At 39.0% G+C, this 144179-nt stretch overlaps 6 protein-coding genes, 1 long non-coding RNA gene and 5 other non-coding genes across 14 annotated transcripts in view; 2 read left to right on the top strand and 10 right to left on the bottom strand.

The window, feature by feature from the left end:
• LOC120473696 (actin-binding protein WASF3) overlaps positions 1–14806 on the bottom strand; it is a 23375-nt gene extending 8569 nt beyond the window's left edge. The window contains exons 1-4 of the mRNA XM_039663677.2: positions 14631–14806; positions 4521–4679; positions 3030–3164; positions 566–719 (exon numbers count right to left, since the gene is read on the bottom strand). Coding sequence (XP_039519611.2) covers positions 566–719; positions 3030–3164; positions 4521–4653 — 422 coding nt within the window. The 5' untranslated portion in view covers positions 4654–4679; positions 14631–14806. The remainder of the gene's footprint in view (positions 1–565; positions 720–3029; positions 3165–4520; positions 4680–14630) is intronic.
• A 1580-nt stretch (positions 14807–16386) lies between these two features.
• Positions 16387–32782, bottom strand: dkc1 (dyskerin pseudouridine synthase 1). 2 transcript variants are annotated; one of them, XM_039663657.2, is made up of 15 exons: positions 32693–32782; positions 31784–31845; positions 30123–30209; positions 29717–29808; positions 28360–28544; positions 28203–28267; positions 26377–26503; positions 24920–25050; positions 23688–23831; positions 23488–23608; positions 23172–23290; positions 22992–23095; positions 18855–18903; positions 18262–18414; positions 16387–16714 (listed from the first exon to the last, which is right to left on the bottom strand). In XM_039663657.2, exons 1-15 carry the CDS (start codon positions 32757–32759, stop codon positions 16646–16648), a joined length of 1575 nt encoding a protein of 524 aa, XP_039519591.2. In that variant the 5' UTR covers positions 32760–32782; the 3' UTR covers positions 16387–16645. The 2 variants fall into 2 exon arrangements, with proteins under 2 accessions (XP_039519591.2, XP_039519592.2); XM_039663658.2 differs by having other exon boundaries at positions 31784–31842; positions 32693–32769.
• Positions 23371–23449, bottom strand: LOC120473705 (small nucleolar RNA SNORD83). Its single transcript, XR_005621648.1, has one exon. It is a non-coding gene; the product is annotated as a small nucleolar RNA SNORD83 (small nucleolar RNA).
• Positions 24758–24889, bottom strand: LOC120473698 (small nucleolar RNA SNORA36 family). The gene has a single exon (XR_005621641.2). It is a non-coding gene; the product is annotated as a small nucleolar RNA SNORA36 family (small nucleolar RNA).
• LOC120473703 (small nucleolar RNA SNORD83) lies at positions 26250–26329 on the bottom strand. The gene has a single exon (XR_005621646.1). It is a non-coding gene; the product is annotated as a small nucleolar RNA SNORD83 (small nucleolar RNA).
• Positions 28622–28701, bottom strand: LOC120473697 (small nucleolar RNA SNORD83). The gene has a single exon (XR_005621640.1). It is a non-coding gene; the product is annotated as a small nucleolar RNA SNORD83 (small nucleolar RNA).
• On the bottom strand, positions 29874–30079 carry LOC120473701 (small nucleolar RNA SNORD17). The gene has a single exon (XR_005621644.2). It is a non-coding gene; the product is annotated as a small nucleolar RNA SNORD17 (small nucleolar RNA).
• A 1625-nt stretch (positions 32783–34407) lies between the features above and the next one.
• Positions 34408–54346, bottom strand: tmlhe (trimethyllysine hydroxylase, epsilon). The gene is made up of 8 exons (XM_039663663.2): positions 54190–54346; positions 53947–54091; positions 52557–52733; positions 47264–47543; positions 43310–43429; positions 41549–41785; positions 39391–39529; positions 34408–36600 (listed from the first exon to the last, which is right to left on the bottom strand). The coding sequence occupies exons 2-8, from the start codon at positions 54083–54085 to the stop codon at positions 36469–36471; spliced, it is 1224 nt and encodes a 407-aa protein (XP_039519597.2). The 5' UTR covers positions 54086–54091; positions 54190–54346; the 3' UTR covers positions 34408–36468.
• An 8453-nt stretch (positions 54347–62799) lies between these two features.
• htr2cl2 (5-hydroxytryptamine (serotonin) receptor 2C, G protein-coupled-like 2) lies at positions 62800–68116 on the top strand. Its single transcript, XM_089123781.1, has 3 exons — positions 62800–63193; positions 65457–65657; positions 67434–68116. Exons 1-3 carry the CDS (start codon positions 62905–62907, stop codon positions 68030–68032), a joined length of 1089 nt encoding a protein of 362 aa, XP_088979907.1. The 5' UTR covers positions 62800–62904; the 3' UTR covers positions 68033–68116.
• Positions 68117–75613: 7497 nt separating this feature from the next.
• On the top strand, positions 75614–80443 carry LOC148970700 (uncharacterized). Of its 2 annotated transcripts, none has more exons than XR_016147717.1 (7): positions 75614–76257; positions 76750–76798; positions 76982–77051; positions 77179–77241; positions 77612–77706; positions 77821–77930; positions 80389–80443. It is a non-coding gene; the product is annotated as an uncharacterized LOC148970700 (long non-coding RNA). The 2 variants fall into 2 exon arrangements; XR_016147716.1 differs by having other exon boundaries at positions 76946–77051.
• Positions 80444–87792: 7349 nt separating this feature from the next.
• Positions 87793–134941, bottom strand: pdlim4 (PDZ and LIM domain 4). The gene is made up of 7 exons (XM_089123994.1): positions 134775–134941; positions 126073–126224; positions 115058–115139; positions 103024–103223; positions 97438–97601; positions 92374–92527; positions 87793–89825 (listed from the first exon to the last, which is right to left on the bottom strand). Exons 1-7 carry the CDS (start codon positions 134865–134867, stop codon positions 89621–89623), a joined length of 1050 nt encoding a protein of 349 aa, XP_088980120.1. The 5' UTR covers positions 134868–134941; the 3' UTR covers positions 87793–89620.
• Positions 107438–110729, bottom strand: LOC148970699 (protein regulator of cytokinesis 1-like). The gene is made up of 5 exons (XM_089123713.1): positions 110656–110729; positions 110249–110435; positions 108978–109891; positions 108497–108889; positions 107438–107489 (listed from the first exon to the last, which is right to left on the bottom strand). The coding sequence occupies exons 1-5, from the start codon at positions 110727–110729 to the stop codon at positions 107438–107440; spliced, it is 1620 nt and encodes a 539-aa protein (XP_088979839.1).
• Positions 134942–144179: the final 9238 nt, after the last annotated feature.

Genomic DNA, 144179 nt, shown 5'->3' with positions numbered 1-144179 from the left:
AGACACATGACATATATTCTGTTCACCAAAATGACAATTTTATGTTCAAACATAAAAGTTTTAATAAATTCTGTGCAATGTGTTTAGTAGGGGCTATCGTAACCGTAATGCATGTGTTTAACCATTAATTAAAATTTCATCTAGTTAAGCTTAAATGAAATGTACTATACAGATGCTATCATGTTGTACAATCAAAATTGTACTTTATGATATACAAGATTGATACTGTAGGCTATTAGGTCCTACAAATATAGAAATACAGGTGAATATATTATATAGACTCGTTGCATGCAAAGTGAGATATTTCAAGCCTTTATTTGTTATAATTTTGATGATTATGGATTACAGCTTATAAAAACCATTGCATGTAATGAGTCTATATAATATATTAGTTTCAGATTTTAAGTTGAATGACTGAAATAAATGAACTTTTGCACGGCATTCAAATTTTTCGAGTTTCACCTGTAAAAAAAGTTTAACTCTGAGGTGAATATGATCTGAAAATGACTTGTTTTTGATGCGGTGTGCAGTTTGTGTGCATGTCCCGACTGAAGCGTGCACTGACCTGTATGGCGTGAGGATGTTGAGAGGCGGGGGTTTGTCGGAGCGCTGGTACACCTCCATCACAGGGTTCGGGATGGAGTTTCGGGACACCACCTGCTGGTCCTGGATAGTGGAACTCTTGAAGGCTTTTCGCATGTTGATGTCCTGTAAGGATACTGGAGAGCAAGCAGACAGACCCATCAAACACCATCAAACACCAGCACCAATCTATTACTGGGATATAAGAGACATAACTCCGTTGATGGCCTTTCCCTGTTGAAGTGGGCAGTTTTTGGCTTCAGTTTTTTTCAGATTTTATCGGGTAGTTGTCTATTCACAAACTAATGCATTTTGTCGGAATGAATGCATTTATAAGTTAGGCACACATGAACGTTCATTGTACACTATAAAAAATGACAAAACCTACATTTTTATATTGGTCTAGCTGAAAATCATGGATTAAACCTTCAGAACAGAATTCCCCATTTAAATACGACAATTCACCATGACGTCACAACAATAATAGACGTTCTTCCGGGTGGCAAAAGCCGAAGCGTCCCTATGGCAACACTAGTAAATTGCATGGAGGGAGACACACCGCCGGCAGAAGCCTAATCTACATTTCAACAGTTGATTCAAAAACAGACGTGGTGGAAATTCAGACATAGTTAACATGATCATTAGAGCTTAGATTCTTTGATCTAGAGACGTGCACTCCCGGCGGCGCGGGACTAGATCTGGTGGCCGAGTGCGAGCAGTAGTGCATTCACTCTCTGTGTGCGGATTGCGGGAGAAACTAGAAATATCTATGAATAAAACAAATAAAAACGAATACATTTGTATTCATCAGCTGTTTTCAGAAAAACAACAAGAACAACTAAAACAAAATAGAAATGACTTACATGGCTTACACGAGTTTCTTTTTATAACGTGACTGCAGCGATGAGCGATGTAGCCAATCACAGACATATGTGTTGATTTATTGAACGCATTGGCCAATCAGAAGCATTTACGATGAAGAAGCATTTACTCACCGCTCAAAAGAACGTAACAAGAAAGTAATAGAAATAACTAAGTTAGTTGAGAACGTCAGTTATATAACGACCCACGTATTAAAATGGTTGGGTTTAAATGGGGCTCAGGCTCATAATTAGAAGACGACATGCACTTTTGACGACGTCCACTCGCTTTAACCTCCTCACCCACAGGTTCTGCTGGATAGATTTACTTTTTTTCTGAAGGAAATCGATAAAAAAAATCTACACCTTTTGCTGTATATCTGGTGGCGCAACCCCAAACACAACATATTTTCGCCATAGATTCAACTTTGATCAACAACAATGATTTTAACTGTGTAACTGTTCAGTTGCCGGCTGGATCTCTTCAGTTAGTCAATGGAAGCCACTCGCGTTCTGCCACCCGGAAGTATCGCGGTGCCTATTGTTTACAAACATTCTGAAATGCCCTATAAAAATTGAAATAAAACAATTTCGTTTGAATAGACATTTGAAGGGAATATTCCTGTTTTTATTTATAGCAAGTAAACTAAATTGAACACTGACTAACACCAGAGGAGGAAAGTAACGAATTACATTTACTCGCGTTAAGTAGCGCCCGTGTGTCTCGTCATATCAATAAACCAAATAAATAGAGTAAAGTTTCTCCGGCTGCTTTGTCGCATGTCTAGTGTGTGTGTGTGTGTGTGTGTGTGTCTGGTGTGGGAGTGACAGGAATATTTTCTTTATTTTCTATTGTCTATTCAAATGAAATTGTTTCTTTTCATTTTTTTTAAATTTGAAATTCTGTTCTGAAGGTTTAATCCATGATTTTCAGCTAGACCAATATAAAAATGCACTTTAAATGAACGATACGGTTTTGCCGCTTTTTACAGTGAATGAACATTCATGTGTGTTTAAAGCAACACCAAGTAGCTTTTCCTCTGCGGTCGCCCTACAGGTTGGAAGTGGAAGTGTCCATTACCGCTGTCGTAAATAATTTATCGTTGCGCATCCTACTGTCACACACACACACACGCTGTTTATCCGGCACCGGCTTTAGGATGAACAATGTCCACAGACGAGCTAGAGTATGTCGCATGATTTCATGATAAAAATGACGTATTGCAACATCACAAACGAAGAAAAACAAAATAATGACTATTGTATTGACGTAAAGCAAGTCAAATTTGTAGTTTTCTTATGTCTCGTTAGAACTACAGAAACGCGACCCGATCTGGCACAGCGTGGTTATAGCAGATATAGGATCCAGAATAACCTTTCACCCTGTTACGACTTAATGAACCACTGAAATGATAATGATAAGGTAAAAAAAATCTTACATAGTGTTGCTTTAACTTATAAAAGCATTCATTTTGACAAAATGCATTAGTTGGTACTGCGCCAACATACAGCCTGACACCAGCGTGCTGTTCTCCAGGATGGGGTCATCAGTGGGTCAGTTTCTGTGAATGCTCGACTCGTACGCACCCTCCTCCACGGTGGAGTCCAGTTGCGTGACCTTCACCGCCAGCAGGTCCACACGCTCCTGCAAACCGTTCATGCGCACGCAGAAGCTGTTGGCCTCATTAAACAGCTCGCCGAAGATGTCCTCTGCGTGTCGACCTGAATGCATACACACATATTGTAGAATAAGGCAAACACAGGAATTTATGTACAACATCATTTATTAATAAGAGACACAATGCGGAGAAATCGACATTTTTTCTCGTTCTAATGTCGTTTCTTGAATGTGACTATAAAAATGATCAATATGTTGGAGTGGGAAATGTTAAAGGCACATCCTTTAAATAAATAATTAAGAACAAGCAAAAAAATAAATAAATAGGGCGGCACGATTTAGCGAGAAAATCGAATTGTAATTTTTCTAATAATGATTGCGATTTAAAATGTGATTTTGAAAGGAATTCCAGGTTTTCTGTGTTTGCATGTCGGACTGCACTATTTAGCTGTAAAGTTGTGATTATACATCAATATGGCGATATAACTATAATAATATATTATAAAAATTACTATTAAAATTACTATATATATTACTATAATCACATATTATTATAATTGTTAACAATAAAACTGTATTATTATTACAATTATTATAGAATAATACTATAAAACAAAATAAGATTATTAGCCTATATTTGTAGAACTATTTTAACATTTATCTCAAAATAAAATAAATAAATATTGAGAATTTATTTCAAAATATATAATATATATATATATATATATTTGTAAAATGTATAATATAAATAATATATTTATTATTTATTTATTTATTATGTCCAGCCTAGTAAAATTGACATACTCTTTATTCCAATATTATTAAAAATATTAAAGATTACAGATTTTGTAGTCAAATTATGTAGTTGATTGGTTTATCTGTGATAGTAATGCATTGAAAGAAACAAATGAAATATTATTAACTGATATGTATTCTTTGTCCCGTCAGCTTATTGTTTTTCTATGCATTTTTTTTCCCAAAGTAAAATAAAGCCTGTAGCTGTAGTTTCCCTTTTTTTAACCAAATAATTTTGTCAGATCAGATGAATACCTTAACCAAGTTTAGTGTTTTGTTCTTCATATTTAAAATAAATATATAAAAAAGTACCTCATATTTTGTGCGGCCATTAAAAACAAATATCACTTTTGCCCACTATATACATTCTAACAGTAAAATTACAGTACTAATATTATGGCTGTTTCAAATGTTGAACAATGAAATGGCTATTTTGACAGAAAACCACAGGGAGAGATTCTCATCACAAGTACATAAAGCTTGTTTGTTCACAAATACACATTAAAACGACTCCACCTCAGATGAAGTTTGTGTGGAGCAGCATTTACTGTGGATTGAGCAGCTCCTCAGTGCATATTTATTTAATTCAACATCAGACCTTTACGATGTGATAATTGAAGGGTTAAAAATGTCTGTGGGTCAACAGTAGAAGTGAGCAAACGTACTGAGTCCTCCCAGCTGTTTGATGATGGCCGCCAGTGTGCTGTTGGTGACACACTCCAGCTCGTTGGTCACCCCGTCAGGCAGCGCGCCCCGACACAGGTGCTTGGGCTCGATGGTCCTCTTCACAAGAGGCATGGCTGTCCTCGACTGCTAACACTGACCTGTGAGAGGACACACAAGGGATTTTACACAACATGGTCACAGCAAACTCTAGATAATGTTTAGACCTCCAATCCTACAGTCTTTCAAAGTACTTAAAGTCCCGCTGTAGTCAATCATTCATTATAAAACTCATCTTTGATCACCAAAATTACATATTTAAACTTTTTTGCGGTTCTATGTATATGCAAATGAGCCCCGCCTCCACTGGTTGACGATCACACGTTGATCTGATTGGTTACAAGGTCATTTGTGACACCAGCGATTTCATTTTCAGCGAGAAAATACTGTCGACTTATGAATTTACACATGGTTTGTCTTAAAGCATATTAAAAACACCACATAGACACATAAACAACATTAAAAACTTTATTTTCACAACAGGGGTCTAAAATAAAATCGGATTACATATTAAATATATCAGTCCTGGGAACACACATAATATAACACAGGGTCTCATTCACTAACAGCCAATACATGCATATTTTCATGTAAAATATATGTACAGATTGTCCGTCGCAGCATTCTCTCCATATTAACGACTCTTGAAACGACACCGGAAACCGAAAGTAACACACTCCCGCTAAACGTTTACTCAAACAATACAAGTCGATGTCATTACGCCTGAAAGTTTGCAAAGAGTATTTCCTACTAAAGCAAGGTGGTGTTTGACTCTTGTTAGCGTATCAATAGCAGACTGGAGGGCGTGGCCTTGGACAGCACAAGCCCAGTGCATTATGGGTGTTGAAGTTTTCCTACCTATTTGGCGAAAGGGAAGAAAACAGCCTTTTCCCTCTGTTTTCTCAGGTAGCACTGATTTCAAATTAGTTTGAGCCTTTCTACACTAGCCAAGCTTTATTAAAAGCACATTTTGCCAGCGGGGAATAACCCTTTAAACTGCTGAATCAACCTTACTGACAGTATAATGATGCTCCCCTTCACACACCAGCCCAGAGCTGAGAACAACTGGATCAGTTTCTCAACAGTCATTTTGTATTCTGTCCTGAGAGAAAATGTCCTGAATTATTCAGTAAAACATCCAGTCTCACACTATACAGACTCCTTCATTTGTTTAAATTATGAAATGCTGAGGACTGCATCTCTTCCGGTTCTGGTCTTTGTTAAATATAGGGCTGTTTAACTCAAGATGCTTTCTAAGTAGCAATCAAAGATTGCAGATGTTTTTGAAAATGATACCGTTATTATCTACAAAAAAGCGAATTTGTGAAAACGGTGAGATCTTGTGCATGAGTATTATATGTTCAGTCTATACACGCGTACTGTTTCTTTACAAAGTGACATTGCCAACTACTGGCCTGGCATAAACAATCAAAAACAATTGTTTTTGATTGTTTTGACAATGTTTTCGTCTCTAAGCGAAAAAAAACAAAGAAAAAACGTTTCTGTTTTTAGTGTTATCAACTTGTCGTGTAAACGTTCCCTTAACAGACAGGAGAAAACGAACTGAACAAGAAACAGGTGCACAAAGCAATCAGTAACCATGACAACAAATACTGAATGAGAACTGGGAAAACCAAACTAAAACACAATGAAACTAAACAAAAACCCTTACAATATTAATCTAGATTGTCATTTATTGCACTGCCTACAGTTTTCATCCCACAGATGCCAGTTCCCCCAGGATTGATTACGTTGCTCTTGCTTTTTGTAAAATGTTTTTCTAAATGTTTTTGATTGTCAAAGAATGAGTTGCCATCAATAATTGTATATGGTGTCTCTTGTGCAAAAGAAAAGCTTAACTGTATTGAATGTGCATTTCAAATCTTAAAAAGCATATATAAAATTTAGCAGCATTAACAAAATCAAAGGCCACTTAAGTGTCCTTAAAGACACCACTTTCATGACACCTTTTTAAAAGTGCACTTTGTAATAATGTCAAATTAAAGTTTTACTTTAAATAAAAAATTTTAATAATTATGTTTTACTTATATTTTGTTGTGCTTAAAAGTAGTATACTGATATACATTAATATAGAGTATATATTTATATGATTACCATATCTCATTTATCCCTGACATTTGTCAGCCAATATTTACAGCCAATATATAAATTCAGCTAATTATTTTTGCCATGATTCATTATTCATTTTGCAAAATATATTTAGTCATAATTGTAAATGAAGAGACAACTTGCACTATAGGTGAGTATTAGCAAACATACACCAGGCTTTACATTTACTGGCTCAATAATTTAAATTTGGATTGGGATTGTAAGAATACACAACACTAGATTAAATACAGCATAACTATACAAATAAATAGAAAAACAACACTACATTAATTATTGAGCCAATAAGAATCACAAGGAGATATTGTCTGACTTGATGCAAACAAACAAACAGACGGTAAGTGGGTTGTTGATTACAGACTGGCATATCATCGAAAAGTTACATTTACTGAACCAATAAGGGTCATGTGCACCGGCAGATAAGTCCCATTTATAAATCAAGCCGGATCACAAAATTAACAGCATAATGTAAGCCTGTGAAATGTTATAAATAATTAAATAAGCATAAGTGTGCTATAGTAGGGCTTTTAGCATAATGCATAATAAAGCCAATTCTAATACATGTCCAAATCAATGAAGAAGAAAAAACATTTATCTTATTGTGCTGACATGGATGCACACAATTATAAAAGTCGATCTCTGTAAACACATTCCACGCCCGTTGAGAGATCATATGTAGGTAATCTAAAGCATTGAAGTATTGTTAGCCATTTTGACTGATGATGTCCTAAAAAATGTCCTAATCAATGTCTCAAAAGCCAGTGTTTTGAATAAGCCCATTAATGCCTACTGTTGCACATGGATTCAGTGTTTCGCATATTTTGTAGCTGCAGAGAAAGGTTTTACAGATAGTACCTTATCTTTACATTAGAAAATCCATTTGTGAATCAGATCCTGTTATGTCTTTCAGAAAGACACTTGATGCACTACTGTACTGGGGCACATGATCGGCCGAGCAAACGGCATTTTCACTTTCGGCTGAGATTTCAAAGGAAAATATTTCTCAAACACATGCAGCCAAATACTTTTTTTTGTTGTTGTCAAAATACACTCCAAAGTAAACAAATAACATGGGCCAAGCCAAAATAGTTAGTGCTATTTCAATCACAAATCACTGTTCAGAAAATTAGCAGGAATTGCACAAATATTGTAGATAAAGTAACTTAGCATGGAATAGTCTGACAACTTTCAGACAGTGTTGTTCCACTCAAAGTTACTAGCTTCAAACAGTTCACGAGTAGCAATGAAATGTCTCCCAGTTCATTTGAGTTTAATGTGAGACCAAATATTCACTATAGGTTTTAAATCTGGACTCTGACCACCAGGCCAAAACATGAGCCCGATGGACTGGTTCTCAAGCCACTCCTTTGCAGTGTGTGTAGTAACATTGTCTCGTTGAAAAATAACATCTGATCATTCCACTTTAGATAACGACTTTTCATTTGGAAGCAACCCATTCTGCAATATTCCTACACCAAAGGATTCAATTACTTTTCACAGTGAAGCAGCTCTCCAATACCAGCAGCTAAAAAGGTCTCCATACTTTTCTGTGGTAGAGTTACAAAGTTCTGTCATGAAAATAGATGGGGCAGACTGAAAGGTCCTTAACTCAATCTTCTTGCAATCACATCATTCTCTATAAGGCACAGCTGATGCTGTTCCTGCTGCATAAGTAGCCAATGAGCTCACTGCCCAACCTTTAAATACTGGTCAGCATTTGCTGTAGCAATTGCAGCAATAACAGCAGCAGCCACAATAACAGCAGCAGCATCAATAACAGCAGCAGCATCAATAACAGCAGCAGCATCAATAACTGCAGCAGCATCAATAACAGCAGCTGCATCAATAACTTCAGCAGCATCAATAACAGCAAAAGCCACAATAACAGCAGCAGCAACAATAACAGCAGCAGCATCAATAACAGCAGAAGCCACAATAACAGCAGCAGCATCATTAACAGCAGCAGCATCAGCAACATCAGCAGCCTCAATAACTGCAGCAGCCACAATAACTGCAGCAGCATCAATAACAGCAGCAGCATCAATAACAGCAGCAGCCACAATAACAGCAGCAGCATCAATAACAGCAGCAGCATCAATAACTGCAGCAGCATCAATAACAGCAACAGCCACAATAACAGCAGCAGAATCAATAACAGCAGCAGCATCAATAACTGCAGCAGCATTAATAACTGCAGCAGCATCAATAACTGCAGCAACATCAGCAGCAACAATAACAGCAGCAGCATAAATAACAACAGCAGCAACAATAACAGCAGCAGCATCAATAACAGCAGCAGCATCAATAACAGCAGAAGCCACAATAACAGCAGCATCAGCAACATCAGCAGCCTCAATAACTGCAGCAGCATCAATAACAGCAGCAGCATCAATAACAGCAGCAGCATCAATAACAGCAGCAGCCACAATAACAGCAGCAGAATCAATAACAGCAGCAGCATCAATAACTGCAGCAGCCACAATAACAGCAGCAGCATCAATAACAGCAGCTGCATCAATAACTGCAGCAGCAACAATAACAGCAGCAGCCACAATAACAGCAGCAGCATCAATAACAGCAGCAGCATCAATAACAGCAGCAGCATCAATAACAGCAGCTGCATCAATAACTGCAGCAGCAACAATAACAGCAGCAGCCACAATAACAGCAGCAGCATCAACAACAGCAGCAGCATCAATAACAGCAGCAGCATCAATAACTGCAGCAGCATCAATAACAGCAGCTGCATCAATAACAGCAGCAGCATCAATAACAGCAGCAGCATCAATAACAGCAGCTGCATCAATAACAGCAGCAGCATCAATAACAGCAGCAGCATCAATAACAGCAGCAGCATCAATAACTGCAGCAGCATCAATAACAGCAGCAGCATCAATAACAGCAGCAGCCACAATAACAGCAGCTGCATCAATAACTGCAGCAGCATCAATAACTGCAGCAGCATCAATAACAGCAGCAGCATCAATAACAGCAGCAGCATCAATAACAGCAGCAGCATCAATAACTGCAGCAGCATCAATAACAGCAGCTGCATCAATAACAGCAGCAGCCACAATAACAGCAGCTGCATCAATAACAGCAGCAGCATCAATAACTGCAGCAGCATCAATAACAGCAGCAGCATCAATAACTGCAGCAGCATCAATAACAGCAGCTGCATCAATAACAGCAGCAGCATCAATAACAGCAGCAGCATCAATAACAGCAGCTGCATCAATAACTGCAGCAGCAACAATAACAGCAGCAGCCACAATAACAGCAGCAGCATCAATAACAGCAGCAGCATCAATAACAGCAGCAGCATCAATAACAGCAGCTGCATCAATAACAGCAGCTGCATCAATAACTGCAGCAGCATCAATAACAGCAGCAGCATCAATAACAGCAGCAGCATCAATAACAGCAGCTGCATCAATAACTGCAGCAGCAACAATAACAGCAGCAGCATCAATAACAGCAGCAGCATCAATAACAGCAGCTGCATCAATAACTGCAGCAGCAACAATAACAGCAGCAGCATCAATAACAGCAGCTGCATCAATAACAGCAGCAGCCACAATAACAGCAGCAGCATCAATAACAGCAGCAGCATCAATAACAGCAGCTGCATCAATAACTGCAGCAGCAACAATAACAGCAGCAGCAACAATAACAGCAGCAGCATCAACAACAGCAGCAGCATCAATAACAGCAGCAGCATCAATAACTGCAGCAGCATCAATAACAGCAGCAGCATCAATAACAGCAGCAGCATCAATAACAGCAGCAGCATCAATAACAGCAGCTGCATCAATAACTGCAGCAGCAACAATAACAGCAGCAGCATCAATAACAGCAGCAGCATCAATAACAGCAGCTGCATCAATAACTGCAGCAGCAACAATAACAGCAGCAGCATCAATAACAGCAGCTGCATCAATAACAGCAGCAGCCACAATAACAGCAGCAGCATCAATAACAGCAGCAGCATCAATAACAGCAGCTGCATCAATAACTGCAGCAGCAACAATAACAGCAGCAGCAACAATAACAGCAGCAGCATCAACAACAGCAGCAGCATCAATAACAGCAGCAGCATCAATAACTGCAGCAGCATCAATAACAGCAGCTGCATCAATAACAGCAGCAGCATCAATAACAGCAGCAGCATCAATAACAGCAGCTGCATCAATAACAGCAGCAGCATCAATAACAGCAGCATCATCAATAACAGCAGCAGCATCAATAACTGCAGCAGCATCAATAACAGCAGCAGCATCAATAACAGCAGCAGCCACAATAACAGCAGCTGCATCAATAACTGCAGCAGCATCAATAACTGCAGCAGCATCAATAACAGCAGCAGCATCAATAACAGCAGCAGCATCAATAACAGCAGCAGCATCAATAACAGCAGCAGCATCAATAACAGCAGCAGCATCAATAACAGCAGCTGCATCAATAACTGCAGCAGCATCAATAACAGCAGCTGCATCAATAACAGCAGCAGCATCAATAACAGCAGCAGCATCAATAACAGCAGCTGCATCAATAACAGCAGCAGCCACAATAACAGCAGCTGCATCAATAACAGCAGCAGCATCAATAACAGCAGCAGCATCAATAACTGCAGCAGCATCAATAACAGCAGCTGCATCAATAACAGCAGCAGCCACAATAACAGCAGCTGCATCAATAACAGCAGCAGCATCAATAACAGCAGCAGCATCAATAACTGCAGCAGCATCAATAACAGCAGCAGCATCAATAACAGCAGCAGCATCAATAACAGCAGCAGCAACAATAACTGCAGCAGCATCAATAACAGCAGCAGCATCAATAACAGCAGCAGCATCAATAACAGCAGCAGCAACAATAACAGCAGCAGCAACAATAACAGCAGCTGCATCAATAACAGCAGCAGCATCAATAACAGCAGCAGCATCAATAACAGCAGCAGCATCAATAACTGCAGCAGCATCAATAACAGCAGCAGCATCAATAACAGCAGCAGCATCAATAACAGCAGCAGCATCAATAACAGCAGCAGCATCAATAACAGCAGCTGCATCAATAACAGCAGCAGCATCAATAACAGCAGCAGCATCAATAACTGCAGCAGCATCAATAACAGCAGCAGCATCAATAACAGCAGCAGCATCAATAACAGCAGCAGCAACAATAACAGCAGCAGCATCAATAACTGCAGCAGCATCAATAACTGCAGCAGCATCAATAACAGCAGCAGCATCAATAACAGCAGCAGCATCAATAACAGCAGCAGCATCAATAACAGCAGCAGCAACAATAACAGCAGCAGCATCAATAACAGCATCAGCAAAAATAACAGCAGCAGCATCAATAACAGCAGCAGCAACAATAACAGCAGCAGCATCAATAACAGCAGCAGCATCAATAACAGCAGCAGCAACAATAACAGCAGCAGCATCAATAACAGCAGCAGCATCAATATTGTTATCATTATTATTATTATTATTATTATTATTTTTTTTTTTACCAGAAGTGTACATTTGAAACACTGTAAAATTAATGGTTCAAAATAAAAAATAGATTACAAAAAGTAGGAAAGCACACTTCCAATATCAAATACATTTTAGATAAAACATTATGCTTTATACATAGATTAAAATAAATGTATATGCATTAATTGCATTTATTTTGTGCAAATGTGTGCATAATATAATTCCATATGAAAAAAAACATTTCTCAAAATGTATAAGCAATACATATAGCCACTTCATGTCAGGTGGGTTCACCCCGACAGACAGTTTGGCTTGAAGCCTATGGCCATTTCCATGACAACCATCGAGGCCCTCTCATGCTCCGCTGAGTGCGAGAGCTGTGTCTGTTAGTCAGAGACAGTCTCTTTGTAATGCAACTCTAAACGTATACTCTATTTTCAGGCTCAGCTTTCTTCTGTTTTGCCCCCCCCAAAAAAATAAAAAAAATAAAAATTAAATTAAATGAAAAAAATAAATAAATAAAATAATTGTATGTTTTAAATAGGGCACAGTGCTCCCTGAGGCTGTGAACCCTGTTGTAATTGTGATAGTCATCCAACAAGATGTGCACATAGACACCCTGAAGGGGAACCTCGATCTGTGGCGCTCGTCACACTGTGATCTCATTCCAACCAAACACACATCTGTTAGTTTGAGGAGCCTAGCAACCACAACTCAAAGAAGAATTTGCTATTGGCATTCCAACAATATTCAGTCTAGAATTATGTCATAAAAAGTGTTTGCATCATCCACATACAAAACTCACAAGTTTCAGGCGAGATCTCAACAACGTTGCAATAGCCGTCCAAACGCACCCCAGACGTCTAAAACAAGGCAAAATTTGGTCTGTCAGCGAAAATTTTACAGACGTTTAAACCATATCCCAAGAATTAGATAATAAACAAATAAATTAAACAAGTAGTCTATTCTTGGATTAGACGTCTATAAAAATTGCCTTGTTTTAGGGGTCTAAGCTGTGTTTGGATGGCTATAAGACGTATTTTAGATGCAAAATTGCTTTATTTAAGTAAGTACTTCACGACCGCTAAATAAGTATGTTCTATTTAGTATGAACATCTACATCCGACATGTTCTCAATATCATGTCCACATCCTGGTACTTTTTGCCTCTTTTATGAGTGCTGAGGATTTTATGAGGATTTTAGCTAAAATCCTATTAGGAAAATTATTTGGTGTGTTTCTAGAGTCTGATGTGATGTCATCCCACGAACAGACCCGACAAAGAGTTACAGATGCATAACTGAATACACAATGGAATCAATACAAAAAAAAATGTTAAGAAATGTGTGAATCAAATTGAAAAGCGAATATAGAATAAAGTGTGGCATTACGGATTGCATCCTATATTACATCTGCCTTCTAGAATGTGGAATAAAACAGGATTTGTTACTGGAGACTTAAAAACCCAAAGTGATGATGTGTGTGCGCAGCTGAATCATCTCTCACGCCCGAGTGTAAATCTCAGCCCGTCTCTATAGTCCTGTGAGAGGAAACCATGGCAACGCCTCAGCTATACTGGTGGAAACACAAGTTTACGTAATCAAGCTCAGCGCTCCCATCTCAGATCTGTGGGAACAGGGCAGGGATAAAGGGATCTTCTAGAAAAGGGGGAAATGCCATTTAGGCCACAAAACCACAGTATACCTCATTTCCAAATCCCAGGCAAAACAACTTTATTTATCAATAAAATAAAAGACGATGAAGACTCTGTGCACTCTTCACTGATGTCTTTCAGACACTGACATTTATAATGATAATACAGTGCTGTATTGAGCGCTCTCAGATGCTCATCAGCTCAGGAGTGAATCAATCCAGCGGGGTTTAGTTATGTTTCATACTGGATCACATTCCAACAAACAAATATGAGTCTATAAATGAGTCATTAATAAGTGTACGCATCAGTCTGACATCACGTGACTGCTTCACAAAGCTTTGATGTTGTGTGTTTTCAGCTTGAAATGAGACAAACAGAGTCCTCTGATTGAGCAAATCCCCTCAACAATGTCTAAAATATACCCAAGACAACAATGTGAACTCAATCAAACAACCTGAGCTCTATGAGTTTCATTTTAGCAGAGAGAATTCATTTCCAAGTTTAGAATTCCACGAGAATTCCATGATCTGTTGATTGCCATGACGTCACTCATCCTCCATAACACGGTGTCGCGCATGACGTCATCCCCCAGAGCACTGTGCTGGCATGTGATGCGATAATAGGTGAATTTATGAGGGAAATGAATGAAATTGCAGCAGTCATTATTATTTTCGATCTGTCCGCATATTCTAAAGCCCATACTAGAGCACCGTAACATCTACGAGTCTTGCCTTCAAGTCATTAGGACACATGTATGTGAAAACACGCGCGTAATTGGCATTTACTTACGAATAATTGTAGTTGATTAGGTCTTCTGTTACGCGGTCGTGGTTTCCGAAGAGCTGTTCACCGTTACATGGCGTTAACGCGCATCATCCTCATCATCATCACGCCGTGTGTAGAGCGACGGACGCGGAGGAGATGCACGCGCGCGTTGCCTTGGAAGCGTCGTTAGATGCTCTGCTCTGCAGAGGCGAGTCCACTGCGCATGCGCGCGCGTGATCAGCCTACCACCGTGTGTGTGTGTGCAACGTTTTATTTTGTTTATTTTTAAGGGAACAACATAGTATAATATATAAAACGGTGGAGTATCCCTTTAAAGTTGAGAAAACCAGAATAAAACACTTAAACATTGTAAAGTACCATGATGCCACAAGCAGTATTTACCCATTGAAGATCTAAAATGAAGATCTTTCAACCATATACACAAATTTTTTGTTGTTAGTAGCCTATTGTTTCCATACCTCCTGCTGTTATTTAATGTGAACTGCAGACAAGGAACGGTGCAATCGCCACACTTGAAGGATGTTCACAGCCTTTCACTTTATAGCAAATTAAGGAGATTAATTCAATTCAATAGCTTGACATTCTGGCTTTATGCAACACTCTTCACTTCTTTTATTACTATTAACAAATTTCTGTTTTTGTAGCTTACATGGACACAACGGTGTCGTTTTCAAACATTGTCATGTAAATGAATGGAAAACTCTTAATTACTAACGTTTTTATAGTTGAAATTGTGTAAACAGCCTCTTACGGAACTTGGAAAACTTAAGTTAAAATGCATTAAATATGATCCATCCGGTTTCGAGGTAGGTTGATTTATTCATCAGTCAATCATTGTATTGCACTCATTTGTTTTAAAGTTACAGTGCTTTGATCAATTTATTTTATTTTAAATATCTCACCAAGTCATCATTGGCAGTGTGGCACGTTCACTAACATTTTTCAATAAAGATTTACTTAATTTTAAGGCAATGGGTTTACTAATTTCATGCCAACTTGACAATTGCACATTGCTAAATTTTAAAGCAACGGGTTTCCTCAAAAAAAAAAAAAAAAAAAATTAAAAAGTAAATAAACATGTGAAAACAAAAAAATGGTCAAGTGTTCACTTTTCAGTGTATTAAACAGTTACAGTAGATTGACATTATTAGAATCTTAATCTTGGTCATATCAATTATAAATGTATGAAACTGCATTTTGTTGCTCAGTTTAGGTCTCCTCAAAGTATGGGCTTCATATTCTTTTTATATCATACGTGATCATATACAAGATAAACCTTAAAAGCCTGATGCATCAAATCATCAAAAACTTAAATTGATTTTAGACAAAAGTGCATGTAATATCTAAGGGAGAGTAATTACTGACAGGAGTTTCAGGAGATTGTCTTGACCAAAACCACAACCCTAAATGCACTGAAGAAACTGCCATGTGATTGGTTCATTAGATAGTTGCATCCAGCTCTCAGATTTAATCAAAAATATCTTATTTTGTGTTCCGAAGATGAACAAGTGTCTTACAAGGTTGAACAACATGAGGGAGAGTAATTACTGATTTTTCATTTTGGGGTGAACTATCCCTTTAATTTAAGACATTAAAATATTTTAAGTACCCGTGGCCACCCTGCAGAAGAGAACGAACACAATCCTGTAAACCTGCTGCAAACGAAGCCTGTGCTGGCCCTGGAAATCACTGAGCGGATGAATCGCTCTTAAACGGGTCAAATGCAGAAGGAAACAAAGGAGCCTTTTTTTGTAAAAAGTCAGTCATGTTTCATTTGATTACAGGATTACAATCTGTATTTACAATAATAATAATAAAAAAAAAAACGTTCAAATACTTGAATGAACCCTGGCAATAAGGATTTCATTTGGACGACCAAAAAAACAAACTCAAGTATTTCGAACTGCAAACATTTACAAGAACGATCTTTAGACCGGCCGTTGTCCATCGTTGCACTGGTAACCAGTTTCCACTCGACACTATTACTGGTGCGCTCTCTCAATATTACACAAGTCTGTTCATTCTGAAGCAGCTTCTGCATCTTTCTCCTTTTTCTTTTTCTTCTTCTTCTTGGCGCTCTCCGTGACCTGCATGTGAAAGGAGCTGGTTTAGTACATCATCCTCACACTAAATTGAACAATCGTGTATGGCTGTAATCTCCCAGTTCACTTATTGGTCGATACGTTCTGGCTCGACTCATTTTTTCTGTGGTAATTTAATGAGGTGGAAAGCACTAATTGCAAATGTTTTCAGAGAACCCGTTTCACAGGTAACAGTCTGTCTTCAGAACACTACTCTTGTTTTTACTTGTTTTGGATTAGCCCAACCCCAGCACTCAAACCCAACCGCCAGCGCCCAAACCCAACGGCCAACCCCAGCGCCCAAACCCGACGCCAGCGCCCAAACCCAACGCCAGCGCCCAAACCCAACGGCCAACCCCAGCGCCCAAACCCGACGCCAGCGCCCAACCCCAGCGCCCAAACCCAACGCCAGCGCCCAAACTCAACGCCAGCGCCCAAACCCAACGGCCAACCCCAGCGCCCAAACCCAACGCCCAACCCCAGCACCCAAACCCAACGCCAGCGCCCAAACCCAACGGCCAACCCCAGCACCCAAACCCGACAGCCAACCCCAGTGCCCAATCCCAACGGCCAACCCCAGTGCCCAAAACCAACGGCCAACCCCAGCGCCCAAAACCAACGGCCAACCCCAGCGCCCAAAACCAACGGCCAACCCCAGCGCCCAAAACCAACGGCCAACCCCAGCGGCCAACCCCAATGCCCAAAACCAACGGCCAACCTCAATGCCCAAACCCAACGGTCAACCCCAGTGCCCAAACCCAACGGTCAACCCCAGCGCCCAAAACCAACGGCCAACCTCAATGCCCAAACCCAACGGTCAACCCCAGTGCCCAAACCCAACGGTCAACCCCAGCGCCCAAAACCAACGGCCAACCTCAATGCCCAAACCCAACGGTCAACCCCAGTGCCCAAACCCAACGGTCAACCCCAGCGCCCAAAACCAACGGCCAACCTCAATGCCCAAACCCAACGGTCAACCCCAGTGCCCAAACCCAACGGCCAACCCCAGCGGCCAAACCCACCGCAAAACCCAACTCCAGCGCCCAAACCAAGTGCCAGCAGGCAAACCCCAGCGCCTGAACACCAGCACCCAAACACAACCACAACGCCCAACCCCAACAGCCAAACCCCAGCACCCAAACCAAGCGTCCAACCCCAGCGCTTAAAGCCAAAGGCCAAACCCACCACCCAAACCCAACCGCCCAAACCAAGGGTCCAACCCCAGCGCCCGCAGCCAAAACCCAGCGCCCGCAGCCAACTACAGCGCTCAACCCCAACAGCCAAACCAAGTGTCCAACCCCAGCGCCCAAATAGTGAAACTGACGGTACTACTGATATCACTAGTTGCGGATCAGAGCCGACAGACTGGAGTGCGTTATTTCAGTGCAACATAGGGTCAAAAACAGTTTTATATACTGTAAATAGACTACTTTAAGTTAATAATTATTTTAGGCAGACAAGGCTACCAAGTACTGCACAGCTCATTAATCTAACGCCCCCTCCCCCGATTACAGCCCTACAAACGTGCGTCATGTGAGCGACCGAACCCTGACCTCGGGTTCATCCTCGGCCGGAGCCTCTTCTGCCAACTTCAACTTCTTTTCTTTCTTCTTTTTCTTCTTCTCCTTTTTGACTTCTTCCTCTGTCTTGGATGTGTCCTGAGCGACAGCATCACCACTTTCACTTCCGCTCTCGTCACGTTTCCTCTAGAACAACAAAGAGTGTTAATCCAATACCAACAGAAGCAAAACAATGCATTTAGTCTCGCTCTTCAGACGATGATTCCTTTGGCCGTGTTAAACTATACACCATTTAAAAACACAGGGAAGATCACAATGAGAGATAGTGTTTTATTTAATGCCATGGCAGCATTTTCATAGCAAAAAAAAGGGAAAAAATTAACATGATAAATCCAAAACCTTTTCGGGCATAATCTTACAAAACAAGTCCTTCAGTAAAATAACTTAAGAGCATTATACTAGTATTTTAGCCTACCCATGACTAATAATGTGTTTAACAGAGGCTAAACTTACAAAACATGCATAAAGTCGAGTCTTCACCTTTATCATGACCAGAGAAACAACCCAAGTTTATTCAACAAGCTGATTGAGCATCACAAAAAGAAAATTCATAAAATCACATGTACCTTCGCTGTGGTCTCAGCCGTCGCTTGACCCTTCTTCACCTTTGCAGTGCTACAAAAGAGAAAGAGAGAGAGTTTGTGAATGTAAATCCCACACGACTCGACCCCACACACTGGAGATCCGCTTGTCCCGAGAGCTCAGGGGACGCCGGCCCGATGCAGACGCCAGATCCTGAGCTCAGGGCTTACTGTAGCAGACAGACTCCCGGCAGGGTCACCACAGACCGGACAGGGATAACAGTCTGCAGAAACACCTCATACACACACACACACACACCTATATTTTAGCATTTTATCTTTATTGCCTTGCAAGAGTTGTAACATCAGGATGCACTGATAAATGGTGCCATCCTGTGGACACTGGCTGAACTACATGTGTAATCAGGCCTGACATTCACCTGGGGATAAGATGCGTTTCGGTCGATCGGATCACGAGTGTACGACACTAAACACGGGTGTGTAAACGGGTCTAAAGCGCTTTGAGCTCGTCCACTTCCAGTTGAAAACACACTCGAGCGGATTGCTGTCGTAGTGTAAACGCTCATGTGTTCAAACAGACGCTAAAAGAGCGTCTTCTCTCCGTCTCCTGAATAATGAGTGAACATTATAGAGATCTAGCCAGACGGGGTTTAAACTTTATCAGCTGAAGACACGAGGAAATCAAACACAATGTTCTCTCAGCGTTCCTGATTTCTAACACACACTCGCAGCGTTCGGCTGGTCTCGACGCTGGAAGAGCAGAAACTAAAGTCTCCGGTCGTGTTCATATGTAAATAGCATGATCTTATTTTGTCCATTAAGATCTGAAACACACATTTACTCGCTCATACTCTCCTCTGAAGAACTCAGGACAGAAGTGGTTAAAGTGGACAAAAGAGACCGAATAAAACACTGGCGTAAACGGGAACGCGTCCCCCTCGTCTATTTATGATCCGATCCACCAAAACGCATCTCAATACCAGCTGTAAACGGGCTGGTTTCACAAAGATAAACGGACTATGGTTTAGATATAGTAGATGGTCAGACTTCAGATAGACGTCTAAATTAGACCGTTGCACAAAGCACTGAAGACTCTGGCCGTTTCTCAAAACCAAGAATGCAAAGTACGGACTTGTGTTCTTGGAAGAACGAACTCACGAGGTGACGAGCACACAGAACGCTGCGGACCGTTTGAGACGATGCGTTCTTGCTGGTATTGCGCAATAGTAACGTTACCCCCGCACAGACGCCGTCTGCGTTGCCCAAACATAACGAGAACTATTATCCAGCCAGGCTTTATCGCCCAAACCTAAGGGACTACGCTACATACACTACAATGTAATGTATATTCATAACAATAAATATACATAGCTTCTGTTGTTTGTTTGTGTACATCACTAGCCAACGGCAGGAAAAAAACGCCGGTAATATTCAGGTAACTTTTGACCTGCCTCTCTCTGCTTCCCGCTCCTTCCACGAATGCCGAAATGAATTATGGGATATTTCTGCCGTCAAGTTCACACAAGTTACCATCCGATGCATCCTCGGTAAAATGCGAGTGTCAAGAACACATCCGGGATTTTTAACCGTTCTTGCCAAAATGCAAACTTGTGTATTGGGACAGTAATTGGGCCGCGACTGATGACGATTCACAAGTCCACAAGAACAGACAAGAAGGCATATTGAGAAACGGCCTCTGACTATCTTAAGGACTACACTGCAATGCATTCTGAGTTAAATAAGCCACTTTTCAAAAAACAAAAACATGGCGGATCGAGTAAGCGCATTCTAATTGTTTTGGTCTAAATTAAGTCAGGCTTTATTTTTTATGACAGTCTAGTCTATGAGCACATTTGAGGTTTGTCTAACACTATCCACAAGGGGCGCTCCTGTAAAAAATAAAGTGGGTGAAACTTCCGGTGAGGCGGCGGGAGTAGCATTCCAATGGTATTTTGTGTGTTAGTTAGCGAAGAGGCTAGCTGTTTTTCGGAGAATTATTTTACTATTTAAAGACGCAAATCTTTATGAGAGATGTCGTTACGGAGCTCAGGGGCAACATGTGCTGTTCGCGGTTGTTTGTATAACCGGACTAAACTAATTCAGCGGCTTAAACGTGATTGTTTTGAACATAAGCTGAAAACGAAATCAGAGTGATCCTGCCAACGACTGTAGTTTCCATCACCTCCCAAAAGACGACGAATCTTCCTGTGTACATTTGTTTAAAAACTCTTAATATTCTCTAAACTCGATCAGCATGTGATTGGCTGTTCGCTACTGATGTTACACCTAAACTCAGGAGTTGACAGAATACCAAATGTGCCAGTTAATGTATTCAAGCAGCACATTCATTTATGATTTTGAATAAACTCCAAAGCACAATGACTAAGTGTGTATTTTTTATTTTAATTGTTTGTCAGCTCGCACAACTGTCTGTCACCATGCCTTGATGAGTATTGATTATTAATAATGTTATTATAACAGGGCTCCAGACTGCGACCAAATAGTCGCATTTTGCGACCAAAATTTGAGAGTGTGCGACTGAATTTTACATCCAGTCGCACATGTGCGACCGGTAAATTTGCCACACGTTAAACGCATGGTAAAGCGTGGAAGGGACGCGTCAATGAATCCGTGACAAGAATAGCGCGAATAAACGTCTGTGGGAAGGAGACGGAGACAAATATCACAACCTGCAATGTGCGTCTGAGCAATAAGCGATCTATCGACACGTTACCTAGCAGCGAATACAAACAAAATGAAAGTGGAACTAAAATGCGCAACTCACGGACGGACCGTTAGCGTTTTTATTAGGTTGGACATAATAGACAGAGCAGCGCATAGTGGAGCCCCCCGAACCACTGACGAACTTGCCAGTCGCGGGCCGATCTCGATCACGCGACACTGTTACTAGCAGATCCAGTGAATAAATCCATTGAATTCACCTCAGAATTAATAACATCATCGCTACGAGATCCAGTGAGAAACACTCCGATTCGGCGCAGGTTTCTGTTATAAACCATATCAGATCAAACAGCGCTGACGTGGAAACCAGGAGAAACACTTATAGAAGGCTTTTAGTCCACAAATCAGCAACATTCACCATGGATTTAGGCTAGTAAGTTAACTCCAACCATAAATATGATGTCAAACGCTTACAACGTAGCCTACACATCTTTTCTCCTGCTCTTCAAAACGATAATATCATATATAAATGTTTTATTTATTTATTTTTTTGTGATGATCAACACATTTTTTGTTCATTCTTCAAAGATTGTCCTAAAACGAAAAATTTTAAGATGTTGGAAAACTCTTATTTAAACATTAAAATTATTATTATTATTATTTAAAAAAAACAAAAAAAAACAAAAACATTGTAAACAGTAAGATGTTTATTGGCTATTCACTCCAAGTCCTTATACATACATGTTTTCTCTCCTTTTGTTTTTAATTAATATTAAGACATTATAAGAGGATAACTAAATTAATCTAAGTGATTTATTGTCAGCCCCAGTGCTACCAGTTTTTTTTGTATAACTCGAGTTCTGATTTGAGGTGGTGCTGCCCTCAAATTTGAGTCTGGAGCCCTGTGAACTTAAAATAAAACAGCACATCATAATGTTAAGTCTATTTATTATTAAATAATTTGTCAGTATTACAGTTATTTTGTGGGAAATTTGAATAATTGCATTGCGAGCTGATTTAAGGTGTGCCCCTAAATTTTCTGCTTGCGCTCCTAAAATTTTCAGTCAGGGGCAACAGCGCTCCTAGTAAAAAAAGTTAGTCTGGAGCCCTGTATAATACTACTGCGGAGGGTAAAGGTGCTGTTATTTCACCCTTTTTAATTTCGCTGAGGTTGTGTTCCCACATCGTTAGCTAGTTTGCATCGCTATAACTTGAATGACTGTCGACTGTTGAATGAACGAGTGTCAAGCATGTCAAATCGCGCTTTGTTTACTTCCAACCGGAAGTCGCGCCCACTTTTGACGCAAGGCCTCATGGGGCGTACGAAACTTGTGGATAGAGCTTTGTGAAACTTGAGCTTAATCTAGAAAGTAGACTCCGCCACTCAAGCTGTCCATTTGAAACAGATTATAAACTTTAACCCATTGCTGCTCTGTGAACAGTAACAGTTCCTCCATCTCCACGTATCCAGTCACGTACCTGTAGTCCACGTATCCCTCTTTCCAGTCCGCAGGAGTGCTCCCGTTCGGCTTGCCGTGTTTGTCCAGAAGTCCTTTCTGAATCATCATTTTCTTCTGACTAGCCTGAAACATAAAAACGTTACGAAACGCGTACACGACGTCCCCACTGAGAAGCGCGCGGTCTCTCGGCGTTCCTCACCTTCGGGCCGAGGCCCCATTTGCGTGGATACGTGTCCCGCTCCATAATGACCCTCTTGATTTTAGCAACAACGCCGTGATCACACGTGGAGATGACGGCGGTCGTCATCAGGGCCACCGCTGCAAACACACACACACACACACACACCAGAGTAATGAGGATCTGCTGCAGGACCGCTAACACACCAATCCTCACACACAGCCATCAGTCTTGGGTGATAGATAAACAGTCATCTTTGCAGTAATGCTAATGTAATCTACATCACATCATCATGTGGCTTAGAACAGTGCATGCTGGGAGTGCACACGTCGTTCACCTGTACAAATGGCTTCTCCTTTAGTGGTTATAATGACGATGTCTTGATTGATCTCAATGCCATCTTCATATCGCAGGACGCCTGGTAACATGATCTTAGCGCCGTAGCATATAGCGTTCACCTGTAACAGAACACACGTCATTATCACAAACGTGTACGATCAAAACTCGTTCTGAAGAGTGTGACGTGAGTTCGCCTACAGCGCTGTCCTTCATGACGATCCTCTTGTGTGAGATGAGGAGTTTCTCCAGAGGGAAGATCACTCGCCGCAAGTACGTCTCGTCCTTGTTGTGGTCGAACTGCCACTGCGCGTCCAGCACGTCATGCATCGTCACCAGGTTATCCTAACAAACACACACACACACAGTCACCAGGTTATCCTAACAAACACACACACACCGTCACCAGGCTATCCTAACAAACATACACACACCGTCACCAGGCTATCCTAACAGAAACACAGACTGGGATCAAACACCTGAACGCTTTAAACAGGGTCTCAATCTTTTAGCCCTCAAACGTATTCACTTTATAGCCCTTAATCTTGTAATTGTGGGCAAATGTGGGCAGAGGACTTCGATGTGACAATTTTTATTTATTATAAATGTAATATCACTGTATTCGATAAAGTTTTGTCTATCCATTTCTGGTGTTTTTTTTTTATTTTGGGGGTATTTTGAATTTATTTACTTCAAAAAGTAGCATATTTTCTATGTAAATTATGCTTATTTTTCTGTTTTATTTTTTTAACTACATTAAAATATCATTCCAATAAGTTCTTAGAGCTGAAACCTAAAGATGAAGTGACTTTGCGGTCATCATTTTGGCTTATTTTAGAATGCTCGAAATTACAGTTTTTCCCATTCATTTCTATGGGTGCCCATTTTTGACCCGTAGTATTATTTTTAACCCATTTAACATTGTAGAATTGGGTCAAAAAAATGTGTGTGTTCAGGAGGCAAACTTAGGAAAAGTAGCCAAGTCTTGTACCGCTCAGATCAAGGGAAGTATTTTTTAAAAATAAATCAAAACTATTTCGCATAGATATATCTATATGCAGATCTAAAAACAACCCAACACCCTACATTTACAGCATTTTAATCAATTTTACAAATGCAGAAATCTCCAAACATAGGTTTTGGGAGACGGTCATTTTCAGCTCATATCTGGGTAACTCTTTATCCTCAAATATAGTGAAGTGGATGGACTGGAGCGAGCTGAACTGACGGATCATTACTAGCTCTCATGAAGAACATGTTCCTACAGGAGTTGGTGTCGGCTGGAGTTTGATGAAGGAAGTCAAACACCACTTCATGATGATTAACTCTCAGCCGTTTTCTGTCCCAGAGGTTAATTAGCAGAACTGGGGATCAAGCCCAGAACTGAACTCAACACTCTGGTTCCTCAGACCGAGACCCGGTTCTCACCGTACCATTTCTCCCAGAACCCCCGAGCGGACCCGGCGGAGCTCCTGCATCTGCCCTCCGACCCCCAGCAGCAGCCCCAGGTGCACACACAGCGTCCGGATGTACGTGCCCGCCTCACAGCTCACCCAGAAGATGCCTGCAAACACACACACACACTCACAATCTGGCACTTCGGGAACGGAGTCATTTTAGTGGATTTAACCCTTGAAAGACACCGTATCGACAGAATCGCCATTAGCTAATATATTAGCGCCTGTGCGTTTAAGATTGTGCCATTTTACAAAGATAAAGTAATTTGCTGCAGATAAGCTCTATTAAACAAAATAAAATGCTTGATTGACTTAAGTCTGCATCTCAAACACTGGAGTAGGGCTGTGAAACAAATCACCATCAAAATAAAAGTGTGCGTTTCCATATTGTGTACAGCATATAATTATATCGTGCATGCAATATATATATATATATATATATATACACACGCACATATATGCATCGGATCAGTCAGGATTGTTTACATGTGCACTGCATAATTGTGTGTACATACATATACACACACATACTCGTATACATACACGCATATATATATATATTTATATACACAAAAATATATATTTGTGTGTGTATATATATATATATATATATATAAATGTGAGTGTGTGTGTATATATATATATAAATAATGGCTGTCAAACGATTAATCGCATCCAAAATAAGTTTGTGTTTACATAATATATGTGGGTGAAAGGTGTAAAATTATTTTATATATGTAAATACACACACATGCTTGTATACATCTAAGAAATATATTTTCATGTATATACAGTATATAGATTTATATATCATTTATATTATATATAAATATTTTTTTTCTTAAATATACATGCATGTGTATTTATATATATACAAAATTTATTATACACATTTTACTCACGTATATTATGTAAACACAAACTTTTATTTTGGATGCGATTAATTGGTTGACAGCCCTAAAATAAATATATATATATATATATATACACACACAAACACATATATACACACATTTTTCTTAAATGTATACATATATGTACATGCATACACTCTCATATACAAATTTAAAAATTGTTTATACAAGATAATTATATGTAATATATACACACTTGTATGCGTGTTTATATATACAAACAAATTATATGTAGTGTACATGCACTATGTAAACAAACTTCTTGGATGTGATTTATCAACTTCACAGCCCTACTCTAGAGAGCGACCTCTAAAATTATAAGCCAACGTCTAATGACGGGCATTTAGTCGTGTGTGTGTGTGTGTGTGTGTGATTTGTGCGGGTTGCACTAAAGCCATCAGTCTGGGGTGATAGATAGACAGTCATCTTTGCACAGTGTGCTAATGCAATCTACATCACATCATCATGTGGCGTACAGTTCATGAGTCGAGAGGACATAAACAAGCCTGAGCTCCTGACCTAGCCTCCTCTCGGGGTCGTACTCGATCAGCTTGCTCTCGTAGATGGTGCGCACTCGCAGCTGACGCTTCACAGCGGCGATGAGCGGAGGCCTCTGGAACAGGGCTCCTGTTAAACACTCCATCGCCTGAAGAGAAACACACACACACTGATGATGATCTCACACAAGACCTCCGGCACTCATTCACGGTCCACGTGTGTAGGGGCTTTCGCACCGGAGGAAGCGGTTCACAGTTTGAGGAGACCGAGAGAATCATGATTGTGTGTTTCTGCTCACACACACTAATAACTCTTCATTACTGACGACTTCCAGTTATTTGAGACTGATCGTAGACTAATGAACACGGAGAATGCGAGCGACGTCTAAACAGCGAGTGTCTCACATCACTCAAAGGTCATACTAGCGGTGCGAACGCAACCAGGAAAACGCTCATTAGTTCGGGTCACCATCTTATAAGCACCCGGTTCGAAAGCCCCGTGTGTGTTCAGAAATGTCCGCTCTTCTTCGGTGAACCCAGGCCCTCCCCTCACGCACGGCCTCGAGAGCATCCGACACAGCAGAACACTGCGGCAGAGACACGAGGCCGGCGGAGAGAGAGGAGGGCCGAGAGACACTCAGAGAATGGATAAACAAGTTCATCATGTCACACACACACACACACACAGCAATGACCCAACTAAACTAAACATTATTCAAAACTACAATGGTATTTCTGCAATTATTCACTTTTATGCGTTAGATCAGCGGTTTTTAAAATCAAAGAGTGTGTTTTAGCCTAATATTAAAGTATGAAATACAGAAATTGATTAATATTTTTTTTAACTATGGTCTTCACAATGAATTAAATGCGCTACAAAAGCTTTTCGCTGAAGTGATTCGCTCTGTCGTTTAATTATGACAGACAGCAACAGGTTTATTAGGCTCCTGTCACTTTAAGACTGAATGCACTGATCCAATATAACGACATTCATATGATTTTCTCCCTAAAGTTTATGTTCACTTAAGACTCAGTCATCAGTATTAGATCAGTAAAGTGCAGAAATGATATTTTTTAATACAGTCAAGTTCCCAATTATTTTCATTAGTCCCACTTTATTAAGTTGCTTTACTTTGTACTTGCATTGAAATTAATTTGAAATAAATGGACTTATTGTGTAAATGTTTTTACATTGCACTTTAATTACATACAGGTATTTTTTAAATATATTGCATTTAAAATTACACAGTTGACCTTCCCTTACACCTTAACCCATTAAACCTTCCCGCACCACAACACCTGACCCGTGTCACTCCTCAACAGTAAACTGAGGTTATTTTAACACAATAAGTAAATTGTACTTATTTTTAGATGCAATTACATGGTACTTGGAGCCACTTAATAAAAAGTTGGAGCCTTCATTTTTTTTTCACCCTAATATTTTAATAATGCATCTATATAATGAGCGTTGCAAGCCCATATTTTATTGGTTGTGTTCGACCCCTCCCACCTTTCCACACCCAATTCCTCGAGTCTTCAAATCTGAGGCGTGATCCAGGATTTTGCTTCATTTTTGACCAGAGAAAACTTCAAACACACTTTCTCTATTCTGCACTACAATTTACTTTTAGATTTGCATTACTTTATTATAGTAATTATATAGTATATAAAATAAAAATACAGTACTATTATTAAAGCATGTGCGTTAACTGGAGTTTGGGCGAATGCTTGTTAGTTCTTAGACAAAAGCACCTTTCTTGAGAATAATAACACTAGTATAATCCCCATCAGATGATTATTTCCGCCATATTCCCCCATCGGTTTGAAGCAGAACACACTCCTACTTACCCTGGCTAGCTGGTGTTCGTTCTCTAGTGCATTGTGCAGCCGTACTATGCCCACATACTCTTTGCCTAAAAGCAACGAGACAAGAGTAGTAAGGAGAGGCTGCTGGTTTTAATGTGAGCTTGAACGGGTCGGCCCGGAAGTGCTGCGGATGACCCACCTGCGCTCTGCTGGGATTTAACCAATCGCGTGGCTCGCTCCACACACACGATTAAGCAACCCGTGACTTTGGGGTCCAGAGTGCCACTGTGACCCGTTTTCTCAACTCGAAGGATCCTCTTGATCCACGCCACGACTTCATGCGAGGAAGGATTGGCGGGTTTGTCCAGGTTAATGAAACCAGCCCTGGGGATACAGGTTCAACATAACACACTCGTGAACCAGAGGTACAACTTCACAACACACACACACATTTGTGGAGGAGCCATCAGTCTGGGGTGATAGATAACAGGTCATCTTTGCACAAAGTGCTAATGCAATCTACATCACATCATCATGTGGCTTACGTCAAATTTTAGGGATGCACGATATATCGGTAGATATGTTCATTTTTAACGTCATCGTTATCGGCCCGATATATTAAAGCCGATAAATATTGTGTTATTTCCTCCAGCTGAGACACTTCAGATGCGCACTGTTCAACATGGTGGATTTGAATTGCTTGAAATATGATTGGAATCACTTAAAAAAAGGAAAATACGGTTCAGTGCAACATGTCATATCAGTTACTTAAAATTGTAATAAAAACATTATAACTGCGTGCTTGGGTCATGGATTTTTCAAACTAAGAATTATCGGTTATCGGCCAATATATCGGTTTTCAAACTAAGAATTATCGGCCAAAATCTCGGCTTTGAAACTAAGAATTATCGGTTACCGGCCAAAATATCGGTTTTGAAATGAAGAATTATCGGTTATCGGCCAATTTATCGGTTTTCAAACTAATAATTATCGGCCAAAATCTCGGCTTTGAAACGAAGAATTATCGGTTATCGGCCAAAACATCGGTTTTGAAACTAAGAATTATTGGTTATCAGCCAAAATATCGGTTTTCAAACTAAGAATTATTGGTTATCAGCCAAAATATCTGTTTTCAAACTAAGAATTATAGGTTATCAGCCAAAATATCGGTTTTCAAACTAAGAATTATCGGCCAAAATCTCGGCTTTGAAACTAAGAATTATCGGCCAATTTATCGGTTTTCAAACTAAGAATTATTGGTTATCAGCCAAAATATCGGGTTTTCAAATTAAGAATTATTGGTTATCAGCCAAAATATCGGTTTTCAAACTAAGAATTATCGGCCAAAATATCGGCTTTGAAACTAAGAATTATCGGTTATCGGCCAAAATATCGGTTTTCAAACTAAGAATTATCGGTTATCGGTCAAAATATCAGTTTTCAAACTAAGAATTATCGCTATCGGCCAAAATATCGGTTTTCAAACTAAGAATTATCGGTTATCAGCCAAAATATCGGTGCATCCCTATTACATTTATTAACAGGAGATTTCCCACCTGACATAATCACTGATGTTCCTCTTGAGCGGATTGGAGCCGTGAGGAAGAGGAGTGTAATGCGCCGTCCGGATGTTGAGCTTATCAAAATGCTGTAGAAAAACATGTAGGTTAGAAGCAGAAGTGACGTCACGAGATTAGACCGAAGTGCGTCCGTGTGATCAGATATGTTTAATCGTCTTTGACAGAAGTGGGCCGTTCCCTCGCACAGCATCGTGAGCCTGACCCGCTGACCCGACAGAACACCGGCCCAGACGAGCAGAACCAGACGCCGAAACCCTGCGACCCAGAACGAGCCGCGGGGCCGGCGAGGGACAGCAACACTAGCGCTCAGCGAATGGATAAACACGTTCATCATGACACACACACACGCCTGGTGAAAAGGTTTGTGGGTAAACACACTGACCTTTAAGAGCAACGGCCACTGGGACGTGTCCAAGGTCGCGACCTTCGACTCGGGTTTGATGAGGAAGTCTCCGCTTTCTTGAATGTCCTGACGGAACAGTTCAATGAGGTTATTGCTAAACTGATTTTGGAAATGAACAACTAGTTTATGATAAAACAGGGGTGTAAAAAAAATGCGGATAGTGGATAGTTCGCCCCAAAAAAAAAAAATTCTAGTTTTCAGAGTTTTAGTGTCAGTACTAAATTAAACTCCTATAAATAACGTTGAATATAATGTATAATAATACAATGGGGGAATATCTGTGGTCCTGATAATGCCAAATGTCTGATGATGTTATCAGTAAAAGTGTCCTACATTATTTTAATTATGTTTAGCCACTCAGTGACAGAGATCATCATATTCATCTACAATAATTCCGTATTTTCAGCTTCAGAATCATGAATATTGTTATTCTGGTGTCTCTATTGTCTGTGTTTTGGGTTTCAGCACCAAGACTATTCATTTATACACACAATTTAACACCAGATTTAGCATTTTAATCAACAGTTCACGTTTAATCATGTATTGGAGTATTGCATTATCGCATTGAGTTCAGTGTCGAATCATGATGACATGAGGGGATCGCTACACTCACAGACACAAATCATCAGGAAGTGTAATTGCACCAAAAATCGCACAAGTTGGTATTGTTGCCAGCCAAATTCAAACGAAAAGTTGTCTATGATAGGTCAATTGTTGCAGGCAAATCATTTTGATGTAAAATAAAATTGTGCCCTAAAGTGAATGCCATTTTACTCATTACAATATGGAAATAAAATGGATTCAGAATGGGAACACACGATTTTTAGACAAAAAACCCAAAACATGTTGGACCAGAAATTCTGTTGTGGACACATTATATTTTTGTGAATGTCCTGTAAAAGAGCACATTAAGGCGTTTCAGAGACACCATCACAACAAGTTCTGCTCAGTCTTTAGACTGACATTAATTTAATGATCAAATGCAACACTCAATATGAAATGACAGTTTGAGGAAATGTGAATTATTAATCATTTAAATCCAACTACTTTTCAAATTGTTTGACAAAATCAACAATTCTGGAAAACGTTATGTAGTTTCCAACCAAAATATGACTGTTACAGAACAGGGCATTTATTTCATCCAAGAACACTGTAGAGACACCAGGATTATCAGGAGTTATACAAGTGGAATTATATATCACTATTCCTGTGAAATACTAGCTATTATGAAAATCTTACCAATCTTCACTCCAATTTTTACATTTTTCTCATTTCATGTTGCCCCAAGAACACGTCAATATGCAGATTAGACTGAGTATTGAATGGGAAAACCTTTTTAATCGCCATTTTCACTCTAAAGTAAAATGGTGCATCAATTAATTCCAATATATCTTTCATAAGAGTTAAGAATCATCTTTATGCGAAGTCTGATTAAAAAAAAACAAAAAAATCCTGAAACCTGCTAATTGATTGCTGAATGAAGAAACCACACTTTTTTGCCAATACATGTAATTTCATGTCTTTAAACTGACTTAGTATTTGGTGTCACTGCAGAGGACATAGCAAATCATTAATACTTTTTTTTTTTTTTTTTTTTTTTACATATCAAGAAAAACGCATGCATATAAAACTGCAATTACCCCAACGTCTCCTGGTGAAATTTTCTGTGACTTTCTTTTCTTCTCTTTCTTAGCTGAACCTACTGGGGACATAAATAACATGCATTAAGTACAAGAGAGTTGTGTAATGTGTGGATCTACATAAAACATGATAAAGCAAGCCTCATCGAGCGCGTGCACGGCACTGAACGGGACCACGTGGCCTGAGTGAGCAGCACGTGGCGTTTGATTTAGCGCCCCAACTTACCACTAAACAGCTTTAAAATTACATTAATAACGTTAAACGTTGCATTAAACCACTGTCTATCACTGCCAATCACACTGCTCTACGATAAATAGGTAGTAAATTGAATAATAACTTACACATATAAAGTGAACATGAGGTTTGCAGAAATTTGATAACTTAAAGTTGCTGAAAATCTGGCCATTTGCTGTATATCATCATTCATTTATTTACGTACTTATACGATTTATAAAAAGGAAAGTTATCCGACTTCCATGCAAGCAGAAATACATTTACTTCAGAAAGCAGAAATACATTTAACGTTACTTAAATGTAAATGTACTTCCTATACTGATAGCTACCTATGACTGGTCATTTGAGATAGGAAAAAAGATAAACTAAAGTTACCATTACCAGCTTCCCCCCTTTTCTTTAAAACATTATATACAATCAATAAATCCAAACTACCACCAATAGTAGAATTAATTAGCAATAAGACATTAATGAGAGCATGTGCACTAGTCACGCATTTCTACACGCAGCCGGGAATAACGCGTGCTGATGAAGTTAGGAACTCAGCTTTGATGAGTTAAGTTCTACCCCTCTTAATCACATTATAAACGTGTATAAATGCACATTAAAGTATAGTTTAAAGTTTACAGCAATCGTAGCAAAAATAACGCAAGATGTGTAACGCATGATCTTACTTTCCACGTCCGCCATCTTCGCTGCTGCGCGCTCAGAGAACAGCAGCACGTGTGACGGTTCGCGCATGCGCTTTACTCTGCGGAGGCGGAGAGAGAGCGGGCTCACATATCGGGATTTGTAGTATCGCGATATTATAGCGCTCAGAACTCTTCAATCTTTTGGAATGAGATGTCTCGATTTCTAGGTTTTAAAATGAATTGCAACCTTGTCTTAAATCTGTCTTACTTCATACAAATGATTTTGAGTTTCCTATAAGAAAAATGTATGTTATCGATTTGTTTCTATTATTAGGAAAATTTCATATTCATCAATCTAAGTGGAGTAACTCAAAACCCAACTTTGCTCATTTCAAAACAGCCTTTAAAATGTATTTTGAGTTTGTAATTTTATAAAAAAAAAAAATTAAAAAAAATCGAAAAGCCCAAAGATCTGTATCCCTGCTAAAAGTCTGTGATGCCATCTTTATTTTTTTTCATGTTTTTTTTCTTTTTTCTTATTTTTCTTGTTTTTCCAAATCACTGTTGTCTCATGTTTTAATGTTTTTACCTACCAGATGTTACACTTTTCAGAAAATGTGTAAAAGAAATGTCAAGAACTTGATATCAAACTCTGTTATTTTGAAAATTAAAAAAAAAAAAAAAAAAGAACACGGAACGTGACCGCCTTGTTTCGGGAATGATGAAAGATAAAATACTTATAATCAGACTACAGTTACATTTTTATTGATGAAATACTTAATTTTCACAAAATAACAAAAAAAAAGGATGAATAAATAACTGATTTTCTTTTTTTAAAAAGCACGTCACTTATATCTGTTCATAAAGGATACTTACACAGAAAATTGAGAGGCCACAACAAATAAAATATTTAATCTTTTTTGTTTCATTTTGAAAAAATTGTAGAAAAAAATTAAGTACAATTTTTTTTATTTTACATTTTTGTTGTAATAAATATATAATTTAATAATGCCTTTTTGTCAACTTATCCAAACTAATATTCTTTCTCAGACGTAGTGTTTAGTAATACACATCAGTGTGTGTGTGTGTGTGTGTATGCGTGTATGCGTGTGTCTGTGTGTGTTTCAGCATTGAACAAGATTATCCTATTCAAATGTGATGATACATTAGGTCAAAACTAATCTAAAGGTGATCCAACAGTGGTCAGATTACATTACCTAAAATGTGTAAAGAAATAGTTAGGCTACAGTAATTTCATCTCACTGTAATTTGACTAATCCCAGCACTGGTCTTTTATGTAAAATATAAACTAACCATTCTATTTCAAATTGTGTTTTGACAATTTTCTTGAATAACCGATGACCAACAAGGCTTTTGAAAGGGAAATGTATTTTATATATGCATTTAAGATACGTTGTAAAGATAACACAGATCATTTAAAATGAATGATTTGACTCATTTGGCCATTATGTTTTACGACGAAAGAAAGAAAGAAAGAAAGAAAGAAAGAAAGAAAGAAAGAAAGAAAGAAAGATCCCCTTTTCAGGATATACTGTAGGCCTATATGAAGACAAAAAAAAAATTATTGTATCATATTCAAATTTAAATGTAGTCTAAAGGGCACTGACTTTTCCACTACCTGCAAAACTGGATGTCAAAATGCAATAGGCTATATTTATTGTGTGCATTTTATTTTTTATTAAGTACATTGTTTAAGCCTTGTTTAAACCAGAGAGACTAAATCAACAAGACAAAAATGCAAGGAATTCAATTTATTTCCTAGAGGTAACATTGGTATTTTTGTGCGTACATTAATTTGAGATGAGATCATACAGGGTGTTAAAATGCCACAGATTAAAAAATACATCATGTATGAGATTATTGCAGGATATTTATTTAAACTGCATTCTCATATCACTGTTAAGACATGAATGACCTTCATTAACAATCATTTTATGACATTTCCATCATTGTTTCGGTTGAGCGAAGGATCTTCTGTGATATCGACACATTCCACCATTTCTCCTCAGCAGTGCCGGCCCGAGGCATAAGCGAACTAAGCGGCCATGACCACCAGGGGGCCCCCTAATCGGGGTTATTTTTTATTTTTATTTTTTTAGATTACTTAAACAAGTGACATAAATCAATGATGAAAATGACTGAATGAATCATTCAAGACAACAAAACTCTGACTTAATGATCAATATACCTGCCTACAAGTTACAACTGTTGCTGTGTCTGCCTGCGTTTAAGTCATGCGTCTAGAATGTTTGATATAATCACAACAATTTAACGCAAGTATGGGAATTGAACTCAGATCTTCTTGATTAAAGCCCAACGCTTTATCAACTGACTGAGCCACTGCATCTATTGCGGGTTTAGTTTTATTTGTTGGAAAAATAAATATAGAAATATGATTTGACACAAGAGGGCAGTATAGCCCCATTTATGGTTCTGAGTTTAAACTAAACCGTGACATCTACACGTTTTCCAAAGTGGACCAACGTGATTATTTCACGTCTTGTCGTGATACGGGTTGGGCACTGAAGTGTACAGGAGTTTCTTCCCGTTGCTAAGCAACGGAACTAGGTCGAGTATTTAAAAGGTTATGGTTAACACGGTTAACGTGGTTTAACGTCGATGTAATACGTTGTTTTAGCGTACCTTTTGCTTAAACGAGGAGCTGGGGGACGCCGAAAAAATAGACATTTTACTCATTAGGCTGCTTCATTAAAAACGGGACATTTAGACGTTTTCTTCGGGGTGGATCCAGGCAAATGAATCCTTTTCACCTTGAAAATAATATATATATATATATATATATATATATATATATTGCATTTTAAATAATAGAACATTTCTCAGTGATCGTAAATAAAACAAAATTCCATTTTTCTCGGTTTAATGAAAACCAATAGTCGTGATGGTAAGTGTTATTCTGCTTAGGGCCCCCAAAAGGCTCGGGCTGGCTCTGCTCCTCAGACTCGACACTCACGCGGGTTGCCAGATTGAGAACACGTCCAGTTCGGAGTTTCCCGCCAACTGGCAACCCGGGTGTCGAAATGCTATTGGGTGAATTGTCAGTGGGCGGAGCCACACAAATCAAAACAAATCAGACACTCGACATGGAACCGCATTTCAAACCACATCTGGATGTAGTGTCGCTTTTCAGAGAAACAAGTACGTGAACGCTTGTAGGCACTCCTTATTTATTTCTATGTGAGTTTGAACGTTTGAGAAACTCTGTCAAATTCTGACACTCTGTCATTTACTAAATATATTTAATATATATTTAATAATAATAATACATTTTTCCAGCTACCTGATTGTCTTGGCTCCTTTTTCTTTTCTCTGTGTTAGTCACAATGGAAGTGTCTTACATGGTCGATTGTTCCCTGTTTTATGTCAGCTACATTCTGCATTAGTAGACTAATAATAAAAAAGTATGTGATCATGTTTCCTAAATATCTGTAAAGCAAACATATCATATTTTTATGCTTTAGTACGACCAAAAACATTTTTTTTTTTTACATACAGCACCTTTGATTACAACTATCTGGTTTTCTTTGGAAAGAAAACATTTTGGATCAAAAAGATACATCATCCACTACACAAACCTAATTTAATTAAAATAATAAAATCATTCAAACAAAGAGCTGAGTTGATTGTTAAATGTGTACCGATAGAGAGACAGATCAATTCTTATACATATATAAAAACTGAGAGTTAAGTGAAGTCTTCATATCCATGTTCAACGAGTTGTTGTGATCCTGCTGTAAATCTGGTTATAAACTGGTGTCCTCGGGGTAGTCGAGCGCTCAGGCGTGGAGTCCCAGAGATCGGGCCGTGTTCAGCACATCGTCCCGGGTCAGATAGCATCCGCACAGCTGCCTCAGGCCCGTGAACGACTCTCTGCCGTGCAGAACACGCCAGTTATCAATGAACAGAACCTGGGACAAAACAACAGGAGCTGTGTTTACATGAACTGATTTACATCAATCATACATCCAATAAGAGTCTGCACGTCGTTTACATGTGCCCGAAATTATGCAATTCCATTCACATATTCATTTACATACTGTATGCATTGCATCTATTTCAAACTAAATATCTCAATCAGCGTCCTAGTTCACAGAAGGCACTGATCAGGGACTCAGACATATTAAAGGGATAGTTCACCCAAAATTGAAAATTATCCCATGATTTAGTCTCCCTAAAGTCATCCTAAGTGAATATGACATTCTCCTTTCAGACGAATATATTAAAAAAAATGTCCTGGCTCTTCTGAGATTTAAAATGGCAGTGAATGACCGGTTTCTGTCCATAAAAGTGCATCTATCCATCATAAAAGTGCATCTATCCATCATAAAATGCATCTATCCATCTTAAAAGTTTATCTGTCCATCATAAAAGTGCATCTATCCATCATAAAAGTGCATCCATCCATCATTTAAGTGCATCTATCCATCATAAAAGTGCATCTATCCATTATAAAATGCATCTATCCATCTTAAAAGTTCATCTGTCCATCATAAAAGTGCATCTGTCCATCATAAAAGTGCATCTGTCCATCATAAAAGTGCATCTGTCCATCATAAAAGTGCATCTGTCCATCATAAAAGTGCATCCATCCATCATTTAAGTGCATCTATCCATCATAAAAGTCCATCTGTCCATCATAAAAGTGCATCTATCCATCATAAAAGTGCATCCATCATAAAAGTGCATCTGTCCATCATAAAAGTGCATCTAGCCATCATAAAAGTGCATCTATCATCATAAAAGTGCATCCATCATAAAAGTGCATCTGTCCATCATAAAAGTGCATCCATCATAAAAGTGCATCTGTCCATCATAAAAGTGCATCTGTCCATAATGAAAGTGCATCTGTCCATCATAAAAGTCCATCTATCATCATAAAAGTGCATCTAGCCATCATAAAAGTGCATCTGTCCATAATGAAAGTGCATCTGTCCATCATAAAAGTCCATCTATCATCATAAAAGTGCATCTATCCATCATAAAAGTCCATCTATCCATCATAAAAGTGCATCTGTCCATAATGAAAGTGCATCTGTCCATCATAAAAGTGCATCTATCCATCATAAAAGTGCATCCATCCATCATAAAAGTGCATCTGTCCATCATAAAAGTGCATCTATCACCATAAAAGTGCATCTATCCATCATTAAAGTGCATATATCCATCATAAAAGTGCATCTATCATCATAAAAGTGCATCTGTCCATCATAAAAGTGCATCTATCCATCATAAAAGTCCATCTATCACCATAAAAGTGCATCTATCCATCATTAAAGTGCATCTATCCATCATAAAAGTGCATCTATCATCATAAAAGTGCATCTGTCCATCATAAAAGTGCATCTATCCATCATTAAAGTGCATCTATCATCATAAAAGTGCATCTGTCCATCATTAAAGTGCATCTATCCATCATTAAAGTGCATCTGTCCATCATAAAAGTCCATCTATCCATCATAAAAGTGCATCTGTCCATCATAAAAGTGCATCTAGCCATCATAAAAGTGCATCTAGCCATCATAAAAGTGCATCTATCCATAATTAAAGTCCTCTACACTGCTCTGCAGGCGTTAATGAAATTCTTTTGAAGTGAAGTGATGCGTTCGTGTAAGAAAAATATCCATATTTAAACTTTATCGACTAAAATAACTATCTTCTGGCAGACGGCTGTACGCGTCGATTTGTGGTGGAAGACTGACCCCTGACATGACGCACAACGTAATGACGAACGCGGAAGCGCAGACAATAGAGCAAAACAAAACACCAGTCACGAATTACAAGTCTAAAACCAGAATTATTGGGAGGAGCTCGAGTTTGTTGCCCAGCCCTGTGTGTTGAGTCCATTATTCTGCTTTTACTTTGGTTTCCACACCTCAAAACATTGTTCAGATGATGTATTTCAAGACATTTGTCAGCTTTCTGTCCTTGTGTGTGGAATTTATTTCCAATAAAGATTGAAAGCGTGTGTGAATTACCTGAGTCTGTGCGTCTCTCAGCATCTCTACTTTGAGTGTGATTATCCATACATAATAAAACCTAATTTTGTGGTAAAAAAAATATGGAGATAATGTGTCGGTTTATCCTATTGTTGTGGGTTTTTGTTCTTTTGCTTTTTCAATTTTATTTCTATAGCACAACTAAACACACCAGTTGACCAGTGTGCTTTACAATACATCAAATTAGGAAAAACTGTAAAAACAAAACACACAATCATTGACCATATGCTAGTTTACTGAAATTTTAAATAACTGAAATCATTCAGTGTGTGATCTGGCCATTACAATAATTGCGCATCTTAGAACATCTGTCAACCAATCAGATTCAAGCATTCAACAGCCACATAGAGTAGCATAAGTCAGTGTTTCCCAACCCTGTTCCTGCCGGCACACCAACACTGCGTGTTTTCTTTGTCTCCCTAATCAAACACACCCGATTCAACCCATCAGCTCATTAACCCACCTGATAATGAGCTGATGGGTTGAGTCAGGTGTGTTTGATAAGGGAGACAAAGAAAACACGCAGTGTTGGTGTGCCGCCAGGAACAGGGTTGGGAAACACTGGCATAAGTAACAATCAAAGTATTAATCATAACGAGTTGTGTGAAGCTGATTGAGAGATGCACCCAGAGGAAACTCTGTTTGTGTTCTGAAATAATAGCCAGGCATGATTTCAGCAGCATGTGCAGAGGAGGCTGATACCTTTCCGGGCTTGAGTTTGACCCACAGCTCGTTCTCGGGTCTCCTCAGTTCTGCGGTGAGCTCCCTGTGAGCCGCGTACCAGCGCCGCACCACATCATGAGCCACTGTGTTCATCACAGAGCGGTCGTAGTTATTATACCTGCAGAACAACAACACAACATTAGCAGCAGCCTTCGCTCTGTTTCATCCGTTTCACATTAACACACACACACACACCAGGGTCGGGGCTTGGAGCAAAAATGTGACCAAAATTAATCAAAATTCTCCCAAAATTTCTGATATACAGCGCAAAAAAAAAAATGGCGCTTTTTTAATATTTCTAAAGCCTATAATGAAGGATATAGAGTGCTGATTTCCCGAACATCAGTACTATTGCAAACGTGAAGCCTATTGCCCGACCGATAAAGGATTTTGAAGGCCGATACTGATACAAATATTTTTGGGTTTTAAAATCCGATATTCCGATATATCGGCCGATATATATTTTTTTATTAAATATTGTTGGATTTCACACACGTGTAAAAGAAAAGCTAAGTTTTCTGCACAAGATACGTTTGATACTTTTTCTCTATGTCTCAATGTTCACTCCTCGCAAGTATAACTTACATTTTACAATGCAGGGACTGTAACTAGAGATATGCGAGTTATAAATACAGTAATAATTACTTTATTTAGGCAGAAAAAGTTCATCGTGGTTTCCAAGCTCATTAATGTTAACGTTAGCAGTCTTCCACTGATGATAGTGGCATTAGCTAGTCTATGATGAGCCATAATTTAGCAATGGATAACATCATACTGCAAATTGTAAAACATACATTTTCAATATAACAGGCCAAGGAGAGATGATTGAAGCGTGTTTTGTCCGTTTTTATTTTATTTTTTAAATATTCATTTATTTCGCCATTATAACTGCCGATACCGATATTTTGGAAAATACCTAATATCCGCCGATAATATCGGTCTAGCTCTATTTTATACAACAATGCAAAGCTAAAATAATATATGTATATGGCATCTGAAAATTGTGTAAATGTAGGCCTAAGTTTTTGATAAGCTTTTGATGTTATTTCTAGCGAGAAATTACCATTGTTACATTTAAAGCCCCCCTGTAGTCAATTTCATCCATTAAAACTCATCTTTGATCACCAAAATGGCATATTTATTCGATTATTCTGCTTTTACTATGGTTTCTCCACCTCAAAACATTGTTCAGATGATGTATTTCAAGACATTTGTCAGCTTTCTGTCCTTGTGTGTGGAATTAATTTCCAATAAAGATTGAAAGCGTGTGTGAATTACCTGAGTCTGTGCGTCTCTCAGCATGTCTACTTTGAGTGTGATTATCCATACATAATAAAACCTAATTTTGTGGTAATAAAACAAGGACATAATTTGGTTTCGGGGACGGGTTTTGGTTCTTTTGCTATTTTCGGCTGTAAGGACCTTTAACATCAATGTCAATTTTATTTACTTTTACTTATTTAAGCATTTTTCCCAGTGAAAAATATTTCTTCAAGCCTTAAAATATCTTGAATGTAACTCAACAACACCCTTCACTCATTTGGTTTACGCGGTTCTATCAATAAATATGCAAATTAGCCCTGCCTCCACTCACTCAGCTCAGAGATCCACTCGTTGTAACTTCCTTAAATCCTAAAAAAATGTCCACTATATTATCGCCCAGCAATATATTAAGAATTGGATAAATAGTAAACCCTGCTTTAAGTGAATCCATACAGAACACTTATAAACAGCAATATATACTATTGTTTATATTGACACAAAAATTATAAACTAGTTTACCGGCCAGCTCTTTATAGAAAAGTGTATATATAAGACGGACGTTTCCTCAGAGGAGGCGAGAACAATGCAAATATTGACATTAAAAAGCATAAAAGTCACTAGTTTTTTTATAAAGTAGCACTGCATACTCGCAAAATACAGCAAATCTCAACTGTACTATATTTTATATGTGACAATAAGACTTAAATATAGTAAGATATTGTAACAATTAAATCATGATTACATGTCAAGCTGTTTTGAAACAATGTGTATTTTACAGATGAATGCGACTTGACAATACAAAGTCTATTCACTCAATATTCATTTGAAGTTTCACACGTCAAGAAAGCAAAGACAAAGGATCAATCAATCATACCGAATCATGTAGACCTCGTTGTTCCAGGGATACACGTTGAGCACGGGCCCGATGCCGATCATGTGGTTGCGGTGCTCGCTCAGGTTCTCGACGTACTCGTGTTTGATCGGCACGTGGGAAAGCAGCTCGAAGTTCCCGGGCGTCCGCTGGAGGACCGCGTCCGCGGCGTGGAAACCGTCCACCAGGAGAGTCCGGCCGCCCGTGCCTTCATGCCTCAGACAGTGAAACACCTGGATGCTTATGGACCAGAAAAAGGCATAAAAACTTTCGATTAGAGTCAGACATTTTTTTTTTTCCGTATTCGTCATGCGGTGGCTCTGAATTGTCAAAACACCATTCAAACGCTTCTGAAAAACACAGAAAATTGAAAATGTACGTTTTTACAGAGCCCGTCTAACGGTGCTTCATCTTGGTTGCAGTTCCATTAGAATTCCACTGGGGGTGATCACGGGCGAGAGCAGAATGAATGGGAGTCTATGGGGCTAAACGGCTAAATGTGTCTCTTTCACCTGCTTGTCGTTAAATTAACATGGATTTTATTGTTGATTCCACAAGTTCAATATAGATTATAGGCCAAAAGTCGAATGAACGAGTACTTATGTCCTTTTGATTTCTTACAGGTTAGGCCGTTGTTGGCCTGAACACGCTAGCATTCTGCTATTGTGTGACGTCATCACGGATTTTTAGAACAGATAAGTGAACTTAAAAATGCAGTGTATTATCTTAGCCCTCCCTTTTGAATGCAACTTTCAAATTACTTGACAAAAAATTACATCTTGAGAAAAGTGGATTTCTGGGGGTGAAACCCCATTGACTCCCATTCATTCTGCACTCGACCGCGAGCGCCCCCTCATGGACAGAGACGCGTTACTGCAGCCAGTCCAGAACCCGGAAGTAACCAGCCAGTGCCAATTCTCTTCAATTAGACATTCTCTGATTTTTAATGTGATTGACACGTGAGGTCGTATTTATTTTTTAACGTGCAAAAATTTCGGACATAAATTCATCAACTAACCGTTCAGAAATGTCCTCTTTCATCTACATGTTGTCACTTCTTGAGCCTCTCCATCTATCCGATTCTGGTTTGAACATAAAAGGCTAAACGTTTTTGAAAATTTCAGTGCATGTGTGTGTGTGAGGTGAAAGGACATGAGCTCTTAAAGCTCCGCCCCCTGCGCCATTTCATTTGCATTTAAAGGGACACACACAAACGGTGCGTTTTTGCTCACCCTCAAAAAGTGACATCTTTAAAGGGTTAGTTCACCCAAAAATGAAAATGATGTCATTAATGACTCTCCCTCATGTCGTCCCAAGCCCGTCGTAAGACCGTTCATCTTCAGGACACAGTTTAAGATATTTTAGATTTAGTCCGAGAGCTTTCTGTCCCTCCATTGGAAATGTGTGTACGGTGTACTGTCCTTGTCCAGAAAGGAAATAAAGACATCATCAAAGTAGTCATGTGACTGACATCAGTGGGTTAAAGCATCGAAAATACATTTTGGTCCAAAAATAAAAACTACAACTTTATTCAGCATTGTATTGTCTCCCGGTACCGTACACACATGTTCAATGGAGGGACAGAAAGCTCTCGGACTAAATCTAAAATACCTTAAACTGTGTCCTGAAGATAAACGAGGTCTGACGGGCTTGGGACGACAGTCATTAATGACATCTTTTTCATTTTGGGGTGAACTAACCCATGCTGTACAGGAGTTAAGCCGTTCATGGCTAATGAAGGCCAACCCTGACTCTCCTGTTTACCCGCAGGGTTCTTGAAAGTATGAGGTATCGGTGTGGCGGTCCAGTGCCAGCTTTGTGTAGGCTGTGTCTCCACGAGAAAAGTCTGAAGTGAAGTTCCACATCCGCCCATACATGGTCTCTCTGGAAACAAAGAAGTGCCTCATTTAAGTCATTTTGATTAGAATAAACTATTATTGTGCTATGTAAATCTCAGGGGAAAAAGCGACACGGTTCTAGCATCCCAACCCTCATTCCTGTTACACAGCAACAATTCTCTATTATCTCAATTTGACACTAGAAACAGTAAGGCATTGGTGGTCCTAAAACGACTAAAAACGCTGTATTCTGCTGCCAGGCCAGTAGATGGCGATGAAACACGTAGATTGAACACGTAATAAACATGTGCATGACGTCATCGTCTTCAGACATTCAAGTTTTTGTTGATAACACAAAGAACGTTTTCAAAAATATTGCAATTTCAGGCACCCTAATGGCGGTGACGTGTAAACGAACGGCGAAACGCATTAAAAGTTTAACGTTTTTAGTTTAAATACGGTGTCATGTAAACAGCCTCAATGTTTGGTGTAGGGAAAAACCCTGGACCTGGCAACCCTGGCATGAACTAGATTCATACGGTCAAAATGAGCTTTTATGTAGATATTTTTAACTGCTAATGCGTTATTGTAGCGCTAACTTGCCCTAAATTCAACACAAGAGAGACTTTCTTGACAGTATGAGTTGCAGACACGTTTTTTCTGCCCTCTTTTGATTGACAGAATATAATTGGCCCGTTTTCACAAAGATAGACTTTGACTATGGCTTAGATATAGTCATATGGCTTATACATAGATATATATCTATAGGCTTAGATATAGTTAGATATAGGCCTAAGGGTTTAAGTCTGTTTGGTTCAGAAAACCTATTAACGATGAAAACAAATGTTTATTAATGATGTAATATATGTGTATGTATATCACTTAATTTGGATAAATATCAGGTAGGCTACCTTATAAAGCTACATGTTATTTTTTCTCAAAGAAAAATCTCTCACTAATGCTGTAAATATAGGCTACAGGGAGTTGGTATTATTATTATTCAAGGTTCAAATGAACAAATCAAATAATGCGTTGTTTTTTATAATATCATTAAAATATTTTAATGATATAAGTAAAAATATAATATGTAAAATAGTGCATATATTTAGCAAAAATTATCCTCTCTATGTCCCTATTAATTTTTCTAGGTTTTTCTGAGGTAAATGTTGCGTTACGTGATAGCTGACTACTGTTCTCCAGTTGCTTTATTGACCTATGTCCACGGTTTTTGAGCGATTACATGAGACATGACACATTTCAGCAAGTTGTAGGCTACTGAATCTTCCATAATAGCTCATTCGAATTGATTTACTGTTAGCTTTAGATCAGATCACAGCACGTGCTGCTTCTGTGCACGTCATATTAAAGTGCGGCAAAACTGTATTTATTGTTTGAATTTAATTGACATAAGCTGAAAGCTGAGACTTTGTTGAGTGTCCTCTTTGCCTCGGGATTTTTCATTGCGTGAAAAAAATGGAGAACAGTGTCAAAACGACGCGCGAGATTTGGCAGCGTCAACCTTTACAAGTCATAATCCGCACCTGGATTTATACCATGGTCTGGGTGAATACTCGATTCTGATTGGCTGCAGGGTGTCCGTTAAAAAGTGATAGAGGACACCTAGTAAAGTAGTTCTGGTGAAACTGCCTGTTTACCATTCGAAATTAATAAATAAATGCGCTGCCTACAACGGCTGTGAGTAACCATAGCAACAGGCAGTCACATGCTCTATCATCTAACGTTAGATATTACAGCCTAATACAATGAGCGACTTCGTGCTATTTCTTTTAACATTTATGGAGAATATGGCAACTTTGACGACTGGTATGCTGCTGAAGAAAGAAAAAATGTAAATAAAACGGAGAAAATTACACCGCTGCTGCTCTGCTCCATTGAACTCTATTGGTAACGACGTAACTTGCGACCATAGTTGGATAACGATGCTTTCGGGAAATGCACCCCTGAATGAGACCCTGCGGGAGTTTTACGCAGCTGTCCAGACAACCAAGGCAGGAGAAGGCTGAACGTTACAGCGTTTCAAGCCTAAAAGGAGCCTGAGGAAAATTACCCTCTCTTTGATCTGATTAATTTATTGCCCTCTATAACGTTAAGCGCGAATAGCTGGAGATCAGAGCTAATTGTTTTTTTTATTGTTGTTTGATTAATTGTTTTATGAGTAATAAAAAAAAAACTATGCCTACCTTTGTGTTTCATGAAAAAAAAATGCATTTGTGAACCTGAAGGGATACGAACTAAGCGGACTATATATCTCCGGTTGCTAAATAAACAGTCAGGCAGGCAAGGCAAGTTATTATTTGTAAAAACTAGATTTAGCCTAATTAAAATATAAACTAATGTTTTATTTGGCAAGTGACCATGGTATAAGCGGGTTAATGCCCTCCGAGGTGTCCATTGTCAGGTTTTAATGGACTTCGGCGGAGGCAACCGTCCTCCGCTGCGCGTCGGCCGGTTTACGCCTCGCCGTCGTCCATTAAAACCTGACAATGGACACCTCGTCGGGCATTAACCCTTACTTATACCATGGTCTGGGTTAATACTCGATTCTGATTGGCTGCAGGGTGTCCGTTAAAAAGTGATAGAGGACACCTAGTAAAGTAGTTCTGGTGAAACTGCCTGTTTACCATTCGAAATGAATAAATAAATGCGCTGCCCACAACAGCTGTGAGTAACCATAGCAACAGGCAGTCAAAGTATCCGTTAACAATTTGCTCTATCAAAACAAACATCTAACGTTAGTTAGATATTCCACAGCCTACTAATACAACAATGAACGACTTCGTTATTTCTTTTAACATTTATGGAGTATATGACAACTTTGACGACTGGGATGCTGCTGAAGAAAGAAAAAATGTAAATAAAACGGAGAAACGTCGCAAAGAAAATTACACCGCTGCTGCTCTGAATGAGACCCTGCGGGAGTTTTACGCAGCAGTCCAGACAACCAAGTCAGGAGGAGAGTACAGCGTTTCAAGCCTAAGAAGCCTGTTTGATTAATTGTTTTATGTGTAATTAAAATAAATAAATAACTATGCCTACCTTTGTGTTTCATGAAAAAAAAATGCATTTTTGAACCTGAAGGGTTCTACAAGCTGAGCGGACAATAAATATCTCCGGTTGCTAAATAAACCAGGCGAGTTATTATTTGTAAAAACTTGATTTAGCCTAATTAAAATATAAACTAGCAGCTAATGTTTTAAAAATGTTTTATTTGGCAAGTGACCATGGTATAAGCGGGTTAATGCCCTTCGAGGTGTCCATTGTCAGGTTTTAATGGACTTCGGCGGAGGCAACCGTCCTCCGCTCCGCGTCGGCCGGTTCACGCCTCGCCGTCGTCCATTAATGGACACCTCGTCGGGCATTAACCCTTACATAGCAGACAGTCAGACTTCAGACAGACGTCTAAATCAGACCGTTGCACAAAGCACTGAAGACTCTGCCTATCTTAGGTAGGACTAAACTGCAGTGCATTCTGGGTAAAATAAGACAATATTCAAAACAAAAAACACGGCGGATGGAGTAAGCGCATTCACCCGCTCAGTGCAGGTGTGTGTGTGTGGGAGGAGTGTATTTTAGAAACAAGAAGAAATGTTTTTTTTTGTTTTGAAAAGTGTCTTATTTTACCCAGAATGCACTGCAGTGTAGATAGTCAGAGTCTTCAGTGCTTTGTGCAACGGTCTGATTTAGACGTCTATCTGACTATATCTCAGCCGTAGTCAAAGTCTCTCTTTGTGAAACCGGCCCCTGTTGTGTTCCGCAAAAGACCAGAACATTAGACGACATGATTACAGTAACTAATGATGTGACTGCATATGATCCATCAAAGCGATTCATGTTGGAGCAGGAGCGCACGAGGCCTGACCTGATGAGGCTCACTCTTCGGGTCGCCGCTTCTGTGGCTTCAAGGGTCGGTGGGACGCCTTCGACGAAGGCTATTCCATAAAGCAAGAAGCAGTTGAGGAAGATCTTCAGCTCCTCGTCGCAGCTCATGAACTTCTCCCAGCATGCACTGGGAGGCCGAGCGCTGGTGTAGATATCAGCGTCCCACAGCACGCGCGGTTGCATGGAACTTCTCTTCTGGCCCTCGTAGCTGTTCTGCGCTAGCCATGCTAGGCTGTAGCGCGTCACGTGACCATCTGGCCCTGGAGGGGGTCACGAAACACAGGGCCCTTTATTTATACAGCGCTTTTTACAATACAGAGTGTTTCAAAGCAGCTTTACAGAGATAACAGGAGAATAATGCAGCAAAGTTTGTTTCTAGAAAATAGCGTCACAGTCACAGCTTAGTTAAGTTCAGTTTGAGTATGCTGATTACTACAGAAATACATTTCGGCTTGGCCATTTTTTCATTTAAAAAGCAAAAGGCTGGGTTACAGACGGGCACTTACAATAGAACTACATCGGACCAATTTCTAAATGTTAAAACACTGAGTGTCAGTAGTGGGGAAGAGCGAGGCACAAAATGCTTTCCGACTTTGTCAATTTGTGTAAATCTACATACAGGTGAAACTGGAAAAATTTGAATACGGTGCAAAAGTTCATTTATTTTAGTAATTTAACTTAAAACTAATATATTATATACACTCATTACATGCAAAGTGAGATATTTCAAGCCATTATTTGTTATAATTATGGATTACAATTTTAATTTGAATATAGGGTTTTCATAAGCTGTAAAATTTAATTATGAAAATTATAACAAATTGAAACATCTCACAGTTTGCATGTAATGAGTCTATATAATATATTAGTTTCACCTTTTAAGTTTGCACGATATTCACCTGTTAAGAATATTTATTTTTTCCCACATTAATTTCACACGACAACATGCCCCACAGGTGACCAAATTACTGATTAAAATGTTATCTGATCTAATAAAAATATATATACGAGACAAACTAAAACATTTTCCCAATAAAATACAATTATTAGCTTTTTCATGTGAAATAATGGAATTTTTTAATAATTAAAAATAAAAACACATTTTTGAGGTTGACAACAAACACAGCTATACAGCATAGTTCAAAAGATAATAATAATTAATCATTTCTGAAGACTGACTCTCAGTCTTTATTCGCCTTGTTATATGGTTTATATTATATCATAGTTCTAATAGGGACTCGTTTTGTAACGCCGTGTGACAACATGCCCCGCCTGCACAACTGCGGTTCAAACCCAGCGAGTGTTTCTGCTGTTAAAGTATCTCAGCTGTTAAATAACACAAATAAGATTAAAATAATAAAGACTCATTTTAAATAAACACAAAAAACTGAGATAAAAAAAATTTGTTTTGCTTTAAATGTTCATGAATTTTGCTGCAATTGTTTCTCTATATAGTGTTGATATCTGCAAGTAGTAAATACACTAAGTTTCATTATGCGTGTGTGTAAAGTTTTAAACCATGTGATCAACCCTACAGCCAACAATATGACTAGCACACTAACCTTTCCTAAGTAAGGTTGTATCCACCTTCATCGCCATGACAACACATGTAATTATATTATAAGTGTTCACAGAAGAATTCAAGTTGAGGGCTTTTATGAAATGACCACCTTATTTCTGCTTTCTCCACAAAAAAAGCTGAAAAAAATTGCCCAGTGGTGAAATCCAGCTTTTAATGTTGTTTATGTGTCTATGAGGTGTTTTTAATACGCTTTAACACACACACACACACCATGTGTAAGTTCATACGTGGACAGCATTGCTGAGTATTTTGAACCAAAGACAGTCTTAAAAAACACGGTGTGAAATCGCTGGTGTTTCCGACATCACAAACGACCTTGTAACCAATCAGATCAACGTGTGATCGTCAACGAGTGAGTGAGTGGGGGCGGGGCTCATTTGCATATTCATAGAACCATGCATGCTAAATGAGGCGAGGGTGTCGAGTTACACTCTCTAAATATGTAATTTCGATGATCAAAGATGAGTTTTAAGGAATAAAATGATCGACTACAGCAGGACTTTTTATAAATATTATTAAACACCAGTTGATTGAAAATCTTAGGCCAACGTATCTTAGACACTAAAGTCATGAGAAAGTGTTACTATGTAACTGATTTAAAGTGAATCTCACAGATGATCCGCTGCGTTTCGTAAGAGTCAAAGTCCTGACTCTCGCAGAGCCTTATCTTTACTTAGGAAAGAGATATCCATCTTTGTTTGGGAAGAGTGTTAAACTTATCTAAGCACAATCTCCGAGGAGAGGATTGAAACATGAAGACACAGGTCAAGTTCCTATCCCAATATTAAGCAATCCTGCGTAAAACAGCAAGCCCGTAGGCAGTTCGAACCACCCGAACACCCCCCCCCCTCACTGCCAAAGGTCCAGAATTTAAAGGAGTAGTTCACTTTTGAAAAAACTTTTGCTGATAATTTACTCACCCCCATGTCATCCAAGATGTCCATGTCTTTCTTTCCTCAGTCGAAAAGAAATTTAGGTTTTTGATGAAAACATTACAGGATTTTTCTCCATATAATGGACTTCAATGGGAACCAGACGGTTCAAGGTCCAAAAGACAGTTAATAACAGTTTCAGATGCAGCTTCAAATGTCTTTAAACGACACCAGACGATGAATAAGGGTCTTATCATGCGAAACGATCGGTCATTTCAAAACTTATTCCAAAAATGTAACTTTTCTAAGGACAAATGCTAGCCTAGCTCTATTCTGTGAGGCGCGTTTGCAACGTCACGTAATACGTAATTACGTTCAAAAGGTCACGGGCGACGTAGCCGGAAGTTCAGAGTCAGTGTTTACAAGTTGAACGCATAGGTTGAACGTGCAAACTAACTCAAACACCGTTTACAAAAAAAGGAATTAAAAGGTAAAACAACGATGTCTGACGATTTTGATTCTGTACTTCCGGCTACGTCGCCCGTGACCTTTTGAACGTAATTGCGTATTACGTGACGTTACAAACGCGCCTCGGAGAATAGAGCAAGGCTAGCATTTGTCCTTAGAAAAGTTACATTTTTGGAATAAGTTTTGAAATGACCGATCGTTTCGCATGATAAGACCCTTATTCATCGTCTGGTGTCGTTTAAAGACATTTGAAGCTGCATCTGAAACTGTTATTAACCGTCTTTTGATACTTGAACCATCCGGTTCCCATTGAAGTCCATTATATGGAGAAAAATCCTGGAATGTTTTCATCAAAAACCTAAATTTCTTTTCGACTGAGGAAAGAAAGACGTGGACATCTTGGATGACATGGGGGTGAGTAAATTATCAGCAAAAGTTTTTTCAAAAGTGAACTAATCCTTTAAGTCTTTTTTTTAATGTGATTATTGTCATCATCGTTTTAATCAATGCTTGTGACAAATATTCTGGGTTGCTATTTCAAATTAATATTGTAGCTGGACGTGTCTGTGTGTGTGTGTGCGCGCACGCACGCGTACAGTTCAGAGAGAGCTCTTGCAATACACTTTTCAAAGCAACGGTGAAGAAGCATCGCCTCTGATGATAGATTGAGAGTCGATTCGGTTCAAAATGCAAAGGCTGGAATCGATTCCAGTAAGGGGAATGATCTTAGCCTACTCGTTGTAGTTTAGGACAAGTAATAAATCTGATTTATGAAATCAATCGACAAAAACAAACATCATTAAATTCAAGGTCGCGTAAACGTTTCCCTCCGCTGCGGCTGTCTGTCTTTCATTCTCCTTTCAGCATCAAACAGCGCGTCGCGTTCGGTTACGACAGTCAACATGATGAAACTCTCTCCAAGACGATTCACTGTTACTATTATTATACTTGACCTGTAGATCTACCTTTATCGATAAAGCTCTATGGTTTCTCATAAAATGACTATATTGCTGTATCTTAAAGGATTAGTTCACTTTTGAAAAAACTTTTGCTGATAATTTACTCACCCCCATGTCATCCAAGATGTCCATGTCTTTCTTTCCTCAGTCGAAAAGAAATTAAGGTTTTTGATGAAAACATTCCAGGATTTTTCTCCATATAATGGACTTCAATGGGAACCGGATGGTTCAAGTATCAAAAGACGGTTAATATCAGTTTCAGATGCAGCTTCAAATGTCTTTAAACGACACCAGACGATGAATAAGGGTCTTATCATGCGAAACGATCGGTTATTTCAAAACTTATCCCAAAAATGTAACTTTTCTAAGGACAAATGCAAGCCTTGCTCTATTCTGTGAGGCGCGTTTGTAACGTCACGTAATACGTAATTACGTTCAAAAGGTCACGGGCGACGTAGCCGGAAGTACAGAGTCAAAATCGTCTGACATCGTTGTTTTTCCTTTTAATTCCTTTTTTTGTAAACGGTGTTTGAGTTAGTTTGCACGTTCAACCTATGCGTTCAACTTGTAAACACTGACTCTGTACTTCCGGCTACGTCGCCCGTGACCTTTTGAACGTAATTACGTATTACGTGACGTTACAAACGCGCCTCACAGAATAGAGCAAGGCTAGCATTTGTCCTTAGAAAAGTTACATTTTTGGGATAAGTTTTGAAATAACCGATCGTTTCGCATGATAAGACCCTTATTCATCGTCTGGTGTCGTTTAAAGACATTTGAAGCTGCATCTGAAACTGTTATTAACTGTCTTTTGATACTTGAACCATCCGGTTCCCATTGAAGTCCATTATATGGAGAAAATCCTGGAATGTTTTCATCAAAAACCTTAATTTCTTTTCGACTGAGGAAAGAAAGACATGGACATCTTGGATGACATGGGGGTGAGTAAATTCAAAAGTGAACTACTCCTTTAACCATGTTCCTTTCTACCGTGTGTCTCACAACACAGGAGACCACTATCATTCTGCACAGTAACTGAAATTTAAAACTGTTAAAAGCAAAGGCTCAAACTATTGAATAGATAGTTGGCAAAAAATGCATCTCAAAATGCATCAGATTGATGCTTTAAAATTTTCTCTGTGATTGGTGGTTTTCATTGTATCACAATGACACAAAACAGATATTAACACTTCAATAGGACAGTGAATTAATCTTATCTCAGCTCATGAAATATAGTTTATTACTGTAAATTTTAAGCCAATAAAGCTGTTACCGTATTTTTGCCGGTAAAGTTCTGGCAATCACAGCTGCGGTTTTTTTACTGTAAAACTGCCGGTTTATGTTTTACAGTGAGCCTGTGTTGAGTGAGATTGAGCGGCGTTCGGCACTCACAGGTCAGGAACAGGTGGTGTTCGTCGGCTCGGCTCTTTGAGGGCCGGATGTCCAGGTCGATGCCGGCCGTGTCCAGGTTGCGCTGGTTGGTCTTTGAGTTGTAGCATGAAGCTGAACGGCAGTGATCTCTCAGCCAAACATAGTCAAAGTGCATTACAAGACCACCATAGTTGAGCTCTGCAGAAGTAAATGAATAATTACACTTGTTTATGATAGCAAACATAACATATATATCAGTGTGAATAATGTGGATGAGGTATTGATAGGCAGAATCATTTAAACATTCCAGGATTTTCTCCATATAATGGACTTCAATGGGGTCCAAACGGTTCAAGGTCCAAAAGACAGTTTCAGTGCAAACTGTTCAAAGGGCTTTAAACGACACCGGACGATGAATAAGGGTCTTATCAAGGACCCTTCGCGTCATGACTCGAAAAAGATTCGATTTTGATGAACGAGTTGAGAAGGAGAGTCACAAAACAGAGCAAGGCGAGCATTTGAGCTTATAAAACTTAAACTTTGTTATTTATTTATTAAATGAGCGATCGTTTCGCTTGATAAGACCCTTATTCATCGTCTGGAATCGTTTAAAGCCCTTTGAACAGTTTGCACTGAAACTGTCTTTTGGACCTTGAACCGTTTGGTTCCCATTGAAGTGCATTATAAGGAGAAAATCCTGGAATGTTTTCATCAAAAACCTTAATTTCTTTTCGACTGAAGAAAGAAAGACATGGACATCTTGGATGACATGGGGGTGAGTAAATTCACAAGAGAAAGTTTCTTTGAAAACATTATTTAATTAAAATACAAATGCTCATTGCTGGTTACCATTAAGCAATATTAACAGATACAACTTATGATTTTAATAAAGTATTAGTGAATGCTGAAATTAACATGAGCTGCGATGATAACAAGGTTTATTAGTTAACTGCCTTTGTTAACATGAACTAAGAATGAACAAAACCTCTTCAGCATTTATTAATCTTAGTTAATATCTATTTCAACATTTACTAATATGTTATTAAAAATAAAGGTTGTATTTGCTAACATTGGTTAATGCAGCTAACATGAACAAACATCGAACAGCTGGATCTGATTAACTGACATTAACAGAGATTAATAAATACTGTAACAAATGTTTTTCTCATGGTTGGTTCAGGTTAGTTAACACATTAACTAATTTTAGCTATTGAACCTTATTGTAAAGTGTTACCGCTAAGTATTTTCATTGTGAGTTCAATGCAGTTATATCTAATGTTAGGAAATGAAATCTAATGGTAAAGTGTTGCTCATTTCAAATTGATGTCAATAACTGTATAAAAATGTAGTTATTTGAAATGCAAGATTCAATCTCTCTCTCTCTCTCTCTCTCTATGTCTCTCTCTCTCACCCAGGCAGTCAGACAGTAGCTGGTAGTTGAGTGCAGATGAATGGGCATCAGTGTGCTGTAATCTTCCTCCCAGACTCTCCAAACCTTGTTTCCAGAGCACAGATCCACTCAGTCTCTTCAACACTCTTGTTAAAGACATGTTGGCCTGCAAAACATACCCCCACATAATCTATTAGTCCGCCGCAACGCATAATGTTCGGATATCAATAGTTACAGTAATATAGTGTCTCAGAGTCGACTCACATGTGCACTTCAAGCTCCTGCGAGGCTTGTGATTGTGAAGCTTCGATGTGAACTTTCATTCACTGCTGGTTAAAGAGTGGTCATATAACTGTTAACATTAACCACTGAACTTGATCTTCACTCCCGCCATTGTGTGTGTCCGTGTTTTCATGAGGTCTACTCTCTCTGTCCACGCACGCGCTCGAGTCCACTATGCCGAAGGCTTTTCTTCTCTATATTCATGAGCAGAGCTGCACCATTGGAGGGATTTTTTAACCATTAAAGGAGGTTACTGAACAACTTTTAAAAAAGTAAAAATGAATAAATAAATAAATACGTGAAGAAATGTAAAAAAAAAAAAATTGATATATTAATATTTTTATAATCATATAATTCCCCACAGTTTTTTTATTTTTCATTTATTTATTTATCCATGTATTTATTTCCACTTGTATTTATGTATATACATTTACATCTACATTTATTTATTTATAAATGTATTTATTTATTTATTTATTATTGGTCCTCCATAAACTTTACCATCACATAATAAATATTAATAAGTTAAGCCAACGTGGCTGGCGCGCACTGGCACATTGTCTACATGGTATTATATTTCTACTCAATTATGTCGTAACAACTGCATTATTATTATTATTATTATTTTACTGCACAACAAACAGTCAATGTACAGACAGAATAACAATATACAAATCAGGGGCGGGGGCCATGGGGGGCAAATAACGATAGGCCTATGTTATGTCGTTTAAACGATTTTGTTCGTGATGTGTATGCTAACTCGGCCTATGCCTTTATTGCGCTATAATTTTATTGATCTATAATAGAGAATGTAGGTCTACAGTATAGCCTTGATGAGATCAGTGTTTACCGCACTTTCGCGTTTGAAAAGCTGAAGCAAATACAAGCGTAAAACACCCTCTGCTTCCTGTTGGCTATTAATAAATGATTTATTAATGTAGCTACAATTCATCGCGGATAGCCTAACGTTACTTCATCTACTATCCGACGCATATTTCATGTCCTATATAGGAGGGCCTATATAGGAGTCCTATCATGTCCTATAAAAGGTGATCGGACCACCTTTTTATCAAAGAAATGCAATGGAATAGGCTGAGTTAAGGTTATTGGCCTGATGTTCCCTGATGAGCCTGATAAAAATAATTTAGAGTAGCTAAATAATTTAGAGTAGCTAGTTAAACGGTTTTCAGACAATGAATTCTGAGTTTAAGCTTTCAAATGATCATTTTTAGACGAAAATATTATAGTATAATTTGTTGAAAAATACTAGATAGCATAAAAACAGAAGTTTCAATGATTAAAATTGGGTGCATCGACTTTTTGTGACAAAGGCCAGACCTGTTATATGCAGATTTTTTGAGGTAGGCTACACTCTTGTCCTAACACAAAACAGGGGTAGAATATCTATTTTGAACTCTTAGACTTTTCCAACGATATATAATTTGTCATAATTAGATTTGTAATGCTAAATCTCATCGATGGTTTGTGAGATTGTGTAAACGCTGCTCCATCTGAACATTTTGATCTCATTGTGAAGTGAGTTTGGGGTAAAAGAAGTGTTTAACGCCAGCAGGGGTCAGAAAGTAAAAGTCTTGCCATATGTTTATCCATGAACTCAGCCTACTTCTCTCTCCTGGCTGAAAAACTGCTAATTAGCAAAAATACTGAGGAGGAATTTTACTTTCCGAACCTGGACTTTACTCTGAAAACATGCTTTTGCCGGTTCATTAATGCTTTTCATGAAAGATGTTGCCTTTTCACTGATTCTCAAATCACCATCGCAAAGAGATATATTTATATAAACCATCCTCATTTCTTCTGACACCATCAGTCGCTCTTTTGGCGACTCAATCACCTCTTGCTTCAAAATCATTCAAAGTCCTAAAATTATACTTTTTGTTTTGTCCAGAAAAGCTTATATAATTTTGATTAAAAAAAATTAAAGCATTTTTAAATTTATTTATTTTATTTACCTACCTTTAGGACTAGATTTGATTAATACACAATAGTAATTTCAGCACATTCCTCACATTCTTTCAACATAAACTAAAAATAGCCTAACTCACACTTCATGCATAGTAACCATTTAATTCAGCTCAAAATATCTTAACATTGGGTGTCTTCACCGACCTCTAGTGGAAAATATAAAATAATATTACATGAAATTTCACCATTCTTGCCACTAGATGGCCTTATAGCTCAATGGAGCAAATAAGCTGTTTCTGCTGGATCCTAAAGCCAGTGTTTTCTTCAGTATGCATTCAAGTTCTCAATGACCAAGATAGTGTTGTGTAGCCTAGAAATCTAGACGCACCCTAGCGGCAGCAAAAATTATTTTTTTTAATGACACACTGTCTCTTTCTCTCTCACACATGTAGGCTAGTTATAAACTCTTTTGACTTTTAATGATTAGTGTTTTATTTTTAAAGTTTGTGGGTCGTGTAAAAAACAAAAAAAATCCCTTATTTTGGGGATGGATTCTGGGATCTCTCTTATTTTCAATGTTCAATGTTGACAGCTGGACTGGGTGCGGTAAAAGTTTAATATATCAACTTGCTGCGCTTAGTACGTCACCTTCTTCATTGCTCTGATTGGCTGTAGCGCTATCCAATTGCGTGCAGAGCGAATTTGAAAGACAACCGTTTATCCCGCCCCTCGGATTGAGCCCTGTTAATGAAGAGTTTCCAGACCTAACATCTTGATGTAGGTCTGGCATGCCACGCCAGGCTAAGTGTTGTGGTGAATTTTTCCAAATCTGGTGTTAAATGGCTCACCTCGATGCGGTCCTGACCCTGTTTGGGTTTAAGAGCTTCTTAGTGCCTTCGCTCTGAATAAATCTATATAATTGTCTAGCCTACTGTACATTTTGAGCTGGACCGCAAGATTCTTGGCAATGAGATCGTAAATCTGAAGTTGTTGTGATGAGGAAGTCCTTCGGCTCATTGCTGCCATGATTGAGGCACAGCATTTTCGCTTTCTGAACGAGTTAAAAGAAGCAACATTTGTTTTGCCAAGAGTAGTATTGTAGAATGTTAAGAATGTGTAACTAGTGTAATGACGCATTATTAAATCCATTGTAATTGTTCAGTTTTGTGTTAACCATCTTATTTTCCAACCCTAGAAATGTTGTCTTTTAGTAGCCTTAACAATAATTCTCAAACTGTGATACACTGAAACCTTACTAAAAAAAGGGGTAGCCTATTTTATGTAGCCGCTGTATATTCAAGTAAAAAAAAAAATCAAATGGTTATGACACAGTGATTATCTAAGAATATCAAAAATGGCATTTGAACAAAACGCCTGTTTAATAAAATGAACTTCTTCACCTCAAAGCTGCTTGTTGACTATAAGTTTTCTTTTCTGTAGGCTATACCTGTCAGTGTACTTAGAGCTAATTTTCTTAAATATATTTCCGATGAGTACAAAAATGAACTTTGTGAAGGAGTGTCCTATTTCAAATATCCGATCATAATTTTAATAGACTACCTTTAATACAGCCTACGTTTGTCCACTGCAGGAACGATGTTGATTTTGGACCAAAAATCATTATCCTCATTGTTGATGTCGCGAGACCTGATAGGACAATAATCTGAGGACCGGAATCACAGACATGTTAAAACATATTTCCAATGGTTCATAAGCCATTCTTAAAAAAATACTTAAGTTCTCAAATGGTTTCTTAAGAACCTCTTATTGTCTTTCCTAAGAAGTAAATGTGGTTGGTGTCGTGTGACTGTTTAGCGTTTAGAAAACTCGCTGATCAACTCGATGAAAAGCTCTATTATTTTCAGCCTGCATACAAAGATGTTTAAATAGGCCTAGCACACAAACTATTTTGGTCACGACTCGTTTGATGGGTGTTCTTCTGTTTTACTATGCCGTGGACGTATAGAGTTCCTGAGCTCAGATGTGAAAGCTTTTTCTCTCTGTTTTGGCCTTGCGTTCACACTAAGATGGCGGTTTTAACAACGAATATCTTATGTTTGTGGTCCTATGCCTTACAAAGTTTTAGACCACTTTTCTTAGTGATTGCTATCAGGATGTGAGAAGAGATTTTCAATCAGCCTTGCAAAAAAAAAAAAAAAAACTTACACTGCCTTTAAAACTGATTGACAACAGAACCGAAAGACAATACAATGCTGACTATAAAGTTGTAGTTTTTGCTATTTTTGGACCAAAATGTATTTTCGATGTTTCAACACATTGTAACTTATCCATTGATGTCACTTGGTCTACTTTGATGATGGACAAGGACAGTATACCGTACACACATGTTCAATGGAGGGACAGAAAGCTCTCGGACTAAATTTTGATTTAGTCCGAGATTTTGTCCAACCGAAACCCTTCTGCTGGTGATAATTAAGTGAGTTAATGTGGTGAACATGGATGTAATTACTGAAATTAATTAATCCTACATCTGTAATTACATGTACTATATGCATTTTTTAAATATAAGCACAATGTAAAAACATATATGTACACAATTAGTGCATTGCATCAAATTATTTATTTTAGTACACACTGAAGACACTACTATAAAATGGGTCGGACTAAAATAGGAACACACATTAACAATTGTACTTTTCACATCTTTATTGAATCATTGATCATTCACAGTGAAGAAAGTAAGTGAACCCTTGAATTTAGTAACTTGTATACCCCTTCAACAGCAAAACATCCACTGTAAAAAATAATTATGGGTCTTGTAATAAAAAAATTAAGGTGATAATTAAAAATTTTTGGGTATTTTATTTATAAAATTGTGGTTCAATATTGCGAATATTTCACAAATTAAACCCCGTTTAATTGTGCAGTATAAACAGGTCATTTCCATTCACTCCTTTTGACTCAACTTTAAATAAAAAACTAAATTTCACTAAAAATAATAAATTCATTGTGTCAACGACTAAATAATGTAGGAGATTTTACATGATATGATTCCATTAAAGAAATCAAGCCTTAAGAACTACAAAAATACTATGTGTGATATTGTTACCTATTTTTTTTTTTTTTTTTTTACGTAAATAACGTCTCTGATTACTGGTGTAACCTATGTTCTCTGAATAGGGAACGAGACGCTGCTTAGCTTAAGACGCAGTGGGAACGCCCTCCCGGTGTGCCGATTGTCTGAAGCCCTTGTGAAATCACGCCAATTATTTTATATTTGTGCATTATATGAATTGCCTGAGGGCAGCTGACTGGGATTTTGCGGCCCGAAATTTTTCAACCACAGTGTTGACTGTCTCCCCAAACAGACCAGATTGAGACACTGGGGCGTCTAAATGGAAAACCTTCTCTTTATCATGGATTTCCGTGAGATTGAGCTATAGGTGGCGCTCTGGAGCAATCGTCCCCACCATAGAACGCCCTATAGCACGTGCAGTATTCTTGGTGGCCCTTAAGGCCAGATCTGTGGCCTTGCGAAGCTCCTTGACAGCTTCCGCTGTGATCCCTCCCCGCTTCCTCATCCATTTTTTTTAAAACATCTGCCTGGTAGGCTTGGAGGATCGCCATAGCAGGAGCGATCTTAATATCTTAAATATCTTAATTTGTGTTGCGAAGATGAACGAAGGTCTTACGGGGTTGGAACAACATGAGGGTGAGTAAATACTGACAGAATTTTCATTTTTGGGTGAACTAACCCTTTAAGTGCAAAGATCCTGTGAAAGCATTTAGGATGGAGGTTTGGTTCACACCAACCAATCTTTCTTAAGAAGAACAGATTTACCAGTAACCAGGCTTTGTGTGCACCTGTGCATCCCACACTCTCAAACTCTTTCCTTTATTGACTCATTCAATGAGTTCACTTACTTTTTTCCCCATCGCATGTCAGTTCATAAATTTATACAACATTCTTCCTCTTTAATGTTTAGCTTGGAAATTATCATGAGTTTAAGTTTGTTTTCAAATATTTGTTTAATGAACTTTCCTTATGACTTTCCTTCACAAGTGTTGCTTTGCATGCGTGTTTATTCTTTTATGTGCTGAACTGACATGCTGCTGAACTAGTTCCTTGCTCTAGTGGCATTTTTGGCAGAATGCCTAAATGCCAGCAGGATAACAGATACTTAACATTTGCATAAACAAGCATTGTGAAACTACTTGTATCGTGACAATATATAGTGAAATATTGTGGCCATTCAATGCATTTGAATTCACCCCCCCCCTCCCCCTGATTTTGAAACATTTTTCATTTTAAATCTGTTCTATGACTAATCATATCACATCCTTGTTTCTTATAAGCATAAGAATGCAATCATTCCGTTTTTGCCACATGGTAAAGAGTCATTTTTTTTTGCCACAGGCAAAAAAGATAAAGATAGCAGTTTCTTGGTAATTTTATGCAAACTACTCTGAACAATGCAAGTCAAGTCAAGTCAAGTCAGGTTTGTTAACATGCCTCATCATTCAAGTGTGATTTTTTTTTATCACATGCACACGAATAGTTTACCCCCAAAATGAAAGTGCTGTCATTACTTAGTGTACTCACCCTAATCTCTTTCATAGAAAACACAAATAGGTTAATGTTCAGGGGCGAATCTAGGATTTCAGAGGGCCGAGGTGGAGCCAGAGGGATGAAGGTGGAGCCAGAGGGACGAGGGACCAATGTTGAGCCAGAGGGAAAGGCACCAAGGTGGAGCCAATGGGTCAGAGGGCCAAGGTGGAGCCAGAGGGACGAAGGTACAGCCAATCAGTCAGAGGGCTGAGGTCTAGCCAGAGGGACCACGATGGAGCCCGAGGGACGGGGGACCAAGCTGGAGCCAATGGGTCATAGGGCTGAATTGGAGCCAGAGGGATGAGGGACCAAGGTGGAGCCAATGGGTCAGAGGGCCAAGGTGGAGCCAGAGGGACGAGGGACCAAGATTGAGCCAGAGGGAAAGGCACCAAGGTGGAGCCAATGGGTCAGAGGGCCAAGGTGGAGCCAGAGGGACGAGGGACCAAGATTGAGCCAGAGGGAAAGGCACCAAGGTGGAGCCAATGGGTCAGAGGGCCAAGGTGGAGCCAGAGGGATGAGGGACCAAGATTGAGCCAGAGGGAAAGGCACCAAGGTGGAGCCAATGGGTCAGAGGGCCAAGGTGGAGCCAGAGGGATGATTGACCAAGGTTGAGCCAGAGGGAAAGGCACCAAGGTGGAGCCAATGGGTCAGAGGGCCAAGGTGGAGCCAGAGGGATGAGTGACCAAGGTTGAGCCAGAGGGAAAGGCACCAAGGTGGAGCCAATGGGTCAGAGGGCCAAGGTGGAGCCAGAGGGATGAGTGACCAAGGTTGAGCCAGAGGGAAAGGCACCAAGGTGGAGCCAATGGGTCAGAGGGCCAAGGTGGAGCCAGAGGGATGAGTGACCAAGGTTGAGCCAGAGGGAAAGGCACCAAGGTGGAGCCAATGGGTCAGAGGGCCAAGGTGGAGCCAGAGGGATGAGGGACCAAGTTGGAGCCAGAGGGAAAGGCACCAAGGTGGAGCCAATGGGTCAGAGAGCCAAGGTGGAGCCAGAGGGACGAGGGACCAAGGTTGAGCCAGAGGGAAAGGCACCAAGGTGGAGCCAATGGGTCAGAGAGCCGAGGTGGAGCCAGAGGGACGAGGGACCAAGGTTGAGCCAGAGGGAAAGGCACCAAGGTGGAGCCAATGGGTCAGAGAGCCAAGGTGGAGCCAGAGGGACGAGGGACCAAGGTTGAGCCAGAGGGAAAGGCACCAAGGTGGAGCCAATGGGTCAGAGAGCCAAGGTGGAGCCAGAGGGATGAGGGACCAAGGTGGAGCCAGAGGGAAAGGCACCAAGGTGGAGCCAATGGGTCAGAGGGCCAAGGTGGAGCCAGAGGGATGAGTGACCAAGGTTGAGCCAGAGGGAAAGGCACCAAGGTGGAGCCAATGGGTCAGAGAGCCGAGGTGGAGCCAGAGGGATGAGGGACCAAGGTGGAGCCAGAGGGAAAGGCACCAAGGTGCAGCCAATGGGTCAGAGGGCCAAGGTGGAGCCAGAGGGATGAGGGACCAGCACAAGCAGCACAAACCAACCTTAACATTGAAGACACCAGAAACCAAACTAAACTGAACAGAGGGTTTTCACAGAGACTGAACAAGATGATTAATTAGACATAGGTGAGAGCACTAATCAATAAAGAGCGGGAACATATATTTGAGTCATAACACATCAGTTATTCACAACTCTGACTGCTTGTGTAAAAACAACTGCTTCAAAGTTTATTTAGACTGGCCTTCCTGTATCTTTTGGGTTGCACAGGCATGACGATATCTTCTAGATAACATCATCAAAATATTTGCTATCAGATAAAACATACAACAGAAGTAAGAGCTGAGTTCATAAATTATTTAGATAAGACATTTCTCTCAAGTTTAAACAGACATTTTCATGTGTCAATATTGGATAATAATGGTTTCAAACGAATAGGATATGCACAAATTCTTCACAGGATCTATCTATCTATCTATCTATCTATCTATCTATCTATCTATCTATCTATCTATCTATCTATCTATCTATCTCTACAGTATCTATCTCTCATGTCTATCTCTTCCTCTAAACAGTATTACAGTGTGTTTAGGTGTGGGATTCACATGAGTAAGCAGTCGTACCGAAGACGGCCTGAAGTCAGTTGACACCCGAAGCTGATCACGCGTACAGTGTCACACAGAATCAACACTGACAGGAGCTGAGAGCCTTGTCACACTTCAGTTTTACTTTCCCCACAATGGCTTCATTGAACACCTGGAACATCTCCTTGGACATCAACAACAGCTATTTCAAGTCCAACTTCTCCGAATTAGAGGACACACAACCCACGGGGAAGAACTGGGTATCTCTGGTCATTCTGGCCATCATATTTTTCACTGTTGCTGGGAATATACTGGTGATTATGGCGGTGTCCATCGAAAGCAAGCTTCACAACGCCACCAACTACTTCTTGTGCTCACTGGCCGTAGCAGACATGCTGGTGGGATTCCTGGTTATGCCAGCCTCACTTATCACTATTCTTTACAGTAAGTTCTTCTTTTTTTTTTTTTAAACAACAAATGCACATAAATCGTCTGAAAATGTTTTTAAAGAATGCAAGCAAACCACACCTGAAACCGAAAGGCTGTATGGACGAGTCTCACAAAAACTCTCTGAATACTGTTTTTTTGTTTGTTTTTTACTGTCATGAAAAAAAAAAAAAAAGAAATTTCCTTGAATGGGCTTCATTGTTTTTAAGCCAAATAGATATTGGTAACACTTTACAATAAGGTCCTGTTCATTAGCGTTAATCCATTAACTAACATTAACAATAAGCAATACGTTTGTTACAGTATTTATTAAGGTCAGTCCATAAAAATACAGCTGTTCACTGTGAGTTCAGGTCAATTACTGTAAATAATATTAACAGATACAACTTTTGATTTTATTAATGTATTAAAAAATGTTTTAATTATTACTGTAGATAATTAAATGCTAATTTTGCATGTATTTATCAAATTTGACCAATGATTTCTATATTTATTCTGTTTTTGTGAGGTGAAATATAGCCCAGTAATGTAGCCCAAGTCATAACATATAAATTCAGTTAAGACCAAACCAATGTTTTTTTCAGGTATTGTTTTTTTTTAGTTTCCTTTTGAGACTACTGAAGAAGAAAAAAACATTCAAAATTCACATTTTAGAGGTTATTTTATCTGATTTACTTACAGTGATAAAAAGAGAAATCTTATCTGTAAAACTTTAAACCTTCAACTGTAAAATGTCAATGAAATCTGACCTGGCTTTATCCAATTTTTTTTTTAGATTTCTGTTCCACACTCTAAAAATGCTGGGTTGTTTTAACCCAATTTTGGGTCAAATGTGGACAAACCCAAACTTTGGGTTAAAAATTTAATTAAAAACATTAACGGAAAGGCTGGGTTTGTCCATATTTGACCCAAAGTTGGGTTAAAACAGTGTGCAGAAAAGTATGCAAAAGAGTGCATATTTAATTCGATGCATAATTTGCATATGTAAACATTTCAGAAACTTGTAATGCAAAACAAGAGTCTTACTGTGATTAAACATGTATGATACCTTAACATTTTTACTTTATTCACTCACTCTAAAAAATGCTGGGTTGTTTCAACCCAAATTTGGGTCGAATATAGACAAACTCAAATGTTGGGTTAAAAATGCAATTAAAAAAATGTACAGTTGAAAGTAAAAGTTACAGTTGAAAGTAAAAATTGAAGTTGGGTTAAAATCTGAAATACCATTTTTAACCCAACATTTGGGTTTGTCCATATTTTACGCAAATTTGCGGTTTCAAACAACCCAGCATTGTTTAGAGTGCAATGTCTTGTCTTAACTCTCTGGTGCTCAAAAATGACCAATTTATTTTCAATGAAAGAAATATCCTATATTTTAGTTTGATCATTATTATTATTTATTTATTTATTGCAAAATATTTTAGGGGATTTTATGGTACATACACTCTAAAAAATGCTGGGTTGTTTTAACCCAACTTTGGGTCAAATATGGACTAACCCAGCCGTTGGGTTAAATTTTTACATTACATTTTTAACCCAACATTTCGGGTTTGTCCATATTTGACCCAAAATTGGGTTAAAACGACACAGCATTTTTTAGAGTGTAATATTTACCAGTGTAGTTATAATCCATTCATACACTTTTTGAGCATAGTCCTGAAAATACATTTCCAACATAAACTGTGGTATATCTTGAATGCTTTAGAGCAACAGACTTAAGTTTGATCTCTTTTTAAAGACGACATTTAGCAGATAATTGAAAGAGATTATTGTAAAAAGTGAACTTAAAAAAGTTACAGAAATGTACATATTGTTATGAAAAATGCACAAAAGTACAATTTTAAATGTTTACTACAAGAAAATCAATGCCATAAATCTAAACATGTTCTGTTCCAAATTTGAGGTTGATATCTCAAAAAATGAGCTTTCAGTAAGATGTTGTTTGGCTGCAGTGCCGAACGCGTCCACTAGAGGAAATTCGTCAACCATTCATTTCCAATGCACTCATTTTTGACCACGAGGAGCGTGTGACTATTGTTTACAGGACCATTTAACCTTTTCGAATTATTGTCGAATGATTGTTTTGAGTGTTCACACAGCAAGTGTCAAAACTTTTACCAATTTTCCTACCATTCAGAAAGTTTTTATCAAAAATGACAGAAGAGCACCAGTGCACGCTGAAACATGTGAATGGTTTGTGAAGACACTAGGTTTCTACACGTATCTTCTGAAACGTCCTCCTCCTGTCTGTCTTCAGATCACACCTGGCCTCTGCCGGACCTGCTGTGCCCCATGTGGATCTTCCTCGATGTGCTCTTCTCCACCGCCTCCATCATGCACCTGTGCGCCATATCTCTGGACCGCTACATCGGCATCCGTGACCCACTCAAATACGGCCGCAGCAACTCACTTTGCAAGGCCATGCTCAAAATAATCAGTGTTTGGACCATTTCTATTGGTGAGAATGAAGCATCCAGTGTTACAGAGTTACAAAAGATAGCGTTGTGGTTAATGATGGTTTAAAGGAGTAGTTCACTTTTTAAAAAATCCTTTGCTGATAATTTACTCGCCCCCATGTCATCCAAGATGTCCACGTCTTTATTTCTTCAGTCGAAAAGAAATGAAGGTTTTTGATGAAAACATTCCAGGATTTTCTCCATATAATGGACTTCAATGGGAACCAAACGGATCCAAAAGACAGTTTCAGTGCAAACTGTTCAAAGGGCTTTAAACGACAGCAGACGATGAATAAGGGTCTTATCAAGCGAAACGATCGCTCATTTAATAAATAAATAACAAAGTTTAAGTTTTAAAAGCTCAAATGCCCGCCTTGTTCTGTTCTGTGATGCGCGTTCGCGACTCTCCTGTTCGAACTCGTTCATCAAAACGAATGAATCTTTTTTCGAGTCATTTCGTTCGTTGAATCAACCAAATGACTCGAAAAAAGATTGGTTCATTTTCATGAATCGTTTCGCTAGATAAGACCCTTATTCATAAAACGCACACGTTTTGTCTGTCAAGATAATCTTTACAAGTTTATCAAAAATGTATACATTTTGAAGCCTATATAAAGTTTTTAAAAAACACAAGCAGACACAATAAAGCAGGTTATAACTGTGTGTTCTATATCATAGATCAAAACGTGAAAATATTTAGAGGCTTTGTTCATCACAGACATTATTTCAGGCGATTTAGCAAAAACCCATTCAAAAATCCCATAGGCTTTAGAGCGAGGGAACCGGCGGGAGTGCTAAAATGCTAACTCACTTCCGCGTTTGATTATGAGGCTTGACCGAACCAGGAACAAAGCACTATGCACTCAATTGGAACCGTTTCTAAATTAGAAACTTTGCGCGTCGCCGTCGCGTCTGGTTGGGACAAAAACGATTTACATGGAAAAGATCCTTTTATCGCGTGTCATGCCGCGTGTAGTTTGTTTTGAGTCGTGACAAAAAGTCTTTTAAAACGTCAATGACGTCATACACATCATACGACCAGAGATACTGTTTTACGGCAATCCCTCAGTCACTTTTGTGTGTTCACGCTCGGCACTTTCTGTTCTCTCGAGACAGCCGACACAGGTAAACACACGTGCTAGAAGAGTTAAGTCCACCTTAATATTCTGGACCCGCTTCCGATGCCATCAAGCGGTGTCTCCGGTCGTAACCAGTCCTTCACTGACCAACCAGCGTCCGTTAGGGTCATGGGCAACAACAACTCAACCTGTAAGAAATGGAAAGGACATAAGTACAATCTTAGAAGAAAAGGTTCTATATAGAACTTTAAAAGGTTCTATCAGCGCTACATATTTGGAACCCCTAAAAGGTTCTATACACTGGGGTTCCATACTTGGCCAATAGAACCTTTTACCAAAAAAAATGGTTCTATATTCCATATATGAAGCGGGGGATGGAACCATTTCTGGTTCTAAATAGAACCATTTCTTCTAAGACTGTACTTTCGACCTATAACCCGTGTTGAACTTCTCAACGGCAATCGAGTGAAAGAGACACATTTAGCCGTCTAGCCCCATAGACTCCCATTCATTCTGCACTCGGGTGATCGCCCCCAGTGGAACTCTGGTGGAACTACAACTAAAATTCAGTACAATAGGACTCAATAGGGAGTGGCAGGCTGACCGTAGGTGTTGCCAAATAATGCAGCCGTTGTGTGTTAAAACAAGCTTTCTGAAGTGATCCTTGACTCTTGTTGTTGTTTTCTTCTCTTCTTTCAGTGTTGTCGCTGCCCATTCCAGTGATTGGTTTCCAGGATAAGGAGAAGGTGTTTGTGAACGGCACCTGCGTGTTGAACGAGCCTCTCTTCGTCCTGGTGGGCTCATCCGTGGCCTTCTTCGTCCCTCTGGTCATCATGGTGGTCTGCTATTACCTGACTCTCCGGGATCTCCAGAAACACAGCTCATCTTTCCCGCTGGAGAGCAAGACAACGGACACGAGTCCGCTCAACAGAGAGTCCTCATCTAGGAAGTTCAAACTTGTGTTCAGACCTCCACGAGGCCAAGATAAAAAAGCCATGATGCAAAATATCAAAAACGAGCAACGAGCCTCCAAAGTCCTGGGGATCGTCTTCTTCCTCTTCCTGGTCATGTGGACTCCGTTCTTCATCACGAACGTGCTGATCGCTCTCTGCCGGGACGACTGCGGCGAGGTTCTCTATAAACTCATTAACTTCTTCGTCTGGGTGGGATACGTGTCCTCGGGAGTCAATCCGCTGATCTACACCCTTTTCAACAAGACGTATCGCCAAGCCTTCGCTCGCTACCTGCAGTGCAGATATCGTGAGGAGAAGAAGGTCCAGTCCAACAGAACCTGCTGACACACGCTCACGACGGATCAGTGATAGACTAGGCGGACCTTTAGTTCGCCATCTCAAATCATCTAATATGAGGCTGTTTGATTGTTTGTTGATCAGTTTCTCTTTCTTGTGGAACAAATGTTTCCAACACAAGTAGGGGATAAACGTGCCTTCGATTTTATTCTCCCCTAAACCATAAAAACTTCCAGCTGCACTTTCATAAACAAACGCTTTTCAAGATGCACACATGGAAATTAATCTGATCCTTAAAATGACTGTGAACCAATAAAGATTGATTCTTGAGGTAATCTGATCGGCTAAAGAATGACTAAAATCGTTGAAAATATCTTAAGACAAATGTCGTCTTAAAGGAGTAGTCCACTTTTGAAAAAACGAGTAAATTTGATCATTTACTCGCCCCCGTGTCATCCAAGATGTCCATGTCTTTCTTTCTTCAGTCGAAAAGAAATTAAGGTTTTTGATGAAAACATTCCAGGACTTTCTCCATATAATGGACTCCAATGGGAACCAAATGGTACAAACTGCAAAATGATTCCAGATGATGAATAAGGGTCTTATCAAGCGAAACGATCGCTCGTTTAATAAATAAATAACAAAGTTTAAGTTTTATAAGCTCAAATGCTCGCCTTGCTCTGTTCTGTGATGCGCGTTCGCGACTCTCCTGTTCAAACACGTTCATCAAAATAAACGAATCTTTTCCCGAGTCATTTGGTTGATTCAATGAACGAGTTCGAACAGGAGAGTCGCGAACGCGCATCACAGAACAGAGCAAGGCGAGCATTTGAGCTTATGAAACTTAAACTTTGTTATTTATTTATTAAATGAGCGATCGTTTCGCTTGATAAGACCCTTATTCATCGTCTGGTGTCGTTTACAGCCCTTTAAACAGTTTGCACTGAAACTGTCTTTTGGACCTTGAACCGTTTGGTCCCCATTGAAGTCCATTATATGGAGAAAATCCTGGAATGTTTTCATCAAAAACCTTAATTTCTTTTCAACTGAGGAAAGAAAAACACGGACATCTTGGATGACACGGGGGTGAGTAAATTATCAGCAAACGTTTTTTTTTTTAAAGTGCTTTAATAATTTTAAAGTCCTTTAATAATTTTCAGTTTTGTTCACAGAGGTCACTAAAAGCATTTTCTTGAATTTTCATGGGTTTTGATGGCATAATTGCACATCAATCAATCTCTACACTGCAACCAAGTGCATAGTTGTGTGTCGACCCACTCCCCCTTCCAAACCAAGATCAGTCAGAAAGACCAAGTTGCTCTGGAATATTATAATACTGTATATTATATTGCATTAATAAGTTACATCACAGTTCAATTTTCCAAGTTTTGATTTTAGATCACTATTGTGGACCTCATGCTGTATTTCAGCTACGATTCATAGTGTGAATGCTGTTTTTGGATATACTTAATCTGCATTAACTGTTTTTGACTGTAAATAAATGTATTTGTATTATTAGAATGTAATTTTCATTGACATCAAAAAAACACAGTAATGTGATTACATAATGAATGTGATCTGTAATGTGTTTGAGATTTATATTTTTGTATATATCTTATAGTTTTCATATGATTTGATATAATTGTTTTAATTAGTTTGTTAATGCACACACTATATCTGTTTGATTGTTGTATTATGTTTAATACAGTATCTCTTCAGTTTAAACCAAGTGGACATCTAAAAATCTCTTGAAAAATGTGTAATAAATAAATCAAATGTTGTTTTTCATGCCCTATAAGAGCAATAACACATCCTGACTGAGGTTAACATAATCCATGCATGAAAGGGTTAAAGCAAAACTTTTCCAATAACGGACGAATATGGTATTATAGACAACAATTAACATGATAATAAACTGCTGGCTGACTTTTCCATTTGTTGACATGACATGGTTATGCAGATGGGAAATATATATCAAACAAAAGAGATACTCACCATATTTTAAAAATTAATATTAATCATATCATATACTGGTAATAAAATATTATTTGTTGTTATAAAGTAAATTAGTTTGTCATATTAATATATTGAATTATTATGGGTTCTCATTCAGTGCTTTCAGAATCTTTAATTCTTTGAAATTATTTCAAATAGTTTCTTTTTTATGACAGTATAGCCTATTTATTGAACAAACATTATTTTATTTAACAAAATAAACAGACAATAGTACAAAGTTTGCTAAAGAGATTGTTTAGTATTACCTTACACATTATTAAAAACACATTATTTTAGCTAAAGTATTTGTTTTTGTGTCTTTTGCCCGGTGTGTCTGCTGTCAAATGCAATGCACACGCAAGTTGATATTATTTATTTATTTTATTTTTTTTCAGAATTATACATTAAATAATACAGTAACGTTTCACATGTGATGTTGGTTGATGTCAAGCATGTTTGTGTCAGGCTTCGCTTCAGCAAAAGATTTACTGTATAGTGGGAGAGCGCCACCAAGTGGTGACATTCATTTAATTTCTCAATGGTTTATGGGTTAGATACTACAATTATGATGCTTGTTATAACATATTTTGAAACATTACATTTCAGGTGATGGCTGGATACATTTCAGTTTTTCGCCTTCTTGATTGGAGCAGTTTGCATTTGAATTAAATTATAAAAACAAAGATTCTGCAATTAATGTATTTGTGCACATATTTCTTAGTTTGTAGGCATTGTTTAATTGTGTTATTGTTGTTGTTTTAGTCAGTAACCCTAACCCAGAGTGGGAAATGAATTAAATGAAATAGGTCAAGTATGGTCACACAAGGAGACAGAAGAAATTTTTATATAAATTTCAAATAAATAGAAGAAGAAGAAAAAACTCTCTCTCTCTCTCTCTCTATTAACATTGCTAGATGTCTTGTAGTGTCAGGTTGTAATTTATTCAGGAAACATGGGTTGAAACCTATTCAAGGCTACAATAGTTCTCACGGTTTTTCCCACGCTGGACACAAGAGGATCCTCGCTGTCCCAAACCATACAAACAGTGGAGGAAGACTTTGAGAGGAAGACGTTGTTGAATTGGAGTAATTAGCATAAAATAAAGAGCAATTCCTAAACACTGAGTTAAATACACCGCGGTATGCGTATTACCGCGTCCAGGTACAAGTCGAGGCTTTTCCTTTGTTCAATGTCACAGTTCATGGGTTGAAGCCGGTTAAAGCTCTTAATTTTGAGCTCTCAAAGTGCACCAGATTGATGCATTTAACCTTAAAATGTACAAAATTTTCTTGCGGGGGACGGGGACCATGCCCCCGAACCCCCCTAGAGGGACAGATGTCTCAACATAGTTTTACAAAATCATATGGGAAAGAACAATAATTTATGAACTTTACTCCGAAAAAAAAAAAAATGTGTTTAGTAAAATAGTTAGCCTATGCCGAATTAAAATTGGACAAACTATAAATTTGGTCTACAAGACATTGTGACGACATTTTGTTCTAGAATTATAGTTTTTATCAAGCTTGTATATTATGATATATACACAAACACAGAGAGACAAACAGGCACACTGCTTGTGCTATTGCCATCAATGAATGAATCAATAGAGGGAACAGGTTAACACATGCATAGATATGCATCTATTGATTAATAATTTATGTTTATTCATTGATGGTAATATCACGAGCAAATAAATATTTTTTTCCTTGCCAAATATCAACTTTTGTCATTGTTTATAGGTTTGTGTGTATGTGTGTGTGTGTGTTCTGAAGTAAAATTTATTAGGTAAATAAATGCTACTTACGTTATTTGAGAAACTCCGCAAAAGCTCTCAATGAAGGCGTGATCTACGAGCAGCTGAAAAAACGCCGATGAAAACAGAAAGCAAAACAGCGCGTAGGTGCACTCAGTGGAATGGACTCTTTAAATTTCCGCGCTGTTATGACAGCGCATGTCACGTGACATTTCCAACATGGCGCATGTAGTACGTCCGGAATTCATTCATACTACCCGTATTCATACTATATAGAACGTACTTTTTTTAACGGTCGCGAAGTACGTTCTTATTTAAATGTAGTACCTACTCACATAGTACGCGATTTCGGACGCAACCCTAGTCCGACTGCCATAGGTATCAAGTTACGCCGCCCTCATCCAAAGGCAGGGCAGGGATATGCAACTCAGTTGCATTTAAGGTTGTATACACCAAAACGGCTCATTTTAAAACAGGCCCCAAAAATGACTTTTTCAAATAGTTATAATAAATTAACTGCGGGGTATTTTGAGCTGAAACTTCACAAATACATTCTGGGGACACCAGAGACCAATATTACATCTTGAAAAAAGGGGCATAATAGGTGCCCTTTAAATCAAACAAAAGGAGCGTGTGTAAACGCAGTGAGCCACGCATCTCACGCCATGCACTGGAGCACAGAAGCATCATCATGCCCATTCAAACAGCACCGTTCTGATATTTCTGTGGTATTCCGCCATATATTATAGTTATCCACTTAACATGCTTAGAAAAGCGCAATGTTTTATTTGGTTTATATTAAGAAAGAACGGTGGAGTATCCCTTTAAGGGTGTAGAAAGCTTAAGGTGAACTACATTCAAGCCATGAAGATCCTGAACACCACACAACATCTCTGCTAGATCATCGCATCAATAGCAGAAATCGACTAAAGGCATTATTAAATCTGGACACCAAATTAATATGGGTTTCTAACTGGTTGAAGTGCAGTAGTGTGTGAACAGGAATTGTGATTATTGTGTGTGTGTGTGTGTGTCTGCCAGACGATGGCACCATAAAGCAGCGAATCTGAGGCTGGAAACGGCCTACAAACAGCTTTAATTCAACAGTGCCGGGTTTATGACCTCTCATATGCCTATAAAGCATGGCCAAAATGATGGAAATAAAATGTCATCATAAAATTCAGATGTACAGTCAAAACAAAAATTATTCAGACACTGTGTAATTTATATTGTTTTACTATTGTGTGCACACTAGAGTTCATTTCTGTGAGTGAGGAGAGCAAAATAAAGTAAACTGTGACATATTATACACAAATATTCTTCATAGAGACTAGAATGAGACATGATCTATCATGTTTTGCTGAAGTGTGTTTTCTTTACTCTTTTTACACACACACTGAACAACATGAAGCATTGCTTGGTCACTGGTTGAGCTAAACTGGTATTATCTAATTGTGTAGTTAAATTTATCAGATATTTAACATAATTCATGTGTGAGAGTCCAACAGAAGGACGGACAAATATCCACTGAGTTCTGCTCATATTATTACCAAACTGATAATTTGAGAAATGTTGAAGGTGTCTGAATACATTTGGTTTGACTGTACATTTGATGATCTTTTGAATTAAATTGAGTGTTTACGAATTATTTGCAGTGTTTTGGGTGAAGATTCTTACCATGCAGATCCAATCAATATTGGACCCCATTGATTTCTATTGTATGGACATCCCTGTGTATCTTTTGAGTTAAGCAGGTGTTTGGGACAACATGAGGGTGAGTAAAAATGACAAACTGTTTATTGTTGTGTGAAATATGAAATATCCCCTTAGCTTTAAACCCATGATTAGCTAAGTGTTTGCTTGAAAGGGGAGACGGTTATTTGACACTGCATGTCTACATTTGATCTTCTTCGAGTCTTTGTTTTTCTGTCATCTGTCGCACATCCAAATCTGTCCAGAACGTTTCCAACGGATAGTAAATTCCCTGGTTTCACAGACAAGGCTTAAGCTAGTCCCAGACTAAAATACATGTTTGAACTGTTTTGAAAATCAAGGTTTTAATGTCATTTATGTGTCTGTTTTTAATATGCTTTTTAACATGATTGTGTTCATAAGTCGACAGCATTGCTGAGTATTTTGAACCAAAGATGGTCTCAAAAACACGGTTTGAAGTCCCTGGTGTTTCTGACGTCACAAACGACATTGTAACCAATCAGATCAACGTGTGAGTGAGTGAGGGAGTGGAGGCGGGGCTCATTTGAATATTCACAGAACTACGTAACTTTGGTGATCAAAGATGATTTTTAGGCTACTGCATAAAAATGACTACAGGGGGCCTTTAAATGAAAGCAACTGATGTAACTGGTCTCTTTTCTGCGTTGTGTTTTTCATTCACGCGAGAAGAACAGGACAGGATCGGACTCAGCAGTTTCAGCGATCTTTTATTCTGATGCACAAACAAAATGTAATCAGCCTCTTAGTGAGAATCGCCCTCTCTAGCTCTATAAAACAAATGTGATGTACACTTGTCACATGTGCTCTCATTTCACATTTAGGCCCAGATGTTAAAACATCACTTAATTGGGACAAAATTACGAAAATAGCCACACAGATAAGTAAAATAATATTATACACAGGAATTAGAATGAAAATTTAGACATAAAAGCAACAACTAAGATTACGATTGAAGATGATTATCAGGAGCCCAAAATAACCTCACCTCTCACTGCATCACCAGTGCAAAGAGGAAGAGGAGGAGACAGAACAGGAAATTATATTGACTCATGACATCACATCAATTAAAGGGAAAGACACTCAACTTCACTTAGGCAGTAATTTTAGGTATATGTCAACAAACAATTTTGTGGAAATTCTAATAAACTATAAATACATTTAACAGTACACTTTATGTACCTGTTACACTGATATTAAAATAAATCAGTGCCATTGTTTTGTGTGAAGATTTACACCACTAATGGCATGTTAATAAAATCCAAATCCTTACTGAAATCTGCACCAAACACCCAACTGGAAAATACATTTTAGTTAAATAAAAAAATCTAAATCTAAATAAACATTTCAAAATATTCTCACAATTTAACATTGTTAGTCAATGCCACTAAAAAACAAAATCCTGGACTGTCTCTTTTAGTCCGCACTATTAGTCTCATATTGGAAAAAATATACAGTGGGAGAAGCTGAATATTTAAAACAAAAAAATAAATAAATATGTAAAACTTATAACCCGCAAAACAAAAAAGCAACCGCCCAGTTCCGCGGGGAAACTGTGAACTTGGCAACCCTGGCCTCTGGTTATTTCGGGCTATACATGAAAGAAAATGAGTGTGTTTCTGAGGCTCATGAGAGCAGGGGTTTCCCTCGTGGTGCCTCTAATGACCTCTTTAACACACTTGTTTAGTCAGACGATGACATCATATGATGTTTTAAGAAGCCGCTGGATTCCGTGAAACCACAGATTATACGGCGGTTTGCTTAACTATGTGTTTGCCATCGTCACCGTCACACACACGCATAGAAAAGAAAGAAAAACACTCTTTAAGTAAAGTATGTGAATCGATGATAGTGCTTTTGTGTGTTTCTCAAAGAGGTTTCCACACCTTCACCAACGGATTTCAATGACGTCTAGACGTTTGTCGAAATAATAACGATTATAGTCTACAAACAATAGAGATCGCTGAAACGGATTTCAAGTTTTGTGTCGGGTAGCCTACCAGATGAAATAATTAAATGTATTTTCCTTTTGTTTTGTCAACTCTCGGTCAAGTTTTCCATGACAGTGTGAACCCTGGATTATGCTAAAGGAATGATACCCAAACTACCCAACTTGTTGTTTTCAAGGACAGAACATGGCCAGAACATCCCAGCGGGCACCTTGACGTCAATTTGACATCAACAAATAGTCAAGATTTTGACCACCATGTATAACATGCATGAATATGAATATTTTCATTATATTTTGTAATTATTACCTTGTGGTTGTAAAGAGGCCAAACAAAGGTATCAATCTGACATGTTTTTTCTTGTCCCTACATCTCAGGTCAATATCATTGACATTAAATCGATGTTGATTTGATGTCAGGAATTAAAACGTCAATTTGATGTGAAATGTATATCAAAACGATGTCTGAAAAAGTATATTTATTACTCACTGTAAATCAATGCGACTAATTTTCAACATCTAAAAGACCCATCTTGAAAGTTGTAGGTCTATGTATTTTGCATTTTTATTTTATTTAAATCCTAGCTAGTTTAATTCAGTTCTTGATTAAAATGACAGCAGACACTATAATTGCATATACTATAAAAGGTAAATTTAATCTGACATTGAAGCTGATTTTTAAAATGATCATCATCGACTACAAATTGACTACAAAAAGACGTCACATCCTGGTCATATCGCGCGGAAAAGTAGAAGATTTGCATAACCGCCCTCACTCACACGTCTGCTCACTGCCAGAGAGATCGTCGATTTCAATTTTAAAAAATACTCCTCTTTCAACTCTTGGTAAGTAACCAGCTAGCATGCTATTGTTGTTATTATGTTAATACACCATCTTATACATAGGCTACTTAATCTGATTGGGTGTAATTGTCAGAAATATGTCGAATAATTCCACAGCCTTGCCCTTTACCTGAGCGAGTTAGCTTGCTAATTTAACCGGAGATTAGCTTAACTGTAACGTTGACATTCTGGTATGATGGAAGAAGTGTCTTCCTGTCTGCCATCGTATGATTTTAAAAGTGTGTGTGTGTGTGTGTGTGTGTGCGTGTGCGTGTGCGTGTGTGTGTGTGTGTGTGTGTGGAAAAATGTCGATTTTACTGGTTTTCTGGGGCCAAACCGACCGGCGACGATATTTACTGTCGATTCGAATTTGTTGGTTTAAAAGTGGACATTTCAAGCTTTAGCCCGTTACAAGGCTAACGTTAGAGATGACAAATTAACAATGATAGTAAAATGATATCCTAAGCATGTGAAATGTTTTAATTTTTTTTCCAGCGTAACTTAACGTTACCAGCCCCAGATCTGTCACTGATTTGAATAAGAGGTAAGTTGCAATGGTAGTATCCATATAACGTTACTGTCCTAAAAATATTCCTTTCCCAATGTAAGAGAAAAGTAAGTGTGTTCTTCTAAACAAAAAATAGCTGCTGCATTGAATTTTTTTTTTAATGCAAATTTTTTGTTTGTATAGAATATGATGTCTTGCTCTCTTTGGTCTGACATTCAGAGTTCCAAAAACGACTCCGCTTCAACAGCTTAAAAGACAGCTAACCAGCGAGGAAAAACGAAAACTCATGGTAGGTTACTATGAAAAAGTAAAACAAACATTTGCTAACAGATGCAATTATTAGACATACAATATCTTATTCACATATTCTTGTTCCTCATATACATTTCTGCATATTTGCTAAATTATTCCTTCAGACAGCTCCGATGTCAAATTGGTGCAGCTACCCTGTGGGAAAATGTCAACATTGTGATGAAAAGGTCAGTCTCTGAAGTTGTGCGGTTAATATCTTAAAATGTATTTAATACTCTTAAATGAATACGCCCAGATCTGCGGATTAAAGATGAAGAACACGCTGAATCTGATTATAACAAGACCGAAGCGAACACGAATTTGTGTGGTTTAAACTTAATCACAAATATTTAGGGGAACGAGGCAGAAGTTTAGGGGAATTTGATTATACTATTTCAGATAGCCTGTTGGGCAGGACAGTTATGTATTTTGGTAGCCCTACTGAAAACACAATATAGCCCGGGACGTCTGGCTAGCGATTTTGTGAGCCCTGACATTATTTCACATTTCTTCCTGTACAGCATGTATAACTTTGTTTATTCACATTTTTATTTACAGAGTGCTCACAAATAGCCTCATGTCTATACTGAACATGGATGGGACTGGTGACAAGCTGCCTTTCAGAAGAATTGAACTTTATAAGGTCGCAATAGGTAATTATATTTTCTATTTGTGCACCTACACCACCTATAGCTCTATTCTCTACATGATTTTTATTTTGATCAGTATGTGCAAGATAAATGGCAATTGCTGTTACATTTTTTCAGGTGCCATCTAGAAGTAACAACCCGGCATCACAGAAGCTTCCATTGGTAGCCTTACGGCCAACCATTTGCTCGCTGCACCGGACAGAAGAGGGGGCACTGGGCGCCGGAAGGTAGGAGCTGCTGCAAGCAATGTAGATTAGGCCCAATTCAATTTCTCTTTTTTTACCCTTCCCCTTCATTTTACCCCTACACCTGGTCCTTCGAAACATGTTGGAAAGATATAGGGGGAAAAATATTCTCCATGGAAAAAAAAAAGATATCAATCGCATACATAGGGAAGAGCCTGGACGAATGTGATGTTTTGAAATCACTGCTGTCTGGCTTTGAATGAATGTTCACATTCTACAATTCCGTACAAAATGTGGACTGATGACTAGCAGTGAAATGAGATCCTGACATATGACACTGTTAACACAAATTAACCAAAAATTGACTCGATCCATTATCATTAGGGATGGGGCCGATCCGATCCAGTATCGGTATCGGGACCGATACCAGCGTAATTCACGTATCGGATTTTTCCGATCCAACCTGCGGAGAAATCCGATATTTATGATCCATGTCTGCGCTTTAACGTTGGCTGCTGAAATGACTCCAAAAGGGATTCCCCGGGGCTGCTAGTCTGTTAGCTGGCTGCAAACTGTGGAATGGATATCCTGAACGGAGGTGCAGCTCAATCATAGACTGTAAAAAATAGGGCTCAATGAGACACACAGACGCCCGCTCAAGAAATCCATTCCGCAGTTTGCAGCCAGCTAGCAGGATAGCATTGAGCTACCAATATGTTCGCTGTGTGGAAATCCTATGGTGGAAATACTTCACACTGGAAACACCGCAGCAGAGCAAGACAGCAAAATGCAATGTTTGCAAAGCCGTATAAATTAAACTATTTGTCTGTGATGCATGTTTGCAATTCGCAGTCCAGAAGAGAAAGAGAGAGAGATCTCTCACGCGGTGCCACAGCACGCACAACACGACAGCCCTGCTTAATGAGTGACGACAGAGAAAACATAGCCTGGTTACACTTTAGATCTGTGATATTAGTCTGATTTCCAAAGATTAAAGAATATATTGAGGTAAAAAAAAACATTAAACAATAGCCGCATTCTGTGTAGCCAACTTCCTTCCCATCGCGGCGGTGCACTGTCATTTCTCCGTAAAACTCAAACTTTAAGACAGAATCAGCACGATCGGTAATTGTTGTAAAATGCCGTCTCTGCTGTTGCTAAATTGCGGGACGCTTTTAATAATAAAAAGAGCTAATAAAAGCAAAAAATTTGCGCAAGAGGGCGGCGCGCGCTCCGAAACAGACAAGCAAATTATACTTTGGGCTTCATATGCGCGTCTAAACGATCAAATGTAGCCTGCACAAAAATGTCAAAACGAACGGCTTGGAGATTATCACTTAACAACGTTCATTTTAGACATAAACGGTTTATGGAAATAGTTGGGAGAAAATATGGTGCAGCATCAGTAGACTATGAAATCCGCACTAGTTCTTAAAGGGGCAGCAGTATAAATGTGACGATTGCGACATTACTGCGAATCAAACAACAAAAGGCAAAGAGAAAATCACTCACAGCTCTTGAATGAATAACTTCAGCTTTAATAAGCATAAATCTATCTATGATAAACTTTGCAGTGCTATTTTACTTTTGATTAGTTTATTATAATTCTTTTTAGACGATATACCTGAATAATGTTAGTAGACCTTCCTGAAATTAAAGCACTGTGTAGGCCTGTATAATGCGTATATCTTTGTTTAATTGTCTATCTATTGTTTAATATATCTATTATATATATATATATATATATATATTGACATAGGCTACATACGTACGTATCATCCTTGCTTGTAGAGAGATGTTTATTTCAGCATCATATAAAATCAACAATAATGATAAATAATGTTAAAGCAAACACAGGTCTGGTATCGGAAAAGTATCGGTATCGGCCGATATCCAAAGTCAGGTATCGGGATCGGATCGGAAGTGAAAAAATGTGGATCGGTGCATCCCTAATTATCATATATTAGTACTAGGGCTGTCAAATGATTAATCACGATTAATCACATCCAAAATAAAAGTTTGTTTACATAATACATGTGGGTGCACTGTGTATAATTATTTTGTGTATATATATATATACACACACATGCATGTATATTTAATAAAAAAAATGTTATTTATAAATAATTTAAATTATATATAAATCTATATACAGCATAAACATGAAAATATTTCTTAAATATATACAAGCATGTGTGTGTGTGTGTGTATATATATATATATATATATATATATATATAAATATACACAGTGCAATCACATATTATGTAAACAAAAAACAAAAGCTTTTATTTTGGATGCGATTTATTAATCATTTGAAAGCCCTAATTAGTAGTGCACATCTGACAACTGCGTGTGATTAGGCTATAATGTGGATTATCTTTTAGTTTTCTATATACTGTAGAGTAGCCTACTACTGATGGGTACTAAGCATTTGTTATGTTAATGGACAGGCCCCATTTTAATGTTTGCTTTCTTGTTCTCTTGTTCCCTTTTACAGGCATTTGAGAGCCCTTGAGTGAACCCATAGCCCCCCCCCCCCCCCCCCCCCCCACTGCATTACACTGCTCAAAAAAATAAAATAAACATATCAGATCTCAAAGTATGTGTATGTTGTCAGTCATTGTACATTTAGGTTGGAATTGAGTGATGCTTAGCATTGAAATGATATCAATATATGTCAATAATTTTATGTAATTTTGACATCAATGTTTGATGTCACATTTATGTTGAATTGATATCAAAGCTTGATATTGTATGATATCAAAATAGCATTAAAATGACGTCAACATGATGACATCTTGACGTCAAATAAATGTTGAATTGGCATCAAATGCATACAAAGCATGATCAAAATAACATCAAAATGACATCGGCAGAGGTCAAAATCTTGACATCAAATTGACGTTGTCACTTTGACGTCAAATTGACTTTCATTTTTGACCTATTTTGTGACGTAATTTTGACATCAATGTTTGATGTCATTTTGATGTTAAATTGACATCAAATGCCCACTGGGATGTTGGTTTCATTTTACCCAGAATTATTATTATTATCATTCATTTATTTAACCCATCATACTGGGTTGATTCTGTAATACTAGCTTTTTTTGCTACATACCTGAATGGGCTCTGTCTATGCACGGCGGTATTTCCGGTGAAGGATTAGGGATGCTCGATAACTTCCGCCGATCGTAGAGTCCAATGCAATACTGAGAATTTATATTGAATTTTGTACTCCATGGTTAGGCTATACAAAAAAAAAAACGTTAGTCACAAAAACAGATAAAACAGACACCCCTCGTTGTGTTTATGCTTCTTTTTAAAATTATATTAAATAAATATAACTATATATAAAATTTCGTTTCAAAGACTGGAGGACAGTAAATTTTGAAGACTCTGCCATAATCCCGTTTTCCTCGGTTTTCCTCCGCAACCGGAAATGCACGAGCATCCTTGCGTCAAATGCGGAATTTATGCGTGCATATAGCCCATTAATGTCTACAGATTAATTTAAAGCCTCTAAACTTAAAAAAAAAATACTCAATACAACCACTGGCTTTCATGAATTCCTTTATTTTCAATCATATTTTTTACAGTATAGTATATTTTATATCATTTTTAATACATATTACCGCCATTTAAGGTTGTTTAACAAATATTAGAAATAGAAATTAAACATCAAGTGTGATGGACCAGTCTCTGGTGTGCCGTTTCCACCGTAACGTCTCTGGATCTCGTGTCGTGTCAATAACAAAATTATAGATTAGCTAAAATTTACACAAACGTAGGCTATAACTGTACGTTCACACCGCCGCCGACTTGAGCTTCCAAAGCGGCCGGAAGTCATTCATTTTCAATGAAGGCTGGCTTTTCTCAGCTGCAAGGAGCGTCAAATCCATCGGCGTCGCGTTTTGAGCGTTTTGGGCGTTAATCAGAAAGTTGAAAGAAGCTCAACTTTATGGTAATGAGCTGTGACGCGATTCAGCGGCAAAACGCCAGCAACCAATCGGAATATAGACGTCCTTCACGCTGACTGATTCCGGAGAAACATGAATGTAAACTTTTGTTCCTACCAAAACATTAGATCTGAGAAAACGGAAGAGAAGCTAATCATCGCCGTTGCTGTTTCCTACAGGTTTCGTATCATTTATGACATGACGTTGTTTGCTTATAGGGGCCGCATGAGCGCAGCTTTTATTTGAAATATTTACGAACGCTCATTTTAAAGCGGGAATGCAATTAATTTGCTCACGGTGACACCGATTTGACCGCAATAATAATAATAATAGCTAACTATTTTTTTCCCGACCAAATGTGACCAAAACGGTAATAAAAATGCTGTCATTATAATTATCATGTCATTGCAACGTCAGAGCGTTCAAAGTGTCCAAAGCGTCAACAAGCTTTTACTTGTATTTTTTGACAAGCGTCCTTGACAGGGCGGCCAGAGCTTCTTTGCCGCTCAAATCGGTGGCGGTGTGAACGTAGAGTAATACCGAAGACATGCACCAATTTGACGGAGATGCACTGCCCTGAAGAGGGTGCAAAAAAACCCCCAATAAATAAGGTTGTTATAGCCCATCTGACCCAGGAGCTGGGTAATATAAGAAAACTACCCAAACACTGGGTTGTTTCTCTGACCCAGGAGCTGGGTTTACACCAAATCTCCTCAATTACTGGGATCTACTCGAACACTGAGTTGTTACGTCTGACCCAGGATCTGGGTAACACCACATCTACCCAAACACTGGGTTGTTTGTTACGTCTGACCCAGGAGCTGGGTAACACAAAAACTACTCAAATACTTGGGGAGAAAAGATGAAACAAAGGCTCAACCCAGGATTTGGGTAGAAAAAAGAAGATTTTTTAAACACCCTTTATGCCAACTTTCTGGTTTACTTTCGTGTCCTGAATGAAATATGACTGCAGGAACTTTTATATTCAGTCCCCATACATGCCAGAACACATTACTATGAAATGTTCCAGTATATTTGCTTGTAATTCAGCATGTTCTTGACTAGTCGTTGGCACAGAAATGGAGTACCTGCTCCAGCTGGCCTTTAGGGGGTTTGAAGGCACTTTCTGATGGACCATAATGGTGGTTGATGGTTTTTATAATACTCAAAGCTGCTGCTTTATTTTTAGCTATGTTGCAGAGGAAGATCCACAGATATCTGCTTCTATTTTTCTGCTTTTAATGGAAACCAGACTCCATCCCAGCGCTCTCCACATCTGCCTTCCAAACGTTTTGTCCAAACTTGGTGTTGTGAAGCGTGTGACTCAGCAGAGAGATCTGCTTCTGCATTCAAGCCTCTGTATCTTCACAATCCATCAAACTACTGACCCTGCTGGAGAGATGTTGGTTTAGCTGCTGGTCAATGGCTCTTCCTGGCGCTTTAACTAGTGTAGAAGTCATCCAAAACATACTGGATATGGTCATGTGTGGCTTGTATCTTGTATATTTGACACATTCTGATGCTAAATTGTACTTTGATTTGACTTCCAAAAATAATCACAACTCTTTAATATCTCAGTTGTTTCTTTTTATCAATGAGATTAACCAGCTTTACCCAGGACTTCTGCTTGGCGAGAGATCAGATTCAGAAAAGGGTTTACAAGGCTCAAATTTGCCTAAAATACCTGCCTGATTTATATAAACATTGATATGATTCAAACGATATGGATTAAGCCTTTATTAACTTTTTAAAGTGTCAACATTTTGACAAAATGGACTTTCAATGCAAGAACAGTAGTAAATTCATTATAAATATCTTCATTTTTGTTTTGAAAGTTTTTGGAAGGACATGAAAGTGAGAAAATGAGAATAAACTAACTATGTAACAAGTAAATTACCAATGAATCTGTGTGATTGCATGATTTAATAATATAACAACGCAATAATAAATAATTACGTGGGTGAACTAACCCTTTAAGCAATTTAAAATGATGTATCATTGTATTGTTTTATTATTAAAGTATGCAATCACACATTTACTTGTGTAACATGGTTAGTTCTCCCAAAAATTAATCATTAATTACTCACCTTCATGTCATTCCAAACCAATAAGACTTTCGTTCATCTTCTGAACACAAATGAAGATCTTTTTAGTGAAATCTGAGAGCGTTCTGTCCCTTTGGACACCAACTCACACTTTGAAGCCTCAGAAAGGTAGTAAAGACATTATTAAAGGCATCCATGCGATTAACCTCAATTTATGAGGCGACTCCATCAATTAATTTTTATTAATTGTGTGTTCATATATAGAGTTAACATTATTCATTGGCAGAAACCCATTTGATATTTCCAATTTAATTATATTTTAAACTCATGAATCCCTGTGATGAGTAGAAAAACGTCTCGGTATGAAGTACCAACGTAATCCACGATATTTTTAGAGAGATCCAACTTGTGTTTGGCGAAACTGATATAGACTCACAATATTGTGTGTTTTTCAGGCCTCGCCGAGGTCCGAGATTGTGCGGGATAGAGGAAAAGTGGGAGAAGGAAAGGAATGTGAGGAGCAGAACTGGTTCTGGTTGTGATTAGGAGAGCGTGAGCGTCAGGACTGCAGTTTGACCTCCACAGCTGAAATCACAAACCTCTCATTTACATGCAAACGCCTCAGCTGGGGGAACCTCGACAAGAACACACGCTCGTTTAACAACACAAGCAAGACTTTAACGTTGGTCACTTTAGTAGAGCGCGTCTGATAAGCAAAAGCACACGGGCTTGTTGTGACAGAAGGAAAACAGCGAATGCTAATTTGGCATTCGAGACTCTGGGAGTCGCTTTTTTTATTCCTGGCCTGTAACAATCAAGAGTTTGGCTCCAACCCTGATCAAACCCCCATGCCTGAAGCGTTCAGAGATCCCGAAGCCCTTGATGAGCTTGTTCAGGTGTGTTTGATTAAGCTTGGAAGGAAAATGGATCTGGTGTTCATTCATGCGAGCCTCTTCAGCTTTGCCAACCCTTGGTCTCAGCGATTCCTCCTTACGTCTGTGGACCTGCTTTATGCCCCGTTTACACGAAGGGAAGACAGATATTTCCCTGCGGTTTGGCCTCTCATTTACACGGAAACCCTGTTTTTAATCACAGAAAACGATTATTTCTAAAGTGGAGATTTCTGATAAAGCGCCTGTGACGTCACTCTGAAGAACGGTTTTGAAGCCGTTTATGGGCGACGCCATCTTGGAAAATCTTGAGAAATCCTAGCCCTGCCTATCGTCTGGCCAATCCATATATGGGTAAAAGGGCGGGCTTTGTGTGAGACTGATCCGGCCAGTGGACCCGCCTTCTTCAGCCAAGCAGCCTCAGCGGAGTGGTCTACAACCAAAGTAATTTTAGGCAAGTCATGCCACTCGGCCGCCATCTTGGCAACGCCTCCGGGCAGCTATTTCGGACTTACAAGACCAGGCTACAATAATACAATAAAAGTCCATGGGACCAACGTGTAAACATATGAATTTATGCTATGAAAACGGACATTTTAACATGGGGTTTATGGATATTTGCTCCCTTTTGGGACCGGCCCCTAGCGGATTTTCGATGTATTGCAGTTTCTCGCACTTCCGGGTAGGCTTCATTTTTCAGATTAGAATGTTGCCGCTCGGGTTTTAGCTTCTCAAACGTCACATTATGCGTCGGAGTTGTCTGGAATGCAGCATAAGTTTCCATTACAGATTTGCGCAAAACGTTTGTGATTTTTTTTTTCTCTAAATGTCGACAAATAGCGATTGCGAAATGACGCCGTTTCCATAAACCGATGTTATGGGACTAAAACTTAGTTTTTTCCTCTTGCGATCAGTTATTCCATCAATCATGGTTTAGTTTTTACACTCGTGATATTAGACTCCAGGGCTGAAATTTTTATTATTTTTTTGCGATTCAACACAACTTATGTGGGGTTTTTTTTTTACGGATGATGATCATGTAAAAAAAGACCAGTCGGATGGAAACAAGATGGAGACAGCTAATTTCACATTTTTTTTTACGCATATTCACTTTGTCGATAACAAAACAGCGAAAAAAAATTGATGGAAACTTTTCGTTTTAGTTTAGTTAACAAAAGGCTATTTTTACTGTGCGTTCACACCGGACACGAATAGCGCGTCAAATTCGCGCCTACCGCGTCAACTTTTAGCGCTTGACCACTTTGTGTTAATTCGTGCGCCAAGAGTGAAATTGACGTACGTAAAAATTTACACAGGTCAGAATCGAAACCCGTTGGCGGCCATCTTTTTTTATGACGACCAAGCGTTCATCGAGAGAGTCACCGCTCTGTATTTACTCTGGAGAGCAGAACAGCGGCATGGGGATCATCGTCGCCGTATATTTGTGTCCACCGGACCCTTCGGAGGCGAACCGTTTGGCGAGTTTCACCATTTGCTCGCTCCAGGAGCTGCGCTGGATGACGACCGCTGTCAGCGGTACTTCTGCCTGTCCCGCGCCCAGTTTGATGACCTGTTGTCCCGCATCGGAGCGAGGATCACCCTCGCCCTCATCCACCTAATCTGTCATTTATTTTTGTTTTGATGATAATTAGAGCCAGCCTCCAAAAGTTATTAACCTGTCCTGTGATTTTTTTCTCTCTCACGTCCAGACACGAACTTATGCACATGTATGTTGGTTGTCTTTACATCATAATAATATTTCATATAATCTAGATATGGAATAATTAACATTCAATACGAAATGAACATGTCTCGTATAAAGAAATAAAGTTTTGAGTGATAAAATATTTGCTTTGTTGTGCGTTAGAACCACACCCATTTAGTCATATTACAAAATAATTTATTGAAGCATCCAGATCCGGCTAAGCGGCTAGCCTCCTGATTGGTTAACGCTCAATTGGCGTGCGGATGAGGCGTATTCGCGTCTACCGCGCCGCGCTCTACGCCTCATTCGCGCCGCAGGAATTTTTTACGCGTTTGACGCGTCTTTGCATTGACTTAACACTGAAATCATTCCCGCCTGATGCGCTATTCGCGTCCGTTGTGAACGCGCCATTAGGGTCTGAATCAGGCTCAAATGGTTTGAAATTGCCGCCATAGCAAACCAATCACAGTACATTTCATATTTCGTAAAGTGCACTGAAAAAAATAATATGCTTATCTAATCAATAAAATTGTGGCAACATATTACAAGCAATATTATTAATTAAATTGTACAAATTAGAATTAATTAGAACGTTAATTTGATTAACTATTACTCAATTCTAATTTGTTCAATTTAATAAATAATATTGCTTGTAATCTGTTGCCACAATTTTATTGATTAGATAAAGCATATTCATTTTTACAGTGTGGGGCTTCATCGAAACCGAAACTGAATAATGCATTCGGGACAAACTGGAGAGAGAGGAGCAGTAATAATGTCAAATATGTGACAAATAACATGCTTTTTGAACAATCAAGCATGAAAGCATATTCTAGTACACCCCAAAAACTAAATAAAAACTTCATAAAAAGAGAGTAGGACCCATTTAAATGGTTGCTTTTTGCCATAAAAACCAATTTGACCACTAAAACAATAAATATAACCAAAACACACCAGTGTCAGGACTTGGCATGCACTTTGTGACCCTCGTGAGTAATTGTTTAAAAACTTGAAGAAATAAATAGCTTAACCAGTGTTTGAAGAACTGACCTTCAGTTTTGGTCTGCTCCTTACCCAGTGTTATCATGTCTTCAGAAGACCGTTATTATGCTTTCATGCTGTTTTTTGGACCTGCCTCTGTCCAGCATGAGCGTTATTTCTATGTTGTCTGAGTTTGGAATGAGAATTAAGTCTTTGCTCCAAAAAACAAGATTTCCTTTTCTGTTTTTGCTGTTATTACGGTATGTTTAAAGATGATCTGTTAGCATTTCAATTATTTACAGAAGACTCTTAATACAACAAAACCCACACACACGTATATAGCATTCATTAGAAACTAGAAAAACAAACATTTCTCTCTTTGCTTTACAGAATTTACAAAAGCATCACCAGATAAAGAAAAGACAAAAAAATAAAAAGCACATCTACTTTACTATTCTGGTTTTGTTTAACACGAAGAAGTCATCCACACAATCAAAAAAAAAATAAAAAAATAATCTAGTTTAAATCACAAAATGTATGCGAGTATGCAACGCAGACACAAATGCTTGGCCATGTTTACATTACAAACATCAGTTCTCAGGTCAGCTAGAAATGTCCAAATGCTTTCAGGTGATAGCTTTAAACACAGAAAACATGACGGATTTAGTAAGTCGGCGAAAGAAGAAATTACATAAGGTGGTTCAGCGAGATCTCTTCGAACTGTTGCTTCACAAAGACGGTAGTTTACGTGAATGTGAAGCTTGTTTTCTGAAAATGCCATGCGCAGTTTTGACATGTCAAATCGCATTCACATTGCATGTTTCAAGGTCCTTGCACACTGAGTCTAAAATTTGCATTAAAACGTTTAAAAATAAATACGACCTCACGTTGTGTCAATCACGTTTACACACCGCCTCCGAAACCTTCGTCCGTCGTAAAAAAATTCGTATCGGGTTCGATTTTCAGCGTTTTTTGCATCCGTAGCAAGCCTTTTGAGAGGTGTTTTGACTATTCAGAGCCACCGTACAAGCGAACGACAAAACCCAGAACTGTTCATTGGTAATTGGTGGTTCTTCTTCTTAATATGTAGCATATGAGCACCAAACTGAGGGAAACCGAAGCATTGGCATAATCTCTCCCGATATTCAAATTCAATTAAATTCACATTTATTTGTCACAAAACAAATCGTTTCAAAGCAATCCAGTTTACAGTGATCTGTTATCAGAGGAGACTGTCTATTTCATGTGTATTTTTAAGACTAAAATCATCCTGACTGATTGAAACTCCATTTTGTATTGTTTTACGATTTTTTTTTTCAGTGAGCAAAGTTTCTGTGCGTGACGAATTTTTAGGAGGACGAATACGCAAACGTCGGACTCGGTGTGCAAGGACCTTTAAATCTGCTCAAAGGCAACAAACTGGCCCAGATAGCAAACTGACATTGAATCAACGTGGAAATATGACATGGAAACAACGTTGATCTGACATTGTTTTGCTCATCGAATTAACGTTGAACCAACGTCAGACGCGTCATTCTTTCAAAACTAACGGAAAATCAACTTGAAATCAACGTTATGAAAGCAAACCAATTTTCGATTTTCATTTAGCTTTGAAGAATGCCGCGTCTGACGTTGGTTCGACGTTAATTCGATGAGCAAAATCGACGTTGTTTCAATGTCATGAGAGACGTCGTTTCCACGTTGATTCAATGTCAGTTTGCTGTCTGGGGATATATTTCCATTCCTACAGACTCATTTCTCCGGATGTGGCGGGGATCCGTCGAGAGAAAAACACACAGCTTGGCTTCTTAGCCAAAGAATAAACACACCGTCCCAAACTCTCTGAATAAATGAATACCGTTTCCATTTTCCACGAGGCTTGAGACATTCTTCGTGGCCTTTTCGAGCACCTCGAGTTCAGGGAAGTGAACCGCTGGAATCTAGGTGAACATTCGGTTATCTTACACGTCAAACTTTCTTCTTAAAGCAATAGCAGAGTTGCTCTGTCAGGTTGCGGGGAGAAGTGGATCTCAGTACGAGGTTAGCGAACTACAGAAGGCGAGTCCGGGGTAAAGTCGAGCGGGGACTGAAAGAAGAGTTATTCTCATTTCCACTTTGTCAAGCTGAATCCTCGACGAAACCTGTGTGTGTGTTTAGACCAGCTCCACTTTGGAGTTGGGATAGACGGCCACCACGTCATAGCCCTCGGGAGGCTGGACACGAGCCTTGGCGTGAGTCTCACAGTACAGACTCTCGTCGATGAAGAAATATCCTCTCTGCTTGAGATTCAGCCCACAGTCGTCACACATGAAGCAGTCGGGGTGATACAGCTTGTCTCTGGCCTTCACAATCGTTCCCCTGCGTTAAAACAGTTACAAGACGCTTGTTAAAGGACATTTATTGTTACTTTTATTGTCACTAATTGGGTCACATTGGGTAAAAGGTTACATTTAGAGTCCCCTTGTAGTCAGTTTTACCTCTTAAACTCATCTTTGAACGGCAAAATTACACATTTTCTTTCTTCATTCTTCATGCCTTAAAATATCTTGAGTGTAACTCGACACCCTTGCCTCATTTAGTATGCGCGATTCTATAAATATGCAAATTAGCCCCGCCCCCACCCACCCACAAGTTGATCTGATTGGTTACAAGGTCATTTGTCGTCAGAAACACCAGCGATTTTAAACCGTGTTTTTGAGACTGTCTTTGGTTCAAAATACTCAGCAATGCTGTCGACTGATGAACTTACACCTGGTGTGTGTTAAAAGCGTATTAAACACACCACATACACACATAAACAACATTAAAATCTTGATTTACACCACAAGGGGACTTTAATAACTTTCAGCTTACTATGAATTATAAAGAATCACGAATTAAGTAACAATCACAACATCAACGTGTCTGAGATGTGCGTAACTGTCTTATTTTACGGTCTTTTATGGTCTAAAATGCATTAATTACTCAAGTGTTACCTAAGTCACTCTTTAGGAACTACTAGTGATCTGGACCATTATTTTAAAGTGACAAAACTATCCTAATACTCGACTTAAAAGAGAAAAGGCTTGTATGATAAAGATGGTGGTCAGCAATGGCTAAGGTAATGTTTAGTCTGTAAATGAGCAAACAATAAATTCCTTTCATAAATGGGCTAAAAAAAAAAATTCTGAAATGACATGACCCAACCACGGGTCTTTTACGCAACCCTGACGGCTGATTGGACAATCACTTGTCACTAATTCACATCCTATTATAAATCTCTATAAACAGGTACATATTTGAAGGCTATAACATCTATAAACAGTGTTTACAATGGGCGCATTGTTTCCTTCTTCTGTGGAACTGTTCTTATCACATGACATCACGGTTTACTCATGTTCCTGTGGGAAAGAGCCAACTCCAGAAGAGTGACTTCAGTATTATCATTATCGGGAACACCTGTGCCACATGTTCCAGCAGGCCTGGCTTCATCAGCTATTCAATGAACATGTCCCTGTTAAAGTCATCCGTTTACTGCGAGATCATAAACCACACATATACTGGCTTCTCAAGTCTATTCAGATGTCTAGATGTTCATTTAGGGGCTTTCCTCAGCAAATATTGCTGTATATTTAAACATTCAGGTTAATTATGTTTTAAATTTTTCTTTATCTTTAGTTAGTGTGTAATTGCACTTTGAGCACAAACAACATCCGCAAAGTTACGACGCTTCAAAGTTCACATTTGCTTTTAAAGAAATTGATGTTTAAGGACTACAACGAGCTACTTCCTGGGTTGGTTACATCACTAACCCTAAAGTTCAGTAGCCCCGCCCACTGATTCCAGCTCGATCATTAGTCTAACATGTCAAACCGAAATCACAAGTGCCCAGTGATTTCTGAAGATTCATGAAGGCCTACAGTCTGATGTTTTTGTCTCAAAATGGTGTTTTTATCAGTAACTAAATGGTGACCTTCACATTGTTTCTTTTAGAAGAATGAAAAAAATCTGTTATTTAAACTGTGATTAAATTACATATTTAAAGAACGCACCCTTTACAATCGCTGGAGTTGTAATTTAAACAGAACGAGTTTATCCTACCCTATCTCACGACCAATTCGTACGAATTCGTACGAGTGATTCAAAAGTGGCTATTTCGTACTAATTCATACGACCTCACTCGTACAAATTTGTACGATTTGTTTAAACCCACGTGACGGTTATGTTTAGGGGCGGGGTCAGGGGTAGGTCATTCGTACGAATTCTAATTCGTAAAATATGTACGATTTAGCTAAATCGTACTAATTCGTACGAGTGAGGTCGTACAAATTGTTACGAATTAGCCACCTCGTAAAATTCGTACAAATTCCCGTGAGATTGGGTTGGTTTATCCCCAGACAGCAACAACAAGGAATCCACTTGTGCCGGATGTGGGCCGGATCTGGGCCGACACTGTGTTGCTGTCTGTGCCAGTGACCGAATTCTGGGCTCTCGCCAAAACTCCCGTTATAATCAACGAACCTCGTATTTGCATTGATAGTTATGATGACAGCCTTTGTTAGTGTGCAGAAGTCGAGTTTCAATGACGAGATCCCTTTCATGCCACGATCTAAATATAATGCTATAATCAACACTTTTCACAAACTCTAATTGTAACTAAACGTGCTAAAATTTCCACATTTAATGCTCATTTAATATGCAAATTGGTCACCCAATCACAGCAGTGGGCGTTTACACTGAAGTCTCACAGAGACACGCCCCGTTTAAACCGAAGGCTACAATCAGGGTAGGAAAAATGCTGTTTATTTCATAATTATGACAGTTTTTGATGTACAAATCATACTAACATTATAAATGCACCCCAGTAAACATTATAAAGGCTCATGCAAGCCCCATTAGCCATTAGCAATAGATAGATGGCACTTACACAATGCCGTTCCCGCAGCGTGTGCACTGAGGCAGCTTCTGTAGGCCGGCCATGGGCGCCAGAGGGGCCGTGATGGGGCTGCCCAGCTTCGGCACCGGGGACTTAACCGGGGAGCGCAAGCCTCGAACCCCAGGCCTGTCCACCGGTGACACCCCTGGAAACAAAACAAACTGCAGTCAATGATACAGTGATCAACGTTTACGTTCGAGAACCGATTACACAATCGATCGGACCCGCCAGCACAAGTATCGAAAACGAAAATAGGAAATCGATTTTAACAGGCTTTTTTTTTCTCAACAAAAATGTGTTTTACACAGAACATGTCGGATGCTGGAAAATAACAATGTCTTTTCTGTTAACCAACTGCTTTTTAATATTCGCTATTACTTCAACGCAAGTGAACAAGCGCCGTTATTTGTTGCGTAGAGACGTCTGTGAAAATGCGCAGATTCTGTATTTAATATATCATGAGTAGCGTATTTGCGCTAAATCCGCACACATTTGTCTCACACGAACTTCCCCAGCAAAGCGAGTAAACGTAGAAACACGCCAAACCAGCTCGCGATTGGACAGCGTTTCCCGCCAAAGCTCATTTTACCCGCATTTGGCGGATGTGAGGGTGTTAACCTCAATCCCTGTTTGTCATTGTGCACGAAATAACTCATCAGAAATATTGCTGACTTGTGATTCGTGTTATTTACAAGACCCAAGCTTTGCAACAAAAGCAGATCGAAGCGCATGAAGTAACCAAAGCTCCTCTAGTGTGGGACACGGTCCTGTCTAGATCACGAAGTTGCCGATACTATAGTTTTAAACTTTTAAATTCATTCACCAAAAAGGTTACCGCATTATGCCAATTGATGGCAACAACCCAGTGTTGTTTTGTGTGTTTTGAGTGAGTCATTGAATCATTCAATTAACCCAGGTGTCCAATCCTACTGACCTCAGTCAGGTTATGCCATATTGAATCTGAAGGATTAATTCACTTCAGAATTGAAGATTCTTGATAATTTACCAGATTGAATTATTATTATTTTTTTTAGATTTGTTTTTATTAACATTTACTTACAAGATGTTAATAGAGTGTACAAAGGATCTACAGTTTACCAGATTGAATTTTTATCCAAATTCATTTTTGAAAGTGTAGACAGCTAAAAAAACAAACAAACAAACAAAAAAAAAAACATGATATTTCCTAATTTGATTGAAACCACATTAAGAGTTGGTTTCTGATCTGAATTGCAATTCCAATAAAATGTTGACAGACAAATTATTGATGTTTTACAAGAGAAATCGCAGACAATTTTGTGATTCGGTTTATGACTCATCCATTTCTACTGTATCCAACAGACCTTAGTCAGGTTATGCCATATTGAATCTGAAGGATTAGTTCATTCGTTCAGAATTGAAGATTCCTGATAATTTACCAGATTTAATTTTTATCCAGATTCGTTTTTGAAAGTCTAGACAGAACCCCCCCCCCCCCCCCCCCCCCCCTGATATTTCCTATAATTTGATTGAAACCACATTAAAGAGGTGGTTTCTGATCTGAATTGCAATTCCAATAAAATTTTGACAGACAAATTATTGATGTTTTACAAGAAAAATCGCAGACAATTTTGTGATTCGGTTTATGACTCATCCATTTCTACTCTGACAGCCATTCAATGCCGTCAATGATGTGATTATCAAGGCACACATTATTTAGTTTAACCACTACGCTTTCTGGAGGGTGACATCACAATGTGCAGTGTGCTTAAGCTATAAATAATTAGTATCTTAATCTCATCTTAGTCCAGGATGAGTCGTAGTGTTGTGCACATTTTACTACCAAGTTGCTTGCAATGCTCAAAATAAAATCGGTAACACAAAAAAGCCTTCCTGTAGTTCAAACAGAAGAGCATACAGCGCTCGCAACACCGCTGTCAAGCACTGTAAAAAAATATTTTTTCTTTTGTCAAATCAACTTAAATAATTTATTTAGTTGAGAACTTATTATTTTGAGTTTCTGATGATTAAATGAATCTCCTTCATTGTATTAACTCACTTTTTCCAGTTCAATTAACTTAAAATTTTAAGGCAACCAGGTTACTTACTTTTTTAAGTTAAACCATCAATATTTTTCCCAGGGAGAGCAAGAACTGATAAAAGGTATGCTTTGAATGCTATTTAAAGTTGCTTTAAATAGCATTCAAAAAGAAAAATGAACATACAGAATGGGGGATTTCAAAAGAAGAGTGAAATCTTGGAAAATGGCACTCAAAATCAGAATATTTTTGCATGAAATCCACTTTCCCACAGTGTTTTTTCAGCTGCCTGTAACTCTCTATTACTTCAGAAGACATTGATGATCTTGTTGAGGTGTGTTTGACCAGGTTTACACCTCAGCTTTGCAGACCTCATCACCACACCTGGCCTTAATCATCTTTCATAATCGTTTAATTGTGGCTTCCAATTACTGGACTCCCAAAGTAAATGCTTGATCTTCTGATCTCCAAAACTAACTCAGTCTTTCCACTTTCTGCATTAAATTATGCTGTTCCACTAATTCACTCAGAAACCTATTCATCAGAGTAAAATTCCCCGCCATTTTCAAGACAATGCTTCATTTAGGGCTTTCGACTGTGTTATACGGTAGGGGGCGCTATTACTCATCTTCTGAAAGTCTACTGAATCTCCAGATCAAAACACAAGCGGAAAAGACGCAGAAACAAGCGATCTCGTGTGTAAGCAGATGCATATGTAAAATAACGCGACCATCAGCATTAAACAGCATGTAAATCAAGTCTGGCTAATGTTACTGAATGACAGCTACAGGACTGTGAAGCTTTGAGGTGTTGATGGACTCGATCTACTTCATCTGCGTTTCGATCATCCTTCTGAGGCTCTGTTTACACGGAAACGATTCTGAAGAGAAAACGCAAAAGTGGCGTTGCGTCATCACTTGATGAGCGTTTTGTTTGGGAAATCCGCGTGCAAATGGTGACGCAAAAGTCTGTGAAATTCAATGTAGTATGCACTCCAGGTGGCTAGGAGTGCATACTACAACACCAAGTCCACTGTCAAGCAGACTTTTGCGTTTTTACCGTTTACACGGGAACGCGGCGGAACGTTTTTAAGATTTCCACTCTAGAGGGTGGTTTCACTTTTTTGCGTTTTTAAGCCTCAAAAACGCCGTCGCCGTGTAAACGAAAGGCACATCCGATAAAATATTTTTACGTTTTCACCCGCGAGCGTTCTCGTGTAAACAGGGCCTGAATCCCATCTGGATGTAGTCTTTAACAAAAATGGGATTTGTTTCAGCTTTTTACTCAAAACGTTGCTTTTTTTAATGAAACTTGCATTCAAGTGTTCATAAAACAAGAATGCATGAAGTTAGAATAAATCTGTTTTTTGTTGTTGTTTAAAAGTAGAGGATATATTCTTTTAATGTATTGCATCCTTAGATATTTACACAACTAAATATTCTTGGGGCCTTGAAACCTTTGTGAAAATGCTGGTGTGGAAAGAGTTAAAAAATCTCATTTTGTGTCCAATGGCAGTGGAGTACACGCTCTGAGCGACTTGAGGAGGATAAAGTATTGACAGAATTGTAACTTTTGGGCCAACTATTGCTTTGAACAGCTACTTCTGACTTCCCATGATCCCTTGTTTATCCCAAAACAAACAAAAATCTCTCAGAGTAAGCGCTTCACAGCTGTCCCTGGAACAAGAGATGGCCAGGATTAATGTCCTTAACACTTCAATCCCAAGTCAGACGCTAATCTCCATGCAGACGTAGCTGAAAGTCCCGGTTGTGTGTGTGTGTGTATGTTAGCTTCAGGGCACGGTTAAGACAGAGTATGGAGCACAGCTGCCAAGGCCTCCGCCTATCTCGGTTTCACGCTGAACGAGGAAACATCCGGATAAAATAATATGCGAAACTGTCTCAATGGTGCCCGCCTCACCATCTGACTGTTGTTGTGCCAAAGTGAGATCATTAACTCTGCCTTATTCCCAAGAACGGCTGGGACAGGTTACTACTCCAAACCTGTCAACGAATACCCCCAATTACACACTTAAACACTTGATCCCTGATCCGTGCGGCTCCATCGGGGTCTAATTCAGGGTGCGAGAGATGGCGAAGGCGTAAGTATAGCGTGCTCTCGTGGGATCTGGCTTAGACTAAACACAATTTTGGGCTTATATGACACAAAGCACAACATTTTTGGGAGCTTTTAGCCTCCAAGAGAGCAATCTGGCCCCAAAAAAAGTGCTTTTACTGAATACATATTTCAATAGCGAGGCAATTTTCTACAAAAATAGTGTAGCATTTCTAAGTAACGAGTAAATAGCGATGTATTGTAATAAAACATTGCATCATTCTTATGTTATTATTTCCACTGAACATACCTGAGGCGATAATTATTGTATTATCGGTTTGATCACACACAAAATTACAATATAGGACATTATCGATACATTATCGATACAATACATTCTGAACACGGCCTGACATTCACTTTTCTGTGGATAGTGGTTTTCCAAAGCCACTCAGCATCTTCACCTGGCCACAATTTTGACATCGACAAAAATTATCATGAATATTTTTAATATTATCTCATAATTTGGCAGCAGGAATATTAGGCTACTGTCACTTTAAGACAATGCACAGATCCAATATACTGTTACACACGCGTTTTCTTTCTCAACTGTTTACGTTGACATTAAACATTACGTGAATACTTTCCAAGACCGGCATTTTGTCATTATTGTGTGTGTATTTGACTGTTTAAGTGCAATACACAGCGGGAGTACATTTTTTTTAGTACTGAGAGGCGGCTTTAAAGGCCACACTTTGGGTTTGAGCTCAAAATCTGCGGGAATTAGTAAAATTATGCTCAATACGTTTTTGACAACACTATACTGCTCTTATTATTATTTCAGATGCATTTTTTAAAAATGTATATATATATATACAATTCAACCTGCCATACTGGCTAATAGGAGTAAGTGCGTTACACACCACTGCTGAAATGAACCCGCATTTGTCACGTGAGAGAGAAATAATGAAATGAAACTGACCCCCGTCCTCAGCTTCCAGGATTCCCTGCAGGTATTTAAAGGAGCCGGACTGTTTGGGAGCGGACACAGGTTCCTCGGGGTCCTGAAGCATCCTGTAGACGTCCGACTGCGGGTCGAAACCATTGCGGTTGCCTGATGAATTCATCGGTGGTTCGGGGCTGAAACTGAAAGGAAAACATATCCAGATCGCGAACATGAACATCTGCTATCGCCATGTGTTTTCATACTGAACTAAACACTCTCTCAGTCCATCAGGTTATTTATAAAAGCAGGAGTACATCTCTAAAGCAATGGAAGCCAAAGTAATTGGTTTAAAATTAAAATACAACACATTTAATACAAATACTCAGATACACACATACAAGTCAAAAGTTTGGACACAGTAAATTAATCTTGTAATAAACGTGCAGTTGTTAATGCTGGAAATTATTGATGTAAAATTCTTTTATCACAGTTTAACAGCAATTGTTATGCTTGCGTTTTTACAATCTTTAAATTAAATTGTTTGAAATAATATATATATAATTAAGTAATTAAGGGTGCTCAAATTGATTGGGCACCGGTTATTGGCCCATAATAGCTTTATAAACAATAAAGCTTTTACAATTGTGCCTTAATTGATTGATTGATATACTTTATTGTCCCCGAAGGGAAATTTGTTGTGGACACTGTCCATTCCGTAGCTTTACAAGACAGGAAAAAAGACAATTCACAGCAAAAAAGAAAACACAAACAGATATTGCACACTCTCTATATGGCCTAAAAAAACAAAAAACAAAACAAAAACAAAAAAACAATAAAAACTGTTCAAAAACTGGTGAAAATGCCCTGCTTGGTGAGTATTTACTTATAAAACCTCGGTTGTGTTTAAGTGAAAATGAACAGTTGGGAAATAAGTTGCACGTGTATCAGTATATTGGATCCGTGCCTTCAGCTCTTAAAGTGACGGCAGCCTAATATTCCTGCGGCCGTCCGTGTTATTAATGTTAATCAGACAAGAAAACAATAACTCACTGCTCTTTAGTAAGTTTAATCTATATTTATATACAGTGAAGGCTATGCAATGTTGTTTTACATTTGATTACTTTCTGTTGATAAAGACGGCTCTGTTTTTTATTTTTATAATTTTCTTCACAGGAATGCTATATTTGTGAAGCTTTGAGCTGCTCCTAATCGCCTCTAAATGAGCGAGTGGAATATGATGCACATGTTGCTTGTCAATAAATTAAGAGTTGTCCATTCATGATACTTTCTCATCTCTTAATTTACAGAAATCACCATTACTACTAATAAAGAATGAGTAGACATGTCCAAACAAGTTTGACTGTTGTTATGTTCAGATCTTTGAAGGAACTGATTCCCCCTAAGAAAACTTGCACGATGGATTTCCTTGTTGGAAGTTTCCATGAGAGTGATCAGTGTTATGACAACTTCTACCTTACATATGCAGGAATTCATAAACAGCGGATTTGTCATCTTCAGAGTAAACAGCAAGCGGTTCTCGATCACCCTTATCTTGCATCCAAATACACTAGTGCTTCAGAATAATTCAAGGCTGTTTTGCAAATATCAGTGCGGCAGATGTTCACTTCTTCCAGTCCTGTGCTTCGCTGAACTCATGAACTCATTTTTACATAACAATATGCCTGAAGAGCTGTAGCATATCTCATCCTGAGATGTTTATTGTTGTGTGCAAGTGCTCTGAGTGAAGACAGGACCTGCACTGTAGATGTCCAACATGGGAAAGATCCCCAAGATCGCCTTCTTGATAAATCACTGCGTTTCTCACAGCCTTGTGAGGATCATAAATATGCGTTTCTGGCACCACTGCAACCGGTCTGGTTTGTGTTGGCTGGACTATAGCTGTGCACAGTTAACATGAATTTAGACCTGACCCTATTTACCATGCGTTCCTGGTCTAATTGTTATTCCAAAGAAAAATGCTTTGGGCCCTATCACACACCTGGTGCAAAAAAGTGTTTTTTTGCTAGTTTCAGCCTGACGCAGTTTTCATTTTCACGTCCAGTGACACGTTGTTTAAATAGCGAATGCATGGGCTGCTGGTCTGAAAGCGAGGTGTGTGTTCAGATGCATTGTTAGAGCGTTGCTATTTTGAGGAACTATAAATACTCGAGAATCGAGTATCGATTGGAACCGAGACTAACTTTTCGTTTTTCCCGGAATCGTTCAAAAGTTAAAATTTCGATTCCTAGTTTCGATATTCACAGTCCGCCGAGCGGAAGAAGAAACCGCTGAACAACACCAACGAAGAAGCGTCTACCGGAAGTGTTGGCATGACCACGCGAGTCGAACATGAGTAGCTTACGTCGGCGATCCAAAGTGTGGCTTCACTTTTCTAAAAATAACGAAATCTCGGCAAAATGCAAAATTTGTGACAAAAGAAGTATTTTTACAGAAGGAGTATTTCCTTCAGAAAGGCCGTTGGTTAGCAAGGTTAGCTAAACTTTTTTGACCCCGCCTCTTAAAAGAATCGGAATCGAGAATCGTTAGGAACCGGAATCGAAACAAGGAATCGGAATCAGAATCGTTCAAATTCAAACGATACCCAACCTTATCAATGACGCAGTATTTTTTTGTTATTTAAAGAGCGCGTTAGTGATGTGAGGTCCACAACGCACGTACACTCTGCGTACACGCACAGGGACGCAAAGCAGCGCACACACACATGCCAAATATTAACGCGGAATCTAGTGTTAACGGAATTTCGTGGGATTTTACAGATTTGGTTTGAAATTCTGTTTTTGTGTGGGAGAAGAGCGGGGGAAGCAAATCTGGGCCGGGTTTCCCGATAACGATGTATCTTAGCTCTTAAAAGCGCTCTCTACGTGCAAGGTTACGAACGATCGCAGCAATTCCACGTGCGTTTCCCAAAAATGCACTTAACATGAACGCATGAGCGAGAACGCGTTCTACGTGCTACTTAAGCGTCGCTATCCATTCGCGAAGTGCTGAAATATAACCTTATATGGAGTCGTATTCTGAACGTTTAACCTAATAATCGTCATTTGTTGTGGATTAGAAATCAAGACAAGCCTATATGGATATAAAACACCTATACAGGCTGACAAAATGACAAAACAAGATAGGCTACCTTTCAAAAAGATAAAATTAATGTCCTTCCAGAGGAGATATAGGGAAACAAAGATTTTATTTTTAACAGATTTAAAAGACACCATACAAATAAGGAAAAACAAAACATCTGGAAGGACGTGTTGCAAACAAACTGCAACCGTGTTTAAAGATCAGGGAAGGAGGTCCGCGAGAAATGCCCAATACATGGCTGGTTTTCGTGCACGTCAGCAAGTCATTGGCAGATTTTTTTGAATTCATCCCTATTTTGCCCGGTCTTTAAAGCATATTTCCCAGATTACTTATTTTATGATTTTTTTGTTGTTGTTGTTAACTATTGTTGTTGTTGTATTTTCTATTTTTTTCTTCCCTTTTTAATTATTTAATTTATTAATTTAACCCTTGTGCTGCATTAGATTTTTAACACCGTTGAGTGCATTAAGGACCAAAAATGGCCACATATTAAACATTGCCTAAAATATTATATATATATTATTATTATTTTCCACTTTTACCAAGTTAAATCTTTTAACCAGCATCAGTCCTCATCATGACTACCAAAAATGTATTCAATTTCAGGATTTTAACCCTTTAATTACCAGTTTTGTTTGGGAAACCATCGATTTGTATGAGAGGAAAAAACACAAAAATTCAATTATTTTCAATAAACTAAATGCAAAGAGAAAACTTTAGATTTGGATTATCACAGTCCCACTTTGCAAAAAATCCCACTTAGCGCGTTAGAGACCAAAAATGGCCACCTATTAAACATTGCCTATTGCCTAAAATATGGTGCATTTCCACCCATAGGGAATAAATATGTAGTGACGTCATCTGGTGGAATACACTATATAATGCAAATATAATGCTTTTGCTTCAAAATGAAAGGATGTTTGTGCAAAAATCATGTTTCATGTATTACTGACAGCCTCAGATTTAAACAACGTTTTAATGGGTTTCAATGGGCCATTTTTGGTCTTTATGGTGCTCAGTGTTACTATTTGATCTACACAGTGTGTGTTATACATATTTTGCAAAATGGGATCACATTTTTTACATGTATCCAAAAAGTCACAATTTTGCCAAATTTCATACCATTTGCATTAAAACAGCCAAAATGGTCAAAGAAATTAAACTGCAAAAGACCAAAAATGTCCCTAATGCAGCATAAGGGTTAAACAAAACACGAGTACAACAAAGTGTACAATCAAAACCTATATATTATAGGCTACTTACGTTGCAGTGTAATCTATTGAATCTAGATAAAAGTGTAATCTGCCGGTTGTCCTGCAGGTGACCTCGTAACTCTGTCTTCTTACGATGCACTTGGGGATGTACGATTACTCCAGAGCACTCGTAGTTCTACGAAGATTTTCAAGTGCTACTTACTGTAAGTTACGATGCTTTTGGGAAACAGAACATAATAAGATCATTCGTAAGATCGTTTTTACGATCAACTTAGGCTTACGATGCTTTTGGGAAACGCAGCCCTGGGCGACACAAACCCTCCAACCCAAAACAATGAAAGCATGGCGAAGCGGCTCTCCACGGATCTCCTTTCGTCGGCAAAAAGTTAAGAAACTCAACGCTGAAGCCGTCAGTGCCGAGCCGAGAAGTTCGCACGTGACTTATGCAGTGTTTCCCACACATAGACCAATTCGCCGCCACATACTGCGTTTCATTTTTTAACAGTATTTAAAACACGCAGCGTATTCTTTCAGTTTTATTTCCTCGCTCTCCCTCCGTCTCTCTCACATACCGTGCGAGACAGACAAAAGCGAAGCGAACTCCGTGAGAGACAGAGTGGGACTTTATTTAAACTTATATAAACTAATTTAATTTATATTACTGGACAGTTTAAAGCTCATAACCATATTTTGTTGTAGCTTGAAGAGTGCAGTGTTATGTTGCATCATGCAGTATTTGTCCTGAAAAGGCTACTGAGTAAATGTCTGTATTACCTCAATAAATTTAAGCTCATTCCTAATTTATTTGTATTTATTTTTTAATACATTTTAATCATTAACTTTAAAAGCACACTCTTTTTACGACTAAAATAACAGTCAAGGGTAAAAAAAACACCTAATTCCTAAAATTAAAACGGAAAAAACGGAATTTGGGAAAAAATAAAACGGATTTTTCTTCTTGCACGCTTTAACCTCGCGCAGATCGGTTCATGATGTCATCGCAGATCGGTTTCCTCGCTAGAGAAGTGTTCAGTTTTTCCGCTTGTAAACTCGAATCCGTCATGGCGCGAGCGCAACTGGCGAGGGTTGTTGTTTATTTTGCACGTTACGTCCAAAACACACCCATTACTCATTACGAGAATAGAGAGCATTTTAGACCCTACGCCGACCATTTTCCCCATCGTTAAACTAGCAAAAGGGGATTCGGACACGACCTAAGTGCACTTGTGCCCTACCATGAGCTTAGATCCTTAAAATAGGGCCCATTATGCTATTCCTGTGCATGTGTGGAAACTGTAAAGTGTCCCACCTGTGAGGAGAGCCCAGGCTGAGGCCTGCCATCTGCTTTGGCAGGGCACCATTGCCGTTGTTGTGCGCATACAGTCCGGCTGGGCTGTTGTACGTCGGTCTTGAGTTGCCGTTATTGTAGGACACACCGCCTGTGAGGGGACTCTTGGGAGATGGACTCTTCGGAGTCGGGCTATAGCCACTGCTGATTGGTCGAAAGGTCTGTAAAAAAGTAGTTTTTGATTGTAAGCTGGGGGTGTAACGAAATATATATACAGAGCAAATTATTCACTGTTTCAACTAAGAGCTAATATAATCGGAATTGTGCTGAACATAAAACAGCTTTTGACAGGTTTACAGATCTGACATGCACTCAATAAACAGCTTACTGACAAAATATGTAAATATTGACTGTTGCAGACAAACTCCATCATTTGCCTCTGGTCAGCACAGCTTTTGATTATAAGTTAGCAGCCATGTAATGACATCAGCAGTCATTTAAGGCAACTGATCTGTTATCCTTTGCATATGGTGTGGAGACATCTTTTTATGCTGTTGTTTTGTTAAACGTTTGTCTGAAGTATCGTATTTGGGGACTAATTCTGAGAAATAAATAACGAAAGTTCATTTAATATTAATGGCTGCCAAGTTTAAAACTCTGCATGTCAGAAATTAATGGCAATAAATCTACATTAAGTTCAAACAAAAGTTCATTCACGTTCATCAAATCTGAAATCTATAATTATACAAAACAACTGATCACAAAAAAAATCAGTGAAACTGAATGCACTAATGTTTTATAATAAGAAAAACAACTTTTCCATTTAAATATTAAGACCATTTCAGGAGGGATGTAGCTTTGATATCATAGTCAAAATGTGGAATAATTAAGTCTCTTCTGCACCAAGGCTGCATTTATCCAATCAAAAATACAGTCAAAACTTATGAAAGCATAAGGGTAGCAATATTCAATTTGAAATGTAATATATAAAATGACAATGCAATATGTAAAATGGCCATGCATTTCTGTATTTAAATTGACATTTTCCATTATATTTGTGCAACGTTGGTGCAAAATGAAAATGAAAAATCTATTATAGAATTGTCATTTCATACACTAGTTTTAATATGTAAATTGAGTACACATTTTAACGCTTAATAATTTGCAAACTTAAAATGGAAATGTATTACAGAATTGATTATATGTATAAAATGTTCAACCAAAACGATCATTGAATTGATTTTTCTTAATTGCATTCACACTCACATTTAAGACACTTGCGATTGCATTTTCATTAAATGTCACACAATAAATTCAGCAAAATTCAACATGCAAATTAAGAACGCATGTCACGATCACGATGAATTATCATTTCTATTTTTGCACCAAACATTGCACAAATGGAAAATGTACATTTAAATACAGAAATGCATTTGATTATATTTTAAAACGTAATTTTCAGCATCATTACTCCAGTCTTCAGTGTCACATGATCCTTCAGAAAACACTCTGATATGAGGATTTGCTGTTTAAGAAACATTTTTTCTCAGGGGTTGATACCAAAACGTTGCATATTGGTTTGGAACGACCCGAGGGGGAATAAATAACGGCAGTATTTTCATGGATAGCGGAGGAACACGTTCACGTGTAAGCAGTGCTCTGCGCTTCAGTCCCACAGCGTCTGCAGATCATGAAGCTCTGCTTTCTGTTGTTTTTAGCCTCATGACCATGAAAAAGATCTCATATCAATCTTCATTACATTTCATAATGCCGGTATGGGCAGCAAGACAAGCGTTATATTGCATCTCTCATCTTTGAGTGGACAGACGCCAGCTGTTCTCCTCATTTAAAACAACGTGCGAGATAAAGGGTTTGATGGGTTCATGCACTCTCAGAAAAAAAGGTACAAAAGCTGTCACTGGGGCTGTACCTTTTCAAAAGGTAAACTTTTATCCATTTTAGGTGCTAATAATACATTTTAAGTGTTAATATGTACATTTTAGGTGCTAATAAGTACATTTCACGAGCTAATGTGTCCATTTCAGGTCATAATATGTCCATTTTAGGTGTTAATATGTACATTTTAGGGTTTGATGGGTTCATGTCATTTATCTTTTTTCTCTTAAGTTCCACACTTAATGTTAAAACAGAACTCTTTGCACCATAAATGCCCTGATTGAAAATTAAATTGTATACAGAACATGAACTGTAGTTCCCTTTATATATACAGGGAAATACTGTAATACAATATGTACTTACATGCAATTTCACAGTTAAATGCACCATTTTTAGACATAAAAAGAACAAATCATCTTGAAAAGCTGACATTCCCAGAATAGCTTCACATTTGATGTTTTTTTCATTTTAATAAATCTTTTTCTTCTTCGTTTTTCTATCAGTAATGCACATTGTTTTTAGTGCTTTATTCTATAGTCGTGTGTTACCATGATGGCGTGTTATTTTGTGGATCTTCTATATATTATTATCTACCTCCGCTTTGATCAACCACTAGCCGATTACAACCGAAACTAATAGAAACGTGATGTTATTATGGTTATCTATAATGTTTAGAAATAACGTCTGTTCTGACCTTTGCTGGAAAGGAGACGTAGATGCATGCTCCTTTAGTTCACATGTCTGCCACAAATGGGTGTAACTGCAATAAAAATGGCAGATTTACTAGTCTACACATCTGGTGTATAGCTTATTAAAAGTGCCAGTTTTGTAGTCTTACATTGAAAACCATTCATTTGTACCTCTCTACCTTTTTAAACATTAAATTTCACTTTAAGCTTAGATTTTTGTTATTTAATAAATCTGGATAAGGCTCATGTCTCATTAAACTGATTTATTGAAGCTATTCTGCAGTGCAGTGAGTCTAGAGGATCACTGAAATAGCAGGAGTGGTTGAAGCAGACTCTCCTTTTATTACACACTACGTTTATCATACTTCTCATACCAGCGGAAATATTACAAGACACCCTTATCAGGCGACTATCCAACTTAAGAAGTTCTGGATGGGTCGGAATGCACACGAAAACTTTTAGCATGATATAGACATTGAGATATGAATCTTAAAAAAATACATGTATTTTTAAAGAAATAAGAATGTGCATTTTGCTATTAAGCACATTTTAGCTGATTTTTTAACTCACGTAATGCAAATTATTGTAATGCAAAAATTGTAAGGTATTTATTAGGGATAAAGAAAATTTGGCCAATATATTAACGACGCTTCAGATGCGCACTGTTCAACATGATGGTTATGAATTGCTTGAAATTTTGACTGGAATCCCTTTAAAAAAGTCATATCATATCGGCTACATAAAATTATAATGAGAACATCATAGTTGTGTGCTTGGGACATTGATTTTAATGGTGAGACTTTTGTTTTTGTGATCAGGCTCTTAAGAGATATATAAAATTTTGGATTTAGATTTATCAGCCAATATATCGGTTATCGGTAGGGTTGGGTATTGAGAATCGAGTATCGATTGGTTTGTTTTTCCCGGAATCGTTCAAAAGTTAAAATTTCAATTCCTAGTTTCGATATTCACAGTCCGCCGAGCGGAAGAAGAAACCGCTGAACAACACCAACGAAGAAGCGTCTACCGGAAGTGTTGGTATAACCACGCGAGTCGAACATGAGTACCTTACGTCGGCGATCCAAAGTGTGGCTTCACTTTTCTAAAAATAACGAAATCTCGGCAAAATGCAAAATTTGTGACAAAAGGAGTATTTTTACAGAAGGAGTATTTCCTTCAGAAAGACCGTTGGTTAGCAAGGTTAGCTAAACTTTTTTGACCCTGCCTCTTAAAAGAATCGGAATCGAGAATCGTTAGGAACCGGAATCGAAACAAGGAATCGGAATCGGAATCAGAATCGTTCAAATTCAAACGATACCCAACCCTAATTATCGGCTTTCAGATATAAAGAATTATCGGTTATCGGCCAGTTATCGGTTAAGCTTTCATATTGGTGCATCCCTATTATTTATACATACATCATGGTAGTGCTTGTTATTTGTACTGCTTACATAATGCAACAGATGCCAGTGAAAAGCAAACGTAAAAATGTGACGTGGGGTGACACAATTAACCCCTTCAGACCCTGTGTCCATTCGTATGGATATCGCATGGTTTTGTGTGTAAACCAATACAATTTTAAGTTTTAATAATATGAGGAATGCTTGGTCACTCATTGGCCCCTGATCATCCAAAGATATGACCCCTAAATTTTTATTAACATGATTTTATTTCTTCATAAGTATCATGTAGGCAAAAAATCAGGTCTAAATGTGTTCGACACAAAACACACAACCAATGAGAACAGTTTTGTTGCTGGGTAAAGCTAGTTTCCCGTAATCGCCAGCGAAACACAGAAAGACCAGGGAGATATTTATGAGGAGTGTTTGTGTCTGCTCATAAATCAGGTTTCACTGACCTGTTTTACAGCGATATCCCAGCATGCCCTTTGGTTCTGGGTGACTGCCCACGGAGCCAGAACATTCAGAACCAACCAAACAAAACGGTTTGCTACTGCTAGCTATGAACTGTATAAATCAAAACTGACCTCAAACCTACTTTTATTAATTAAGGCTTGCTTTGGGGAAAATGACCCGTGATTTATTAAGGCTGATATCGACCTGAGCACTGCAAGGGAAGATGAAGGGAGGACCTGATGGAAACCATATGGCCACTGTTGACAGACTAAAACAACCCACTAACCCCCGTAACATCACCGTTCCCTCTCCGAACACGTAATAATGAGATATTCATTCAAAAATAGCACAATACATACAAGACTTAAAAATGCACCAAACAATGTGAGATTTTTTTTACATATTTGGGAACATAAAACAAAATATAGCTTCTTTCAGGAAGTTTTCTGATGAGATATACATACAGTACTGGTAAAAAATTTGGAATAAATGCATTCTTGAAAGAAGTCTTGTATTTTCACCAAGCCTGAATCATTATAACAATTTTAAAAGAACTTTTAAAAAGAACAATTTCCAAAACAATATTAAATATTACGTTTTCAATATTGATAATGATAAAAGAACCATAGGGATGCACCGATATGAATATTTTGGACCGATCCCGATAACCGATAATTCTTCATATTTGAAAGCCGATAACCGATATATTGGCCAATAAATTAAAATTGTATATCATTTTTGAGAGGCTGATTACGAAAATAAAAGTATTACCATTAAAAGCCATGTCCCACACACAATTATAATGTTCTCATGATAATCAGAATAGTATCTCATGATCATTTTTTGTAGCCGATCTCCTTTTTAAAGTGATTCCAATCAGGCCATCCTTAAAAATATTTTGGTTTGCAGTAACAGCAAAAAAATTTTTTTAAAGGGTCGGTTGTGACGCTGTGCGGAGAAACAGAGCTGAGGCTGGGTCCAAACGCAGTGTAGCTTTATTGAACAAACTTAAAACAAGACACTAGAAGCAAGACTCGAGAGACGTGAAAGCACCAATCTTGATCCTGCTGAATCAGAGACTTCAGCTCGCTCTGACGCCCAGCCTTCTCCTTCAGCATCATCTTGATCTGAGTACGGAGATTCTTCTCCAACTGCAGTATCGTCAGCCCGTCTTCCTCCTGATAATCCAGCAGCTGGAGTTCATCACACAGGCAAGCCACATTTTTTCTGCAAGCTTTAATACTGCTCATCAAGCGCTTCTTCAACCCCTCCTCCTCTGCGATCATCTTGTCCAGCAGCTTCTTGATGTGCATGTGAACCTCGTCCATTCGCTGACACCGCTGGTCCTCTGTGATCCCGATCTCCTCCCAGATGTCCTTCAGCTCACCAAGAGCATTGTTCAGATATGAGACAGACTGTGCAGCGGGGACCTCACACTTCCTCATCCTGTCGTGAAACCTTTGCCGCAGATCTCCGACGATGTTTATATCTTCTTCTTTTCTTTTTTTTTTGGCGGTTGACAAACCAACTTAACGGTACCGCCACCGACTGGGCTTCTTCTTCTTCCACATACTGCAGGAACGACTGCCCATTCACACGAAACTCCTTACACTGCGCCGCTTCCCATTGGTCAATCTGAGCATTCAGACTCTTCTCGAGCTTCGTCAAAGTCTTCTGCAGGTCGACTCTCTGCTTCTCCTCCTTCAGCAGGTTTCCTCCTCTGTTGTTGAAGCGAGATGGGTCTGTGGCTTTTTTCACCAGCTCCTGATAGAGAGTCCAGTTGCTGGTCCAGGTGGAAACAGAGTCATACATCTCGCGGTGTGCGGTATAATCCTGCTTCAATCGTTTCAACTCCAGCTCATGTTCACGCAACACCTCCTCGTCCAGATCGTCACAGTAGTAAGGAACGAAGGCTTGTCTCTGCTCCAGGCTGTAGTAGCATTTCTCCCAAAACTTGACCATCTCTGATCGGATCCTCTGAATAACACCCTCAATGTTCTTCTTCTGCTGCTCCTCCAATAACCGAAGCTCTGCTTGCAGTGCGTTCAATCTGCTCTTTGTGCTGGTGTGGTTGTTCTGCATGAGACTCTCTCTTTCTTCCACAGGAACCTGCAACATCTCCCACAATTCCCCAATACGACCACAGATGGACACACACAGCGCTTCACTGTCTGATTTACGGTTTTCCAGCCGTCCCAGTAACACTTTCAGTGAGCTGATGTTGTCCACAGAGAGGCATTTAGCGTTTTCATCCTTTACAGCGTCTTCCTCAAAGGTTGTGTCAGGATGATGCTCCAAATCCTCCATCAACACTGTGATCTGACGCTTTATTTCCACCACCTCGCCATGACGACGCTCCTTCTCCTGGTTGCGTGTGTTGATGTATTTCCTGTAGCTGTTCAGCTGCTCTTGTGACGGCACTCTTTTGGGATCGATCGGGAAGAGGTCCTGCAAGGAACAAGCCCGAGCGACATACCCGTCAAGAGTCCAGTTGGCAAGGTCCCGCGGCATCCATCGAGCGATCTCATAATCCAGCCCATTCAGAAACAGGCCCATGAGCTGGATATCATCTAGCGCTCCCACACTGCTAATGGACAGGAACTCCTTCGCGTACCTTTGGACAGACCGGCCCTCTTGCAAGACTGACGACAGGTATTCTGTCATAGCCCGGTTGCTGACGACTGCTGGACCCATATTGAGGGTTGGTTATTCTGTGACGCTGTGCGGAGAAACAGAGCTGAGGCTGGGTCCAAACGCAGTGTAGCTTTATTAAACAAACTTAAAACAAGACACTAGAAGCAAGACTCGAGAGACGTGAAAGCACCAATCTTGATCCTGCTGAATCAGAGACTTCAGCTCGCTCTGACGCCCAGCCTTCTCCTTCAGCATCATCTTGATCTGTGTACGGAGATTCTTCTCCAACTGCAGTATCGTCAGCCCGTCTTCCTCCTGATAATCCAGCAGCTGGAGTTCAGAGCTAAAAACAGGTGAACTAAACAAGATGATAAAACACAGGTGCATGAAATAAACCATAATCAGTCCAGGGTAAAACATGAATGAAACAATAAACTAGGAAGGAGTGCCCCCCAGAGGCTCAAGCGGGCACTCCAGCCGCAGATCGTCACATAACCCCCCCTCTAAGGAGCGGCTTCCAGACGCTCCTAGAACGATCCAGGCGGGGGGCAGAGTGAAGGTGATCCCGGGGGAGAGACGGAGGGCCAGGCCCGTGCAGGGGAACAGGACCAGGAGGTAGCCAAGGCGGGCCTGGGCCGCAGAGCATGGGCATACCAGACTGGGCCGGAGACCAAGGCGGAGCAGGACGAGGCGGAGGCCAGGGCGGAGCAGAACGAGGCAGAGGCCAGGGCGGAGCAGGAAGAGGCGAAGGCCAGGGCGGAGCAGGAAGAGGCGAAGGCCAGGGCGGAGCAGGACGAGGCGAAGGCCAGGGCGGAGCAGGAAGAGGCGAAGGCCAGGGCGGAGCAGGAAGAGGCGAAGGCCAGGGCGGAGCAGGACGAGGCGAAGGCCAGGGCGGAGCAGGAAGAGGCGAAGGCCAGGGCGGAGCAGGAAGAGGCGAAGGCCAGGGCGGAGCAGGAAGAGGCGAAGGCCAGGGCGGAGCAGGACGAGGCGAAGGCCAGGGCGGAGCAGGAAGAGGCGAAGGCCAGGGCGGAGCAGGAAGAGGCGAAGGCCAGGGCGGAGCAGGACGAGGCAGAGGCCAGGGCGGAGCAGGAAGAGACCAGGGCGGAGCAGGAAGAGGCGAAGGCCAGGGCGGAGCAGGACGAGGCGAAGGCCAGGGCGGAGCAGGAAGAGGCGAAGGCCAGGGCGGAGCAGGACGAGGCGAAGGCCAGGGCGGAGCAGGAAGAGGCGAAGGCCAGGGCGGAGCAGGAAGAGGCGAAGGCCAGGGCGGAGCAGGACGAGGCAGAGGCCAGGGCGGAGCAGGAAGAGACCAGGGCGGAGCAGGACGAGGCGAAGGCCAGGGCGGAGCAGGACGAGGCGAAGGCCAGGGCGGAGCAGGAAGAGGCGAAGGCCAGGGCGGAGCAGGACGAGGCGAAGGCCAGGGCGGAGCAGGAAGAGGCGAAGGCCAGGGCGGAGCAGGAAGAGGCGAAGGCCAGGGCGGAGCAGGACGAGGCAGAGGCCAGGGCGGAGCAGGAAGAGACCAGGGCGGAGCAGGAAGAGGCGAAGGCCAGGGCGGAGCAGGACGAGGCGAGGTCCATGTCTGCATCGCCTCCATGGCCCTCACAGGGTACCTACTGCCCCCCCCCCAAAAAAATACTTGGGGAAATTCACGGGAGGAGCCTCTGGGTGGTGAACGGGTACAGGAAAGGCCTCCCGGAGCTTGAAGGGTGCAGGCAGAGCGAGGCGCAGAGGCGGGGCCGGCAGAGCGAGGCGCAGAGGCGGGGCCGGCAGAGCGAGGCGCAGAGGCGGGGCCGGCAGGGCGAGGCGCAGAGGCGGGGCCGGCAGGGCGAGGCGCAGAGGCGGGGCCGGCAGAGCGAGGCGCAGAGGTGGGGCTGGCAGGGCGAGGCGCAGAGGCGGGGCCGGCAGGGCGAGGCGCAGAGGCGGGGCCGGCAGGTAGGTCGGTCAATTTTTTTTTTTCAAGATTCAGTGTAAAAAAAAAAGGTACAATTTTGGTCATGGTGATCATGAATTTTTTAAAAATTGCATATTGTGATGTCACTGACTGGGTCTTCAAACTGTACATCCACTGCTAGGTGTCAATGCAACCTACAACCGGTTACGTTTTAGGCCAATCACAAAATGAATAAAATATCAGTTTGTTATGCAGCAGTGCAGGCTTTTATATATATATATATATATATACATGAGATATAAGCAAAAACAAGTACAAATACATGGTACAATACATTAGCCTATATACTTATATATATTTAATTTCAGGAAGGTCTTAAATTAGCTACTTTTCAGTTAAGTGTGTCGCTGTGTCTGAAAAGAAATTTAATTTAGTAATCAAATGTAAAATGACACTGCATGGTTTATCATAGTTAGATTAACGCTTATTAAAGTTTAAGTTATTCATTCAAGAGCTGCGAGTGATTTTTCTCTGCCTTTTGTTGTTTGATTCGCATTACTGGCTCGTCACATGTTTATTAGACTGCCCCTTTAAGACCGAATGCGGATCAAATAGAATAGATGACTGACGCACCATCATTTTCTCCCAACTATTTACGTTCATTTAAGACATAAACTGTTTAAATTAATCTCAGAGCAGGTCATTTTATATTTTATGTATGTTTGATTGTTTAGCTGCGCACATGAAGCCCAAAATGAGGCTATAGCCTACTTTTCTTGTCTCGTTGCAGTGCAGCCTTGTGAACAGCGTCTCTTGCGCAGACTTTAGTGCTTTTAATAGCTCTTTTAATGATTGAACGCGTCCGCAGTTTAGCAACAGTACAGACTGCATTTTACAACAATCACCGATCGTGCTGATTCTGACGGTAGGCTACGTTTGGGCTTTAGGAAGAAATGACAGCGCAACGCTGTGAAGGGAAGGAAGTTACGCTAGACAGAATGCGTCTGTAATGGTTTCATCTCAAATATCTTCTTTTTATAATCTTTGAAAGCCGAAATCTAAAATACAATTAGTAAAATATCCCAGATCTATGTGTAACCACGTTCTGTCCTCATTGTCACTCATTAAGCAGGGCTGTCGTGTTGTCCGCGCTGTGGCTCCGGGTGAGAGATCGTTCTCTCCTTTCTGGACTGCGAATAGCAAAATTGCATCACAGTCTTCACAGACAAATTGTTTAATATCATTATATATAGAAATGTTTGATATTCAGCCCCGTTGCCCGTTTAATACCGGGTTTACCAAGCGGGAACACCGAATGAAACGAAGCGAACGTACAAGCCAGTGTGACACGCCTAAACCAATTGTAAACATAATGACGCCACGGGTTTTTATTTAAAAGAAAGAATGTAGACTGGCTAAGTTTATATGTAGACATAAGCAACTTTCACAATAGCCTACTAACTAAAATATAATTAATATTATTTTATTGAATTTGAATTAGTCGTTTAAAGAGTAAAAAAAAATCGGTCGGTCTGAATGCAAGTTACAACCGGCAAGTCGGTCGGACTAAAAGGAAAAAAAAAAAAAAAATTGTGTCGGCCCTAAATTGACAGGGTCGGTCGGGTTACGGCAAACAAGAATATTTTTAAGGGTGGCCTCATATTTCAGCAAATTCAAAAGCATCATGTTGAACAGTGCACATCTGAAGAGTCACAGCTGGAGGAAATAATACATTATTTAGTGGCTTTAATATATCGACCAAATTTTCTTATTTGGCCGATAACAATAACATAAAAAAATAACAAATATCGGCCGATACCGATATACCGATAACAATTGAGCATTTGCATAAATCAGCATATTAGAATGATTTCTGAAGGATCATGTGACACTGAAGACTGGAGTAACGATGAAATAAATGAACTAAAACTTTGGCTATAAAAGAGGGCCTTAAAAGCTTGATGGATGAACTTTAAGGAAGTCTCATATTACGGCTGGTGACAAGACTTCCGAGCAATGAAACAATCCCTCAGTTATGCTCAGACCTACACGGTCCGAGTTAAAATACAGCCTCTGAAAAATTCTTTGGCTCGACCACATGCTTGGCCGTGTCTCCTTCCATTGGAAATGACGTGACTTGTTCTATCGCTATTCTTACAGATTTTCAACATTCATACTTTCCAGTGGCCATGGCAAAAGCCACAATGACTTACATCTCAGCATGAGGCACACATCTGCTCTGGAAATCACTGAAACACTTTATAGACGTTATGACATACAGTCACCAAATGTGAATGTGACTTTCCTGAAGGTTTGTGCAATGCCCAACTGATTCCAGTGTCAGGGCCAAGAACGATTTCAAACCATCTGTCTCTTTTGCCACAAAATGGCTGACATGGGCTATTTTTTCCTTACACGAGTGAATACAAAGAAAACATTAGCATCATGTTATAAATGTATTTTAGGATGGAAGAATTCAAAGGCAATATTGTGGACTATTACATTTAATTTCCAAAGAGCACCAGCCAAAAAGTCATCTTTCTAATGTGCAAACATCATGCCTTGGCGGTCTACGTAACACCCTGTTATAATGTGACATTACCCAATTTAAAAACTAATGGTTAAAGTAATATTCTCCTCTTCTGATATAAGATTTAGGGAGTGATATTATCCATTTTTGACACAGTTCAGCAGAGGTTGGTCTTTATTAGACGCTGCATCATTGTGGGGACGCTATGGGAATGCTTCTAGGGGAACCAGTGTCTGAAGCATGTGTGCAAACACACCAATTCTATTGGCTGAGGTAGTCATGTGACGTGCACTGGCATGACTATAAAATATATATTTATATTTAAACTATAATATATATATATATATATATATATATATATTTGACCTCAACTAGTCGAGACGATTAGGCATTGTATAGTTTATATTTCTATATTTCTGTTAGGCAATGAAACAGATCACAACGTGCTCACAGCATTTTGTGAATTTCCCTGGATAAGTTTCTGCTTAATCCCTTCAATTAAAATGCAAATGAAGCTGTCTGTAATAGTATCCTATGGGAAAATCAAATATGAGTGCTATACCTGTGACTCCGACTCCAGTATTCCGGTGTATGGACTTGTCTTGGGTTCTTCTATTCCAGTTGGAGACCAAACCTTTCCAGATCTAAAAAACAAAACCAAAGGTTAGGTGAATGAAGGCACACATCAATGAAAACAGTCTGCTTCTCTTTATCTATATCTGATAGCAATATTGATTGACATAAATAATCAATTCACACTCCTTGTGTTTGGCATTTGGTGCCGCTATTAGAGTGTGTTTTCGTCCAAGTTCTGTCACTTTACAATATTCGAGAGAGCATTTCATCCCATTCAGATGATTTTCTTTAGTTGTTCTGATGTGTTATGAAATCTATACTTCACCAGTCAAAATGTCTTCAACAACTGGATAACAAAACCCAGATGTTCTTTAATAAAGTTTAACCTAAAGCAAAATCCATTTTCCAGAAGAAATGGCCTGGTTTCACAGACAGGGATTAGATTAAGCCAGGATTAGGACATTGAAGTAAATGTGCTTTAGAAAAAAAAAACATTGCTGTTGTGCAGTTTGAGACAAAACAACGACACTGACATGTTTCAAGAAAAAAGTTGGGGACTACCTTACCCTGGGGATATGTTTCATAAAGCCTTTTAGAGAATAAATGTACATACACATGACAAAACATCTACATATGCTAACAGGAGAGATTTCCTGAGGTAGACAAAAACTTTCCAGATATGTCCATGTCAGGATATTGTACCTCAAAATTAAAAGACAATTTGTAAAGTACAATTTTAACTGTGAGCCATGGCAGTATGGGTTGTATTGCTTTCATTTGTTCAGATTCTAATTAACAAATATTAGGGGCGTACGATATATCGGCGTCGGCCGATATATGTTCATTTTTAATGTTATCGTTATCGGCTGGGTAAGAAAATGTGGCCGATATATATAAAAGTCGATAATGATGTGTTATTCCCTTCAGCTGAGACACTTGTTAAGCACTGTTTATGTTTTTGAATTTCTTGAAATATGATTGAAATCTCTTCGGTTCGGTACAACATGTGCAGCGCAAATCTGTCATAATGAGAACATCATTATAATTGTGCGCTTGGGACATGGATTTAATTGGGAGACTTTTGTTTTTGTAATCAGGCTCTCAAAATTAGGTAAAAATTTGGATTTAAGTTTATCGGCCGATATATCGGTTATCGGCTTTCAAATATAAAGAATTATCGGTATCGGCCTAAATTTTCAAACTTGTGCATCCCTAACAAATATACTGTATTTTTTACTCAAAGTAGTGTGAGGGTATATGGAAACAACAACGACATCATCATAATGGTCAAGTTAAATTGCAAAACTAGCTATTGGGCATCTTTTGACCAAATGGAAGAACAAAGACATTGGTTTTCCTTCGCCCCCACTGCGCTTACACCTACACGCACACAGCTATACACAGATCTGAGCAACAAAGAGACCTCTGTGGGCCGTCCCATCGTGGAAACTTCATCACCGGAGCATGAATGCACCCCCTTCTGAGTTGGCTTGGATGTGGCAAAGTGAGGCAATGACTTAGAAATGAATGTCAGAGTGACTTAGGACCATCTGGATGTGACTGATTAAAGCATGTTTTCCATATACCCACTGGAATGAAGAGACCCTTTCAGCAGACTGGAGGCTTGTTAATGGTTGTAGTGGGAACATACAGTTATTGTTGAATACCATGAACTCGGAAGGATAGCTTTGAGTCACATTTGTGTTACCTGAGCTACCGTGTGCGCACCAATCTTCTGCAATCTTTCATTTAATTTCAAAATGTATCCAAAAAAATGAATGTATTCATTAACCATTTTAATATTAGTGTCAGAGTAACATACTTAGGTTTGTGTCCCATCAATTTCCAAATAAAAAGAATCATTAATTTGTAAAAGTATTTATTTCACTGGGGAGGGAAAAGCTATATTAGATACTCTGTAAAAGATTTGTCAAGATTCTCTTTTTTCTTTTGTCAAATCAACTTAAATAATTTATTTAGTTCAGATAACTTATTATTTTGAGTTTCTGATGATTAAATCAGTCTCCTTCATTGTGATTGTATTAACTCAATTTTCCAGTTCAATCAACTTAAAATTTTAAGGCAACCAGGTTACTTATTTTTTTAAGTTAAACCAACATTTTTTTTTTTACAGTGTAGTAATACTAACTAAATAGCAATATTATTAAACCATTACTTCCCGTGATTTGGTCGCGCCAGCCACCGTGTTTAAACTCAGCGAAGATAAGTAAAAGGCCTTCTACATGTGGAAACATTACAAAAGGCACATAAGACAGACAGACAAATAAATCGTCATACTCTTACACCATCAACAACGTGAAGTATTGTGTGTTAGGAATGAGGAAAATGAGCGAGGCAGATGTAGTGGGCAGGGATGACGCACAATGCACCGTGTTGTTTCCACTCTTTCTCCATTATAATCCGTCAAGCAATTTTGAAGTCAGAATGTGGCACATAATTATGCATTGTGAGCCTGTTCAAAATCTGTCTTTTATCAGTACAACTATGAGACACAAACACTTAAATGACCTTCTCATGGGAACACGTGATCTCATGAGTATTTGTGTGCACTTTTTATGTATGAATTAAGTGTGGTTATGCCACACGTACATTTACTTAAAACAAAACGTAAATGTAAATGATATACATATGAACAACATTATAGATATAGACAAGCGTATTTATAAATCCTCATTTATAAATACTGAATTTCAGTCGATTGTATTGTATTTATAATCACTGAGATGTTTTCATGTTTCACAATATAATCATTGAACTATTACTTGTGTAAAATTCATTTTGCTTGCCGTGGGATACAAAACAAGTCCCGTGACTCAAAAAATGACCACAAAATATGCAGCATAAAATGATCCTTTTGCGTGTGTTGTAATCCAAATCATTTGGACTACATTGGTTCTCCTTTCTTACATTTTAGCAATAAATAATTTATGGTGATTGATTATACAGTTATCTGTTATTTTTTCTGTATACTGTATATACTTTAAAGAAATAGAGTTAGGGTTAGGTTTAGAGGTAAGAATGGGTTTAGTGGCTCAAAAATATATCTATTATATTGAAACTACACATGTTTTTGTCCTAAGTGGGGGTCTTACATAAACTATTTCCCCCTCTGGTTGGGATTTCTTCAGTGAGTAACTGAGTTGCAATATAGTGAAAGATTTACTTTGGCTTTGCTACATTTGTTGCATTTCCAATTTTATTTTAGAAAGGTGACTAATACCCAGATGTTTCCAGAAACACAGCAATGACCTGCTCAAATAGAGTTTCCAAATGTGTCATGTGAAATTTCATGATACTCGAACGAGTATTTGGTACTTATGCACGTTTGTATTGAGTATACTTGTATCTGAAGTTGTTGGGCCACTACTCCGGCTTTTCCTGAGATCACGAATAACTATGGAGCGTGTGCACAGTGTAAACAGCCAATTGCTTGTGTGAAACATGGCGAAACACACTCCAGTCCAGAAGGGGGCGCACGGTAATGCAACACTCTTTGCTAACCACTACAACAGGGAAAAGAGCAGCAGAAACGTGAAGAGTTCAGAAGCACACAAGAGCTTATTGTTGTATTTATTGAAAATGAAAACACAGATAATCTAACTCAAGGGTCAAAACCAGTAGCAGGTTCACACAACGTGCAAAGGCAACAACCGACAAACTAAGACTGAAACACTTGGGTATTTACACTTATATGCCGAGTTTAATTTTTGTGACGAGCTCCACAAACTTCACAGAAAGGAAATCAGGGGTGTGTTTCCCGAAAGCATCGTTAGCCAACTATGGTCGCAAGTTCCGTCGTTATCAGCATAGTTAAACGAGTCGGTGTTTCCCGAAACCATCGTTCCCACGAACATTCGCAAACAGCATCGCGAAGTTGTGTGGTTTGAACGACTGCTCTCGACCTGTGGTTAGAAGCATCGTTTCTATATAGCAACACATTTGGACGTAATAAATCCTTATCTAGAGCAAAATAAGCAAGCTGACGTTCAGTACAAGCGGTGTCTTTTATACAGAATACATACAAATGGAATTTACGTCGTATTTTTATACCGATTTTGAAGAGTGCGTGTGTGCGAACGTGCTCTACTATGTAAGAACGAGCCAAATATTGAGTCTGGTAATAAAGCAAAATAACTGAGAACAGTTAGAAATAGTCCTCAGATGACATGTCCTTAATTTATATATATATATATATAAAAATCTAGGGTTCTAAATTGGTTGTTTCATTAAAAGTAGTTATTACTCCACCACGTGCGAAACCAACGTGGTTGAACGATACTTTGCGACAGTGGGTTTCGGGAAACAGTCGTGATTAGCTAGTTGATTTCTCCAACGATGTATCGTACTATGGTAGCGAAGCAACGAATCACACCGTTGTACGGGGAACGCACCCCAGGACGGCATCCAGGTTGTTTTCTTTATTTTACAAAAGCACAATGTTTTCTTGTTTGGTCAAATACACTTGAGATGTAGATGGCACTTTCTCGCACTTTCAAATTTCAGTTTGAGATTTCTTACCCAGAATAAAACGTGCAACAGAGCCGGTTAGCCGTGGAGAGTAAGTTACTATGGCAATTAACACTGAAGTCATGCCGCATTTGTGGTAACTTGGCACAAACTAGCCAGCTAAACCGGCTTCACGGTACAGACCCCAGGTGTGTTTAATTAGGAATGGAAAAAAATGATATATGTACAATAACCAATAAACTCAAGAAACAAACACTTTTTACACACACATACGACACCAAACACAAATTAACCATAATCAGTAGCCATGGTAACAAATAGGGTTGGGTATCGAGAATCGAGTATCGATTGGAACCGAGACTAACTTTTCGTTTTTCCCGGAATCGTTCAAAAGTTAAAATTTCGATTCCTAGTTTCGATATTCACAGTCCGCCGAGCGGAAGAAGAAACCGCTGAACAACACCAACGAAGAAGCGTCTACCGGAAGTGTTGGCATAACCACGCGAGTCGAACATGAGTACCTTACGTCGGCGATCCAAAGTGTGGCTTCACTTTTCTAAAAATAACGAAATCTCGGCAAAATGCAAAATTTGTGACAAGTATTTGTGACAGAAGGAGTATTTCCTTCAGAAAGACCGTTGGTTAGCAAGGTTAGCTAAACTTTTTTGACTCTGCCTCTTAAAAGAATCGAAATCGAGAATCGTTAGGAACCGGAATCGAAACAAGGAATCGGAATCGGAATCAGAATCGTTCAAATTCAAACGATACCCAACCCTAGTAACAAAACAACAAGGATTAATCAAAAACCAAGGAAACCGATGAGACAGGAACTAAAACTCAGAAACACTTGAATATTAAACCTTAAAGAAAGCAGATTGTCTTTGACTTTGGTTAGGTCATCCTGTTTATTTAACCAATAGCAGTCAACAGACACTTTAACTACTCGGAGTCGGCTATATTTTGATTTCAAGCCGAAAAACCCCTCAGGTATTTGCCGAGTGCTCAGCTTACTTCTCAATGACATCATCACCAATCCTTCAAAACTCCCTTTTCAACTGTCAAGAAATAGCTCTCTTTGTTTCTTCCTCTAAGCTTTCAAATCCACACACAATTCTTCATTCATGCGTCATTGTCCACTAAGCACTTAGTCCTGCCCCGTTCTCTCTCTCCTTAAGCCCTCTATTTTATTTTCTCTACTCCATGACCCAGGTCTTATGACTCAACTTGCTTGGCCCAGCAGGCTCTTTCCGACAGCTTCACGACTTGTGGAAACAAATCTTTGTCATCCGCACTCTCCGCCTTTTACAGACTGCAACTTTCCTCAAAGAGAAAGAGGAGGCTAGGGAGATACGGAGAGATTCCCGGCAGCTGTTCGCTGCTTCACAGTGGCTTGAGGAAATGCCTGGGTGGATTTGTATGACGTGTTTCATTAGACCTCCTTGTTCAGTGCTGACTCAGAAGTCAACCAGGGACACATCCGGTATTTTCAGGAACCAGACATGGCATCACTGCATGCAGAAGACCGAAATGCAAGGATATACCAATGCTACATGTCAGGCTAACTATAGACCCGATATGGTGCGGCGATGAGTCAAAATAACATTGAATTTGGTTACATACTGTAGTTTTTGCCGAGATGTTTGAAATTTCATCATGTAAGCATTGATTACAAAGTGTTTTTCTTCACTCATTTCATTTCTTTGTTATCATAACTTGGAATCGGCATCGTTGAAAGAGACCACTCTGATTGGCTGGTCAGCACAGTGAACAATTGAAGTGATGAAAGCGAGCAAACTCAAGGACGTTAACTATATAATAACAAAAAAATGCATTCTAAATGTAAAAAAAAAAAAAGAATAGAGGAATCCACACGACAACTATAACGATAATAACACAGGGAATCATTTTCATAATTATTCCAGCTGATGAGTGATAAAAAAACAAAGAGCCAATCAGATTCCATCCTACTTTAACGAGCTCGAGCTTGTAAAGCTACAGACGACATAACTGAGGCATGCGCTTATAATGAACAGAACGACGTGCGTTGGTGTGGACGGTAATAGAGTGCGGAAGTGATGATGTCACTTTGTAGGACAACTCGGAAGCTAGCGTCATTCCCTCGATCGAAAAGCTATGCGTTTTCCCCATAGACTTTTGGAAAATCGCAAAAAATAAGATCTGTGTTCAACAAACACGTTTTGTCTATCAAGATAATCTTAACAAGTTAATCCAAAATGTATACATTTTGAAGCCTATATAAAGATTTTAAAAACCACAAGCAGGTTATAACTGTGTGTTCTGTGTCATAGATCAAAACGTGAAAATATTTAGAGGCTTTGTTCACCTATGACCTTATTTCAGGCGATTTAGCAAAAACCCATTCAAAAATCCCATAGGCTTTAGAGCGAGGGAACCGTAATGCTAAAATGCTAACTCACTTCCGAGTTTTGGCCTACAGAGTGACGTCGTAACTTCGGCACTATTTAGTTATCATTACGTTTTCGTAAAATGTGAAGTCGAGAGGGCACACACAGATGGCTCTTCGTCCTTTCTGAGCATTCAAATATGTGAATTTTTCAGAACAACATGGCCGTCTGTAACGAAGAAAGCAAAGACCAACTTATCCACAAAACTCACATTCATAATAGTATGCAAGCCCTGCTTTGTTCGCAGTCCTAACTCAGGCTTTCCCTTTTTAATGTCGAATTTTTGTTTCCAGGTGGGTAATTTGCAGAAGGTGCAAAGCCTTTTTTTGTAATGTTGGATTAAGAAGACAAAACTAAGGCCAAATGGGCTTTACTATTTAAGTTTGTATTCAAAGTTGTACATGTTATGGGCTACATCATGTAACAGGTTTTACAGTAAATTGTTTTAACTGTATTGTTATATAATTGTTGGCACTGGCACTTATAAACACTAAATGGGTAAAAATTGCAATAATTAGTTGTGGAGCCAAATGTTGCAGTTGGAATAAATACCTCTATTTTTTTTTAAAGAAATAAAAGCCAAACACCTTATCATTTTCGTAATACATTATTTGTTTTGGTTGCTTAAAAACACACATAAACAAATTATCCGATTACTCGATTAATCGATCGATTAAGTGCTAGATTAATCGATTACAAAAAGAATCGATAGCTGCAGCCCTACATTCAACCAATCAGATTTGAGAGACAAGTCAAAATTAGGCTTATGGCCATGGTGCTTCTACATCATTGCTATTCACAATATAATTTCCCTCTGATTTTAATGATTGCTTACGGGTAGGGTTAGGTGTAGGGTTGGGGCTAGGGTTAGCACAAAGCTTTTGGACATGAATGGTGTTCCAGGATCAACAAAATATGTCAAAATCACGGTGACCAGATAAAAGAGACATCGAAAATGTGCCGTGTTGGGGGATCTCTAGGACCAGCGTTGGGAAACACTGCTCTAAAGACAGCAAGCTTTTGCAATTAATATTTTTGGTCCATTTTCCTGAAGAGAAAGACTGAAATTCAGAAAGAAATGTCATAATATTAACCCATGAGTGTTTGGCGGCAAATCAATGATTGTCTCTCGTTGGGCCTGATGTGAGAAAATATGATGTTTAAAATGTTTAAAGTCCCACTGTGGTGAAAATCAAGGTTTTAATGTTGTTTATGTGGTATTTAATATGCTATATGACAAACAATGTGCAAATTCATAAGTCGACAGCATTGCTGAGTATTTACTCCTTAAAACTGCAGAGAACCAAAGACAGTCTCAAAAACACGGTTTGAAATCGCTGGTGTTCAGCTGGTGTAGATAACAATAAATGAAAAATAAATAAATAAATGTCTGCACACTCAAATTACAGCTTGAAAAATTGTGTTTATACACAGCACAGCGTTTCGACCAGTCAGGTCTTCATCAGGCACATTTTTTACTGTAATTTCTGTGCGCAGAGCAGACGTTATTTTTATTTGCTTAAGTAATGTTTTCTCACATGCTGTTGAATCTAAACTCACAATTATTTAGTTATTCTTCTTCTTTTTTTTTTTTTTTTTTGTAAAAGAAGCAGCATTTTTTTTTTGGGTTAAACCAATTCAGATAATTCATAATTTGTCATGCATTTTTTCAGTTCATCATCTCTAATCTCTAATCTGAAACATGAGCTAATTACATTTAAATAGCTTTATTTTGTATGCTAAATAAACAAGATAAACAGTGTGAACAAGAAACACAGTGGTTGGGTTTTTAGTAATTTATGTTTGCACGTCTCTCCGGTCTCAAGGAGAATATGATTCAGGATGATTCTGGGTGCCGTGTCCCATGTAATTGCATTTCCATCCAAGCACATGGAAAACAGAAGCTGCAGCCTGTGATCTGCTCGAGCACATGATCACGCACACTGAAAACAAGCAGCACTTATCACGCCAGCAAGAGCGCAGACAAATACAAATGAGTCATTGGCATATGCTAAAGGTCACATACCAATAGATACAGGGGGCCATGCTTTTGCATTTACAATGGTGTCACATGACCTTCACAGAGCGATCTATGCAAGCCATGCAAAAAGGATTATGGTGACAAAATGTGGAATTCTGTTTACTCTCTAAGACTGTTTAGAGTTCAGTTTCCAAATGGCACAGACTGCCTAGATAAATAATAATTAGTGGTGTTTGGCGAGGCAAGCATCACTATTACTATCGCTCATACTTGTGGTTAAGGATCTGAATAAATCCCCAACCCACTAGATGATGGAATATAATGTGTTTTTGCGATGCGATCAATGCATAAAAAAATAAGACATCAGCAAACACCTAGCAATCCTAGTATTGTGCTGGAAAGTTATGAGGCAAACAACTAGTTGTCTAGTAAAAATCTAGAAATGAAAATTTGCTGGTGTAAAAAACAAGTTTGGCTGAAAGTTTTGAAATGCAATCGGAGGAAAACATTCCCAGTCGAATGCTCAGTATAAACAACCCAGAGTATCCTGAAATAAATTTACTACTCCTATGTGAATGTACCACTTAATGTCAAAAGATGATATATGAGCAGGACTTCCAAGAGGTCAGGGCTTTTCCAAATAACACGCGCTGCTTGCTCAGAGAACACATACCAAATATGGCAAGATGTAGCATATGATGCCTCTCAGTGAATCTCACACTCACACACTAAAATTTAGTGTGTGAAAAAGATCATCTTTTATCATATTGTCATTTGGATGTGACAGCTTAAAGTTTGGGGGGGAAATAAGTTCAAAGTTTTATATGGTTGAGCACAGTTTGTTTCTGTTCTGTCAACACAGAATTGATTAAAAAGTCCCTTTCAAAAAATAAATAAAAATAAATTCTATTCAAGAGCAAGTCTGGGGAATCCTGAAATTTCAAACTTCTTGCTATACTAAATCAGCAATAAAATCAGACATGAACTGTCTCATAAATGTAGTTACTTGTACTCAAATAGATTAATTATCAGGCTAGATTCTCCAATGCGCATGTGCAGTCCTTAGTCTCAAAACACTGGCAATTTCTATAGAGCATATGTAGCACATTTTTAGCACTGCGCTTGTTGTGTTGAGTCTTCTGATTTATATATCTTATTGATTTATGAATGAACTAGGGATGCACAATACTGTATATCGCCCACCATATCGGTATATCGGTTCATTTTTACTGTTATCGTTATCGGCCCAATAAGAAAATTTGGCCAATATATTGAAGCCGATAAATAATGTATTATTTCCTCCAGCTGAGACACTTCAGATGCTTTTTAATTAGCTGAAATATGATTGGAATCGCTTCAAGAAGAAAAATACAGTTTAGTGCAACATGTGCCACGCAAATCTGTCATATCGGCTACACAACATCATTTTAATTGTTTGGGGCATTGCATTTAATGGTGAGATGTTTTTTTTGTAATCAGGCTCTAAAAATTATCTAAATATATGGATTTAGATTTATCAACCAATATATCGGTTATCGGCTTTTGAATATAAAGAGTTATCGGTTAATCGGTATCGGCAAAAATGTTCATATCGGTGCATTCCTACTAGAATGAATCGCTCGTTTTTAAAACTTCCCAGTCTACTGACATTTGTTCTGACATAACATTATAACTTTCATTAACTCTACAATAAGTAAATCCACTTCACCAGGTAATAACTCTTCGAAAATGAAATTGTGAAATTGATTTACTTATGTAGAGTTAATGAAAGTTATATCATGATTTGTAATGTTTTAAGCAGATGTCAGAACAAATGTCAGTAGACGAGCGATTCTTTCTAGGGATGCACCGATATCAACATTTTGGCCGATACCGATAACTCTTGAAAGCTAATGACCAATATATTCAGCGATAAATCTAAATCCTTTTTTTTTTTTTTTTTAAGAACCTAGAAATCTACAGTGTTGCATAGAAATATACAGAGGAAAAAAATGGGAAGTTCAAAGACAAAATTCTAAGTCAAACAGATGTGCATCTAACGTATATCTCTGTGAAAACAAGCAGCACCTGGATGTGAGGCAGATATACAGGCTTATAAGGCAGTACCTGCTGATGGCCAACACAAGCTGATCTGTGCAGGCTTTAATGCGGTTCTGAGCCTCCATGTGTGTCATGGTCTCTGTACTTTCTCCATTGATGGTTAGGATGGTGTCTCCAGGGCACAAGTCGCTCAGCGCAGCTTTACTCGCAGGTGTTATCTAACAAAAGCCAAACAGAAGAAAGGTTAAGGAAGTACCACACCCAGGGCAAACACTGCAATGCCTGCAGACCAGGGTACCATTACTGACTCACTGGAAACCATCAATAAAACAAACAAAGCCTACAACTACACCAATGACAGATGATCAATTACTCAGTTGACTAGTGTGCGATGTGGTGACTATTATTATATTATTATATATTATAATTATTAGGTGAATAGCGCTTAAAGGTTAATGCTATATTGAGTTTAAAGGTGCAATGTGTAAAAATTTTGATTATCTATTAACAGAAATGCAATACAACACCCATAACTATGTTTTCAGTGGTGTATAAAGAACTTACTTAATAAACCGTAATGTTTTAATTACCTTAGAATGAGACATTTATATCTACATAACCGCATGGAGGTCCACATACTGTGACGTCATGTTTCTATCGTAGCCGAACGCTAACACACAGCGCCACAACGCTTCGTCGCTACCTTGAAAGGGAAGCCGCTGAAAGCTAGAAGCTAGCCATAGACACCGCGAGTAGTGACTTTACCCTTTCAAGTGTAAAATATGTAGTTTGATTGTTTCATGTAACTTAGATCTTCTCCCTCGCTGTGTTATCGCTTTGCTATGTGGGGATAAATGAGCTGGTTACGTTCGTGAGACATCTGCTGACTAATCTGACTAATCAGATCAGCTGATTAGCACTCATGTCATTGACCGTAAGGCCGTGTGTCCACCAAAGCATTTTTTCAGCGTTTTTCAATTGTTTTCAATGGGAGCGCCGCGTTTTTTAAACGCCATGAGCGTAACGAGGCACTGAGCGTTTTTTTTTTCCGCGCTGAAGTGCCCGGCGTTTTTACTGGTCGCTGGGAGTTGAAAAATATTCAACTTTGGATAAAACGCAGCGCTCATCACTCTCACTTTTTTACATTTTAACCAGCTCAGCCACACTGCTGTTCACTTTCAGAAGTTCTAAGGATGCTTTATTCTCACAGAAAGAACATGAAACATGTATGTTGGTTATCATTTTTCAGTGTTTATATGTTTAAATATAATTTAAATTAATTTTACACACTTGAACCATTATCATATGACATTATTTAATGTCGCACAGCCCTAGAACCACCTACACTAAACCCTACCCTAAACATAACCGATAGTGTTAACAAAAGCAAACATGAGAGAAAAACACATCATTTGCTGAAGCAATCATGCCATTTGAACTTGATTCTAGAGGTCTTTGAGCTCTTTAATTGTGTTTCACACAAGGGCAATGCTGGACCAGATGAACTACTGAGCATGTTTACTACATCAGAAAAGCCATTAATAAAGAGCTGGTTATGTGATGAAAATATCCAAATGTATTAGTTTACAAATCATGCACTATGGTAAAAGTGTTAGGAGGTTTTACCATAGTATTGTGCAAGGAACTGAGCAAAAATAAATCTTTCTTAATCCAAAAATCTGTCCCTGTAATCATAATTTATAGAAATGCACTGATTTGAACTTTTTGGCCGATACCGATAACGATAATTCTTTCCTTTGAAAGCTGATAACCAATATATTATTGGCCATTGTTATATATTGTTTTTAGAACAGGATTACAAAACAAGTCTAACCATTAAACTCCATGTCCCAAGCACACACTTATAATGTTCTCATAATAATTTTAAGTTGTCATATCTCATTCTCTGACACGGCCTTTACCCTCTGGCTTTGAGATCAAACAAACTGAAATGCAAATAGCCAATAACTATTTGGTGTTAGGGTCAATATTATAAATCTAGGCCGACACTGTTCGGCTCTTGCTTTCTTAAAAAAAGTGTTTCACAATAAAACTTTACAAGTAGAAATAACTGACCAGTGACAAGTGGACTGAAAAATGAATGGTAAAAATCAAGTATCAAAACATTTTAATAAAGTAAACTCTTCTGCTTTTGTAACGAAGAGATTTGAATGCTACTGCATAGTGAAAGTAATTAAATGTAAGCACTATCCACCGCTACACACTATAGTTAACTATATAGATACAATTAACTTGAAGTAATCACAGACCTCTAAAAAGACCAGTTTAGATGTTAAGCCAGGAAATTGCCTGAAATTGTTCCTAAGTACAGAACACTTGCCTTAAGAATAGGGACCAAGGGCTGTTGTTATTACAGGGGGATGTAGCCCACATCCAAGTCATTAACGAAATGACTCGTTCACCTGCCTATAATAAGCCAAGCACATATGTACGACCTTAAATATTTAGCAAACAGAAGCAAACTCTTGACCTACTAATAAGGCTAATTCGTACAATTTTTAACATGTGTTAATTTGCCTCATGTGTTTGAAGGTCCTGAGTAATACTAAGACACATGGTGCTTTATCTTGAAACATCTTGGTTTACCCGGCTGAGCCACAAAGAACAAGTTATGTAATGTGACCTCCCTGTTTTGGCCAAAAAAGCTAAGATTTACAGTGAGAAACATTATACATAGCCTACATTTAGAGAGCATGATGAGGAGAAAGGATCACTGTAGTCAGGATACAAATATGAGCTTTATATCCATAAAAACTGTTGATGATTACAGTAGGAGTTCAAACCCCACACTAGGAAGCTGTTGATTTGGAAATCATTGGACATAAAGAGTAAAAAATGTTGCTTTCAATGTAACCAATATGCTGAATGTTGAACCAGAAACTTTTGGCACTTCTGTTTACTTTACCTTTGGAATAAAAAAGTAGAGGAAAATCAATGATTACTCTCAAATTCTTATGAAAAAAAAACATAGGCCTAAGTAAAGAGAAGTTGTTCTAAACCGGTTTAATTTCAGGATCCTGGTCTTACAGTGGACATCAAGTAGCAACAAAGTTAAAAAAATTGCTTCCCACGCAACATTGAATCAATGGGTTCATGCTCTCACTGTGGCCGGCAAACTGGGACATATTTTGGTTTAAAGCGATACTTCAGGATTTAGCATTAAGCTTTGTATTAGTAGAAAACCTGTAGTATTTTCAAATTATGCTTTCCCCCCTCATATCCCCCTGAGATGAGAGATTTATATATTTTTTGTCGTCATTTAGCGTCATCTGAGGATTTTTTGTCTAGAGTCTAAAGACTACAGTCAGTAGTAGGGCCTGCAGTCCTGCATGTCCTCAACCCGCCCATAGAGGGCGATCTCACTCACAGAATGAACACATAGTGTCGGCCATATTTGTTTGGAAGCTAAGCTAGCAGCCTCTTGTTCCGTGGAGAAAGCTGAGGGTAATAGCGGTTACCATCCTCTCTTCCCCGGACATGTCCGGCCGTCGATGTCCGGGATTCAGCTTTTGCTTTCTGCAGTCACCATTCATTGTTTACATGCACAGCTTCAGTAAACATGACTCGCGCCGTTCTCCCGCGGCCCTCACTCGTCCCTCTCGCCACAGTAAACGTGACTCGCGCCGTTCTCCCGCGGCCCTCACTCGTCCCTCTCGCCACAGTAAACGTGACTCGCGCCGTTCTCCCGCGGCCCTCACTCGTCCCGCACGCCACAGTAAACATGACTCGCGCCGTTCTCCCGCGGCCCTCACTCGTCCCTCTCGCCACAGTAAACGTGACTCGCGCCGTTCTCCCGCGGCCCTCACTCGTCCCGCACGCCACAGTAAACATGACTCGCGCCGTTCTCCCGCGGGCCTCACTCGTCCCGCTCGCCACAGTAAACGTGACTCGCGCCGTTCTCCCGCGGCCCTCACTCGTCCCACTCGCCACAGTAAACATGACTCGCGCCGTTCTCCCGCGGGCCTCACTCGTCCCGCTCGCCACAGTAAACGTGACTCGCGCCGTTCTCCCGCGGCCCTCACTCGTCCCGCTCGCCACAGTAAACATGACTCGCGCCGTTCTCCCGCCGCCCTCACTCGTCCCGCTCGCCACAGTAAACATGACTCGCGCCGTTCTCCCGCGGCCCTCACTCGTCCCGCTCGCCACAGTAAACATGACTCGCGCCGTTCTCCCGCGGCCCTCACTCGTCCCTCTCGCCACAGTAAACGTGACTCGCGCCGTTCTCCCGCGGCCCTCACTCGTCCCACTCGCCACAGTAAACATGACTCGCGCCGTTCTCCCGCGGGCCTCACTCGTCCCGCTCGCCACAGTAAACGTGACTCGCGCCGTTCTCCCGCGGCCCTCACTCGTCCCGCTCGCCACAGTAAACGTGACTCGCGCCGTTCTCCCGCGGCCCTCACTCGTCCCTCTCGCCACAGTTAACATGACTCGCGCCGTTCTCCCGCGGCCCTCACTCGTCCCGCTCGCCACAGTAAACATGACTCGCGCCGTTCTCCCGCCGCCCTCACTCGTCCCGCTCGCCACAGTAAACGTGACTCGCGCCGTTCTCCCGCGGCCCTCACTCGTCCCTCTCGCCACAGTTAACATGACTCGCGCCGTTCTCCCGCGGCCCTCACTCGTCCCGCTCGCCACAGTAAACATGACTCGCGCCGTTCTCCCGCCGCCCTCACTCGTCCCGCTCGCCAGAGTAAACATGACTCGCACCGTTCTCCCGCGGCCCTCACTCGTCCCGCTCGCCAAAGTAAACATGACTCGCGCCGTTCTCCCGCGGCCCTCACTCGTCCCGCTCGCCACAGTAAACATGACTCGCGCCGTTCTCCCGCCGTCCTCACTCGTCCCGCTCGCCACAGTAAACGTGACCCGCGCCGTTCTCCCGCCGCCCTCACTCGTCCCGCTCGCCAGAGTAAACATGACTCGCACCGTTCTCCCGCGGCCCTCATTCGTTCCTCTCGCCACAGTAAACGTGACTCGCGCCGTTCTCCCGCCGCCCTCACTCGTCCCGCTCGCCACAGTAAACATAATGAATGGCGACTGTAGAACACAAAAGCCCAATCCCGGACATTTTGGGCGATCTGGAATTTTCGGGCAGACTCATCACAGAGACTCATTAGTAGCCTAGACTTGTTGTTTAACTACTGCGCTCTGTTAACGGTGGGCATGGCAAGTGCATTCTGGGAGTTGTTGTCTTTCATCCACATAAGCCAAAAATACATTTTCTGGCTTTTCTCAGTCTAGAAAGCTCCAAATTCAAAAATAATTTCACATTTCTTCTACATAAATTAACCATTTTAAATACACATTCATCTTTCCAGAGGTGAAGTATCCCTTTAAGTTGTTTAGTTTTGGTCATTGTTTTTTAAGAATGCCCAACATGTCCATGGTGACCTGTGCCAATTTGCATTGAAATACCTTAGAGTTTGATTGATTTTTTGCATTGTTTTTTTTTGCCCTGCTACTCTCCGTGACCCTGTCAGAACAGAAAACCCCATTTTTCAGCCAAGAACCCACCATTTGAGGCCACCCATAGAAAGTATTTGAAAAGACACTCAACTTCAACAGTGTAGCTTGGACACATTCCCATGACGCTGTGAACTTTGATGAATCCGGTGCCTCAGAATCTCCTAGTTGCTACTTAATCTCATTTTGAATAATGTCACATGGCTTCCTGGAATGCGTCTGTGTTATAAATGCGGAGCTGAACAAAAGTGGACAATGAGTTTCAGCCTGCCAGCATTACTGCATGCCCTTACAGAGCAAAAACAAGAGGAAGGCCCTGGATGCAATAAATTAGCCCTGTGAAATCCCAGAGGGAACCAGTCAGACATTGAAGATTAGCAGAGTAAATATGTTTATAAGACGGCGCACGTCTATCTGGTTCAGGCTACTTTAAAGTTTACTGTAGGAATGAAAAAGAGATTCTGATTTCCTCAGTATTTTTGTAGCGAAGACTTGGCAAAGAGTGAAACACTGCACCGTTCTGAATTCCTGTAAATGGATAGCCACATTTGTCAGTTGGTCCAGACAAGTGCTAACAATTTGTTGTGTATTGCACTTGGCAATGATTCAATGAACTTTTACCTCAGCACTTTCACATTTACCACCAGGAAAACACCAACTGTTCAACCCATTAGGTTAGAAGCAAAAGCATTTTACAACAAACCAATGGTCCAAGTAACTGCGTAAAAATAAGCACAATATCGCCATATTACCAATTTATCTCCTATAATGTCTGAATGTCCACATTTAATTTACAAAAACTGCATTGTGTTTCAACTAGGGGTTTAACAATATATGCCCATCGTGGATACAATTTGTATGATAGTTGTACTGTATGCATGTTTCGTATGATAATCTGATAGTTCACCTCACCATAAATAAAAATGACTGTTTTCAGAGTTTTAGTGTCAGTACTACATTAAACTACTATATATATTGTTGAATATAATGTATAATAATGCAATGAGGGAATATTTGTGGTCCTGATAATGCCATATGTCTGATGATGTTATCAGTAAAAGTGTCCAACATTATTTCAAATATATCTAGTCAAGAGTTCAAGCATGTTCATCTAGTTGTCTCTATTGTCTGTGCTTTGGGTCCAAGACTATTCAATGTAACACCTAATTTAGCATTTTAATCAACAGTTCATTTTTTGTTAACCTTTTACCATATGTCTTGGAGTATCGCAATAATATCATATCGTGAGTTCAGTGTCGTGTATCGAATCGTGACATGAGAGGATTGCTACACCCCTAGTTTAAACTGTTACCTCTTTTCCATTTAAAGGTTTTCCATTGGCAACATCTGCAACCCTAACAGACACTTTCCCTAACAAAACCTGAGGTTTAATCTCAGCATTTAGTGGGAACTCGATCCACAGTGCCAGATGGAAGCCTTCATAGGACGTAAATGCAAGATATCGAAGCCAAGCCTTCCAGCGAGCTTCACTTTACCAGATTCATCCTCAATCCTGTGGTGCTGATGAGCCTTTCACCAGCTTTCAGCATCAATCTGCTATCTTTAACTGTTGCAGCACCAAAACACAGGGTTATCTTCTCAACTCAAACGCTGGGGTTGTTTTTTCAGTGTTTGGGTAGTTTTTATGTTACCCAGCGGTTGAGAAACATTTGCATCCTCTTCAGGAGAGAACGGTTCTCAGCCAAATTTGTTCATTTGTTCTGTGAAATACAGGTTTGTGCACGTTTTATGTCAAGTGTAAAATCGTTAACATAAAGTCACCTGTCCCATCAAAAAAAAATGTTCTAAGAACTGTGAATTGTTTGTTTATGGGCAGGTTATTCATTAGCAATGAGTCATTAGCAAATATTTATTATGGTTTTAAGCATAAGATCACTTCATTTTAATCAGTTTTACATAAAACAAGACTTCACATATTATGTAATTTTGTACCTCCAGTAATTTTAGTGGATGAGAGCAGTTCAATACTTTTTTCTCTTTTTTATGTGTGAAATTAATTAAAAGGTAATGGATATCGATATCTTTTTAAAGTTGTGTTTTTAAACCCTGAAGTGTTGCTCCCTAGACATTTAAAGTGTTTTCCTTTTATTTTATTCAGTAAATTGTCTTCATTTGGTCTTAAAAATTCTTTAAAAAGTCTTAAATTTCCCTTAATAAAACATGCAGAAACCCTGGGAGTATTTTTAGGACGAATTTAATCTGTAAGCCACCAATTCAATTATGAAGTAAAATAAGATTATAATATTTTTGTACAAATGAATTATTAAAATCAACTCATTATGATTGGTTAAATAACCCAATTTTATGGGTATAAGATTAGCCCAACATGTGTTCCGTTCTTTATTTACCCAGCCATTGGGCTAAAAACAACCCAAATTGATTTTTTTTAACCCAGTGTTTTTTTTTTTTTGTATATTTATTTATTTATTTATTGTATTTTAGGGGTTAGATAATACTGTCAAACTGAATTATTAGCTGTTAAAATAAAAATAAAAAAACAGAAAACTGTACCATTATCACCTTCATCCATTCATGTGTGAAAGGTTGGCTGGACTCACTATAGACTAAACATCCATGACCACAGATAAAGCCCTGACTGGCTGTAAATATTAATCTGTGAAAACCAGCTGCCTGCCATTTTTTCTACATAAGTGTAAGGCAGTCGAATAAGATTTCTTCTGACATAGGCATTTACTGACCACAAATGTGCAGTAATGATAGGGTTTGTCGAGCATGATTCAGCTTTTCATTCATTTGAGAAGCATCGAAGTCAATGCCCAAAGGAAAGTGATATTAACACAGAAGATTACTTTAATATCTCAACTGTTTCTCTTAGACATCAGTTAGATTAAATTGAGACTTCTCCTTAAATCTCCAGCATATCAAAAATAATAATAATTTTGATTATTATTACCAAATACATTATACAGCTCAAATGTGTCTATTTTTTCCTGTTATTTCTCCAAAGAAATTTAATGAGATAACGTTGATTTTTTTAACGGGACAGAAACAATAACTCATTTTTACTGAGCAGCTGAAGTGAAATTGAAATATCTTCGTTCCTGGGAGATGTTTCTGAATAAGCGACGCGAACCGACGCGACAAACAAGAAAAACAAAGTTCATCGAGTTCATTTAGAGAAGTAACCTCACATTTAGAGAAGTAAACCCAAAGGGTCACGTAACAACAATGAAATAGCACGCCGGTTGTAAAGGGGTCGCGTTGAGAAACAGTCTATCATTAAAAGAGAAGAATGAGAAAAGACGTACTCTGGAGATGGTGAGCGGTGTGCTGAAGTCCCGTCCACCCACCAGACGAAAACCCCACGGCGAGGGACCGGCGAGAGTCACAGTGTGAGACATATTTGATCAGACAGTATCCAGTATCCACAGCAGGAAAACTGCGCTGTCCTCATTCACTCTTTAATAAAACCAGTGCTTGACTGAGGAGTGAGGAGGAGCAACTGAACTCCCAGACTCAGGGGGAGGACGGGCCAGCGTCGCCATGACAACCGTACACAAACTCAACGCTTCCAACTTTGATTGCAGAGAGCCGTTAAATATGAATATGTTTTTCAACGGTTTTGCTCGATTGTAGGCAAGTTTTATCTACACAAATGTAGATTTGTTAAAGTTTCTCCATGTTTTGCGTAATTTATGATTAAAAGTGATAAAAAGGAGTGCCTTAAAACTCTCTAAATTACTGGCAATATTTATATGGATTAATAACACCCAGTGTAAGTTATTTTGTTATAATTTGCTTGTCATATTTTTATACTTTTTATTCATTATTTATTTAGCCTATGTTTTTATTACCATATGCTGCTTGGCCTATGTGTTTAACCATGATAATATGTCAATGCCTGTTTGTAATTTGAAATTATTTAATAATAAAAATAAATAATAATAATTAAAAAAAACATTCCCAAAACTTCCCCTAAGGTTCTTTAAAAGTTATTCACTGCACTCAAGAGAATACTTGCACCAGACAAAAGTCGACAGCATTGCTGAGTATTTTCTACTTAAAGGGTAACTAAACCCTAAACCAACTTTTTTTAGTTAATGATCTGTAAGAACGGGCCTTTTTTAATGCTGATCATCGATTCAAGTAACTTTTTTAACATTTGGGTATAAAGTGTTTTAATTCTACAAGACATGGTGTAAAAACGTCTTAGTGCTGCCCTCTTCAGGTTGAACGGTGGCTACTGCAGTTGAATTTTCCTATTGGATGTTTGCGGTTCTTCGTGACGTAATCAGATTCCAGCTCACCACGCCCTCGTCCCCTCTATCTCCGCTGGGGTCTGCCCATTTTTTCAGCATTTTTCAAAAATTACCAGTGGGTGGAGTCAGGCTCTGGCCAGGGGTTTAGTTACCCTTTAAAACTGCAGTGAACCGAAGACAGTCTCAAAAACACGCTTTGAAATCGCTGGCGTTTCTGACGTTACAAACGACCTTGTAACCAATCAGATCCACGTGTGATCGTCAATCAGTGGATCTCTCAGCTGAGCGAGTGAGTGGAGGCGGGGCTCATTTGCATATTCATATAACCGCGCATACTAAATGAGGCAAGGGTGTCGAGTTACATTCAAGATATTTATGACATGAAGACATTTTTTTTCAAGAAAAAAAAAACGTTTAAATACGTCATTTTTAGTGATCAAATATTATGAAGGTAGATTTGTGTCTTTATTATTCAATCAAAAAAAATGTTGCTTCAATCAAAAAAAATATTTTCAATTAAAAAAAACCTTCACTTCAATGAAAAAAAAACTTTTCAATCAAAGAAAAAAAGTATTTGAATCCAAAAATATATTTGAGACTCAAAAAAATACATTTGAACACTGCTTTTCTTTGATTGAAAATGTTTTCTTTGATAGAAGTCCGTTTTTTTTTTGTTTAAAGCAACCTTTTTAATTAAAGTAACATTGTTTTTTGATTGGACCATATAATGGGTAGGACATTTGTGTCTTTATCATTCAATCAAAAAAGAAGTTGCTTCAAACAAACAAACAACAGAATCAATACAAAAGTCACTTCAATGAAAAGATAAACATTTTCAAATATAGAAAATCATTTTTGAATGCAAATAAAATATTTGAGACTCCAAAAATTGCATTTGAACACCTTTTGTTTTAATTGAAAATGTTCTCTTTGATTGAAGTAATCTTTTTTGTGTTTGGGCCATAGATGGGTAGGACATTTGTGTCTTAATCATTCAATTCCAAAAAAGTTGTTTCAATCAAAAAAAAAATATTTTCAATCAAAGAAAAAACTTTTCAAAAGCAAAAAAAAAATTATTTACCTCGTGTATAAAAAAAGTATTGAAGAGAATGTGTGTTTTCGTTGTTTTTGCTTTTTATTTGAAGTGAAAAAAATTTAGAATTTCAAATTGTTTTGATTGAATCCTTTTTTTTTTTTTGAAGTGCAAAAAGTTTTGAAGTTCAAACTTTTTTTTGATTGAATCATTTTGACACAAACGTTCCGCAGTGGGCGGGTGCTTCTCTGTTGGTCAGACATGTTTGATTGACAAGTGTCTACACCAACGACATCTTTCTGACAAAAAAGTCATGTTCGCCACTCACCAGCAAGTTTTACCCCTACAGGATATTATCTATTTGTCATTTGATCTTGTGGCTCTAAGCATCGCGCCAGCCACACCAGCCACACGATCTCTCACTGTTTACTATCAGAAACTCCGATTAATACACGAGAGCACACAGACAGTGTTATCCTGCTCTTGTGTACGGGCGTCAGTTTGGTTTGGTTTGAAATGTGCTGGGGGACGGAGAGACGTATTCGGAAGAGCATTTTCAAAAGTGCTGGGTACAATGACGCATTCATTATTTTTTTTCTCTTTCGAGTAGGCGCCGCGAGATGTTTCAAAAGTGGTGGGTACAAAATCGACCCTGGCAAAAAGTGGTGGGGACATGCATACATATCTATGGGGACATGTCCCACCCGTCCCCCCAGCCACAAGATCTCTCACTGTTCTCATAGCCGACACTCCGATTGATGCACGAAAACACAGAGACAACGCAACCCTGCACTTATTTACCCTTTTGTCATCTTATCTTATATTTTATTAGCTCGTTTGTCCCATAATGGAGCACGTTTCGTGGTGCGCCAGTCACAAGATTTCGCAATATTTCTCATAGTTGCGTGATTCTCCGATTGACATTCTGAAGAAGAATGATTTTGACCACTCCATTAAGTTTTTTTTTTTAATAAAGCCTTTCTTTAAAGTGAATTTCGTTTTTAATAAATTGCATCTTGATTTTAATCAATGTTTGATCAACCAATTCCCAGGATTTAATAAATAAGAAGCAAAGCAAACATATAGGCATAGCAATAAAATCATGAACTTTTTGCTTTGCACGTTTCTCAAAGACATGACAAATAGGCTACATCTAGAAAGGTAGAAATGTCTAGCCTAATTTTAAACAAATTAATTCAAAACGAAAATAAATATTATTCTACTCTCAGATTATATTTAATCCATATGAAATGAGCATTTCTCTCGGCGCGTTCACTACTGCGAAGATGGCTCCAATACGGGCAAAAAGAGCAAATAAAATATAAGAAAAAATTACAAAAAGGTATGGATTGGACTTTATTTGCTCTCATCTGAGTGTCTCATGTAAACAGTGAGAGATCTTGTGGCAGGCGCGACGCTAGGTGACGTGCACGCTCCATTATGGACAAAAAGAGCAAATAAAATATAAAATAAGATGACAAAAAAGATACTTAAGAGCAGGATTGCACTGTCTGTTTTCACATGTGCATCAATCGGAGTGTCTGATGGGTGTAATAAGAGATCTTGTGGCTGGTATGGCTGGCGATGCTTAGAGCCACGACCCGTTCGCATAAAAAGAGCGATTAAAATATAAGATCAGACGATAAATGGGTAAATGAGATCTGTATTGCACTATGTGTGCTTTCGTGTAGCTACCATTAGGTGTAAATGGAGAGATCGAGTGGCTGGTGTGGCCGGCGCGACGCTTAATAGAGCCATGCGAGCGCACTCCCATACGCATAAAAAGAGCAAATAAAATATAATATAAGATGACAAAAAGGTAAATAAGAGATGGATTGCACGTTATTATACGCGCTCCAATACGGGCAAAAAGAACGAATAAAATATATGATCAGATGATAAATGTGTAAATAAGATCTGTATTGTACTGTATGTGTGCTCTCGTGTAGGCCTACCATTAGGAGTGTCTGATAGGTGTATACAGTGAGAAATCTTGTGGCTAGGCAGGTGAAAAGCGTTTGGTTAATGGTGAATATTGACCTATTGTGCGTACCGTTCTGTCGGGGAATATGCGCTGCATTTACTGTAAATATTGTGTAAGTTCGAGTGGCAGGCGCTATATAATGCAGTGCATATAAGGCACATATATCCGTGGCCGGTCGAGTAGCAGATCCCCCTGCCACGCAAAGATTTTATCCCCTCTAAAAAAGCTGCTGGCGAGTGGCGAACATGACTTCTTTGTCAGAAAGATGTCGTTGGTGTAGACACTTGTCAATCAAACATGTCTGACCAACAGAGAACCACCCGCCCACTGCGGAACGTTTGTGTCAAAATGATTCAATCAAAAAAAAGTTTGAACTTCAAAACTTTTTGCACTTCAAAAAAAAAAAAAGGATTCAATCAAAACAATTTGAAATTCTAATTTTTTTTCACTTCAAATAAAAAACAAAAACAACGAAAACACACATTCTCTTCAATACTTTTTTTATACACGAGGTAAATAATTTTTTTTTTGCTTTTGAAAAGTTTTTTCTTTGATTGAAAATATTTTTTTTTTGATTGAAACAACTTTTTTGGAATTGAATGATTAAGACACAAATGTCCTACCCATGTATGGCCCAAACACAAAAAAGATTACTTCAATCAAAGAGAACATTTTCAATTAAAACAAAAGGTGTTCAAATGCAATTTTTGGAGTCTCAAATATTTTATTTGCATTCAAAAATGATTTTCTATATTTGAAAATGTTTATCTTTTCATTGAAGTGACTTTTGTATTGATTCTGTTGTTTGTTTGTTTGAAGCAACTTCTTTTTTGATTGAATGATAAAGACACAAATGTCCTACCCATTATATGGTCCAATCAAAAAACAATGTTACTTTAATTAAAAAGGTTGCTTTAAACAAAAAAAAAAACGGACTTCTATCAAAGAAAACATTTTCAATCAAAGAAAAGCAGTGTTCAAATGTATTTTTTTGAGTCTCAAATATATTTTTGGATTCAAATACTTTTTTTCTTTGATTGAAAAGTTTTTTTTTCATTGAAGTGAAGGTTTTTTTAATTGAAAATATTTTTTTTGATTGAAGCAACATTTTTTTTGATTGAATAATAAAGACACAAATCTACCTTCATAAAATATGAGTTTTATGGGATAATATGATTGACTACAGGGGGACTTTAAATTCACCACTGTTTGTTTCTCAGTAATCAATTTTCTTTGACATCAGCTCTTTAGAACTTTGTTTTTCCAAACAACTGTCCAAGAACTCTAAATTAATCATTTGCTTCACAGTATGAGAATCGGCGGGATGGTAATAGAGATTCCCTAACCAATTCCTGAAGTCAGTGACCATATTGGAGACAGACTGTTTCATTCATGTTGTTAGCATAACCCTATATAATATAAGTAGCAGATGTATTTACTGGTGACACGGTGTCTTCAGAGTATGTGCATTAACACATGTTTAGGGAGCCGTATGGAATAAGAAATCATCAAATGGGGGGAACTCAAAGGCTTTTCATCCTAAAATATTCTCAAAGTTGAAATTACACGTTTCGGCTTCCCATGAATAACACAAATTTGTGTTTGACAGATGTTCCTGTTTAATACTTAATAGTGTTGTGTGTCGAAAAGTTGATGTCACATATGCAGAGCAGGTGAATAATACTCTTTGATAAACAGCCTTAGGCATTTCATTTATGCTTCCTCATTTCCACATCACGTTTACTGCATTTTAAAACCCTCTGACATCAGTGGACTGAATCCGGGCTCTGTTTTGACAGCTTTACCTTATTGTCACCCAGTATTCAATGAGAGTGATATAGGTACAAAGTGCCTTATGTCATGGCAAACTATGTGAAAAGAAGTACACTTAAAGGGTTAGTTCACCAAAAAAAGAAAATTCTGTCAGTATTTACTCATCCTCATGTTGTTCCAACCCCGTAAGACCTTCGTTCATCTTCGCAACACAAATTAAGATATTTAAGATATTAAGATCGCTCCTGCATACAGTCCATAGGCTTCTTGAGGGAATGACTCTTGCTGGCATCGAAAAGTCATTAAAGACATCGTTAAAATAGTCCAAGTGACTACAGGGGCTCAATTTTAACTTTATCAAACGACGAGAACACTTTTTGTCCGCAAAAACAAACAAAAATAATGACTTTATTTCAACTATTCACTTCCTTCTCCATGAGCCTGTAGTCAGTTAACGAAGTGTGATTGCGTAGAGCTACGTCACACGTAGGCTCACTATTGGCCGACGCTGGTCATGTGTGTGTGATGCGTACTTTTGCGATTGTACTATGCGATTGTACTTTTTTTGACGTACAATAACAGAAGCTTACGCTATTAAACTAGTAACCTGACTCGCGCAGAGGGAGAAATAAACGAATAGTTGAAATAAAGTCGTTATTTTTGTTGTTTTTTTGCACACAGAAGTGTTCTCGTCATTTGATAAAGTTAAGCTTGAGCCCCTGTGGTCACTTGGACTATTTTAACGATGTCTTTAATGACTTTTCGGGGACAGCAAGAGTCATTCCCTCAAGAAGCCTATGGACTGTATGCAGGAGCGATCTTAATATCTTAAATATCTTAATTTGTGTTGCGAAGATGAACGAAGGTCTTACGGGGTTGGAACAACATGAGGGTGAGTAAATACTGACAGAATTTTCATTTTTGGGTGAACTAACCCTTTAATTCCATGTTATTTACAAATATATATTTACAAATATATTTAAAGTTTTAATTTATATTAATGCAAATAGTTGAACCACTTAAAGGACTTAATGTAAAGGAGAACTCAGGCGCAAAATGAACCTTTGGTCTAATAACACATTGGTACCAAGTCGACCGTTCTCTGGGATTTGTTTTCATGATAATCGAATGTAAAGAATTTTATCGCTAAAAACGGTTTAGCTTATAACGCTAGTATATGGACATAGAATAACTGAAAAGAAATCACTAGTTAATCCCAATAACAAGGCTCAAAATAACCCACACTAACACAGTAACATAATAAGGGTCCCTATACAAAACAACTGTGTAAGGCCGTGTGTCCACCAAAGCGTTTTTATCCAGCTGAAAACACTAGACGCTCCGCTGAAGACGCCGTGCTTTGGGCGCTTGAGAGCGTTTTGGTAGCACAGCGTTTTTTCCATTGAGACGTTTCGTTGCTATGATACAAAATATCTGTAGCACAGTTTGAATGTTGTGACAGTTGGTCGGTGTGGTATTAGTCCCGCCCCTCCTCCACTGTGATTGGATGGCTGGGTTTTTACCCAGTGACAGTGATGAGCGCAGCGTTTTATCCAAAGTTGAACATTTTTCAACTCTCAGGGACCAGTAAAAAACTCCGGGCGCTTGGCGCTTCAGCGTGAAAAAACGCCTTTGAAAATAAAAACAGAAGTCTACAGCAGCTACTCGTAACTTAGAATTTAATCATAATTGTATTTCATATAATGCTAATCGACATTTTCTATGATCGATTCGCGCTAAGGTAGCATTATTCGACGACAGCACAAAACGTCAGAACACCGCGGGCGATTAAATGAGGCAACTGTTTTTATCTGCAGATATATTCGTCTATATTCATCCTTCAAAAAGAGAAACCGACACTGCAGATACACCGTAAACAAAACAGTGCGTGCTTACCGGTTTGAATATAATCCTGCAAAACAATATTCGCCTATATTTAATTGAAATAATAATCGCCAAGGTACACTCAGGTAAGATGACGTAACATGAACAGCCTTCTGTTCTATCTGTACCGTTTTGACTTTGCTAACTGTTTTGCTATTATTCTCGTGCACTGACTCGTTCGCTACTAAGCTGAACAGCCAATTGGAGTTCGCTCTTTGTCGAATCGGCCGAAAAAAGCCGACGAGGACCAATTTCAGCCGACGGTGCGGCTGCATTGACTCCAACCGACTGCTTGGTGTGTTCCAGGCTTTAGACATGGTGAACTCCTGACAAAACTTACATGAACCTATTGGCCATCAGTGCTGTGTGTCTTCTGAAAAACACCCATTGGGTTTATACATCAGTCCTGGCTTTATAAACGGGAGAATAAACAAAGTGGATTGGACCGATCCATCTATATCTGCTCGATACGTGAGTAACTTTGCAACAAGCTGTTGTGTGCTGTTGTTGAATCACAGCTGATTCACCCATACTTGCGTAAGCTGTGATGTGCCAACCAGAACAGTGGTGTGTTCATTTGAGAGTCATCAAATTTAAAACGTTTCCCAGAAATCACTTACTACACCTTTAAAAAACAGTCATACAAAATATTACATTTTTTTAATGAGTGAATATTTAGTACAATTAAAGTGCACTTATTTTTCACAAGGGAATGCCAAGGTATGTTCAAACATGTTATTCTGTCTCGTATAGTTTCTTACACACATAACTGCTATTTTTTTTATAAAAACTCCATGTAAAGCCTTTCGGAAATAAACCCAGCACAGCAATGCATGTTTAACTGTGGGTTCACTCATCTGTGTTGGTAATCTGCTTCAATCCTTATTAAAGTACACACTTCGGCTGTGTGTTGCCTGTGTTTGGGACGTGACAGAAGACCAGACCGCTGATATGTTTTGATTATATCAAAAATGTGACATGCCAAAGTCCAAGTAGGGTTCACACATGGGAGCTGATGGTCTGTGAGAGGATGACATGTACGTTTCTTTTGAATCATTGACAGATGCATACAGACATATGGGAAACAGAGTATCTGGCACAGGAAAAGAGGGTATCGGATCAAAGGTTTAAGACTAACCAGAACAATCGTAAATGCTCGCAAAGCATTACTCTTTTGTCAGGTCACCTGACAGAACGAGGTCTCTGTATTATTAACGCAGAATCTGCTTTGGACACTTCAGAAGACTCCACTATAAAAAAATGCTGGGTTGTTTTAACCCAAATTTGGGTCAAATACACTCACCTAAAGGATTATTAGGAACACCACACTAATATTGTGTTTGACCCCCTTTCACTGCCTTAATTCTCCGTGGCGTTGATTCAACAAGGTGCTGAAAGCATTCTTTAGAAATGTTGGCCCATATTGATAGGATAGCATCTTGCAGTTGATGGAGATTTGTGGGATGAAGCTCCCGTTCCACCACATCCCAAAGATGCTCTATTGGGTTGAGATCTGGTGACTGTGGCGGCCATTTTGGTACAGTCAACTCATTGACATGTTCAAGAAACCAATTTGAGATGATTCGAGCTTTGTGACATGGTGCATTATCCTGCTGGAAGTAGCCATCAGAGGATGGACATGGTGGCCATAAAGGGATGGACATGGTCAGAAACAATGCTCAGGTAGGCCGTGGCGTTTAAACGATGCCCAATTGGCACTAAGGGGCCTAAAGTGTGCCAAGAAAACATCCCCCACACCATTACACCACCACCACCAGCC

The sequence above is a fragment of the Pimephales promelas genome, chromosome 19 (genome assembly GCF_988280905.1).
Source record: "Pimephales promelas chromosome 19, fPimPro1.hap1.1, whole genome shotgun sequence".
Classification (NCBI taxonomy): domain Eukaryota; kingdom Metazoa; phylum Chordata; class Actinopteri; order Cypriniformes; family Leuciscidae; genus Pimephales; species Pimephales promelas.
The sequence above is the reverse complement of the archived record's forward strand: the minus strand, read 5'-3'. Positions and strand labels throughout refer to the sequence as shown.

Excerpts from the sequence above, each read along its gene's own strand:
- dkc1 (XM_039663657.2), bottom strand. The coding sequence starts at position 32,759 with ATGCGCGAACCGTCACACGTGCTGCTGTTCTCTGAGCGCGCAGCAGCG. Across the intron at positions 25,051-26,376 it reads CGACCCCGAGAGGAGGCTAG|GCATCTTCTGGGTGAGCTGT; the intron begins GTCAGGAGCTCA and ends GTGTGTTTGCAG. Across the intron at positions 23,832-24,919 it reads CGGGGGTTCTGGGAGAAATG|GATAACCTGGTGACGATGCA; the intron begins GTACGGTGAGAA and ends TGTGTTTGTTAG.
- tmlhe (XM_039663663.2), bottom strand. The coding sequence starts at position 54,085 with ATGTCTTTAACAAGAGTGTTGAAGAGACTGAGTGGATCTGTGCTCTGG. Across the intron at positions 52,734-53,946 it reads GCTACTGTCTGACTGCCTGG|AGCTCAACTATGGTGGTCTT; the intron begins GTGAGAGAGAGA and ends TTACTTCTGCAG. Across the intron at positions 43,430-47,263 it reads CGAAGAGTGAGCCTCATCAG|AGAGACCATGTATGGGCGGA; the intron begins GTCAGGCCTCGT and ends CTTTGTTTCCAG.
- htr2cl2 (XM_089123781.1), top strand. The coding sequence starts at position 62,905 with ATGGCTTCATTGAACACCTGGAACATCTCCTTGGACATCAACAACAGC. Across the intron at positions 63,194-65,456 it reads ACTTATCACTATTCTTTACA|ATCACACCTGGCCTCTGCCG; the intron begins GTAAGTTCTTCT and ends GTCTGTCTTCAG. Across the intron at positions 65,658-67,433 it reads TGTTTGGACCATTTCTATTG|TGTTGTCGCTGCCCATTCCA; the intron begins GTGAGAATGAAG and ends CTCTTCTTTCAG.
- LOC148970699 (XM_089123713.1), bottom strand. The coding sequence starts at position 110,729 with ATGCCCATGCTCTGCGGCCCAGGCCCGCCTTGGCTACCTCCTGGTCCT. Across the intron at positions 110,436-110,655 it reads CTGCACGGGCCTGGCCCTCC|TTCACCTGTTTTTAGCTCTG; the intron begins GTCTCTCCCCCG and ends CATCTTGTTTAG. Across the intron at positions 109,892-110,248 it reads GGTGCTTTCACGTCTCTCGA|GACCTCTTCCCGATCGATCC; the intron begins GTCTTGCTTCTA and ends TGTTCCTTGCAG.
- pdlim4 (XM_089123994.1), bottom strand. The coding sequence starts at position 134,867 with ATGTCTCACACTGTGACTCTCGCCGGTCCCTCGCCGTGGGGTTTTCGT. Across the intron at positions 126,225-134,774 it reads CACCGCTCACCATCTCCAGA|ATAACACCTGCGAGTAAAGC; the intron begins GTACGTCTTTTC and ends GGCTTTTGTTAG. Across the intron at positions 103,224-115,057 it reads TACTGGAGTCGGAGTCACAG|ACCTTTCGACCAATCAGCAG; the intron begins GTATAGCACTCA and ends ACTTTTTTACAG.